This window comes from Mirounga angustirostris, unplaced genomic scaffold (genome assembly GCF_029215605.1).
Source record: "Mirounga angustirostris isolate CCGP_5_RB_7025 unplaced genomic scaffold, mMirAng1.0.hap1 SCAF_12, whole genome shotgun sequence".
NCBI classification, from domain to species: Eukaryota; Metazoa; Chordata; class Mammalia; order Carnivora; family Phocidae; genus Mirounga; species Mirounga angustirostris.
The window spans coordinates 54,216,976-54,361,154 of record NW_026991720.1 but is presented as its reverse complement, the minus strand read 5'-3'; the positions used below and the strand labels follow the sequence as shown (position 1 = coordinate 54,361,154).

At 37.0% G+C, this 144,179-nt stretch overlaps 1 protein-coding gene and 1 non-coding gene across 3 annotated transcripts; both read left to right on the top strand.

Moving 5' to 3' along the window:
* The first annotated feature begins 13,151 nt into the window (after window positions 1–13,151).
* LOC123836169 (U6 spliceosomal RNA) lies at window positions 13,152–13,255 on the top strand. Its single transcript, XR_006788871.1, has one exon. It is a non-coding gene; the product is annotated as a U6 spliceosomal RNA (small nuclear RNA).
* Window positions 13,256–48,147: 34,892 nt separating this feature from the next.
* On the top strand, window positions 48,148–126,893 carry ITGB8 (integrin subunit beta 8). 2 transcript variants are annotated; one of them, XM_045864594.3, is made up of 14 exons: window positions 48,148–49,571; window positions 76,748–76,833; window positions 83,129–83,300; window positions 92,663–92,909; window positions 94,422–94,587; window positions 95,181–95,339; window positions 105,212–105,307; window positions 106,542–106,631; window positions 110,512–110,646; window positions 113,692–114,097; window positions 116,496–116,721; window positions 118,079–118,185; window positions 121,190–121,353; window positions 121,447–126,893. In XM_045864594.3, the coding sequence occupies exons 1-14, from the start codon at window positions 49,445–49,447 to the stop codon at window positions 121,567–121,569; spliced, it is 2,304 nt and encodes a 767-aa protein (XP_045720550.1). In that variant the 5' UTR covers window positions 48,148–49,444; the 3' UTR covers window positions 121,570–126,893. The 2 variants fall into 2 exon arrangements, with proteins under 2 accessions (XP_045720550.1, XP_064431253.1); XM_064575183.1 differs by lacking the exon at window positions 48,148–49,571 and adding an exon at window positions 49,623–49,647.
* Window positions 126,894–144,179: the final 17,286 nt, after the last annotated feature.

Here is a 144,179-nt window from a genome sequence, read left to right as displayed (position 1 = left end):
TAAAAGGAAAGTTGATTTTTAAAATATTTACTGAGCAACTATTGGAATAAGGCATTGCATTTATAACAAGAAAGACTTAAAAATTTTAAAGGGATATTTGCTTCCAAAGGACAGAAATTCTTTGGCATATAGACCTGAAAAAAGTAAGTTTAAGTAGCAATACAGGCATGGTAAGTTCCAAAAAAGTAAGAGAGAATGAGTGTTATACTAGTTCAGGTAAGAGAACAATAACTGCTTAGAAAGGGAGTGGCCCTGGAGCTCATTTCTTGAAGGAAGTTAAAAATTAATGTGGACCTTAAAGGATAGGCAATATTTGAAAAAGTAATGTATTTCTGCCAGGAGGAATAGCTCAAGCAAAGACTCAGAGAGAAAGTTGCACAGGTTGAAGTGAGAGGATTGGTTCAAAAGCATTGAGAAACCCTTTCTTCCAAAATCACATTGAAATGACAGGGGGAAAAAAAAGAAGTTACAAGATTAAAACCACAAAGGAAAGGGTGTCAGTAGTGGACCAAAAATTTTGAGGGATTTCTGCAAATAGAAAGTGGATGGGATAAAATTGACAGAGAAACCAAAAGAAAGAAACCTAATCTATAGAAAAAAACTGAATTGAGAATTCTCTTCCTAGTGGAGACCCAGAAAAACTCCAAGCTCAAACTGAATGAGCACAAGAATAGGAGTGAAGTGAGGAATTATTAGCCAATTAATCAAATTAATCAAAGCTAATTATACTATATATATTAGCTAGTTAATTAAAGAGAAGTTAGTTAAAGATATGTTTATAAGGTAGCTGGAGTAGAACTACCACTTCCCATCCCTATCAGCAGTAGCTGTTTGCCTTTAGGATAATGTTTTTAATCTGCTCTAAAAATAAAATGCAGGATATTTTCTGATAGGACTTATAGGTTGGGTATCGATGCCAAGTACGGAAATTCTGAAAAAAATGGGAAAATGAAAAGTCCACAATGGATGAGAAGGAAAATATTGTATTTTATTTTTTAAAGATTTTATTTATTTACTTGTCAGAGAGAGAACACAAGCAGGGCGAGCAGCAGACAGAGGGAGAGAGAGAAGCAGGCTTCCCGCTGAGCAAGGAGCCTGACACAGGACTCCATCCCAGGACCCTGAGATCATGACCAGAGTTGAAGGCAGACACTTAACCAACTGAGCCACCCAGGCATCCCGAAAAGGAAATTATTTTAAAAAGGAAAGATAACTTTGCCTGCTCTATACCCTCAGATTAAACTCCTTTTTTTTTTTCCTGTTTCTTACCAAATGTGAGACTGTCAAGACATCTGTCTACTATATGCCTACCCATCCTGAAAGGAAGTCTACAAGGCAGTATTCTCCCCTTACTGAGAGTTCCCATAAGAGCCTTCCATCAGGTAAGAGGCCCATTGGGAAAATACACTTACAGACTGTAGAGAAAATCCATGATGGGTTACTACCAGTCAACCCAGCATTCAGGTGAAAAATATGAAAAGATAAGGCTCACAAAAGAAAAACCAAAAACATGATCAGGATGAATAAATTAGGCTCTTGGACCCAAATGCAGTGTGTGTGTGTGTGTGTGTGTGTGTGTGTGTGTGTGTGTGTAGGATTCCCCACACCAACAAGCAATTCTCAGATACCAGCATGGTGTCCAAGAGTTCAACTCAATTCTAATATGGTCTACTCAGAGATAGATTCCACGAGGGCTCAGTCCCACAAGACTACCCTCCACTTCAGATGTCAGTTGTAGGCCTAGGTTATTACCTGTGCTTCTGACCTACTGGCTACAAATTGGGGGTTCCAATGACTGTTTCCAACTTAGGATATGAATCACAAGGCCAGGTTGGTACCTGTACTTCTGACCAACTGGCTATAAATCAGAGGTTCCCACAATTCCCTCCTTGGGTTCAATTAGTTTGCTAGAACAGTTCACAGAGCTCAGGAAAACCTGTTTACTCACTAGATTATCAATTTATTACAAAGGTTATTAAAGGATACGAATCAACAGCCAGATGAAGAGATACATATGGCAAGGTCTCCAACAAAAGAGTTTCTGTTCTTTTGGAGCTTGGGGCCCCATACAATGGCACATGGGAGCCTTCTAATACGGAAGCTCCCTGAATCCTTTCCTTTTGGGTTTTGCTGCACGACATAGGCATGATTGATTAATTCATTAGCCATTAGTGGCTGATTCAACCCCTAGTCCCTCTCCTCTCTCAAGGGGTCAGGCAGTGAGGAATGAAAGTTCCAACCTTCTAATCAAGTGGTTAGCTCCATTGGTAACCAGTCCCCATCCATCGGTGCTTTCCAAAAATCACCTCATTAACATAACAAGACATCTTTTTTTTTTTAAAGATTTTATTTATTTATTCATGAGAGAGAGAGAGAGAGGCAGAGGGAGAAGCAGACTTCCCGCAGAGCAGGGAGCCCGATGCGGACCTCGATCCCAGGACTCCGGGATCATGACCTGAGCCGAAGGCAGAAGCTTAACCATCTGAGCCACCCAGGCGCCCCATAACAAGACATCTTTATCACTCTTAACACTTAGGAAATTCCAATGGTTTGGGGAGATGTGAGCCAAGAACTGTGGAGAAGACCAAATATCGATGAGAAATGACCAAATATATACTTATTATAAATCATAATATTGCCATGAATAACTAGTAAATCTAACAGATGTTAGATGAATAAATAAATATCTAACGTATAAATCTGGAAGCAATGACTACAGATATTTTTAACTGTCACTGTTTGGTAGGGGTGGGAGAGCTGCTGGTATCCAGCGAGTACAGGCCAAAGATGTTGGCAAAAATACTATGACATACAGGACAGTCCTCCACAACAACAAAAAAATTGTTCAGCCCCAAATTTCAATAGTGCAGAAGTTGAAAAACTCTGTGTCAATTTCTCTTCTTCCCCCAGAGTCTTTAATAGCATTCTGGAAATACTTTTCTCATTCTGCCCAGTACATGCATCTGAAGCTCCTCCTTCCTTTCACACCCCCGGGAGATTCTCACTATTTTTATAAAGCTGTTCTCTCAGAACTTTGAAGTCCTGAAAGTAATACATCTTGTTCTTGCTGTCTCTGAGCTTAGAATTTCTCTAGGATGAATTGGGGGGGAAAAATCAGCTACCTTCACTTCTCTTTATCAGTTATTTTCCTGTGTCTACTGAAGAATGGTTTTACTTACAGTTTATTTGTGGTTTGCTCTGGTTTCTCCTTGAAATTAAATGTGAATCCTTGTAACTTGCAGAATTTTTTTTGTTAAAAAGATTATGTATATATTTGAGAGAGAGAACAGGGGGAGGGGTATAGAGAGAGGGAGAAAAGCAGACTCCCCAGTGACTGCGGAGCCCAATACAGGGCTCCATCTCAGTCTCAGGACCCTGAGATCATGACCTGAGCTGAAATCAAGAAGTGGACACTTAACCAACTGAGCCACCAAAGCATCCCATGACTTGCAGAAATTTGTGACTGTTGGATCTGTTTTTTGTTTTTGTTTTTGTTGTTGTTGTTTTTTAATGCCCTAGAGCGGCTTCGGATTTATTCCTTTGTTTATATCTTTTTTTTTTTTTTTGTCATTTCAGTGGCCCTCAGGAAAATGAGAGAGGTTAGCATATATTCTTAGACTGCCATTTTTAACTGCAAGTTGCTGATTATTTTTGAAAACTCACATCCCTAAAATTTAGGCTACAAAGACTTACCAGTAACTACAATTTGTGAACATTTTCAGTTTTTTTGTTATAAAAGTCACTGGAACTATTTCCTGTGTGTCTTTGGAAGTTTAATTTTGACACTGATATTTTCTTCCTGGGGTCATTTCTTAAAGTACAGAGTTATTTTAAAACTAGATATTAATAAACATTACTATAATAATGTTTCATGTTTTACAGCCTTTCAGATATGAAGTGATGTCATAAGCACATTATCCTGTTTGAACCTCACAGTCCCAGGCGTAGGTATTGTTTTGCTATTTTTAACTGAAGCTTGGAGAGGCAAGGTGAATTTTGATTGAAGTAACACAGCTGATTGTAAGCAAGTCTTCTAACTCTATAGTTAATTTACCTACTGGTTTACCACACTGCTTTCTTATTTAAAGAAAACAGAATGTTTACTTCAACATTGTACCAGCTGCTCCATTCCATAATGCGGAAGGAGTTCTATGATGATCCAAGAAGACCTTGTATTAGACCTTGTCTCTTGATCTGCCCTTGTAGATGCCAACTGCAGAGCCCTATTAACATAAACATACCACTAACAGATTGTAAAGAAAATAAAAAATAAAAATCAATCAATAGATGGCAATGCTCTTGATTTAGAAAGAATATTCTAAGGAACTTAAGGATTAAATACAGCCAAGGCTAACTCTGGAGGTCTCAGGCCAAAGAAAGAAAATATTTTTTAAGAAAATTTCCAAGTGTTGCTCAGGTCATGTTATCTTGCATGTACTTCTCAGTGTTTAAAGCCTCACCTTTGTGCCCTCTGATTCATTATTTTCTTGCTTCTATGTTCATTCGAAGGTTGGGAAGTTAGAAAAATGACTTTTACTCTCAATTCTCCTACTTTTGTAGAAAGACAAAGCTTTACTCACTGATCTACTGATTCCTAGTAGAATAAAACTACAGATTCACTGTTAGCCTCTTTTCCCATTGAAATCTAGGCAAGTACTGTGATTTATCTCAGAGGATGTGGACTAGCAAGTTTTTCTTCCTCTTTCTTCCTTACCAGAAGAGTCCTTGCATCTAGCCCAAAGGGAAATACTGTTCTTCGTTGTGGGCCATACTCAGTGTTGTTGGGAGAGGAGCTTTTCCATAATCTAACAAACTCCTCACTTGGGAGTATAGCAGGAGCAACAGAAATATTATTTGTATAAACCTTCCACTAGAGGACAAAGATTTCTGTCCTCACTTTTCCTTAGAACTGGTATTAGGAATAATTTAAAAAAAAAAGAGCTAAAATTTATTTAATGCTTCATATGCAAGTATTGTTTTAAAAAATAAGTATTTTGAATTACTCCATAGTCCTCACAAAATCCCAAAGAAGATGGTACTATTTTTCATATAAAAGGGAGAGCAAGACAGAAGTAGTTTGCCTAGCAAGCAGTGAAGCCTTGATACAAATCCAGTCTGTCCACCTTTAGAGTTTGCTCCTAAATTATTTGATTTATTTCAGTTAACTACTTCTCAGGAAGTTTGGAGTTTTTCAAACCATATCTGCTCTCATTTTTCCCATTTCTGACATTTTTTTAATGGCAAGCAAATATGGTGTGACTTTTTCACATATGCACATCAGAGTTGTGGATAGAAATATCAACATGACCTCAAACTTTTTATTGTATTTGCTACTAAAAATAATTTTTCACATTCCAGATGTAATGAGTTTTGGTAGTGTAGCTGAAGTTCTAGCATTTTCCAATTAGTTTTTGACAAAAGATTGTAACTTAGATATGTAATTATTTTTGTCATCAATCCTTTTATTTTCTTTTGTCTTGTTTCTGGTAAACTCCATTTCACATTTTCTAAGGGCTGTCTCAAATCTCTAGCATTGTCTCAGGATCATGACTCTCATCTTTCAGAAATATGTCTGCTACCTATCTCACAGATGACAGGCCTTCAAATATGAACTCCTTCAAGTTTCCCCCTTTACACCTCTAACCTCCCAGTAATGACACCCATTCTCTTGGTCTTGCAACCTATCTTGAGGGAAAGAATGCTCTTTATCCCTGGCAGGTTAATCTGTGTTCTAAATCTAGTTCTTCTTATCTCCTTTGAGATGTTTTGACTAGCAACTTATCCTCATCATCTCTATTTTCAATATCCCTCTTTCCAGAGTCTCCTTCCCCTCCTCTACAAACATGTTTTCAGTCTTCGTATTCTGAAAAAAGTAAAAAAGAAAATCCTTCCTCCTACATACCATATAAACTATTGCCTATTTCCTTCCTTATCTTTACCATTAATTTTCTTGGAAGTGTTACATAATTCATACTCATGACTTCCTTAGGTTCATTCATTCCTCAATCCAGTGAGTTCGGCTTCTGTCACCATCCCTCTAAAAGTCATCTTCTTTAACCCACCAATGATCTTGTAACAACCATATCTACAATCAATTTTCAATTTCCATCTTATTTAACTTGTATAACATTGATAATGTTTTAATACCTGCTTCTTGAAAGTCTCATTCTTTGTTTTATTGGGGAGTCTTTTATTCTTTTATTTTTATAGGAGTCCCCATTCTTTTTGAAAAATATATTGCCTAGAATTTTTAAAAGATTGTTATATGTAAATATATACTTTAAATATAGATGTAAATATAAATGCAGATATCAATATAGATGTAGATGTATCTTAAGCTATAGAGATCTATGCATATCTTATAAAATTTCTGTAATATGAAATTTATTGAAATTTAGCTTATAGGGACAAACTAAGGTCATATTAAAAAAGGTAAGATTTAGCCAGAACTTTGTTGCGTCATATATATGTTTTTATTAAGTTTACTAGACTAAGGCCATCCCTTTACTCCAGGCTTGCCTACTCTGTACCCATTAAACAATAACTTCCCCTTTCCCCTTACCCTGGCCCCTGACAAGCATCTTTCTACTTTCTTTCTCTATGATTTTGACTACTCTAATTAACTCACGTAAGTGGAATCATACAGTAATTGTCTTTCTGTGACTGGCTTATTTCATTCAGTATAATGTTTGTTAGGTTCATCTACATTAGAGCACATGCCAGAATTTCCTTCCTTTTAAAGGTTGAATGATATTCCACTGTATATATATGTCACATTTTGCTTTTTCATTCATCCATCAAAGGACTCTTGCATTGCTTCCACATTTTAGCTATTATGAATAATGCTCTATGAATATAGTTGCACAAATATCTCTTCAAGACTCTACTTTCAATTCTTTCAGATACATACCCAGAAGTGGAATTGCTGAATCATGCAATAATTATGTTTTATTTTTTGAGAAACCACCATACTGTTTTCTACAGTGTCAGCACCATTTTATATTCCCATCAACAGTGCACAAGAGTTCCAAATTCTCCGTGTCCTGGCCAACAATTGTTATTTTCCTGCTTCACTTTTTATTTTTTATTTTTTTATGATAGCCATCCTAATGGGTATGAGCTGGTATCTCATTGTAGTTTTGACTTGCACTTCCCTAATGATTAGTGATGTTGAACATCTTTTTACATGTTCATTGGCCATTTATACATCTTTGGAGAAATGTCTATTCAAGTCCTTTGCCCATTTGTGAATCAGGTTGTGTGTTTTTGATATTATTGAGTTTTAGAAATTCTCTATATATTAATCTTTTACAGATATATGATTTGCAAATATTTTCTCCCAATCTGGGGGTTGCGTTTTTATTCTATTGTTAGTATTTTTTTTTGATGCACAGATATTTTTAATTTTCATAAAATCCTATTTGTCTATGTTTTCTTCTGTTGACTGTACCTTAGGTGTCATACACAAAAATCATTGCCAAATTCATTGTGATGAATCTTTTGCCCTACGTTTTCTTCTAAGAGTTTTATAGTTTTAGGTCTTACACTTAGGTCTTTGATACATTTTGTGTTAATTTTTTATATGATATTAAGTAAAGGTTCTACTTCTCTAATCTTTACTTTTTCTTTCTTTCCTTTAGTTTTAGATTTAGTTCATTCTTATTTCTCTAGTTCTTTAAATTGTAAAGATAGATTGTTGATTTGAAATCTTTCTTTTTCTTATATAAGTATTTATAGCTATAGTTTCCCCCTTAGCACTGCTTTCACTGTGTCCCATAAGTTTTTGTATAGTGTGCTTTCATTGTCATTTTACTCTAAGTATTTTCTAATTTCCCTAATGATTTTTTCTTTGATTTATTGGCTGTTGAACAATGTGTTGTTTAATTTCCATAAATATGTGATTTTTTTCAGTTTTATTTCTTTTATTAATTTCTAACTTCATCCCATTGTGGTTGGAAAAGATACTTTGTATGATATCCATCTATTCAAATGTATTGAGACTTAATTTGTGCCCTAATATATGATTTATCCTGGAAATTGTCCCATGTGTAATTGAAAAGAATGTATATTCTGTTGTTGTTGTTGATTAGTGTTGTTGAACACATGGAGGTACTGGGAAGATGTTGTACCCAGCTAGGCATCGAAACTCTGAGCCCCTTCCCTAATATCCTGCAAATATGCACTTCTTCCATCTGGATGTTAATCTGTATTCTTTATCATATCCTTTTATAATAAACCAGTAAACATAAGTTTTTCCCTGAGTTCTGTGAGCCATTCTAACAAATTACTGAACCCAACTGTGGGAACCCCAATTTACAGCCAATCAGTCAGAAGTACTGAGACTTGTGATTGGCATCTGTAGAGTGGAGAAGGGCAGTCTTGTGAAATTGAGTGCTTAACATGTGGGATCTGGTGCTATCTCCAGGTAGGTAATATCAGAATTGAGTGAAATCATAGGACATCCAGCTTTGTTGCAGAGAATTGATTGATGTGTAAAAAACCCACAAATCTAGTGTCAAAAGGGTTGTGAGTGAGTGTGGAAGCAGTGTGAGAATAAAGGAGACACAGAAGGAGTGTGTTTTTCCCTTATAATTACAATAATACTAATAATTGCTTTATATTTGCTTTTATAATTGCTTAGGCATTTGTCTTTAGTATGATCTTTATTTCTTCATATGGCATTGAGTTGCCATCTAGTGTATTTTCGTTTCAACCTGTAGGACACCCTTTAGCACTTCCTGTAGGGCAAGTCTAATGGTAACGAACTCCCTCGGCTTTGGTTTATTTTGTAATGTCTTCATTTTCCCCTCACTTTTGAAGGGCAGTTTTATCTGATATAGGATTCCTGATTGACAGTTTTTTTTTTCTTTTTGAACTTTAAATATATCAGTGCACTGCCTCCTGCCTTCCACAGGTTTTTTAATGGAAAATCCATAAGTTATCTTATTGATGATCCCTTGTATGTGATGCATCATTTCTCTCTCATTGTTTTCAAGATTTTTTTGTCTTTCAACAATTTGATTATAACATGTCTCAATGTAAGTATCTTTGAGTTCATCATACTTCAAGTTTGTTAAGCTTCCTGGATGTTTATATTCATATCTTTCATCAAATTTTGGAAATTTCTGGTTATTTCATCAAATAGTCTCTCTACCACTTTTCTTTCTCTATCTCTCTTCTGGACTCCTACAATGCATATATGCTGATTCACTTGCTAGCATCTCACAGGTCCCCTAGGCTCTGTTCACTTTTCCTCAATTCTCTTTCTTTCTGTTCCTCAGATTCCATAACTTAATTGTTTTATCTTCGAGTTCACTGATTCTTTCTTTTGCCTCCTCAAACCTACCCTTGAACCTCTCTTGCAAATTTTTCATTTCAGCTGTTACACTTTTCAGCTCCAGAATTTCTTTTTGGTTTCTTTTTAGGTTTTATATCTTTTATTTATAGTTTCATTTTGTTCATACATCATTTTCTTGATTTCTCCACATATTCCTTTAGTTCTCTGAGCATCTTTAAGAAAGTTGTTATAAAGTCTTTTTCCAGTAGATCTGCCATCAGGTCTTTCTCAGAGAAAGTTTCTGTTGGTTTGTTGTCTTTCTTTGAATGGGACATACTTTCCTACTTACTCGTATGCCTTGTGATTTTAATTTGAAAACTAGACACTTGAATCTAATAATGTGATAATCATGAAAAGTATATTCTCTCCCTTCCCCATGGTTTGCTGGGGTGTTTAGTTCTGTTTTGATTGGTAAAGGCTGTCTCTATGCCAAGGATCAGTATGACGTGTGAACTTAAGATCTTACCAGGTCTTTTCTGAGTCTGCACCTTTCCCTGGGCATGTGTGGTGACTTTCTAATTTCTCCCATATATGTGATTGATTTTGAATACCCTAGTCTTTAATGTCTGACTCTGAAAATAGAAAAAAAAAAAAAAGAGGTAAATTAAGTGTGGGGGAAAAAAGGTACCAGCCCTTTAAATCTCCTGGAAGTCACTTCAGCTAAAAGGGGAGGAGCTTCCAGAGATAAGCAGAGGTGTAGCAACAACAGCAACCCACCTCTGTGTCTGCACCTCCATTATCAGAAGCAGCAATCAGCAATCAGAGCACAGGTCCCTGATAGTTGGAGGACGGGGTCCTTATTGCCACTCTGGTTCCTGCAAACTGTGTACAAGCTGATTCAGGAACATGTGCACAGCTGTCTGCCACGGGCTGAAGAATGGGAATGTGCTGAAATTGACTGAAATTAAGCATAAATTAATGCCCAGGCCTTCCCCTGAAAGTAGAAAGCTCTCAATAGACTCCAGAGATCCAAAATAGTTATATCATCTCAAATACAATAGGAGTGTGCTTCCCTTGTGGATTCAATGAAATGCCTATTGACAGGAGTGACTTCCCTTGCCTGGAAATATTGTCTGTATTAACCAAAGTAGTTACACTCACAGTCCCAACTTAGATATCAAGGAAGAACAAGAAGTAAAAAGCAAGAAGAAGAAGTAAATACCATCTGAGTCATATCTGAAAAAATGATAAACCCACATAATTTTTTTTAAAAGAACCACAATCTGTTAGGTAAGAATGAATTGTTACCTTATCTTACCTGCAATAAGTAATACAAATTCCCAGATGTAGTTTCTGAGGTTACAGGGTTTGAAGTATGAACATACATGCCCGGTGAAGTTCTAGTGTAAGGTATGAAAAAATTCACTCTGACCTGAGGAATTTTGTACCTTTTTTTTATGATTATGAACAATAGTGGGACTGCAGCAGGGGATTCTCCTTTCCTTCTGGAAAATCCCTACTTCTTCCCTCTTAGAACTGAAAGGGACTAACTCCGTGTTATGAGGCTGTTGGGGAATTTCAGCCAACTCCTTTGGAGAAAGAGATGGAAATAAGCATTCCTCAACAATCCCATTGATCAACCACAGGCTTCTCATAAGCATCTCTCAGATTCCTATAGATTGCACCGAGGGAGGAGTGGGCAAAATGGAATCACCACATTGAGTCACCTTTACTTTACTGACTGCCACTGACTATAATAACTATTCATTCTTTCTGAAGCCTGGACCTATCTGGCACATGCTAGAGGGTAAGAAGTAACAGGAGGCCTTAATGGTCACCATGGCTTCCTGGCAGAATGCTTCAGCTCAGTACCAGTAGGGAACAGGATATCTTTGAAACCAGATTCCTGAAAACTTGGGTCTGTGCCACCACCAAAATTATTTAAGACCAAATTTCAACTAATTACATGGCATCCTATCTATGTCACTTCTGGTAACCCACAGCTTCTTATGTCACTATAGATCAAGCTCATTAGTCCTAGTGTCTCATCTTCCCTCTGTTCTTTTCCCTCCAAATGCTTCCACTTCTGCTGTCAGGGGTCTTCAGAATCCTCCATTCTCAAAAACAACCAATCAAATCCAAATTCTCTACATCCTTAAGTCCTTAACCTCTCACAGGGCATGCCCTGGATGCTCTTTTTTAGCAGAAACCTAACTTTGATGAAAAGTCAATTATTTTCATGTTGACTTCTCTAATATAGGCTGCACATTCTCCTATAAGTCAACGTGAACATCTCAGCCCTGGAGGCAGGGACGGCATCCTCCTGGCTTCCTACTGCCACTTCCCGTTTATTGCACATTTATTTTCATTCAAGGAGCCTCTTTTAAGCTCATGCTGTCTGGCTTTACATCCATTTACCTGAACCTGCTGCTCTCATCTTCTAATCTTTAGACAATTCCCCAACATTTAATGAGAACATTGTCATCTGACCCACAGTCTTCATCTTTAACTATCCAACATCTTACCCTACATCTGAGCTACTTAACTGACCTTCTCTGTGCCAAAGATCTTTGCCTCCATTCAACTTCCACGTTGTAATTCCAAAGTCATACCATGGGTCTAGTCAACCTCAAGAATCTTAAATCCAGATTCTTAAACTTTGACTGCAAACCATTATCCTAACACTTTTGTCTCATTGAAACAAAAAGAGAAGAGAAAATGGAGGGAAGGAAAATGGGAAGGAGAAAGAAAGAAAGAAGGGATGGGGGGAGAAAGAAAATTCCATTCACCATCTCTAGCTACTGCTCCATTTCCTTCTCCTTTTTCTCACAGCCATGTTTCGCAAAAGAATTATCAGCCTTCACTATCTTCAGTCCCTCATTTCACATTCTTTCTTCAGCCTGCTGCTTCTATGCCAACATTGAAACTATTCTCACTAAAGTTAACATTGTGTTCCTAATCACTAGCTCATCTTTGAAATCCTCTTGTTTGGGTTTCTTGACTCTCTTTTAGTTTTTCTCTCACCTCTCTGAGTATCCTTGTTTAGTTCTCTATGTATCTCTTAAATATTAGTAGTTCCCAGAGCTCCATCTATGCTTGCTCTCTTTGTACACTCCTCTTTTCTAAAACAGCCTCTCTATTGCCATTATTTCTCCCAACATACAATGATTGCTCAGCCGATACACATCAACCCCACAGCATTCTTCCAAGTTTCAAACAATATTTTTCCTTTGCCCCACAAATATCTCCACTTCAATGTGCTACAGATACATCAATATCAACATACTATTTATCCATTTATTTATGCAGTATGTTATACCACACAAGCAAGAAACAGGTGAGGCTGCCAGACTAAACATCACAGGATGTAAGCTGTCTTTTCCATTTCTATGGTTGCTTACTTAGACATTTCTCATTTCTCATATGAATTATTATAATCACCATCTAGATTGTATAGCAAATACCCTTTACATCTTTATATTTTTATACCCATACCTCCTTTCCTACTGATTATTCAAAATACATAATATACATTAAAACTTTTTTTAAATCTGAAAACAAATACTGATGACACCTAGTATAAAATTTAAGAAGACAGTGTCTCCTTTTAAATTGAGAATGAATTTCAGTACTGCTCTTATTGGTTAATAAAAATCACATTTATGGGGCGCCTGGGTGGCTCAGTTGGTTAAGTGACTGCCTTCGGCTCAGGTCATGATCCCGGAGTCCCGGGATCGAGTCCCACATCGGGCTCCCTGCTCGGCAGGGAGTCTGCTTCTCCCTCTGACCCTCCTCCCTCTCATGCTCTCTGTCTCTCATTCTCTCTCTCTCAAATAAATAAATAAATAAATCTTTAAAAAAAAATCACATTTATGTGCTCACTTCAGCAGCACATATACTAAAATTGGAACGATAGAGAGATTAACAAGGCCCTTGGGCAAGAATGACATGCAAATTTGTGAAACGTTCCATATTTTATTTAAAACACACACACACACATTTATGCTTGTGACAGGAGTCTCCTTACATTATTCTAGTCTAAAAAGAAACCATCTCAGAAAATTTCATTAGAATATCATTTTAGAAATGACTAGAACATTAGTATAGTTTTTTTTTTTTTTTTTAAGATTCTATTTATTTGACACAGAGAGAGAGATAGCCAGAGAGGGAACACAAGCAGGGGAAGCAGGAGAGGGAGAAGCGGGCTTCCTGCAGAGCAGGGAGCCTGACACGGGGCTAAATCCCAGGACCCTGGGATCATGACCTGAGCCAAAGGCAGACGCTTAACGACTGAGCCACCCAGGCACCCCATTAGTATAGTTTTTTAAAAACTAAACTCAAATATGTCATAATAGTGCTCCATCTAACCAAAGTGGAATTCTAACAATAAAAAAGGCATTTCCAGAATAATGGTCAAAGCTATGATAAGTGAGTAGATGGTTTATTCCGGACATCTCCCATTTTCTCCTTCACATCCATTATCCATTCTTCTCTCTTTGAGGCTCTTTGGCCAAAAGGAAGGAGAGAGGAAAGAAGTTGAACTACTTGTCCAATCCCTCCCTATGTGACGGTTAATTTTATGTGTTAGCTTGGCTGGGCCACAGTGTCCAGATATGTGATTAAACATTATTATGAATATTTCTGTGAGATGATTTTTAATTTTTTTAAAATATATTATTTATTTATTTGAAAGAGAGAGAGTGTGCACATGAATGGAAGGGAGAGGGGCAGAGGGAGAGGAAGAAGCAGACTCTCCACTGAGCAGGCAGCTTGATGGGCGGGGCTTGATCCCAGGACCCTGGGATCATGACCTGAGCCAAAAGCAGATGCTTAACCAACTGAGCCACCCAGGCACCCCAAGATGATTTTTAGGTGAGATTAACATTTAAATTGGTGGACTTTAAGTAAAACAGATTGCTCTCCATAATGTCAATAAGTTGAAGGCTTGAAGAGAACGAAACACTGTCTTCCCCCAAATAAAAGGTAATTCTGCCGGTGGACAGCCTTCAGACTTGAAATGCAACAGAGGATTTTTCTGGGTCTCCAGCCTGCAAACCCAACCTGCAGAATTTGGACTTACTGGCCTCCATAATCCCATGAGCTAATCCCTTAAAATAAATCTCTTTCTGTACAGCAAGAAAAAGAAATATGTCTGTGTATATATACACCTTCTCTAGCACTGTGTCTGAAAGTAGCTGCAGCCCTGGTAAAATGATGCCTTTTCCACTTGTCCAGCTCCCACTGGGTCTCACTATTGTCTCCTTTGTTCCTTGGCCATAAGTGTGGTAATATTTCCCCTGTTACTAGTATCTGATATCTTACCATCCTTTATTTCTTAACACTGCCCACACTTCTGAAATCAGTCCTTTCATTAAGGCTGTTGTCTGTCAACTCAGGCTGCATCTTAAAATCAGCTTTGGGAAGCCTTGAAAAATCCCAGTGGCCAGGCCACAAACCAGACCAACTAAAACAGAACCTCTAAGGGCAGGATACAGGCATCAGTATTTTTTAAAGCTCCCCAAGTGTTTCCAATGTACAGCCAAGGTTAACAACTATCGCATCAATGTCTCTTTAGCTGAATCATTTGAGTTGAATTTGGTTTCCAGTCATAGCCCCAACCAATATGCTGTCATCATCTAATATCCCCTTCAATGAATTCCTCTCAAAGCTTAAAGAAAAAAATACATTTCTTGAAATCCTATGAGCATCTGTTACTTGTATTTTTCATATAATTATTTCCTATGCTGGCAAGGGTTATTTCACTTTCAAGAGTATTTTATTTCTCTCCAAATGTGCGGGTCCTTTCATTTGTGTCTACTCAAAAACTTGTCTCCCAGCTACCATTCTCAGCCTTTTCTTAACCCCCTTCCCCCAACTTCTGGCAGAATAATCATTCTAAAATATGTCTGATCATGTTGCCTTATGATGCAAATTTAAGATTTCTATCAATGAAAGTCCATGGACTATATAAATTGAAACATCTTGGTTAGGCATTAAAACCTGTTTACACCCATCACAATCTGGCATTCTCTTTTTTTAAAGTTTTTATTTAAATTCTAGTTAGTTAACATATAGTGTAATATTGGTTTCAGGAGTAGAATTTAGTGATTCATCACTTACGTATAACACCCAGTGCTCCTCACAACAAGTGCCATCCTTAATACCCATCACCCATTTATAATCTAGTATTCTTAATTCTCAACAATCTCCCCCCATTCTCTGCCCCACCATCCTACATTTTACCAAACTATTGCTTGCTTCCTTGATTCCCCTTGTCCCTTTATATCTCCTCTTCATATTAACTGAAATCATTTCTCCTGCCTGAAACCTCCTTCTGTTCTTCAGCAGCCTGACCTTTCAGTCCCTCAACACTCAACTCGGATGTTACCTTCTCAGTGAAGACATCTCCAGTCCCTCTACAATGCTCAATAATGAGTAGCTATCATTAACTCTCTTGAAATGAGTAGCTATTATTAACCCTCTTGAGGGCTTGGAGAGATTTCTCAAAAGAAAGGAACTGTATACTGGGACTAAAAAAAAGAGTGAAGGGGCAAGTGACAGGGAGAAGGGGAAAAAAGGTTCAGTTGGCTTACACAAAACCCAAAGATGAGACAGCATCCATAGCACACATGTGATGAACTGCAAATATGTCTGTGTGGATAAACAAAGGAGATGGATGAACTATAAATCTTGTAAGGTGTTTTTGTTTTAATCTTAATAGAATGAAGTATGTAACTTTATAAACATCATTCACAGAGTCACAGAGATTAAATTAGAGGGGAGAAATATTAGAGACAGAGAGGCCACGAGGAGACTGTAACAGAAACCCAGAAGCTCCTCACTGGAGCTAGGTCAGTGGCAGTGAAAAAGAAAGCACATGCCTTTTCTATTATCTTTCTGTATAATTTTCTATATTATCTATTTTCTATATTATCTTTATGTATAAAAATTGTGTCTTTGTCACAAAGATCTGTTAAAATTCAGGGTAGAATCCAACACTTCTCACATTCTTTTGACTGATTTAAATATTATATGAAAATGTGCATTCCTTTAAAAATTTAGTCAAATATCTTTAATGACATATACATAAACAAATAAATTACAATCAGCTATGGTATTGAAAGTCAATCATTCCTTTCTTTCTTCCAAAAGTTCACCCTTTGCAACAGCTTTTTCTCATTCCACTATTTTTTCCTTTCTATTTGATAGCCTTGTTGGTCGTTTGAATATCTCTGTCTTTATAGGTATATATGTAAGTCTTAAAAAATCTTTTGTCAGTGTATGAAAGACTTTTCATGAATACAGCAAAAAGTAAACATTATTAAAATGTTGATAACTAGGAACAGGGTTGGGATGTCCATTACTAGCTCTGCTTTTTGTCATGTCAGAGAATATAATTTCACCAATAGTGGAACTTGGAGTTAGAACTCTATTAGAGAATTTTGCTTTATATATGGAAAATGTATTTACTAAAAAAATTAAGAACTTCAGATTTCTATTTCAAAATAATTTGAGTGAGGATATAACATTATAGAGTGTCATACATACAGTAAGATAAACCATAATACCTTATGTATTGATTGCTAAAATGTCACATGATCATGTATAAAGCAAATGTCACCAGAGATTCTCACACGGAGACCCAAATGACTCTCATCCAAACCATCCAATGCTCTAAATTCTCCCTGTAACTGTTATTATTATCTTATTAGGGTCTACTTTTTTACTTTTCTGGTATCTACAAAAACTCAAACACAATGAGCATTCTGTGAGTCTAGTAACTTCAGTAGTTCATGAGGAAAGTAATGTTATTATAGGACAGCTTTATTCCATCTCCTGCTGCCTCTACTTTGTTCTTATTCTCACCCCTCCTATCTCTTAATTCTGACCTCTGCTGTATGGTACAGAATCTTATCTTTACATCACACATGATTCATGAACCCTTCATAAGGCCAATACCTTACCTGTAAAAACTTACCTCATCTAAGAACTTATCAAGAGCTTTCCAAAGCCGTTAAAGCAGTTAAAAAGTGCTCTATCTTACCATGTGTGTAATACATGTGAATGCAGAAGACAATCTTACCTAATGGGGTCTGATATTTTACCTAGATCATAATCTGTTTAGTATTTGCCATTATCCATCATTTTCTATTACTACTTATCACTCATCTTAGCTTTTAACACATTATCATCTTCCATCAAGAAATGGATGACATTAAGAAGAAAAACACTTTCTGTCTCTTCCAAGGAAGGAAAGGGGGATGAAATAGGGAACTTGGGGTGAAAAAAAAAGCCAACTATATGGTAGGTGACATCTGAGGCATTTTACAAATATTACCACATTCAATAAACTTTTTAATTGAATCTTCATGATAAAAAAAGTAAAGAAGCTATTATAATTCCTCTTTTTTCAGATGAGAATCCTAAGGCTGAAAGAGACTGAGTAACTTTCTCAAGGTCTCAATAGCTATTAAGTAGGATAGTTGAAGTCCACATTTATTCTGCTAAAATGCTGTGTTAAAGGTTAGAATAAATGTATGTTTTCTTTAACATCCTTTTTGTTACAGTTATGACATCACTCTTTAACCTAAGTTCTTATCCTATTGTCTAAAATTGACCAAAGAGTAAGCAAAGGGGATGTGCCTTAGTAAGAATTTAGGCTCATTACAACCACATGGAAGAGAATTTCAGAAACACAAGGCTTGGGATATTACCTGTTTTTACTAGAGATAGTTACAGGAGAAAGAGTTAGATTTTTACCTTCTAAATCAGTCATTCCTTCATTGCTTTATCTGAATAACATCGTCACCTGATTTCAAAGTCAGGATGAAATTCGAAACTAAACTTGGATCCTGTACTCTAACAAATGTCTGAGACCTTAACCTACTTACCCAGACTTTTACCACTCACAGTCATGCCCCAGACAGAGGAAATGACTCATCTGTTTTAAAAACTGGAAGTGTTAAAGTTAACATAAAATATTCCAGGACAAACTTTTTTAAATATATGTTATAGGAAGTAAGTATTTGTGTTTTTATAAGTCTAATCCATATGCAGGCCTTTAATTCTTGGGTACCTATGTAAAAATCAGTAAAAGGAAGCCCATAATTGAAAAATAGATTATCAGGAGAAAAGAACACCAACTCCTGGGTTTAATTATACCTGTAAGTTTCATAGAAAATTTTAAAATGGTGCTTTTTTAAAAATGTGCATGTATTACTATACCTCCAAATGTAACAAAATTTCCAAAAATGTGGAAATATCATGAGAAACCATGACGTACTTTATTTGATTACAAATAACATCTGATGAATTGAAAATACGATGGTGCTAATTTTTCACTTAAAGACTTAAGTCTATCCTAAGACTCAATTTGAAAGGGTCTACTGATTAAAAGGCAGACTGCCCTCACCACGGGCATTTAGCAGGGACAGGTCATCAAGTATGTGTACTATGTACCTAGTACATAGTATATACATATTTTTTAAAGATTTTATTTATTTATTTGAGAGCAAGAGAGAGAGCAAGAGAGAGTGGGATGAAGGGCCGAGGGAGAAGCAGGCTCCCCAATGAGCAGGGAGCCCGAGGCAGGACTTGATCCCGGGACTCCAGGATCATGACCTGAGCCAAAGGCAGACACCCAACCGACTGAGTCACCTAGGCACCTCATCGTATATATTTTTGATATGATAAAGCACAGCATCTCAGACGATAAAGAGAATTGCTTCAGATGCATACCTCAAAAGGAAAAGAAATCCATTTGAAAAGGAAGAAACAAAAAGTTTGAGGTCTTGCTCCAAAAGAGAGATTTTGCTCTAAAATACTCCAAAAAAAGGAAAATGGCTGTGTGAGATCCATAAATGAAGAAAACTTTGGCATTCTAGACCTTGGATACCTTAATGCACGATACACATATATCACAAAGTTCCAATTCTAAGACCCCGTGCAAGAGGGAGGGATAATCCTGTGAGGGAGATGGTACATATATAAGACAACCTTTTACTGGAGGTGTGCTGATGCCAACATCTAAGACACAAGGGTCCAGAGCTTGGCTGGATATAGTAGTCCAGAGGTGCTCAGAGGTGAAAGCAGTAATATAAAGACCAAAAAAAAAATCGTGATGTTAAGGCCAAGACCAAAGTACAGCAGGAACCAAAGATATAACCTAGAGTTAATGCCTGGCAGAAGAAAAAGTAATTTGAGCATATTGTAGGTGCAGCAAAGCAGTGAGAAGGCAGGCTTTACAAATATGGCTGTTTTTATGGCTTGCTTTTATTGGCTGTGTAGTAGAGAATGTGAAGGTGTGTTGGGTATGACCTTAAAGTAATGGGATATTGGAAGATAATAGGTCTAAATAAACTTTGTTGGACATTCAGTAATAATAGACAAGGCACCTATTCTTGTTTTTATTTTCCTTTGCTTTGCTCTGGCTATTTTCCTGCAACTTTTATTTCTGTTAATAACACCACCACTCCCGTCTTTGAGTAACCCAAAAGCAAGGGAGTCATCTTGATTCTTCCTACTGCTGCTATGTTTAATATTTGTCTTTAAATAGACTTAGCATTATTGGGGAACCTGGGTGGCTCATTTGGTTAAGAATCTGACTCTTGGTGTCAGCTCAGGTCATGATCTCAGGATGGTGAGATCCAGCCCTGTGGCAGGCTGCAGGCTCACCACAGAGTCTGCTTGAGATTCTCTCTCTCCTTCTCCTTCCCCTCTGCCCCTCTCCCTGCTAATGCTCTCTCTCTCAGATAAATTAATTACATCTTTAAAATAAATAAATAAATAGACAGGATTCTTTTAACTTAAATGTGTTTAAAAGGAAATTACATTATTCATTAAAAACTACTAGTTACTAAAAGTTACTAAAACCACCAGATACTAAAAAAGAAATATATTTTTGAAAATTCAATGAAAATTTTACTATGTCATTGAATTTTACCAGAAATCTACTCCTTCTTTCTTAAAAGGACTGATTAGCAAATACCATTTAACACACAGATTAGTATCACCGTAAGACTTTCTCCTTAAAATTAATTAGAGGGATTAAAAGATAATTGAAAAGAAAATAACTTTTTTATTGTGTGGTGATTTAATTATGATTTAATGCTGCATCCTTGTACCAACAAAGGGTCATCCCACACTTTGGGAAGCACTGGACTATGGAATAAAATCCAAACTCAATAGCCTGGTACAACGTCATTCCTGAATACCTTTCAACCTCACTTCCTGCCACCACAGGAGCCACATATCCTCACTATATTTGGCTCCATTAATTTCCCCATTGTGTCTTCTGGGAATACTCTTATGCCTCCATCAAGAGTTTCAGATGTCAAGTCTTGAGAGACCTCCCAGGCACATTTCTCCTTAGCACTGACAAAGATTCTTCCTTGACCAAACTCTAGTCAGGTTCCTCTGAGTCCTCTTCTTAACTAGGCTTCAACCCATAAAGATTTAAATAAGCACCAATATAGTTCCTAACAGCTCAAGCCTGCAACCGTAGGATGACCCTAGCCCCCTTAAAGTACCTGTCTAAGAAAACTCATGGTGGCCAAAAGAATTCACTGTTTCAACCAACACGTGAAGACAGGGCCCCTGTCTCCCAGTCTGGGAGAGTAGGAGCCTAACTCTGATAAGCACCAGTTAGCAAAGTCAGATGAATTTCACATGGACCAAATCCTTCCTTCCCCCACTTTGTAATTTCCTTTTTACTTCCCTGAAAAATTCTATTGAGCCTTTGCTGGCTCCTTTCCCTACTACCTCATTCTCCCTTTAAAACATCTGATCACCCATGCAGAAATCAAAGTTGAGTTCAACTCATACTGGACTCTTTTCCCTACTGCAATAGTTATTACAGATTAAAAATCTGTCTTCACCCCTTTAACTAGTCTCTGCTTTTGCTTATCTTTGACAGCACTCCATATCTGCTTCTAATTCTCTATGTTCTAAGTACAGAACCATCCCCCTTACCTGCCATGCTGTGCTCATTTTTGTACTCCAAGTGCCCAAATCAGTACTGTCCAGTGTCTCCTGTATTCGACATGGCAAACTTTTTTTTTTACCAAGGTTAATAAATTAAAATGATAAAACTATGTGTTGTCAGATTGTTGCATTGTATATGTATTACGTATGAAATAACTAAACAAATATCTTGTCACATAGATACCCAACCACCTCTGTGGTGGTATTTTCGTGAGAGCAATCTGTAAGTTTAAATAACTGTGTACACAGAAAAAGGGAACCAAGTTATCTGACTAGTGTGAACAGGGCCATGTGGAGAATATCTAAGACATGGCTTATTTTTTGTTTCAACTTATAAACAATAAGAGGGACATCAACACTGTACAGTTTTATAGTTTAAAAATAATTTAAAAATATTTATCAGCTTATTTTCCTTCTTTCTTAGCTTTGTCAGTATCATTTTTGATCCCATTGTTTCCTTTAACCTCACATCTTCCTCTTTTGGATGTCTACTTCCTTTTAAAATAACAATTGCCTATTACTTCTCATATCTTTTGTTTTATAGTAGTAATAGCACTTCTATAACTATAGCATGGGGAATTTACATGCAAGCTGTAGGAGACACTGGGTTTTTACTTCAAAATTAGTTTTGTTTTGTCTGTTTCTAACTTATAGGTGAAAACGCTACTTCCCATAGGAGCCTATTTTATTCCATAAAATTAAATGAACCATAACCCCAAAGTGCAACGAGACACACACAGCATGACCACATTATTTCAGAAGGCTGAAGGGTTGCCAGTCCATTGATCTCAGACTTCATGAACCACAGTGCAGCTCAAATTGGTTCCCTGCAGTAGCTTTGAGCTTCTGCCCAACAGCCACTGCAGAACTCCGAAAACCACAAGGTAAGGAGATGGCATCCAGGCACTTTTTTTAATACTGTTATTAATTCTTTTACTGAAGTTTATTTTGTTACTTTATTAAAGGGGTTGGGGTCACATCAGACATTTTTCTTGCTTAAAGGTAACATGCAGTAATTGCTGGGATAACATAGTATTGAAAACATAAAACTAAATGTGGGGCCTATGTGAGCATCCTTCTTTTGCCAATGAATTACAAATGCTTCTTCTTTTGTACAGTTGTACTAACATTAAACAATATGTATAGAACTCCTATTGTCATTGATTTTTGGCATATCAAGTCTCTTTTTTGTTTTCACTTCTACCTGTATCAGCATCATCCAGTTGCCTAAAACCATTCAGTCAATGCTCCACCCAGGCTTGGAGTCAATTTTAATGCAGCCAAGCAATATATTAAGAGCTCTATCCACAATCATTAAATGAAGACTGAAATTAACCATGCATTCCTGGGCCCAGAATCCAGAATGGAGTGTCCTATGCATTCATGTACCCAGCAAACTAACAGCCACTCTCCCACCCTACAATTTTGTTGCCCAATCTTCATTGCTGGATGCCTGTCCTTAAAGACATGCTCCACTCCTGGGGTTGTAACTGGTGTCCTAAGCTAAACAACCACTGGTTTAACAGGGGCCCTGCCCCCTGACTAAAATCTGGGCCAGCCCCTCACACCCTGTTCCTAGAACAGGCTGGAGCTCTGCTTCCAACTGAATGAGCTCTTTTCTTCCCTTACCTGGAGCAAAAACAGTAGCATTGCCAGGACTTCTTATTGCCATATCCTCCCTTAACCTGGTTCCAACCCCTTGTAAATCATTCCTGGCTCAGAAGCCCACATCCCTTACTCTCAGATACTATAACTGAAAATGCTGGTCACTCATTCACTTTAGAAGCTTGATCCCAGCTCCTTTTTTCTTGCTTCTTCTCTTGCCTTGACCTAAGGCCCAGCACACCTCACAGTAGGTGTGGGATATGGGATAAGACAATGTCAGTGTGTAAACAGTGCTCATCATATAAAGGAAATCTTGAAGGCATCATTTTTATTCAATGCAAATAACCACCAGAATCATTCTTTTTGGTGGTTTCTATTTTTTAATGAAATGTAAACCTTTACATTTTTCCTAATGAGAAAACAGTATAGTTTCCTTATAGTTTATTGTTCTAACATCTGATAAACCACATGATCAAGGTATTCTTTTTGAGAGCCATAATACGTTAGGTGTTAGAGAGCCCAGATAGTACTTGCATTAAGTAGTTAACTTTGTATTATGAGCTTGATTCTTTCTATAAAGCTTTCTGTACTATCTATATTTTGTACTACCCAGTTCCCATGGCAACATGTTTGTTCCCATGGAGAAACAAAAGTGAACACCTTAAAAGAGCTGAACTCGAAGATATAAAACCTCACTCAATGGATAGTTTGCTCAGAGGCTATTCAAGAATAAAAACAAAAAGACAGAAAAGCAGAAAATATAGCTAGGTTTCAAATTCCAGCTCAAAACTAAGAAACTACTTCTGATTTCTTTTGACCTGCCAAGTAACAAATCATTCTTGGTGTGTCCTTAACAGCAACTTTAAACGGACTGTTTTTCCCCAAAAGCAATTTTTAAACTCTCTACTTAGACAAACAGCCTTTTAAATGGTGATTTGATGGTTTGTTTTATTTTAGCAATTTGGTCCTCGTAGTTGCAACTAGCATTTGCATATTTCAAGAATATTTGAATTTTCATGAAACTGCCTAAATTTGGCCAACCTGAGTTGAGAAAAAACCAAAACAACACTATACATTAAAGCAATGAGAATGTAAGCATATGAGCATAATGTTATTTTTTAATAAAAACAAATTCTTTTTTTTTTAATGTCCAAAATTTTCCTAGCCTACCTATGGTTCAGTATGTGTCATTTGAATAGAGCCTGCAGACTGCAGATGGATGGAAATTTGGCTGCTTTGGTTGAATATAAAGGGAAACTGGTAGCCTTAGTTAGGCTCATACTACTATGCCAAATTCCTAACACCATTACAACAGGACTTTGAATGATACCAGTAAAATAATTCACACCCATTTGCAAGCTCCTTTCAAGTGGCATAAACTCTACTTGTAAAAGACAAAGAAAAATCACTTGGCTCCAGTGGCTCTTTGTTCTGCGGCCTCCCACCCTCCTGCCAGCCTACCCCCTTTTATAATCTAGACACTGCTTCCTTTCCATTTGTATCCTACTTCTTTGTCTGCTGTTCTCCAGCCCTTTTTGTGCCTTTTTTTTTTTTTTAATCTTTAAGCCTTGACCTCCTTTTTCCAATCCTATTCTGCTATTTCTACTCTACAGTATCATTACTTTTTTCCCTGGCTTCACTCTTGTTTCTTAGCCCCCCCCTCTGCAATCTCTAGCTTTTTAGGTATTATGCTTATTTTTAGTCTCCTTCCCTGCCTCTAGTTTATTTTTCATTCTTGCCACCTTTTCTTACTCTTTGTACTCCCTCTTCTAGAAGTTTGTGTGTTTTGCTCTTTTTAAGTTATTATGTATTGTTCCTTGATGAATCCTTTTCTCTCCTTCCAACTATTACTTTTTCCTGATTGTTTGAATCCCAGTCCCACTGACTTTATGAAAACATTACAATTGAAGCAATTTAAAGTATTTCTTTGATATCATAAAAGTGAGAAGAAAAATTAGCCCTAGAAAATAGCATCTTAAACAGTAGACTGCTTTTTTTTCTCTTTGTCCCCTCCTTAAGTTCACAGTGAATAGAATCAATGAGATTTGTCATCTGCTATATTTGTATAGATCTGGAATTATTCACTCTAATCATGGAGTGAGGAGCAGGACTCTGAAATCAGCAAGTCCAGCATGCTGAGTTGTTGCCACTCAAGATAAAATAATTTTTGTACATTATGTGGTCGGCTGACAAGGAGAAGAAAAAAGATGCGGCTCAGAATTAATTGTAGGTTTTGAAGCAATAGTTACAGGAAACAAGACACAAAGGTTTTTCTCCTACTTATTTTCGTATGGTGCTGGGGGTAACGACATTTGGGCACTTCCATCATTTTATATTATTTATTCTATATGGCAGGTAGAATAATAAAAATTTCTTGAATACAGACCTTGCTTTTGCTCCCCTATCATCAGATGGGCATACACTTTGAGTTGCTTTTTTTGTTTGTTTTGGGAATTGGATGCTTATCTTTCTTTTATAGGCTCTCACCTAACTTCCAAAAGTATGCAATAGTGGACTGCATGTAAAGAGAAATGGTCCATTCAGGTTTAAATGCATTGCTTTGAACTAAGGAGATATATATCTTAATATTTGAATTATTTATGACCATATATTTTCATAAATTGTATGAGATATACATATATAATTAAATCCATTAGCATAGTGGCATATTCTTTATTTATGCTTTCACGTACTTGGAATTAAAACTTAATGTAAATTGCACTTACTAAACACCTAAAAAGTCACATTCATTCACTGATAAATTTTCAGTCTTTTAAATCCATAAGGAAATATCGATGCTCCATAATACCTACTGGTTGTATAGCCCTCAAAGCTTTGGAGATTCATTTTTACTCACCATAGTTAGGATATCTGCCTTTTCCGTTTTCCTCTGTTTTTACTACTTTTGCATTTAACAGGTTTTTATTTTGCTTAAAGACACCTTGCTTAAAGGTTCTGAAAAAAAGACCATGACTCGGAAACTAAATCACTGTTATAGAAAATTTTTAGTACAAAGGAATTTTCCATATCTTCTTTTCTTTACTATGGATATAATTATAGCAACCAACACATAGTTATGCATGCTGAGCACTGCACAATGCTAGGGGGGCATTCTTGACCTATGTGTGGGACCCTGTATACAGATGGATTCATTTTGCAATTCTCACTGAAACTATGCCATGCTTTTATCTGTCAGATGATCATGTTGGATTATGTTGGGTTTTACTCTTTAAAATTCCTGAAATGTAAATGTACAGACCATCCACTTCTCTTTCATGTTACAGAGATGGAAGATGCTTTCAGAGAAGAGATGTGTCCTGACTATAATTTTATCACCATGTATATCATCAGAGTCAGGTTAGAGTCAGCTCTCCTAATTCCTGTCTTCAGGAATATCATTTTGAAGATATTCGTGGTGACAAGGAAAATATTATATTTCTATCACATAAATCCCATAGGTACAACTTTCTAGGCTTTTAGCCTAACTTTACTCCTAGACAATTTTACATTGTAAAGTAAGGGGTGAAATAACTTCTAGGTAATTCTCCTTGTGCAGCTTGCTATGTAATCCAACAACATACTAAATGGCTTTTTGAGAGGGGCTGTCACATCACCATTGACTAACATAGTGGAAAATATTTGGAAAAGGAACTATTCAACGCTATCGCTACATCTGTATTACTGGAATACAATTTTGGAATATTGACATTAAGTAATTGAAATAAAGTTTCTTAGGAATTAAAATGTTTACTTTCCCAATAATGCACTGGGAAACTACCAGTTTACCGATCTTCTCTACAGAGCTTTTCTTTATTAATATCAACCCATACTTTTCCTTCTTTTTTATTACTCAAAAATAATGTGTGGTTTTTGCTATAGTATTGTAATTTGTTTTTCGTCTCTTATTGCATCTCAAAAGTCTGTCAGCTCCTTATGTACTAAGTTTGTCTTTTACTTGTTTTCCCTACCTCATGATCTTGAGTATGCATATAGTTGATGCTAAATGTGTGCTATTTCAGTGGACAAGAAGTCTTGATTAATTGGAAGCAAATATCCAAAGTGAGTCTAGATTGCCAAAAATATTGTCAAAAACGTACATCATGAATCTAAATGCTAACAGAATAAATCACTAATAATAACTTTTAAATGAAAATTACTACAAAGCAATTTCTCATAGTGGTGCTTAAAATCGTTTCCTCTAGTAGATTAAAGCCTATTGGTGAAAAGAACAAGCAGGGAGGAAAAACTAGTGCATACTATCATACAATCATAATGCTTTTAAAAATATTTTTTATTTTTCTCCTTTTTTTTCTAGAATTGAAAGAGGTATATGACAGATTTGATCATAAACTTTCATTTGATAGAATAATGCAAGAGAAAAAGAACATAGTACTGCAAGAAGCCACAGCTTCTGGCAGATGTTGCAAGAATGAGTTAGATTGTTGACCTTTTCTGGGGCATTGTGTCAATTTTGAGTGGAGTTTCCAATTGCACAATGAGCATCTGGACAGTTTTGACATCTTTATTACACTCTCTGAGTTCTTAACATGCTACCATTTTGTTTTAAAGATGATTTCTTTCAAAATTAAAACAATTATTTAACTGCCAAAAGTAATCCCATGACTGAATGCCAGTAAAATTATCTTCCCAGATCTGGTTTCCCTACTAATATTCATAATCAGAATACCCGTTGTTTAATCAAAATTAAGATTTGATTAATGACCTTAACATTCAAATCCATTTCTTCACAGGCCTAATTTTGTTTCTTGTATTTGCTTTGCACTGAATTACTGTGGTTTAAATAGCCTGTTTAACATGACCACTTTCAAACAAGATAATAAATTCTCATAAAAGCAGACTAAGGAATTCATAATCACAGCTCTTGGCCGCCACCTAAAGGTTTCTTTCTTGTTTTATTTTACATAAGACCTACTGTGCATGCCTTTTATAATAAACTTGTGCCTGTATCATCACACGTTTCTACGAAAGAATAAGGTTAAGAGATTTATATCAGTATGTTTTTTTCATTTTTGTGTATTTGCATTAGCAGCCTATATAATTATATCCACTTCTCAATCTGTTTTGTACACAAAAGTAAAACTTGGTCCCCTAAGTGGTCTGAAAATTGTCCATTCCTTCAAAAAATATTTTTATTTCTGTTTTTATAATACATCACCCCCATTCCTAAGCCCATCTTGGAAACAGAAAAATACTTAAGCCATGGTCTCTGGTTTCAAGAAGCATGTACCAGTTACCAATGCAAAAAACTGACTTTTTGTCATAATCTGTATTAAAATTATCATTAATTTGATGCCAAGGAGTAAATCCAGAAGCCTGAACAAAGAGAAATGTACCTCATTTCCAAATTTCTAAGATAAATTCAATTAAACTCATGTTTGTTGAATCATTACTGAATGTAATGTATAGGCTAAACTCTTCAAACTCCATAGAGAACATTAATAACAGGTGTAATCTCTTGGTTGTGATTGAGAATAAATGGGATATCAGAATTAATAATTCCCTGCTGCCTATCTCCATAGCCATAATGTCACTCCTTTTATTCTCCTCTGAAGAAACACTGGCTTGAATCAGGTCAAATATCTTCAACACCCTACTTGGATTCTGACAAAGTCATGTTTGGAGAATGGAATCAATGCAATCTATAATATCATACTGAAAAGTTAGTTATAAATTCCACAAACTTCTTATTTCATAATCCATACTGATAGAGCATCTATGAATCACCCCAAGTTTTCTTAAATAACTTTCCCAATAACGCACTGGGAAACTACCAGTTTACCGATCTTCTCTACAGAGCTTTTCTTTATTAATATCAACCCATACTTTTCCTTCTTAAGGAAATGTAGAAAAGTTTTATTAGCATGCACACTTGCCATTATAGATGGCAAATATGCCATCTTAAATATGTAGAAAAGCTTTATTAGCATGCACACTTGCCATTATAGATTCTGTGTATTTAGTTTTTGATTTACTTGTAGACCACTATTCATTTATTTATTGATTCAAAAAATATTTATTAGAAACCTACTATGTGCCAGGCATTCACCATTGTCAGTGTTCATTAAAACAGATTGGTCTTTGCTTTCATGGAGTTTGTGAGGGAAATAAAATAAATAAATAAACAAAACACATTTGATATAAATTATAAAAGAACTTAACACACTGTACTGTAATGGAGAATAATGTTGAAGAGAGACAGACCGACATTAGGAAGGGTAATCAAGAAATGTTTCTTGGAGGAGGCAATATTCAAACTGATACCTGAAAAACAAGGAGCCAGTTCTGCCAAGAATATAGAGATGAGGCAGTGGGAATTATCTCTATAAAGGCCAAAACACTCAGTAGGGCCAAAGGATCTAGAGCAGAGTGAGCAAAAGGGAGTATCATGAGATGGGGGGAAGTAAAAAGAAACTCGATCATTCAGGGTCTTGAATGAGAGGATGAGGACTTTGGGTTTTATACGAAATAGAATGGAAAGTCACAGTAACAGATTAGAGAAGGAAGTAACTTGATCTGATGGCTCCTTGGAAAAGGGATTGGAGTCAGGCAAGAGAGGTGGGAGACAGAAGTCTAGTGAAGAAATACAGATGGGAGAGATGATGGTGACATGGACAAGGCTGTTGGCAGTGGAGGCAGAGAAGTGAACATATCTGAGAGGAATTTGGGAGCCAAATTCAACAGGACTCAGTGGTAGGTTAGATGACCGCCTTGGTTCTACCATTCCTTCCCAGCTTATTAGCATTTGCTGATATGAATATAACTCTGAAATGCTGATATGGTTTTCTATATTAGATTTAGATTGCTATATTAGATTTTATGTCACACTTAAGCTTTTAATTTAGTAAAAAAAATTAAGAAAATATCTTAATAGCATGACTTATTTGCATGTCAATAAGGAAACATTATCTAGCATCTTCTGCAAATGAGACAATCTAAAAAAATAATTTTATACATAATGGAAGTTTGTCTACTAAAAACACCAAAACTTATTTAACATTAACCACTTAGAAGAAATTTTTCTCTAAAATTGCTAAATATTTTCTTGACCTATTAAACAGAATATATTTAATATTAAGCTTTTCAAAAACTTAAGCTCACTATGATGAAAAACAGTTGCTATACCTCTGTACTATAGTGGTAGCCCTAAAAATAGTGAGATATGAGTGGTTTTCCTGTACTAAGAAAAACCAACGTGCTTTGGAATACTTAAATTTTGTTGTTGCCTCAATTGTTCCTAGTTCTCATTGTGCCAGACTGAGGTCATTCACTTCTAACCCATTCTAACGTGATGTTTTTCCTTTGCTGTAAAGTGGGAACCCTATCAGACTTTCATGCACATTGGTAGTGTGTAGACCCCAAGTCAAGTATGAAATTTTGTATTCTATTTTGATTGCACAGAGGCTTTTTTTTACATGCTGTTTTCTCAAGTGTATTTTAGGTCATTGAAGTTGCTTGATCAGCAAAGTTCTAGTCAGGGAAATGTCCCAATACTAGCATTTTATTTCCCACATTTTTCATGAGGTTCCTTGAAAATGAAATTCCCATTACCATATACATTATCATGTTAAGTTTCTACAAAGAATCCTTCCTTATGACATAACTTCAACTACATCATTATAAATATTGCTTTTTCATTTTATGCCTAAAGTATAGTTTTCAAATGTAACATAAAAGCATATAAAATTTGACCATAAAACTAGACTAAAAAAAAAAATCCCGTATTTCTTGACTGTGACTATAATGTAATCTCTTTCCATTTTTTTTTATTTTGACATTCGTGGAAACTAAAATAAATCAATGTCCACAAAGCCCCAGTCAGCAGCCCTACTTTGAAAGTGTCTTTTGACAAGTAACATATGCATATTACAAACCCAAAGGCATGTTTGAAGTGGTTCTTCCGGAGACCTACATTCCTCAAAGCTCTGCCTGTATCACCACCTTGTTTCATGGAAGAAAATGTGTAAATGTGTAATGGAAACGTGTAAATGATTAAAGCATCTGTATAAACAAAGAACATTCTTAACACGCATAAGAAAAATTTTGAGGACTTCTTGAAGAACCAGACGCCAGATGCCTAAAGCTGATCTGCCAAATGAGAATCCTTCAGAGAGAGGTCCAAATACTAGCATTTGAAACAAATATTCCCCAGCTGATATATTGATATATGTGGTCCTTAGAAAAATCCTTAGATAACACTGTCATAGACTCTAGATAACCAGTCCTAAATGATCTGTCATTTCAAATTTGTGGCAGCTTGTATTTTCCAAAGATGACTGTAGCAATGCATACCATCTTACATGCTCTTCTGAAAAAGTGACACTGACGTCTCTTTACCAAAAAATGGGGCTTATGTTCCCTTTTCTTGAATCATCACAGACTTTTGACCACAGTGGAAGTGATGTTATGTGACTTCCAAGAACAATTCATAAAATGCAAAACAGCTTCTGCCTGGTTCTCTTGAGACACTTGTCCTTGGAATCCAGCCACCACGCTGTGAGAAAGCCACATTAAAAGGCCACGTGAAGGTTTTTCAGCCATAGCTCCTGCTGAAGCCCCTGTCGACAGCCAGCCATTGACCACCAGACATGAGAGTAAGCTTTCAGGTGATTCTAGCCCCCAGCTTTTGGGCCACCCCAGGAGAGCAAAAACTACCTCTCTCACTTAGCCATGGCCAAATTGCAGATTTGTGAATAAAATTAATGTTGTCACTGTTCTAAGTCACTAAATTTTACAGTGGTTTTTTATGCAGCAGTAGATAACCAGAACAAATTCCAAATAGTTCTGTGGCTTCTTTGGATGAAATGTAAAGCCCCAGATAAACCTTCATGCATTCCAGTTTGCATTTAAGGATTTCTAATTCTATCCAGCCAGATCCACTCCAGACTCACTTGTTAGGTCCTGCTTTAGTTCATTGCCTAGATCTGTGGTTCTCAACAAGAAGTGATTTTGCCCCCTAGGGGACATTGGCACTGTCTGGAGACATCTGATGGTTGCCACACCTGGGGAGGAAATGCACTTGGCATCTAGTGGGTAGAAGCTTGGGATGATGGTCCACAGTCTACAATGTACAGCACAGTCCCATCTCCCAACAAAAAAGAATTATCAAACCTAAATAGTGCAGAGGTAGAGAAACTCAGACATGATCTGGTCCAGCAGTGGGGTACTCCATTCTTACCCATGGTTCTCTTCACCATCATATAGGTCTAGAGTTCTCAACCAGGAGTTGAAAAAATGGTGTATGTGTTAGGGATGGGGGATGGAAGGGAGGGCTTGCAGTGAGTTAGAATATCAGGATTATTTGTGAGGATTTTCAACCTATGCAGGTGAGTCTATGATATTCAACCCTGGCAACAAATTAGAATAATTTGTCAGAAATTTTTGTTGTTGTTTTGAAATACTAACTCTAAATACCAGCTTAATCTTCAATTCTAGAGATTCTGGTTCAAAAAATACTGTAGGCCAATAGTTTTTAAAAGCACCTTAGGTTATTCTAATGTATAGCTAAGCATGAGAACCAGAGACACTGGTCCTTGTACCTGGAGACTGTGACTCCTAACCTGGGGACAAATGTTGATAGAGTCTAAAGAGTAAAACTGGAAAATTCCAATAGGTAATTCTGTTGGCAACCCTCTTCCCCTTCTTCCACTGAAAACCTTTGGCCTTCATGTCTGCCTGCACTTAGGCTGCCAGGTGCTGGCAAGAAAAAAGACCTATGCCAGAGTCTCATTTGTACTTATCTGGGATGGAAGCAAAGCCTAAGGCTTAGTTAATTCTTGTTAAGTCAGTAAGCAGCACCACTTAGTAACTCCTGAACAGCCAATTCAGGTATAATGGCCTCGGTGTACTATGCACCTCTCCACCAATAAAATCAGCTCTACTGGATTTTCCATTAATTGTTAAGATGAATATAAAAACATCAGTTAATATTCTTAGAATTTTAACACTGTCACGCTAACTCAAATAATTTTTATGATTTACATAGTTCAAGATGATGACTAAAGTTGTTGATAGGATGTGAACTTGCTTTGCTACCCTCCCAAATAAAACAACCAGTTAGGCAAATACATTGCCATCTGCCTCATATGCTAAGCAGATGAAAGTCTGCTTATTAAAAAAAAAAAATTGACTTGGGTGGAGGGAAAAATGTGAAATAGCCTATTATTATAATAATTACCTTGGCAAAAATGTGTTATTTCATCATGACAATAAGCTTTTCTGAACATGTTATTATTACATTACATTTGTGGTAAAAAGAAAAAAATCAAAACTATGTTTTTCTTTTCTTTTTTAATTTTTTTTTAAAGATTTTATTTATTTATTTGACAGAGAGAGACACAGCGAGAGAGGGAACACAAGCAGGGGGAGCAGGAGAGGGAGAAGCAGGCTTCCCGCCGAGCAGGGAGCCCGATGCGGGGCTCGATCCCAGGACCCTGGGATCACGACCTGAGCCGAAGGCAGACGCTTAGTGACTGAGCCACCCAGGCGCCCCTAAAACTATGTTTTTCTTTTCAAAATTTATTTGTCGAAGGAAAACACCAATTTAATAAATTAAATTTCTCAATTCTCGCATTGTAACTTTTCTGTTTTTAACTCTTTCCCATTAAAGCCCCAAACCAAAAAGAATCTTTAATCTTTTAATCTTTTAATCTTTAATGTTGTACATATGATCCCTATCTATGAAGGAGAAAGCTGAATGTCTCTAAAACTTTCAAGGAATAGTTATACGATGTATGTGTCTATATCTGGTAGAAGATGAGTAAGAGCACATAACTCTTGAGTCAGATTGCCTAGGTTTAAACGCTAACTCCACCATTTAAAAAGTCATCTTGGGCATGTTATTTTATCTCTTGTGACTCAGTTTCCTCTTCTGCAAAATCTAATAATAATAGTACTGAGGTCATAATTGTCTTTGAAGATTAAAAGATAGAATGAATAGAAAGTGCTTAGCACAGTCCCTGGCATATAAGATGTACTTAATGAATGAGAATCAAATTTAACTGTCAAATATAATTAATGCTGGTTTCTGTCACTAATTCATTGAGCAACTCTGATTAAATCACTTTATCCTTTGACTACCCAATTTTTCATTTGTATTATAAAAGGCTTAATTATAAAAGGCTTAATTCCTAAAATTCAGTTCAATAATTATCCATTGTGCCAGGTTCCTTCTAGCTTTTATTTCTAAGAATCTGGCCTCTGAAGCAGAGCTTTACCTATTTTCCTGTATCAGAGTGTCCAATTAACACGAATATAGCATATGTTTTAGTCTATTATTTTGACTGTTGTACTGCAAAGTCAGTTTCCATAGCTTTTATTTCTTCTGACATCAAGTTAAGTATGCCTTGAAACACAGGGGTATTTGAATTTCCCTGTCAAGTTTTATACATATTACTTATTTCCTCTTAGATTGAAATCTGAAATGTCAACTCCTACCCCCAGGAAGCCTGACAACAGATATGCTGTCCTATAGACATAGCTTATGTTGTGATACCAAACAAATGTTTCCATACTGATTTTATAAAAAATATTAATATGGCAGCATATATAAAGATTCTTTGAGAAATATAGAAGTTTCTCTCAGGTTATTCTGATCTCTCTCATCCTCCTCTCATGTCAGCATCTCAAAAGGTGTCTCCAACTTGTTCACATAGTACAGTCTGGCTTCTAACACACCCTTCACAGAGGATGCTCCCCCTAACAACAGTGATCTTCTGGGTTCCAATCTAATAGGGCATTTGAGGCCCTTATAAGAATTGATTTTCTGTAGCATTTGTAAAGAGTACACTCTTTCCTTTTAGGTATGCTTCAGCTTTTCTTGGTTTCTATCAGTGAGTCTCTACTACCCTTGTTCTCTTGCCTCATTGACCATCCTGTCTCAACCTTCAATTGCTGTTTCGCAGATTCGTCTTCTTGGCCATAATCCATAATCCTTCTACATACTCCCCCAAAGAATACCCATGACTTTATATACCACCTAGCATATATTTACTCTCAAACTGGTAACAGTATATACTTCTCTTTTAAGCTTCAAACCTATATTCCTATATTCCCAACTCTCTTCTGGATATCTCCATCTGAAATTCCTTCAGGCCACTTTTAAATTATCTTCCCCAGCATATCTTGGTTTTCCTCTTATATTCCTTGACTAATCACTAAATATACCCTAAATATCTTTTTTTAATCTCCTAAATATAAATATTTCCTCTCCATCACCAAATGCCACTTTCCTGGCCCAGGACATCTCACCTAATCCTGCTCCAGTCCCATCCTCTCACATTCACTCTCCACACTAACACCAGAGTGATATATCCAAAATGCCAGGATAACCACATCATCTGCCTGCTTCGAACTTCACAATGACTCCTCATCATCTGCAGGAGAAAGGCTCTTTGGCCAACGGGGTCTTCCATGGTCTATTTCTACACACCTCTCTAGCCTCATTATTGGCTACTTCCTTCCACAGTCAAACTGGAACCCACTACAAAACTTAATAGCTCTGGGTTCTTGCACATTCTGTTCCATTCACTTCATTACCCCAGTATCCATTCCTTATTCTTCAAAACCCTGCATAAGCTTCTCTCATGTAAAGCCTTTCCTGATTCCCAGATGGAGTAAATTTTTCACTTCCCTATACTACCTACCATGTTCCAAACATATTGCTAGCTTTGCTCATATAAGCAATATACAATTATATTGTAGTTATTTTTTAAATGACTATCTTCCTCAGTGTATCATGAAGTCCTAGAATAGAGAGACTATGTCTTATTAATTATTGTATCCCAGCACTTAGGAGAAAGATAGGGATACACCAAAGCTCTATATATGTTTCTTGAATTAGTAAGAGAATAAAGATATAAATTGGTTCAGTAACGATTTACTCAGCATAAAAAGTATAAGGATAAAAACCTAAGATAAATATTGTATTTAGTTTAAAAATCTTACTTTTTAAAAAATTTTAGCTTCACTGAGGTATAATTGGCATATAAGATGAGAACGTATTTAACGTGTACATCATGGTGATTTGATATAAGTATACACTGTGAAAAAACTCCCCCCATCCAGGTAATTAACACACCAATCACCTCACCTATTTATCCTTTTTTTATGAGAACGTTTTTCTACCTCCGTGGCGATTTTCAACTATACAATACAGTGCTATCAATTATAGTTACCATGTTTCACATTAGATTCTCAGACCTTATTTATCTTACTAAAACTCTCACTCTTCGTTTCAGTCGTTAAACTTCTCACTCACACCTGGATTTTGCTCCTTTCTCCACCTTACCTGCACTCGGGTACCACCTCTAATCTTCCTGATCCTGTTCACGCAGCTGATCCAGGTTCTTTTAGGTCTCAGGATGATTGAACTTTGAGAGAACTTCTTAGGTTATGCTTAAAGGGGTTTAATCACTTACTTAAACTTAAGATGTCCTACCAAGAACTTTATCTCTTTGAATCCTGCTTAGTCTTAACAATCTGGTTTCCTGTCAGCAAAAACTATATTTCACCTTCCTCAAAACATAAACGTACGTGTATTCTAATATGCCCTTGAATCTTCTGTCTTAGGGTCTAACACAGGTAAGAGAAAACAGAGTAAGGTTTTTGGACTGCTTTTTCAAGCTCTTTTGTTCTTCTCAAGTGAGGTCATGTGACATCTATGCCTCTCATTGTTACTTCTCTTCCTTCTCTAGAGACATACTGTTTGCTATCTGGGTAAAATATTTAAAACGAGCCTTTAAGTTCTTTAAACTCTTGTTGTCTTTTAACTTTTCTAATATTCTAAGGAGTGTTGACAAATAGTTTCTTAAAGGTGCTAGGCCCAATATCTTATCGAACACTTTATGCAAGTAACAAAATCTGATGTTGCCCGGTTGTACATATATCTTTGCTTGAGCATCTCTCTAATCCACCTTCAATGTCTGTAATAGAGAGCCATATTATTATTTAGTTTCAGGACCTCAAACCATCTGGGAAGTGTCTAGTTTCATAAAAAGGAATCTGTTTCAATGGGAGAAAAGCTGTTTTAATTCCAAGCCACTTCCTGCAGGTCAAATCAAATCAGAGGGAAGAAGTATAATGGAAAGAGGTGAGGGCCGGGACACAGGACAGGTAACAGGCAATCACTATTTGGTAAAAGGAATTGTGAGAAGCTTGTCAGTAGTTTTACTTATACTACCTCCCATTTTCAGAATGTAGTTCCTACTGCATTGACATTCAATGTTCAGTTGATCCTGAGAAAATAAAGAATCGGAGGCCACCTTTGCCTGTGAGCCACTAGGGCAGGGACCACAAACTTAAATGTCTGCAGGACTTGGGCATGTAACACATATGAGCAAACCTAGCCTAGGTATATGAAAAGCAGTGGCATGATCGCATTGAAAACCGGTAACTGACGATCAAAAATACAACGGGGAGTGGTGAGGACTGTGGCAAACTGAAGAGCCTGGGCTCCTTCTTAGGCAGCAGCAGATATGCAGCTCCAGCTCAATGCCTTGCAGAAATGAAGGCCCAGTTGTGTCCAGTAGTCTGACTGTTCAAAAGCTAAAAGTAGGATTTTATGGATATCTCCTGATTTTAAAGCATTTGGCAAAAATTTTTTTAAAGAAGTTAAACCACTCTATAGGCAGATAGAATGAGGGCCAAACAAAACATGTGTTTATATTTGATTCTGAAATGTGTGTTTCACAGTCAATCAAGAAGATCCAGGGGACGCTTGGGTGGCTCAGTCAGTTGAGCGTCTGCCTTCGGCTCGGGTCATGATCTCAGGGTCCTGGGATCGAGTCCCGCATTGGGCTCCCTGTTCAGTGGGGAGCCTGCTTCTCCCTCTCCCTCTGCTTGTGCTCTCTCTGTCAAATAAATAAAATCTTAAAAAAAAAAAAAAGAAGGTCCAGGAAATTCAAGCAAATGGTTCGGGGTATATTTGAGAGGAAAATGACATTTGCTTACAACAATAGAAACACTTATTAATTAGGCAAAGATGTGAAATGTAGAGTAAGGGGCAATTTTCATGTTTCTTTTGCTAATCTTGCCAAGGTAGATTATGGATATCTTAATAAAGCCAATCTCCTTTCCCTTGGCCATTTGATCTCCTTTGAAGCTAAACAGGTTGGATATTTTCCATTTACCCATCCAGTTTCCTTCTCTACCCTTTTTGTGTCCCAGGAAACTAGCCAGTGTAGATTGCATTGAAGGGTTACTTTATCTCTAGCTTTCACTGGGTTTGACCCATCTGAGGCACTGGCAGGAGTTTGAAGGATAGGAAGAAATTGATATCAAGATCTTTATTTGCCCTGCCTTTCCCCTGCTGGTTCACCAACAGGTTCCTTTCTTCCTGTCTGGAGCTTTCTTTATACAGCTCCTCCATGCCTTCTGTGTGTGTGTTCCTTGAAATACTGCCTCTTAACCCTTTAAGCCTAGGGTGCTAAAAGTTCCTTTCTGCTGTAAGCCCCAGAAGGCTACACTATCACTTGTTCCCTTCCATAAAACCTACCCTTTAGGCTTCAATTATCCAGCTTAACTCTGCTTTCCATTTCCTGCTGGGAGCCTGCCTTAAGATGCCATTTCCAAAGACACAATGGTTTCCCAGGGCTGGGCTCTTCACTGAGCAAAACTCAACAAGTCCTTTTATTCTTATTTTTCTGGGTCCTTTGGAAAAGCAGAGCTATTTGGCAGGAAGTACCAAGAGCCCTGAGAATGTATCTAACCTTTGACCCCGTAACTTCACCTTGAAAATTTTTCCTAAGGAAAAAGTCTGAAATATTTAAGAATTTAAAAAAAGATTTATGCAAATATGTTTGTTATTAAAATGATCAAAAACCATAAATGATCCACATTCCATCCTAAGGGATGCCAGCTATCTTTTGTTTGCTCCACCAGCTTTCCACTCCACTACGCTCTCTGCCTTGAGGGGCCAGCCTGCCTGGACCCTGCCATAGCTCCACTACCCTCTTGCTTAGGGATGGGCTTCGCCCATGGTACATTTTAGCAGGACATCAGAGAACGGGAAAAGAATGAAGTAGGGGCAATTATTCTTCCTGTCCCTTCTGTGCAAATGACCTCAGGCTGGCTGTGACTCTTGAACAAAGGTGACAGAACTTGCCAGGTAATATCCACACACTCAATTTCTCGGGGTTTAGTAATGCACCCTTCTTTTACTCTTTGAAGCCTGAGGATAGTGACAAATCTCCCCATGGTTTCTAACTCAAGAATATAGCATTATCACTGACACTCTACCCCCATGTTTATAAATAGCCTCTTTATTAACAAATTCTCCTCAAATTACCCAGTTTGAGTAAGCTATCTGTTTCACTGTCGAGAATCTGGTGGAATAAAGGAGCATATTTAAGTAAACTGAATAACAAACTCACTAGGGAATAATATATAACGTGGAAAGATGTTCATGAAGAATGCATATTAAAAACAAAAATGGTAGATCCAGTACATAACTGGAAACTACATAAAAATATGGCAAATAAAATTCAGCATAAAAATGCAATATATTCCTCAAATTTTCTATAATAAAAAGATATTACTTTTTAAATGAAAAATTTTTATTTAAAGATTACTTAAAAGTGAAAGCTACTGTAATTATGCCAAGAGAAATCCTGAAAGACTTGGTAGAAATGGCATTAGAAATTATTCTTAACAATCAAGTGGGACAAATGGAAAGGAAAAAGGGGTAGAGGAAACATGTCCAGCTGATGTTAAGTCCTGTGAAAAGGCAAGTGAAAGTGCTTATAGAAAATCAGGATTCTCTTCTGTAGAGCATAGGGTAGTCAAGGGAGATGTCATACAAAATGGTGCTGGGAATTGTGATTTGGGGCCAGAATATTCAAGGTTTCATAGTTGATGCTAACTAAAGTTCTCTTTCATGGCTTAAAGAAAGCTGGGGAATAGCATAAGAAGAACAATAGAAAGGTTTAAGAAAAGAATAACAAGTTTAGATTTGGGTTTCAGAAGGAAAGCTCCCGGGTCCTTCGGGGGCTGAGGTGGTTAAGTGTCTGCCTTCGGCTCGGGTCATGATCCTAGGGTCCTGGACTTGAGTCCTGGGTCAGGCTCCCTGCTCCACAGGGAGTCTGTTTCTCTCTCTCTCTCTACTGCTCCCCCTACTTGCGCTCTTTCTCTCTCTCAAATAAATAAAATCTTAAGAACAAAACAAACAAACAAACAAAATCCCTTGATAATCTTCTCTGCTAGTTTAGCTTGAAAAGGGTTCAAATGACCAAAATATCATTGCATTTTTTGTTGTTATTGTATATCATACTGAAATGTGCATCTTTATAAACAATTTTCTTGTATTTCTGAGTCTTTGGAAGACTAACTTCCCAGACATGAAATTAGTGTCGTATATTAATCTACTGTAGAGTAAATGTTTTCTTAATGATTTGTATGAACACATTCTATGGTATTATTTATACCCTTTTCTGAAGTACATATAAACACCTAAGTTTTAAAGAAATCATCATCAAACTTACTGATTTGTTCTTTTGAAATTGGATAAATAATCTTTACATTTTAGAGAGAAATTTTATTGCCAATATCAGAAAAAAAATAGAAATAGTCTTGTAGTTTTATGCTTAAGCCCTTTAATCCATCATGAATGTATTTGGATATACAGTAAATTTCTAAGTTAATATTGTTTTTTCCCAAATAGCTAACAATTATCCCAATACCATTTGTTAAAGTATTTATTCCCTCTCCATCAATTTTCAAAGCCTATTTTGTGTTATATTAAATTATTATTGATGTTAGAGTCTATTTCTGACCTATTCTATTTACCAACTCAGTCATCTTTTTTTTATTATTACATATTATTTCCAAATCAGATTAAATATCTTTGAGAAAAGGACTGGATTTTACTGAAGCTTATATTTTCCATAGGATCTATCACTTTACACATAGCAAATGTTTAATAAATATTTACATATTTGTTAAATGAATGTTGAAATTGAATATCCTGTGCCTAATTTACAAAGAATTTCCTCACTATGTTAAAAGGTCACATTCTTCAAGGTGAAACATGAAGTAATTTTGAAATTGGAGAAGGGGGCTGAGAATGGAAGCATTCCAAGTATAAAAATGCCATATGAATCTGATTAGAATAATTTAAATTTTGTAGTGACTTCATTCTCCAGAGGCTATGTGATCATGAGAAAATGCTGAGAAGGAAAATTTTAGTAGCGGGCTCACTCCGAGTTATTGAAGTTCAGAAAGGCCTTTAGCTGTGTAATGATGTGCAAATCAGTCTACATACCATCCTGGCTCCACAGATGAACTATGTCAATGGTGAAATGTTGTCTTTTTAATATCTGCTGATACCTTTATTTGGGAAAACCAGCTGTGGGTCCTTAACATTGCTATCCATTTAGAGCACAAGCAATAAAGCAGTAACATTTAAAATACACTACATATTCATATTACCCTCCTGACTACATATAAGTTTAAACATGTTGGATTTTAAATAAAAGGCAGTTAAGTATATTGTCCCGTCATGTACAAATAAGTGAGGCTTTCATATAGTTTTATGCCAAACTGTACAAGGATGACTTCAGGCTGAAAAGATTGCAGAACAATTTTGCTTGATTAAGGAGATGTAAAACTAGACCGTCATAAAGAATGCTAGGATCACAGGCATCTATATTAAGTCATGCTCACTATATCTACTACTGTGGGTAAAGAATTGTATAGTTACCAGAAAAGGAAAGTTATGTATTCATCAAAACCAAAAATATTTGATGGTATTTTTATGACAATATGCAAGTCTTGAAAAAAGTATTGATGTATTTTCAATGTTGTTTATATTGTGAAATTTAAATAATCTAAATTGCCATTGCAAAAACTGTTTGGAGAATATATGATGAATTCTAACATGTTTCACACATGATCTCTCCTTTGATTCTCACAATAATCTTATTTGGTAGTTTTGTGTGTGTGTGTTATATAAACTTTACTTTTTATTTTTTTTAAAGATTTATTTATTTGAGAGAGAGAGAGAGAGAGAAAGAAAGAAAGAACAGGGGGAGGGGCAGAGGGAGAGGGAGAAGCAGACTCCCTGATGAATGCAGAGCCCAACACTGGGCTCAATCCCATGACCCTGAGATCATGACCTGAGCTGAAAGTAAGAGTCCGGCGCTTAACCAACTAGGCCACCCAGGTGCCCCTAAACTTTACTTTTTAAAGTAGTTTGAAGTTCACAGCAAAATTGAATGGAAGGTATAGAGGGTTCCCATACGCCTCTTAGCATAGCTTTCCCCACTGTCAACATCCCATATCACAGCGGTACACTTGAAACAATGACTGAACCTATACTGACACATCATTATCACCCAAAGTTAGTAGTTTACATTAGGGTTCACTCTCTATGTTGTACATTCTTTTTTTTTTTAATTTTTTTTAAAGATTTTATTTATTTATTTGACAGAGAGAGACACAGTGAGAGAGGGAACAAGCAGGGGGAAAGGGAGAGGGAGAAGCAGGCTTCCCACCTAGCAGGGAGCCCGATGTGGGGCTCGATCCCATGACCCTGGGATCACGACCTGAGCTGAAGGCAGACGCTTAACAACTGAGCCACCCAGGTGCCCCTATGTTGTACATTCTATGGGTTTTGACAAACTTACAATGATATGTATCCACCATTGTAGTATTATATGGAGTTGGTTAACTTCCCTAAAAATCCCCTGTGCTCCATCAGTTTATTGTTCCTTCCCTCCTTACCCTAGCAACCATCTTTTTACTATTTCCACACTCCGCCTTTCCAGAACGTCATATAGTTGGAATCATACATTATGTAGACTTTCCACATTGGCTTATTTTATTTAACAATATATATTTAAGGTTCTTTCATACCTTTTCATGGCATGATAGCTCATTTTTTTTAGTACTGAATAATATTTCATTGTCTGGATATACCACAGTTTATTTATCCCTTCACCTATGAAAGAACATTTTGATTACTTGCAAGTGTTGGCAATTATGAATAAAACTGCTAAATACATCCATGTACAGGTTTTTGTGTTGACATAAATTTTCAGCTTCTTTAGGTAAATACCAAGGAGTGCAATTGCTGGATTATATGGTAAGAGTGTTTAGTTTAGTTCTGTAAGAATCCAGGAAACTCTCCCAAAGTGGTTGTACCTCTTGCACTCCATGCCAGCAATGAATGAGGTTTCCCCCTGCTCCATATCCTCACCAGTTGTCAGTGTTTGGATTTTGGCCATTCCAATAGAAGTACACTGGTATCTCATTGTTTTAATTTGCAATTTTGGTAATTACTTTAATTTTGTTGTGCGTAAGTAAGTGAATAAACTGAGGCTCAGAGAAGGTAATTAATTTGCCTATGGTTCTACAGCTGTTAAGTAACAGATTCAAACAGTTTTTTTCAGGCTCCAAAGCTCCTGTACTTTTTATTCTGTGGGTTGCCTAATAGCTAGACAAGAATAAAATTCAAATTCACACGTGGAGGACTCCAGAGAGTGTGGTTTCTGGGCTCATTTATTATTTGTCTTAGTTAGGTTCCTCCAGAAGAGGACCCTGAGACAAGGAAATGCTAGGGAACAGTAAGGAAATGAAGGAAGAAAAGGCAGCCAATGAAGAATAGATTTGAATAAAGTTATCACTGTGGGCAACTGCAGCTTAAAGAAAGATAACAGAAAGCTAGGACTAGACTGTGAACATAGAAAATGTTTCATTCAAAAGTACCCATGAAGATAACTAATATTACTAACCAAAGTATCAGTTAGTAGCAGGTAAGTTAAATTAAAGCTGCATTGTGACCCAAAATCCAACTGTAATGCAAAGCAGGGTATCTGAGTGATGAGCATTTGCCACTTTACGGGGTTCCTTCATCAACCTATGCGATTTTGTGTCATCTTGTTGGGAAAGAGTATTATATTTTCCACTGAGGAAGCCAAAGGAAAGAGCTCCTCCTCCTCTCCCTCTACCCCCAAAAGGCCAGGGGACTGTCATGTGACTAAAGTTCTGAAAATTCGACATTTCCAGCCAGGATTCTGAATCTTGATCAAGTGGTACAAAGATAAAGGGATGATTAGAAAAGGATTCTTGTTTGCCGGATGCCTACTACCCTTGCTTATGCCTCCCTTGGTTTTTGACCTTGTTCATTCCTGGTCTCTCAGCCTCCTACTGATTCTGTGAGCTCCTAATTTCCTTCCAATAATTTCCCTTTTCACTTAGGGCAGTCGCAGTCTGACTCTGTTACTTGAAACCAAAAGTCATCACTGATATGAGGTAGTGGACAAGACTCAGAGCTCTGAGTTATGTCTGCTCAAAAATTCTCTTGAAGAAGTAAGGTCAGTCTCCTCACCAATCTGGTTCTTAGTTTCCACTTTCATAAAATTGAATTCATTTAGCAGTGTGCTTTATGGAAATTAGTCTGTGAAATGTTCTCTGAAAAAGGGTTCTTCCTTTGGAGAATCCAGTTGCATGTAGCCTGTATAAGTTTTTGGAAAATCCTCCAGTAAAGGATTTTACTTAACTTTAACCCAGCATTTCCCAAACTTAGTCATGGAAGTCTGTTTCCAAAAACATCTCACAGAATTAATCATTCATAGAATACCTTGAGAAGATACTTTGGCTCCAGCAATTCATTTTTTTTTTTTTTTTGACTTTGCATCTTGCGCTGGAGTTTGTCAATAAGCACACTAGAGGCCTTTTAGGAGTTTCTGTATTAATCTATTATGGTAGGGGTTCTTGAACCTCAGTACTTAAGGAAACATTTAATACTGCTGGATACCACACCATATCTATGAATTCATAATCTCCTGGAATAGAGCTAAGAAATCACTCAACAGATGGTTAGATTGTAGGCAATCTTCAGTCCACAGTATGAAGTACACTACCTTATGCTATATTTCAGTGAAAACTACCTTCCAGTGGCTTATGTTCTTTATCACTGGAAGAAGCTAGAAGTCATGATCACAATAATAAATCCCACTTACTGGATTATTCATCATCTCCTTAGAGCTGTAGATGAGGAAAGATTATAGACAACTTGTGAACATCTGCTTACAACCTACTGAATGTCTGATCCTAACTTCAGAAAGATATAATACTAAAATGTACGTATGGTTTTAACTGTATCCATGAGGTCAATAATTTGGACAAAATCTAGTTAAAGGCGGAATACACACTAAAAGGAGCAGTCTCTCATATGTCTCTCTCACTGCTGCTATCCATCTATAGCCTATTCATTTCTCACCATAAACTGAGTTAGCAAGAAATCAAGGTTAAGGAGAAATCAAAGGAGTAGGGAAGAAACTTAATTCATCTAATTTTATGACTTATTAGCAACTAAAAGAATCTGAAGATAGGAAGACTGGAATGAATAGCTAAAATGTTATTTTTAGACTATCTGTGAATTTCATTTGCTCTCATTGCCACAAATGATGAAAAATTAGCTGTCAGGAATTTAAAAGCAAGACAGCAGAACATCATAGAAACAGGAATTAATCAACTAATCATCTTTTGGAACATTTTTTTCTCTGTTAGAATTCTTCAGGTAATATGATGAAGATAACAATACCATATTTCTTCACAGTATCTTCTATATTTTCTTATAGAAAAAAGGATGATTTGTGGTGACCAATGACACTTATTGGAAAAAAGCCAACTTTGTTCCTGGGCCCTAATTTTATTTACTGAAAGAAACCCTACAGATGATTTGCAGGGCTCAGGAGAATTCACTTTTATCTTTACAACCCAAAATGTACAGATAACTTGTTTGTAAATAACTTGCCAGGATCACAGTCTCAACTGGGATACTGTCTTAGTTTATTTTGATAATGAGAATTATAACCTCTTTACAACTGGGAAGCGGTGATAAACGGTACTGTAATTATTCTTCAACAACTCCATAAAACTGGCATCCTGATACATATTTGCATTGGTTTCATATAACAAAACATGGAAGTCTTTCTTTTTAAAGGGCTCCAAAATTTCCTGCAACAGATTTACAAACTGTTTTATTCCTCTTGCTACACAGTTGTTTTGGGCTAGTACGGAGAATATATAGAATATAGAGACATCCAACAATACAGGCAGTCCCCGACTTAATGACAGTTTGACTCACAATTTTCTGCCTTTACAATGGTGCAAAAGTGATATGAGTTCAGTGGAAATTGTATTTAAATTTTGATCTTTTCCCAGGCTAGTGACGTGTGGTAGAATACCTACCTCTCATGCTGGACAGCCCCAGCTAGCCACTGTTTCCCTTCAGCCATGCTATCACAAGGGTAAGCAGCCAATACACACGCAACCATTCTGTACACATACATTCTGTTTTTCACTTTCAATACAGTATTCAATAGATTTCATTACTTCATTATAAAATAGACGTTGTGTTAGATGATACTGCCCAAAGGCAGGCTAATGTAAGTGTTCTGAGCGAGTTTAAGGTAGGCTAGGCCAAGCTACGATGTTCAGTAGGTTAGGCGTATTAAGTGCATTTCCAACTTACAGTGTTTTCAACTTATGATGGATTTACAACCCCATTGTAAGTCAAAGAAGATATGTATACAGTTAAAAATTAGTGTATACCTGTTCCATATCACAAAACTCCATCCATTATTAGTTACATAAAGTTACATTTTATTTAATACTATAATTGCCATTTACATTTAAAACATTGAGAGTTAGATTTTTAAATATGTCATGAAACTCTGATGTATTGGTCACTTTACAGTGTAGAGTGCACTTACAGACATGTCCTTATAGGGATTATGAATTGACTTTTTTTCTTCATTGTAGCACTACCCTGTCTCAATAGTGGCTATGTTCCTTAAGACTGTGAAATAATCTCTGGAAAATACACATGTTCCCCCATTGAAGAGTGACTAATGAGAGCGTGAATATGCTCCTTTTGTGTTCAAATTTAAAGTCTTCCTCCCCAACCCAGCCACTTTCCAGGCTGTTCCTTTAAGACCACCTAAAGCAAAACTAGAACTGTTCAAACTTGGAACCAAAGAAAGAAAAGAGTTAAGAAGCTGAGCTAGATTTAATGATCTGTTTAGAGTACGTTGCCTATAGTGAATTGTGTTTAAAAGTATCAGTTTTTCAGGTTTGGAACATTCATTTGGTCTCTCAAAAGGGCCTGCTTTGTAGATGTAGGGCACTTGTAATTTTCCAGCTGGGTTCTTGCTTTGCTTACCTAATTCTGTGGGTCCCAATGCGCAGTCCACACCTGAAAAGGGGGAGTTTTCAATGTTGTGGCTTATTAACCAGGTACTTTCCATTCACTCAGTTAACAATTAGAAAACAGAAAAAAAAAGAGAGAGAGAAAGAGACAGAGACAGCCTCCTACTTGTTTTTTTACTCCAAATATGGAGATGGAAACTATTAAATAAGAAGGAGGGGAAACTCCCGCATATTTCACCTTGACCTGGCTGGACTGGTCTGATGCCTGTAAGAGGCGGGTGCCCTATGAAAGACTTCGGGCAGGCTGCTAGTGGAAAAATGAGAGGTCAGACTTTACCACAGGGAATCACTCCTGCCCCTAGAGGAAAAAGAAAACCATCACCGTGTCTCAGACTGGAAACAGTGCCTTGTTTTCAATCCGGGGGACTGGGTTCCCTCCCCCGGCCTAGAGTGGTAGTGACAGGATCCCAGGAGGTGCGCGGCTTCTCCGACAGTTGCCCAGCTTAATACCCGCTCCCTCTTTGCGCCTAAATTTCTGAGCTGCAAGCAGGCAGAAACGCCCTCTCTCGTCCTCTCCTTTGCTTCTCTCTCCTGCTTCGCCGCACTTTGTAACTTCTTTGTTCCGTTTATTGGAAAGGTGGCGCTTAAGGTCAAAAGACCCACTGTCACTAGCAAAACCCAGAGCCACCACCAGACCCTGGGAAGAACAAGGCTGTCCCGCCCTGGGTTGAGACTCGGAGAGGAGAAGGAGGCGCGAGAATTTCAGCTAGCAGCTCCGGGTACGGCCTCTGCGGACTGGACCAATTCTCCAAGCGTTGGGGAGATGCCGGACGGTCCTGGGGTGGGGTAAAGGGTGAACTCCCAAATCTACAAGCAAAGTTGGCGGTGTGCACCCGCGGAACGGAGTGTGTTGGGGGCGGGGAGAGGCCCCCATGCGCGGCTTTGTATGCTGCAGCTGCCGGGCAGCGAGTCTCTCCGAACAAAGGAGCGCAGGGTGCCCGGGTGAGAGGCTGGGGTTTGTGCGCAGCTGCCATTAGTCCTGAGCGGGTCTCTGTACGCGCTAGGGGAGCGTTGGGCTGTAGGGATTCGGCGAGGAGGGGGAAAGGGAACAGGGGGAGCGATTCTTGTGGCGCAGCTACGCGTCGGGAGCTCTTGTGAACGGCGGGCATGACAACTATCAGAGCCAAGGGGGAGAAAAAGAGCTGGAGTGAGCAAAACAAAGAGCGAGTGTGGGCCGCGGTGACTTCATGCCTCACCAATGTCCCGCCCACGCTGCTCCGAGCTCTTGCTGCTGCTGCTGCCGCTGCCGCCGCCGGAGCCGCCGCTGCGCCTGCAGGCGGCCGGGGCGAGGCGCTGGGTAGCGTGGGGCGGTTTCCTAGCAACTCGCGGCCCCGAGCGCGCCCGGCTACCCGCACTTCGGGAGCCCCCCTGCCCCGGGGCCGGAGCAGGACCACTGCTCCCCCGCCCCTCGCCAGCCTCGCTTCCCTCGCCTCCTCGCGGGGCGCACCGCAGAGTGCGCCAGCTGCCCGGGTGCTGGACGGCGGGACTCCCGAGCCGCACGCTGGGGGCCAGAAGGACGAGGGCACGAAGCTCCCGCCCCGCGAGGCCGGGCTACCGCACCCTCGCGGAACCTCCCCTCCTGTACTAGCGGCCGTGCGCTCCACTCCCGGCCAAGGGGGAGCTGCTATGCCTCGCTCTGTGTCCGCGGACGCCGGCGGGGACTTCTAGGGTGCTGCCGGAGCCGTTTCCCCCAGCTGCTGGCACCCCGCGCTTCCTCCCTCGCCAGCCAGGACACTGCCGTTTTGACTTTGCCCGTTGCTCAGCTGACGCGGCTGCAAAGCTGTAACTAAGTGGAATTGGCCTCCCTGCCCACCTGTGGAAGAAGCTCGCGCTGATTGATGCGCCATCGACTTTTTTCCCCTTCGGCCTCGCCGGCGTCCCCTCCCACAGATGTAGCATCACCCAGTGATAGTACTTCGGGCTGGTTTTTCCCCCAGGCTTCGGGCTTTGTTTGGGTTTGATTCTGTTTGGCTGTTCACTAAGCTGATTTATGCAGCAGAAGCCCCATCGGCTGGAGAGAAACAAAAGCTCTTTTCTTTGTCCCAGAGCGGGCTGCGCAGCCTTCGCTCGCGTCGCCGCCCCGGGCCATTGACCGTCAGAGGAGGTGCTTCTCGCGGAGACCGCGGGACCCGCTGAGCCGAGCCGGCAGGGCCTCGGGGGCCCTGAGATGCCCAGCGGTGTCCGGGCCAGCGTACCTGCACTGCTTGCTCCGAGCCGCAGGGTCCGCCTGCTGGGCCTGCGGGCAACGTCCTAGCGACACTTGGCCCGCGGGCCCCGAGGTGCGCCCGGGAGTCGCCAGCGCGCAGCCGGATAGCAGCCAGGCGGCGGGCGCGGTGCGGGCTGCTTTGCATTATGTGCCGCTCCGCCCTGGCTTTTTTTACTGCCGCATTTGTCTGCCTGCAAAACTGCCGGCCTGGTCCTGCCCCGGTCCTTCGGGCGGCCTGGGTGTTTTTAGTTGTTCTTGGACTGGGCCAGAGTGGTAAGTTGTTCTGTTTTCTTTTGTTTTCTTCTCTTCCTCAAAGGTCTTGGGCTGTGACGAAGAACATCCTGGCCAGGTAAGTGGCCCAATGTCAGCCTCCAACTGCCCGGAGAACTTCTGAAGGGCGGGTGTGTGGCAGCGTCCTCCATTCAGGCGTCCCGAGGGAGGCCAGGTGTCAAGTATTTCCGCCCCGGAGTGACAGCAATAACTAATTGTACGAGGAGACTATGTGTGTTGCTCCCGGGTTTGGGGGAAGCAGTAACAGAATGGAAGTTTGGAAAAGTGGAAGGTCATATTTACATAAGCCAATTTAGGGGTTCTGCTCCATCCTTGAAGGCATCCTCCTTGAAGGCATCTTTGAGGATGTCCCCCCCCCCCCCCATCTTTCTGCGTGTGGATCCACCTACCACTAGTATTTGATTCAAGGCTGAGGGTACATTGGAATAATGGGAGTGAGTTTTCTGGTTTTGAGCCCATGAAAGAAGAGGATGGCTGTATACAAGTTTCTTCTATCATAGGGCTCAGCTTGAATGAATTAAACACACTTGCAAAATATTCTTTAAGTCACCACTTTTTCAGCTTCAAAAAAAAAAAAAAAAGTCCTATCTAATTAATCCCTCAGTCACATCAAGCCCCTGAGAATAAGACCCTGAGATAGAAACCTAGACCAGGATTGACAGCTTTCAATCCAGGCAAGCCACTTCTATCAGAATTGCCTTGATTTGGAAAGGATACTTCTTTATAATGTATATTGTCCTTATTTTACAAATGAGGACAATATCTCCCATCCTAAATCACAAGAAAAGCTCAGGTCAAATAGTGCATGAAAAGGTGTGTTGGCACTTTTGAATTACGTGCAAATTTAAGGTGGCTGTACTGGATTGTTAGCAAACAGTAAAACGTACAGTAAGTAATAGTAGTAATCATCAATTGCGATGAGTTCTTCTTGGTTTTAAATACAGGCCAAACATTTATTTTTGCCAATACAATGATTACTGCCATTTTTTTCTTTTTTTAAATTGCTTTATCTGTGTTTGGTCATCAAGCCCTTAAATTCTGTTAGCACCTTTCTCTGACCTCTCCTGTTGAAGTAGAGTTGTAATTGTTTTGTAGACTAAAATTTTCTCTTATGCTTTCAATTGATGTGGCATGTTTCTGCCTGAAGCTAATAAAAACGATCAAGTCATAATCTTATAAATACAAGTTTAACATGGAAACATCCAGCTAGTTTCACTCATTTGTGCACATATAGTTGTCTAATGTTTGTTTCAAAGGAGAGTTACCCAGTTATGTGAAATGAGAGCAATTAGAGTAAATTTTTTATCTTGTAGTTATTTTTTGGCTTATATGTTTATTTCAAAATAAGTGAAATTTGAAGGCAAAGGAAATAGTAACATTCATTATCAATTATCTCTTCAGTGGAACTATGCATTGATTGCAGCAGATTTTCCACCGAGTATAATTCTGTCTAGTGTTAATATGTGATGAAGTATTTTTCTAGATTTAGTAAACATGCACACATACACACACAAGAGTAAAGTGACCAAGATTGTGTCAATAGAGTATATTTTGTCCCCAGTACATAGACAAAAAAGTGCTACTTGCCTCTAGAATTTACTACTAATAACAGTACTTTAAAAATATTCATTGAGCTTGTAAAGATCAGTAAAGTTCTCATGTAATAGCATTGTATTTCCATCCAGTGACTATAACTGGTTTTAAGCAAATACTATGAATGGGCTCCCTTGCACCTGCAGTTGTGAAAAGGGAATGCTTATCTGAAATCCGAACAAGGCATCCTTTTCCCAGTCTCTGTCAATATACAAAGGTTTCTGATGTATACTGGTTTGCGTTGCAGTTAAAATCATGCAAAAAACTTAAATTATAGCCAGTACAACTCAGAAAATTAGAGATCAGCATAAACTGTTGCACTTTCATGATACAGCTACAAGTCTCAAATTATATGTCTTCACAGTGCAAATTAGATGCTTAAAGCTGAATAGAAATTTAGGTATCAGTTACAAAAGAAATCTTGTTCCCTTGCTCAGTAGTTTACACCAAGGAAATGTTGAGGGCAATAAAGTCCTCAACACAAGGAACCATAAACTGCGCAACAACATAACTTTGGGTTTAATTTTTGAAGTAGGATTTATAGGTCCCAAATACATAGTGGACTTTTAATAATGAATATATGGTGAGCAAGGGGGATGCTGTTAATAAATCTGACCATTTTTCTGATCTAGAAAAATGTTTTTCAACTTTCCCTGGTGGAAATCACCGACAACTGGAGAAACAATAACAGTATAAAATGGTTAATGAGTAACTGGAAAACACTAAAGAATACTTAGTGGTTAATATTTGAAGAGTTAATGTAGCAACACTATTGTTTCTACATTTGCTCACTTTGAAAGGTTAAAAATCTTTTTTTACCTAAATTTTTATATAGCAATATAAGAGTGACAAATTTCAGAAATTACCATTTATTTTTTAAAAAAGTGTTAACTATTTATTGCAATGAAATTTCACCTTCTGTGCATAATCAACTATTTATTCTTTTAAATAACAATCAGCTAGATTAGCATTGTTTTGTAACCGTAATATTATTTTACCTCAGAACATATTTCATATCACAAGTGTTCTTAGATTTCTTTATGCTTACCTAAAGTAAGAGGATTTTTAAGAGAATCAAGGCTTCATTTTTAGAAGTCCAGTCTTCCAAAATATTTGTACAATAAGCGTCCAAATTAATTCTATCTTAAAGCAACTGAGACACTTTATGATAAAAAAAAAAAAAGTTTGTGCTGTATATGAAACGTCTTTGTGCTGTATATGAAAGCAAAAGAACTGATTATGATTTGGAAAAATTCCTGTGTCCTCAAATAGCTCCTTCACCTGTTAACGAATTATCAGAAATTTCACCATGTAATGGATTTCTTTGGATTAAGTATGGTATTGACAGTAGGTTTCTTTTAATTTTTAACTTTATATTTGGAAATTTTCAAACACATACAGAATTAGAGAAAATGGTATAAGGAATCACCCATCACCAGGCTTCATCAACCATCAACTCAGGGCCAACTTTTTTCATCTCTTCCCCTACTCATTTCATGTCCTTCCCCCAATAAGATTATTTTGAAGCAAATTTCATATCATTTTATCCTAAAATATTTCAGTAAATCACTGGAGGAGACACACTATCATTTGTCTCACAGCATGAATTTTTGAGTTGAAATTTAGGACTACAGGGGTGTTTACTATGCTTAAAGGAAGAAATGCAGAAGTGAGGGAGGAAGCAAAGACAAAGATAGTTTCAACCATTTACTTTTCAATGATTCTGTTATGGCTGCATTAAAAATATTTCTCTTAAAACTATGCATATGTAACAGCTTTTTGGTATGCATGTATATGAAAAAGAAAAAATAGCATGAATAAATCTACTTCCCCAAACGAACGTCAGTTATTTTATCCCAGTGGAATCATAGGTATAACTTGTTTTGGGTTTCAGTTTTAAGAATTGTTCCCCCTGTCTCTGGAATCGTCAGTTTTTCTCCTCTCTACTGGATCATCTATAGCATATGCATACCCATACATGTTGTAATATCTCCTATCTTCTATTTCTCAGTTTCCTTTTTAGCAAAAATCCTTGAAAGAGTTGTCCATTCTTGCTGTCTCCAATTCTCCTCACCTTCTCTTTGAATCCATTGCAGTCAGGCTTGTGTTAATCACCTCTGCAGTTATACCGTCCTGTTAAGATCACAGTGCCCTCCCTATTGCCACAGCGGATAGCCCGTTTATAGTTTTCATCCCGCTGGCCTATCAATGTCAGCAAGTTGACACTGTTGACCACTCTCTTCTTCAAAACACTTCTTTCCTTGACTTCCTGAACCCACATTCTCTTGGTTTAAGCTCCTTCTCTCTCTCTGATGTTGGTTCTTCCTCCTGTCCCAACTCTAAATGTCAAGGTGGCTGAGGACTCAGTCCTCAAACTTTCTTTTCTGGATATATACTGAGTCTTCAGATGGACTAATGCAGTTTTGGGTCTTAAATACCACTTGTATGCTGACAACTCCAGTCCTGACCTCTTCTCTGATCTCCAGAGGGGATAGCAAACTACCTATTGGGCATCTCCACCGTATGTCTAAAGGCAAAATCAACCTAATGTATTCAAAACCAAACATCCAGTTTTCTCCCCCAAGCTTGCTTCTTTCATACTCTTCCTCATCTCACTAAGTGATCAGCCACACTTCCAGTAGTTCAGGGTAACACTTTGGTGGCATCCTTGATTTCTGTTTCTCTCACATTCCACAGTCACTTTACCACCTCCACTGCCACCACTCTGGTCCATGCCATTTTTTGCTTGAACTATTGAATGCCTACTAAACAGTCTTCTCTGCTTCACGGTGCAGCCAGACTTACCTTTTTAAAATGTGCCTCGGATTCTATCACTCCTCCCCTCAGAGCTCTACATGGTTTCTTCTCATCTATCTCAAATTGAAGGCCAAGTCTTTACATGGCTTCCAAGATCCTGATGACTTCCTGACCTCACCTCCTTATTCTCTTTTCCTCTCTCACTCTGTTCCAACAACACTGATCCTTGCTATATCTTGGATGTATGATGCATGATCCTACCTCCAATCTTGAACTCACTATTTCTCTGCCTGGAATGTGTTCCCATGAGATATATTTCTGATTCCCTCTCCCTTAGTTCTTCCAGATGTCTACTCAAATATCCTCTTATCAAAGAGGCCCTCTCTGTCCTCCTTATCAACACTATCTAGTGCCTTACCCTGGATCTTTATATATTTATAGTAGCATCCTTGATATATTATGTATTTGTCTACTGTCTTTCTCTCTTGCTCCCAACCCAGCAACTACATTATAGCTTATAAGGGAAGATACTTTGCTCTCGTTTTAGTTATGGAAATGCCAGTTATGTAAAAGATGCTCAATACATATTTGTTGAATGAATGAAAGAATAAGTACATTTCTTCTCAGTTTTGTCATCACATTGATTCTCTGTTCATTCCAAGACAGGGCTTCATTTATTTTCTCTCAACCTCTCTAATCTTTATAACAAACAGATGAACTGAAGAATCAAGTCCCACTGTATTTATTAGATAATAACAGAACCTTCTTCCAGAAGAAAAATAAAGGTATTTCTATATTTAGTATAAACATGAAAAAATTGCCTAATAAGCCAATTTTGCTGTTAATTTTTTGTCCATTCACATTTGATAAAAGTTGAGTGAATCTTGTAACCTCTTTTTTTTTTTTCTTCGAAGTATACCATATCTTCAAGTGGTAGAAACATATATACAGGACTCTAAAAAGTAGGACTGACCAGAGGTGCCTGGGTGGCTCAGTCGGTTAAGCATCTGCCTTCGGCTCAGGTCATGATCCCAGGGTCCTGGGATCAAGCCCCACATCAGGCTTTCTGCACAGTGGGGAGCCTGCTTCTCCCTCTCTCTGCAGCTCCCTCTGCTTGTTCTCTCTCTGTCTCTTTCTCTCTCTGGCAAATAAATAAATAAAACCTTAAAAAAAAAAGTAGGACTGACCAGGGCACCTGGGTGGCTCAGTCAGTTGAGCATCCAGGTATTGGTTTCAGCTCAGGTCACGATCTCAGGGTCTGGGATGGAGCCCCCTGTTGGGCTCTGTGCTCAAACAGGGAGTCTGCCTGAGGATTCTCTCCCTCTTCCTATGCCCCTCCTCCCCACTTGCTCGCTCTCTCAAATAAACAAATAAATATTTTTTAAAAATTAAGACCGACCAGGTATAAAAGAAATAATTGTACCAGCTGATAATTTTTTCCAATGTATGTTTAAGTTTTAAAGATAAATTATTTATTCATGAACATATACAATTGGTAAGCTAATTAAGCCTTAATTAGACCAAAAACAAAATTAGTTAATAATTTTAATGAACAAAGAGGAGTTGGGAGGTATTATTTAGGAGAGTAAGGGTCATCTTTGAATAGGTTTTAATATAGGCAATAACAAGATAAATACGATAATCAGTTTTCATTCCCATATTTTTATGAGGCATGAGAAATATGATATAGCAACAGTATATTGCCTTTTCAATCTTCCTATTCCCCATTTTGAATGAACCTTCCTCAAAACAAAGTATTTGAGATAACCTGGTCTTTGTTGCTCAACAGTTTAGAGCCTTTTCTGCCACGCCTGTTAAATTTGACCTATCCAGGTATCAACAGTTGGGTGTTAAATTCCTCATTTTGTTCACCACCACCACCACCACCACCCACACAGTCATTTTACTTTTCACTAGCTGGGTGTCAGAGGGTATTGTTTTGATCTAAGTTTCTTTAGACTCTAATAAACAGGAGCCAATCCTCTACAGGGACCATCAGTTTTCTTGAAACGTAATAAACTATTTGCCTTGTTATGTAGTCTTTCTCTTGTCTGTACTTAATAAGCTAAGATGCTCAAAGCATCCCCCTTGAAAACGCCTGTTGTATAGCAGTCTGTAATTTAAATGATGTCTTTTTGCTGCTTTGGTGAGTCTCATTGAGTAACTGCTATAAAAATGGTGTTACTTGTGATATTATTGAATCTTACCTTACCAAACTGACATAAGGAAATAGTCTTTTTATATGTTCATCAAATAACCTAACGATATTCATAACCAACCCTGTACTGTATATGCTTAAGTCCTTCTTGGTCCTCAAAACTAGTCCCTGTTGTAGCCCAAATCTATACATTTAGAGTTTTGCCAGCATGAGAATGCTGAGCCCTATATATCTTCTCCAGTTATGTATGAAATGCATTCTGAAAGCTGTATATTGATTATAAAATAAAAGCAGCCATAGAAAAAATAATATTTTATGATGATTCATATTGTATTTTATTAAATTGAACAATTAAATTACTGAGCTTAAGTAAGTGACCTAATTGTTAATCTCTAAAAATGTCACTTTCCCCATTATATCCTAAAGAAATCATGTAAGTGTGACTTCTATATGTAGTGAAAAGAAAGTATAATGCTCATGTCATGTAACAAACACTTGGGTAGCTCTCATTCTATACAGTTCACTGATCTAACTGATGCACCACATTAATTTAATCTTCATACTAATACTATAAAATAGGTAGAATTATCATCTGTGTTTTAGAGATGACAAAACTGAAGCACAGAGGAGATAACTGGCTCAAAGTCACCTAGCTAGTAAGTAGAAGAGATGAGATTTGAACTCTGTTATGTTGCCTCTTACCTTCTTCAAAAAATTTCTGGATGTTGCTCTAAGTTATACATTCACTGTGACTGTCACATGAAGGAGGACCTTCACACACTCCTGTGGGGATTCCTGAGTCCTACCCTGTAACAATGTTACTGGCACAGAATAACTACAGATGGGAATATGCTGATTTGAGAATTGGGGGCATGATCAAGGCATACCTCCGGTGGAAGCTCCCAAATGCTCTCAGCCCATCTTAAATATACCTCACTATGGTTAGTTTCCTGTCATAGTGAGAATGGAGACAAGACATGTGGCTTTATGGGAGTAACCTGGAATGTAACTGTGCCTCACACAGGATTTCCAATGTGTTACAGATGTGTATGACTTGTGGTTATGAGAGAGAAAGAAAAAGAGACTGATCTACTAAGTATGTGGTTACCTGTTCAGTCAAAAGTGTTCAAAGGGACAAAATCACAGTATATGAGTCAGACTGCTGATCATCATAAGACTTGTGACGTTCCTAGCTGCTTGGAGCTACTCCATTATAGCTTGATACTTTATATTGTTTAATATATTTACATTATTTTGTCTCCATGAATTTTTACTAAAGTAGGTAATTCTTTGGCTGTTAAATATTTGCAGTGATTAGCCATGTTTAGCAGTATTGGTTATTTAGAGCATTTCCAGTATATACTAGGCTGAGGAAATATACTACGATGCTTTCTTCAGGCATAAGTTTTTGCTGTTGATTTTTTTTTTTTTTTGGTAGTTTTATAATTTTATTTGACAGTCAGCAGTTAGTTTTCATCCATACTGACTATAGATTTTTGAAAGCTGTGACAGGTACCTGGGTAACCAGAAATATAGAGCTTATTTAGTGAATCTTCATCTTTATGTGGACAACCAAATACATATTCAGTGTAGGACATTCCTTATTCCTTTGACCCAGAGAGCTCTGTTGAGCCTGGTGTCAATGCACATATCTAGAGTTCCCTTTTCCTTCATGGAAAATTTCCAGGCCCTCTTTGAGTGCCTGAGGGGCATGGTTCTTAAAGTCCATTCCATGGATGCACTTTTGAATGCCCTTAGTGTATTCCCTGGTCACCCTCTCATTAAGGGCATGCCCTTCTTATCCTTGTCACTCTTCTTTGAGGGGGCCATCCAAGGAACACAAGGGATTATGTCCCTTCAGGGAGAAGTTTGATGCTGAGACATCAAAGGCCCTACCCAAGCACTAGGAATACAGTAGAGAGCAAAACAAAATTCCTTCTGTCATGATGCTTACATTCTAATTGAAGAGGATAAATATATGTATTATGCATGTGCTTATGTGTATATATAAACATATGTATGATAAAATATATATTATATATATAAAATATAACATACATATTTTATTACATATGATATGTATATGTCATATATATACACATATGGTAAAAAGAAGAAAAAATAGAGCAGAGTGAGAAATTGTCCTGAGAGAGAGAAAGACTGAGAGAGGCTGTTATTATATATGAGAGTCAGATCAGGCTATTTTAATAAGATGACATTAAATTTTTAATTTTTTCTTTCTACGGTCCACTTAAGGCATTTCACAATCTTTCCTATGGTTCAGCTCCTCTAAAAAGGAGGGGAAAGATATGTTAGGATTTCCAAGTTGATAACAATAATAGGAATTTTCTTCTCTTTTGCTATTAACGGTGATCAAATTCTCACTTATGGCTAGGAAGAGGAGAGATGTAAGGTAGTGAAGGGGTGACAAGATGATAAATAAGTGGGTGAGACTAGGTAAGATGTTTCAAGGAAAATGGAGATTTTTATTTTTTTAACATCAATTCTTTGTCCATAATGGTTTCTCAAGTTTATCTCCTCTTTTTAATACAATGCTGCTAGAGTAGGGAAAGCCTGAAATATCCTTCATTCTATGAGCTTCCTAACTGATCTCCAGCATTTCAAATCTTCGTCCACATTTTTCCTTTCTACTCAGAACCTTCTATGGCTCCCAGTGTCTTCAGGCTGTTCCACATTGCAGACAGATTCCTACCAGAGCATCTCATGCCTAACTCTCTGAATCCTTGTTCATGTCCCATGTCCCATCACACCCACCTATGACCTTCTTAAGGGAGAAACTGCAGGGCACCAGAGTGGTGCAGTTGGTTGAGCAACTGACTTTTGGTTTCAGCTCCTGTCATGATCTCAGGGCCCTGATCTCAGGGTCTTGAGATCCAGCCCTGCATCGGGCTCCACACTCAGCATGGAGTCTGCTTAAGATTCTCTCTCCCTCTTTCCCTGCCCCCCTTCCTCTCTCTCTCTCTCTCTCTCTTAAATAAATAAATAAATCTTAAAAAAAAAAAGGGAGAAAGAGAGAGAAACTTCCTGATGGTTCTGTGTCTCCAATGCCTGGCATACAGTAGGTCCTAATAAACTATTTGAAATAAATGACTCAATGAGTGAGGTGAGGATAATAGTGATTAGCTTAAGGGCGCCTGGGTGGCTCAGATGGTTAAGTGTCTGCCTTCGGCTCAGGTCATGATCTCAGGGTCCTGGGATTGAGTCCCGCATCGGGTTCCCTGCTCAGTGCAGAGTCTGCTTCTCCCTCTCCCCCTGCCACTCCCTCTGTTTGTGCTCTTCTGTCTATCTCTCTGTCAAATAAATAAATAAAATCTTTAAAAAAAATAGTGATTAGCTTAAAATTGGGTATCTAAGCAAATAAGCCTCTTTAGCTCTAATTCTCATTCAAATTTGAACTTGAAGAAATAAAGTTTTCTTTTAAAAGTGAGTTCTACTAGGGCGCCTGGGTGGCTCAGTTGGTTGAGCGACTGCCTTCAGCTCAGGTCATGATCCTGGAGTCCTGGGATCGAGTCCCACATCGGGCTCCCTGCTCAGCAGGGAGTCTGCTTCTCCCTCTGACCCTCCCCCCCTCATGTGCTGTCTCTCTCTCATTCTGTCTCTCAAATAAATAAATAAAATCTTAAAAAAAAAAAAAAAAAAACCTTTAAAAAAATAAATAAATAAAAAATTAAAAAATAAATTAAAAAAAAAAGTGAGTTCTACTATAAAAGTTTTAATGCCATAAAATACACTTGTTTCTGCTTGCTGAGTCCACTCCAGAGAGCAGTTTCTTGGCTTTATAATTACTTGCATTGTTGATAATTAAGTATAAAAAATAATCCTGATCCTCTACCCTCAATCTGTACTTTAAAATTGCTTTCTATTTAGATCATACAAACTGGAATTTATAGTCATTTAACCAAATACTAAAAATGGTATTGAAAACAGACTATTCTAATCCATTTAATCATTATTCATTCATATTTTCTTAAAACATCTATAGCTTTGTGTCAGGCATGGTTCTGGGTTCTGGAGTTAAAAGAATAACAATAGTTAACATTTGTGAAGTATTTTCTGTATGCCAGGTACCCTTCTGTACATATGGTGTAAAAATATATCCTTTAGGGCCCACAACCCTCTGAGGTATGTACTCTGATAATTCCCATTTTATAGTTAAGCAGACTAATTAAAGAGATATTGAATAACTTCTTCTTGAAGAAGTGACTCTACATCCTCAATCATCATTATAGACTGTCTTCTAGGGGTGAGAAGAGTCCCTCCTCTGGCCCTCCCCACAGGCAAGTTATCTATGTTGTAGGACTATTCAGAGTCTTTGGTCCCCTTCTAGATCATCTCCAGAATTCTCTGCCCAAACAGCCCCAAATTACTTTCAAGGCCATCCTTTGGGTAGACTGTGCTACCTGCATGCCAAACTCCAAGAGAGGGGAAGTAAACAGAGCTTGGAAATGCACGCTGGAGTGTCCATGCTGGTAAGTGATAGGCTTCTTGCAATGCAGAATAAAACTAGAAGTAAGAGAGAAATGGAGCAGATCAGGGGCTGGAGGGGTAACACTTTATACAGTGCCAAGTTGCCAGACAGAAATCTAAAGAGTCTGAAATTCTAAATTCAACCTAGCCTTCTAGCATATTATCAGTGTATATTTATCAAGATAAGAAAATAGAATTTATTTTATTTAATGATTTCTTAGTCTGGGTTGTAACTGTTAAATATTTAGTCTTGTTAGGCCCACCACCATTTTTACTCTTGCTCTGGGCCCTAAAGAAGTTAAGGACAGACTTGTCTAGTAATTTATATATTACTCTAGGAAGAGTGACAAACAATGAAAACACCAGTGCTTATTGCATAAGGAAAACTACCTCATGTCAAGGTGTTTTTATTTGTTAGTAATGAAATGCCTTTTGGTAAACTCTAAGATGTGAACAGATAACCCTGAATCCTATTTTCTTGCAAAGAGTGTTACAGGATGAGTCTAGTGTATGCATATTTTTAATTTAGTTTTTCCTTTTTATTTCCCCTATTAATTTAAAATATGTCACAGAAAGGAATATTTTACTGACATGAATTAGCCAAATTTGGTTGAATTATTCAGCTGGCATATATTTAATATCTATAAGTGAATTAACAGGTAAACATTTCCATACTACTTTCATGGATTAAAGGCCTATTTTTCATTTTAAAAATCAATCTTGCGGCACCTGGGTGGCTCAGTCTGTTAAGCGTCTGCCTTCGGCTCAGGTCATGATCCCAGGGTCCTGGGATCGAACCCCGCATCAGGCTCCCTGCTCCGCGGGGTCTGCTTCTCCCTCTCCCACTCCCCCCTGCTTGTGTTCCCTCTCTAGCTGTGTCTCTCTCTGTCAAATAAATAAGTAAAATCTTAAAAAAAAAAATCAATCTTAATGTGACCTCCTATCTGTTCAGAGTAAGTAAATTAGTATAATTTACATATCAAAGAAAAATAATGAAAGTCAAAATGGTTTCCATTGGGATTTTATAATTTAATTAAAACAGTCCTACCTTTCAACAAAAGTACTGGGATCAATTCATGCGAGGAAACTACTAATATTAAACAGATTTATTAAAATTACCTTCCCAGGACGCCTGGGTGGCTCAGTCAGTTAAGCGTCTGCCTTTGGCTCAGGTCATGATCCCAGGCTCCTGGGATGGAGTCCCACAAGTCCCACATTGGGCTACTTGCTCAGCAGGGAGCCTGCTTCTGCTTCTCTCTCTGCCTGCCGCTCCCCCTGCTTATGATCTCTCTCTCTCCCCCTCCCTCTGACAAATAAATAAAATATTTAAAAATAAATAAGTAAATAAAATTACCTTCCCTAAGTTATTTTTTTAGAAGTTCACAACTGGGGCTCCTGGGTGGCTCAGTTGGTTAAGCGACTGCCTTCGGCTCAGGTCATGATCCTGGAGTCCCTGGATTGAGTCCCTGGATCGAGTCCTGCATCGGGCTCCCTGCTCGGCAGGGAGTCTGCTTCTCCCTCTGACCCTCCCCCCTCTCATGTGCTCTCTCTCATTCTCTCTCTCTCAAATAAATAAATAAAATCTTAAAAAAAAAAAAAAGAAGTTCACAACTGAAATTAGTTTAGGAAATAAGAGTAAGATCATTAAATTAGAATTGCAATGTTAAATTATAGTGGTCTTATTGTATATATACTCAAGATGATTTTTAAAAATGCTTTTGAGTGCTTGTTATTTAAAGTATTAAATGTTCATATTTTATTTTTTTTAAGGATTTTATTTATTTATTTATTGGAGAGAGAGAGAAACAGCATGAGAGGGGAGAGGGTCAGAGGGAGCAGGGAGCCTGATACGGGGCTCAATCCCAGGACCCTGGGATCATGAACTGAGCCGAAGGCAGATGCTTAACCAACTGAGCCACCCAGGTGCCCCTAAATGTTCATATTTTAAAACAACATAGAAGGTTTTAAAAAGTGGCCTTTCATGATAACCTTATCAATGAGCCAACAATCATTACTATAGTGGTTTTGGAGAAGTGTTATCTCTCTTTCCCAGGTGTTTTTATTACTTTATTTTACTTTGTTTTTTTTTTTTTTTTAATCAACAAATACTGTTCCATTTGTCAAAGTCAGTCTGTTGCCATTCCAGGTCAGTACTGGTGCAGTTTCATTTAGAAAACTGCCTCTCAAAATCACAGTCCCCAGATTGTATGGAGAAAGGAAAAGTACCTGCCAAGGGCTAGTTCAAGCCAAAGTCCATGAGAGAGACCAAGTTTAGAAGTGGAGGGGAAGTCTGGTAATGAAGGCAGGAAGATAAAAGACAAGAAATGTAGCTGTGAAGAAATAAATGTACCAAATATGTCTTACTAGGTATGTGAGGTGGGCAGTTGCTTTTGGCCAGGGATGTTGTGATGTTTTGCATGGTTTGGGATCAAACTTCCTTTTATGATAGAAAAAATTGCTCTTTCGAGATATGCCGATGGTAAGGTGCAGCCACAGTTGAGGTACTGTTTGTTCCACATACACATATGGTACCAGGGTCCTACCCTTTGAATTGAACCACAAACACTTCCCCAGATACAAGCATTTTTCCTGATTTGAGTGGAGAGCATATATTTAGTAAAATTCCCTAGTAACTGTGACAGATACTGGGTAGAGAAAGGAGCTGGGTGGAAAGCTTCTTCTTATGGAATGAGGGATTACCACTATGCTCCAAAGCAGACTGAGAATATTATGGGGTTGAACAAGGAAAATAGTTAAGAGAAGAATTCAAAATTCTACAAGATTAGGCTGACAGTAGGTACCTTAAGGAATGCCAAACTAGGAAATGTCTTTCCTTATTGCCAGCTTGCTAGGAGGCTAGACTGGCTCTGCCTGGTGGTGTAAGGTATTCACCGACAGCAGTAGAACAAAGAATGGGAGAAAGTTTTCGGGTGTGTAGGAATTGCTGCAGAACTGGCTGTTCTAGTTGGAAACAAAGAACTCACTGTAGCAGAACTGTATTGTTGGCAGAAAAAAAAATGACCTAGCTGGTCTCTTTTTTAGTACAAGGCATACCTCCCAAGGTGTTGCTTTTTTGTCTTTGTGTGCATTTGGTCTGAACTTTTACTGAATTTATTGAATTGAAGACAAGCAGAATGTAATTTGCAAAAGAAAACCCTCTAGAAATGATAGATGGGGCTTAAGTTCCAAGGGAATTCATTTGGAGGATAGTAACACTGAAAAAAACCCTCAAGAAGAGAGTAAGTTTCAGGCCGTCTGAATTTTGGTTAAAAAGGTCCCTTTTGGGAGTGTTTCAGCCATAACCATCTAGAACCAGAGCCTTAAGGTGAGGGCCAACGTAAGACAACCACAGTGCCTAACGTCTGAAGTTGGTAACGGAAACACAACGACTAAATGTTATTAGTACCAGTCTCTAGTTCGGAGGATATAACATGTTTGATGCCTCTTGAAGAATTCAAAGCCACATAATGTCTGGTGACATTTCATGGGACGATGATGGGACGGGAGAGGGGAGGGGGTTTCTGGGCATGTCCTGCGCCTTCCTGAAGGCAGCACAGCACAGCTGGGGAATGAGGCCAGGGCTCCCTGTGACGGTGCACATGGTATTAATATACATGTCCAGGACTAACCCTTGGCTACTTAGAGGTCAGCATAGTATTGACGCCAGAGGGCAATGCTCTCTGAGAACAGGGTCACAGACTAGATTATCTGCTGATAGACTTGATGGGGCAGAAACTGACTTATAGACGTTATAAAAAGTCAGATCTCAGGGGCGCCTGGGTGGCTCAGTCAGTTAAGCGTCTGCCTTCAGCTCAGGTCATGATCCCAGCGTCCTGGAACAGAGCCCCACATCGGACTCCCTGCTCAAGGGAGAGCCTGCTTCTCCCTCTCCCTCTGCGCTCCCCCCACCCCACTCATGTTCTCTATCTCAAATAAATAAATAAAATCCTAAAAAGAAAAAGTCAGATATCACTTTCATGGTTTCATGATCTAGAGGTCCCTCATGAGAATTCCCTACCACAGTTCCTGGCCCCAGGGATTGATAATGGCTCTGCCCTAGGTGGGATTTGGATTGATTTGGATAATTACATGGAATCAGATGAGGCCAAAAACCATGAGCAAGGGCATGAATACATTGTAAAATTTTTGAAAGTGTCTGGGAATAACAAAGATGGGGAGGGTCATATTAAAAAAGAGCTTAGGACTTTGAAAGAATAGAAACTGATACTTTTGGGAGATGGGGAGGTAGAGAGTTAGGGAGAGCCTTACAAGCAGCCAGTGAGAATGAAGAGAAGGCTAAAGCATTGGTTGAAGATTTACCCAAAGAAAGATGAACTCTGATAAAGCTAAGTTCTGATGAAGGAGAAGTAGTAGCTGGACCATCTGGGGACATATGGAGAATATGGAGCAAGGATTTCATAGGACAATACAGACTATAGGTTAGTTCATTATATAGTATCACTATTAAATGTCCTGAATTCACCAATTCTTTGGTGGTTTTATAAGAGAATATCCTTGTTCTTAGGAAGTACACACTAAAGACGATGAGGTAAAACATTATCAACTGATACATATGTATAAAGAAGTACCTAGTCAAATTCCACCCAACGAAATTAAACTGGACAATTATTATTTGAAATAGTTTAAGGTAATTAAAGTATTATAGAAGATTAAATTTCTATCCTATAAGACAGGTGAAAATCTTTTCACTATAATTCAGAATTTTCTTTGTCTGAACCCAAAAGTAAAATGAGTTTTATAAAAGACACTTAAGTATTTAGGATCATCTTTGGCACTGGAGATAGAAGAAACTTTACTATGGAGAATAGAATATAAAATATATTATTAATGTGTACTTTAAGCTGTATTAGTATTATCAGCAATAATAGTATTAATTACTAAGATACTTAATCTTTCATTTGGTATTACTACACACTCCTTTCAATTTTTCATACGGCTGAAGGCTTGCAAGAAGTTCCTGATAGAATATAAAAAATAATTTTTGAATATGAAAAATAATTTTATCATCCAACAAATGAGCTAAATCTATTTGAAGGAGCATTAAAATAATTTACCCCTGGGGGCGCCTGGGTGGCTCAGTCGTTAAGCGTCTGCCTTCGGCTCAGGTCATGATCCCAGGGTCCTGGGATCGAGTCCCGCATCGGGCTCCCCGCTCGGCGGGAAGCCTGCTTCTCCCTCTCCCACTCCCCCTGCTTGTGTTCCTGCTCTCGCTATCTCTCTCTCTGTCAAATAAATAAATAAAATCTTAAAAAAAAAAATAATAATTTACCCCTTGATCTGAATGGAAGTCACGTAAATCAGATAAGTACAGTGTAGGGATAAAAGACTTTAGTTACCCACTAACTGATCTATAAGTATCTGTAAGTCAGGATTTATGTGAGGTGTCATTGGCTTACCTTTTTAAAACCACATGAAGTAATTTAATATTTTTGTATATACTACCAGGAAAGAAATATGTTTCCTCACTGTGCACTCACTGTCCTTTAGGTAACAAAAAATACTCCATCTAAGTTAATTTCCAAAGCTAATTTTAAATAAAATGTATTGATATAATTTACATTAACAAACTGCATCTCTTTAAAGTGCCAATTAGTGGGTTTTGACAGATGTATAGGCCTGTGGAACTACTGCTATAATCAGCATAAAGAACATTTCTATCCTTCAGAAAGCTTGTTTGTGCCTCTAAGCTGACAGTGTTAAAACAAAACAGTGAGGGGCGCCTGGGTGGCTCCGTCGTTAAGCGTCTGCCTTCGGCTCAGGTCATGATCCCGGGGTCCTGGGATCGAGCCCCACATCGGGCTCCCTGTTCCGTGGGAAGCCTGCTTCTCCCTCTCCCACTCCCCCTGCTGTGTTCCCTCTCTCGCTGTGTCACTCTCTGTCAAATAAATAAATAAAATCTTTAAAAAAATAAAATAAAATGTCTTCCATATTATAAATTGTATCTTAAGATATTCCCATAAACTAACAGAACTGTGCAATGCTATTAAGCAAATGTTCTCCACCAATCATGTCCTTTTAACTCAGACTCCATATTTAAAAATTTTTTTAGAGCACATAAAAAGGAGGAGCACTTTCTCTGCTTCATTAGCCAGGAAGCAAAACCCCAGCAAAGTTAAATTATCAAGCCAAGGTCAGAGAATAGGCAGTTATGGACAAGAACAAGTTCCCTGCTTCCCTCTTCCAGATTTGGCTTCCTGGACAGAACTGGAAATTCACAAATGGAAATAGCAACTGCAAACACCATTTCAAGTGCTTCTGCCTAATTAGCATGCAGCCCAGAGCTGTCCCCTGGCAAAGGGTTGGGGAAACACAGTTGTAAAAGGATAAGTTCTCCATTATGCTGAAAAACTGCCAACCAATCTAATTTAGGCACTCAGCACTCAGTGAGATTGTTCAGGCTGGAGCTTCAGTGGTAAAACTCAAAGTTTCCTTGTACATGGAAATAAAATGAATTTTGAAAAGGGCACTGTAGTATTTAGGGAGGTCTTTGGCACTGATGACAGAAAATAATCCTGCTGGGGCAACCTAACATCCTCATCTTGAGAGTGGGACGGATAATAGGAAAAGCAATGACATACTTGAGGCCCATGGGAATTATTATTGAGTCATTACTTAAGGACTAATAATAGTTTAATTAGCAAGAGCTTTAAATCATACTTTGGCATAATTGTCTTTATGTCATTCTCTATTGCATATAGGACATTATTCAAGAGAAAAGTCTTGGTAGTTAGAACTGGGTTCCGACTTGGTCTCTGTACTCACTTGCTGTGTGACTTTAGGATGAGACTTTCCCTAAGCTATAGTTCCCCATCTTTACAGATGCGCATGCTTTCCTCATAGGGTTTTTCTAAACTTCCAGTGAAATAATACATATAAGGTGTTTGGTAGAGGACCCAAGACCAAGTAATCATTTAATAAATATTTATTCTTTTTTATTTTCCCTAATTTATCCTATTGTATATATGGGTTTGCTTTTTGAAGTGGCAGAGTAAAATATAAATACCTTTCTGGTCTTTGAAATCTAATTGCAGGAAAGCCAAATGCTAAATGAACTAAAATTCACTTTGGGTCCTAATTTATTTTTTACTTAGAACAAAATTCTTTACAGTATAAAGTGTTTCTTTGTTTTTCTAATCAAGTACACACCTGCACTATGACTTCAGGTTTAAAAAACGTAATGTAGAAAACGCAATCGTACTATCCTGGGGCATTTCTTTTACATCCTTAACTATGGCATTTGAGGTTTTGACGTGAATAGCGATGTGATTTTTTTTTTTTTTTTTTAAGTGGGAGAAAGGAAATTCATACCTGCCAAGAGTTGGAGAGGAAAATAGGAAGAGCCCCTGGAACTCTAGTATGTTAGATTAAAAACATTATTTAGAGGAACAGAGTGGGAAACCGGTGAATATTTTGGCTTTTATAAAAAGGGAGTGTGCCTCATAAACAGGACAGTTGGAATGTATGGAAAAGTTCCAGTTAAAACAAGACACAAAGCACATGACTAATATTGCTTTTCCAAGTTAGACAAATGCAGCTTTAACCAGAATTTGCCTCAGAGGGGCCTCTGGAGCCCTCCCTGAATTGAGATTTTGATCCTTGTTGAAGTTCCAAGTCTGAAGAAGGAAAGCTATACTGGGAGATGCTGTGCTTTGACCCCATCTTTCTTCCTGAGTTTCTCTCACTTCCTCACAAATTTACCCCAGATGAGTGTCAGAAGACAAACTGATGTGCTCAGGTAAGGGAGCAAATGCAAAACTGAATTTGATCGTCTTCAGGAACAATTCTTGCTATACATAGTTGAAAACCTTCTTGGCCCACCAAGAGAAACTTCACTGTGTAGAAAATAATATCAACTGCAAAGTCATTTTTGAATGCAAACAACAAGTATTCTTTGTACTCTTTCATCTCCTTCCCACACCTAAGAATATATGTCAAAATATGTAAAATAGAAAATATACATAAACATATATGTGTTCATATATAAAATCTAAAAACAGTCACAAATTTCAACCAGATTTCTGCACTGTACCTGTCCTTCAAAACCTGTCAGGCCCTCCTTCATGTGATGAGATTCCTTCATTACTAACTCAGGGCATTCCCTTTCTCCTGACATTTCCTATAACCTTAGCATGGATTGCCTTGTTTATTGTTTTCATTTCTTGTTCGACACCACCAAACTAATGTGCATTTAGGGTGATCTTAGACTTCAGCTCACCTGAGAAGTTCGAATTCATACCGTTGCCCCAGTGTACTTAATAGTGCCCTCTTTCAAATTAAAAAGTGTTCTTATGTAGAGCATAATTTATACAGTTATCCATTGTATGCTGCAATCAGATCTTTTTCAAAGCTAAATTGACTAAAGTGTGTGTAAATGAATCACAAGGAAAGGCTGTGATGTGACCTCACCAGACCAGCCTTCTTGTGATGGCCCATTTCAACACAAATGAGCATCATTTGTGGCTTCACAATGGTTCTTGTAAATTCTATCATGAACAAGAGTTTTGCTTTTTGCCATCCTCGCCCACTTTAACTTCTGACTCATGTTGGGATTGCCCCAAACAGGGCAGGGCAGACAGATGGAATCCGTGTAGCATTGCCCTAACATTTCTTAACCTGCCCAGCATTGCAAGTAGCTTTCCCCCCTGCTTTTGTTCTCTAAAAATCTTTATGCTAGCAGAAAACCCTATTGAACTCATGTGAATTTTTTCTATGTAACAAGGGAGGTTGAAACTTTTCCCTGAAACATAAAGATTACACATAATAAAACCCTAATAAACCTGGTTAATGAGAAGAAAAGATTAGTGTGATTTCATAACATCGGCATTACAAGGAAGTTGTGCTCAGGAAAAACTACTCAACCTTACAGGGATAAAGAACATTTGCTGAATTGAAATTTGATTTAGATCTGGGCAATAAGAAAACAATAAGTGAATTGGTGGCTTTGCATCTGATAATGGTAGCATTAAAAAGTGCTATTTCAATTCAGTATCATTCCCATCACATATTCAGGGTTCTTTAGAAAGAAATTACCCTTGCTTTAAAATAAATCAGTAGAACTGTACACTATCAGAAGACCAAATGTAAAGAAACTTGTCACTATATGTTGGTTTCTGTTTTTTTACATTTGAAAACATCAAGATGAGTTCATCTAGATATGAACTCATCCAGATAGGAGTTCATCCAGTAAGCATAATTATATTTATTGCCTTTTACAATAAATTGGTTTTGGAAATGAAGTTTTTTTTAAAAAAATGTAAATAATCAAGAGCTATAAAAACCTAAGAAATTAGACTGCCAGGTCAGCTTCAACTTAGAATATCATGTATTCATCACAGATTTACTGGGTGTGTACCAGATGCTAGACTTGGATACTGGGGATAGAAAGAAAATATATGTAAGCACCTGTCCTCCAGGAACTGACAGTCTCATAGTCTTATTTTTCCAAGGAAAAACAAAACATATCTCTTCAGAGTGGATGGTCTATGTCATGTAAAGTAATGTTATGCTTAACATTTCTAAAAAAGCATTTATATTAATCCTGCTCAAGTCTTTCTTTTATTATCTTGCAAAACTCAGGTGAATTTTCCTCTTAAATCAGAAACAGTTCTGAGTGGGGCGCCTGGCTGGTTCAGTCCATAGAGCATGCAACTCTTGATCTTGGGGTTGTAAGTTTGAGCCCCACATTGGGTATAGAGAATACTTTTTAAAAAAAGAAACAGTTCTGAGAGACAACCCAGAATGGGGGCAGCAACTCCATGATCCTGTGAGGGGCCAGGACATCTTTACCTTTGCCATTCTTAGCATTGGCTTCCATGCTTAGCCCTTACATTCAGGGCTCAAGATGGCTGCTACTAAACTAGACATCCTTAATAGGGCTGGTACGCTATCCCCAGTTGCTCTGAGTTCTGGCTGTTAATGGCTCACAGCTGCCACATTCTCAGAAAAATGGCCTCCATCAGAGGGAGCCACATCGCTCAGCAATGTGTAAAATTTAACCCCCCCCCCCCCCAACCCTCTCTGTGCTGCCCTCAGTCAATGGCTGACTGATGGGATGGTATAAAAGCCAGACTTCCACTTTGCCCCAAAGTGGGACAACTTTGTGGTATGATTTGTGCTCCGAGTTCTGGGTAGAATCAGGCAGGTTAAGACCAGAATTTGACTGCAACAGTATCTTTGTGCCTTTTCTTTCCTGACCTTACCTCACTTCTCAATAGATTGCTTGCCAAAAGTCTCTATCTCAGGTTCTTCCTTTGGGGAGCTAAGACTTTTTTTTTTTTCCTTATAATGTCTTCATTTCCTCACCCTTTCTTCTGAGCTTCTATATACGTATTGATCATTATCATACCACTGCCTTTTTCTCCAAATATACTTTAAAACTATGAAACCTAATCGCTGGAACAGCTAACAGAGAAGACAAAAAAGAAAGGAATCCTAGTAGTTTTTGGCCAAACATAAATATGGGTGTATGTTTTTTCAAGTGCAAGTAGAGGCAAAATGATTTAGACAAAATGTTTTTTTCCCATAGAGATACTTATTTTCATTTCCATGGCCTGAATGCTTATTTGCTACAAGTTTGAAACAAACAATATGGTAAAAGCAAAGGAGAGAAAAATACTCTAGGTTGGGTGTTGCTGCTAGAGAGTCGTATTTTCTGAATGTATAATTTAGTAGCAAACTGCAAATACTAAAGTGAATTTTTCAACTAATTCTATATGAGCACAGTTGAAATATGCATTTGTTGCATAAAAATTATTTTAGTAAGCTGAAGTTTTGGCATAGATGTATTATTTTAATTCTTTTAATAATATCTGCTTCTTTGTCCATTTCAACAGTAAAATTATGTTTCATAGTCTAAATGCTAAGTAAAAGAGCAAATGGAAAATGTTAATAAAGAATGTGGCTTTGTATTATGTTTATATGAAGTCCAAGGAAAAAAGCAGAAGAAAAAGAAAAATACAAATAGTTGTACTATTATTTCCTTGCTCCCTGTTTTTGCGATACTCCCTCAGTCATCATAATACATCTCTTCTTCAGAGCTTCCCTACTCAGATCTACCTTTTCCAAAGAGCTTCCTATGCTTCTACCTTTTCTCCCTTGCCCCTTTACCTAATCTATCTTAAAATTTAACTGACTTTGGTTTTGTTTCCTGTGCCTGATTTTCAAAGAAGTAGTCCTAACCACCTCTTCCCTCTCTATATATTTGTAGGAGTCTTTATGGAACAGCTCCTCAATCAAAATTTGGAATAACTAGGTAACAGCAAGTGATTAGAACACTAATCTATTGCTTCATTTTTATTTTTACATCAAATGATAGCATGATAAATTTTTGTGCAAAAGAGAGCTTTCAGTAATCAGGTAATGTATTTTGAAGATATCTGTAACAATTACATGGCCGCAATATACAGCTAGAACAAGGGAACTCCAAAGTTATACTCTAAAACTTATTCTTTGTGCTCAATTTGCCTGGTTTTGACTGCTATCAAAGTAAAGTATGTATTCATTGTAAGAGTGTTTACTTTTATCTTTTTGTTAAGGAAGTGGCTTTATATAATTATCCAAGTTTAATTTAATTTGTATAGTAAATGCAGTTAAGGAAATGATACTCTGAAAACAAAATGCATTTCTCTATTCTTCACAAATCATTCTGTCTAGTCCTAACAGGAGAATCCAAAATGACTGATTCTGAATATTAAGGACTACAATCTTTATCAGTTTTCATTGTTCCTTCTTCCAGATAACTTTGGGCATCCTTTAAATTTTGTTGAAATTTTGTGGTGTAGACTTCAGAGCAGAAAAACATTAGAAATATTTCCAAAACTTTCACTTTCTCTGATCACTTGACTTATGGAAATATCCCAATCTAAATGTTGAAACACGGGCTTTTTTAGTTACTATTTTTATTATTATTATTTTTTGGTTTTGGTCCATATTCTTTTTCTTCTTACCTCTATAGATTAAACATTCTCAAAATAATCTGAATAAATGCATCATCTAAAACAAAGAATATCTAAGTGACAGTCATAAATATGTAGTTTCCTGATTTTTGTGTACTTTATCCTATTGATGATAGATATTTATTATACTTTATGACAGACTGTTATAAAGGTCATTTTACATGCGTCAGAAACATTTAATTCTGGGAAATAATTAGAAAAATATTCAGATTAAGTCAAGGTACACATTGAAAAATGTGAACAAAATGAAGGTGTTGTAAGAGTGTCTACCATACCCTAAGTACTGTGCTTGGCATGCTTATGCTTGCTCGTTTCATCTCGTATCAGTATTTTGATATAGGTATAGTTAGCCCTATGTTACAGTGGAAGAAATGGAACCTCAGAGAATTTAGGTAACTAGCCTAAGAACACTTTGCTCTTAAGTAACAGTGCTGTGGAAATTTGGAACTTTATTTCCAGTAACTATTTAGCAATGCTACCTCATCGTGTCTGTTACCTCCAATTGTAATAGGAGTAAAAGTAAGAATCTGAACCCATGCTCAAAGATCAAGGAATAGAATTTTTCAGAATGTACACACTTACAAGATGTTAAATCATTTACTAATTTCTGTCTTGGTAGCACATTTTTTTAATGACATGGGATTGGTGAGGCAGTTAGGACTAAAGGAAATGAGAACAAAAGAGGGTTCTGAAGACATATGGTTTAAAATATGATCCTGCTTCCATTGTGTTTCATAATTTCCTTTAAGATCCACAAAAAAGTATCCTTAATAAAAATACAATGCTAGAACATTAAGAATATAGTGCTATGCCATGCCACTGAACAAACAGCTGAACAGGTAGCTACCACTGTCTTAGAGTGGTAAGAAGAAACACTCAGGCACCCCCTCTAATGAGGTGTCAGTGCTGAGAGCTGCTAGGAAAGCACCACTGGGAAGCAGCCTCCTATGATGTTGCGTCAGGGATGGGGCAGCCAATGAATGGAGTCGACCTAGAGGCTGATGACAAACTGCCCATGTCGGTAAACAGCACTCATGCATTGATTGATGTGTGCTCAATATAAAGATTTCTATTTACATGGGAGGATCTGACAGACAGGCAGGAAGACACACACAGATCCCTTTAGCACATATTGACTAACAGCCTCCATAGTAGCATGACCATTCAGTGTAAAGAACTGTTCTAACTGGTGTGATATTTGCATGTTACGTTTTTACTTAATGTGCGTTTAAAATGAAAAAGAAAAACGCTTACAATGCTGCTTACCAAAGTGTACCTGGTTTGTCTTGTGTAAAGTCTAACCATGACACTCTCCGGCAGTAACATTTGACATTATTCCCATGGAGTTCAATTGATGGCCTTTCTCAGGTCTGCAGAATCGTAAGGTCCGCCTCCTCCATATCCATTTATGGGATCATTTTTCCTATAATTATGTAGACTGAGAAATGTCAACCCTGGAACCTGGGACATAATAACACGACCAAAGTTTCTACCCCTCTTGGTCATCATTCTTAGGTGGCTGAAGTCTGAGAACAGAAGTTGGCAGTAGAACTTTTTAAAACAAACGGTCAGAAAGCAGACGGTAAAGAAAGATTTTTGCTTGTAAACCCATTATTTACCACTTGTGCCTTGGAAGTAGGAGACTGACCTAACCTTGAATCTGGGTTAACTTAGGACACAGTCACACAACTATTAGAAACAAAGACCACAGCCATAGAAGCGGCAGCTTCCCTTCCAAGAGAGTGCAATCTTAATTGCCAGTGCCAACGTCCTACCTACGGGGTGAGGAAGTTAGTCAGGATTGGACTGAAATAGACTTACTTCCACATTCCGCTCAGGTCAAGTTTAAGAGTTGGTAAAGGCTGGGCGCCTGGGTGGCTCAGTTGGTTAAGCGACTGCCTTCAGCTCAGGTCATGATCCTGGAGTCCCGGGATCGAGTCCCACATCGGGCTCCCTGCTCGGCAGGGGGTCTGCTTCTCTCTCTGACCCTCCCCCCTCTCATGCTCTCTCTCATTCTCTCTCTCGCAAAAAAAAAAAAAAAAGAGTTGGTAAAGGCCAAGTTAGGTCTGCAAATGTGCTTGATTTCTTTCTGTGAACAACTAAAAAGGTCACTCTGTCCTTTTAGTTGTCCTGAGAACAACTAAAAAGGTCACTTAGCACCTTTTATAGTTTGGCAAGCTAAGCCAGATAGAAGGATTTTAGGCTATGGTGTCTTTATAGTCAGATGGCCACGTAAAGGCAGCCCAAAACAGTAATTATTTTTAGTCCTCGGAAATCTAGACCAGGTCTGGACAAATCAGTAGTTTGGATCATGTTTATTAAAAGTTGATATAGGGGCACCTGGGTGGCTCAGTCGTTAAGCGTCTGCCTTCGGCTCAGGTCATGATCCCAGGGTCCTGGGATCGAGCCCCACATTGGGCTCCCTGCTCGGCGGGAAGCCTGCTTCTCCCTCTCCCACTCCCCCCGCTTGTGTTCCCTCTCTCGCTGTCTCTCTCTCTCTGTCGAATAAATAAAATCTTTAAAAAAAAAAAAAGTTGATATAAAGCCAAGGACAAAGGCTGCAAGGGACACAGAGAGGAGATAATAGAACAGCCATTAAGAGTTAAGAAGGGATGCTTTTGGCTTAACTTGGTTGTCTAGGGAAATACAGGGAAAGGCGCTCACTACCACCTCAATTAGTACATTTCTGCTATACTTACTCTCTTTCCTATAGTTCCTCTTTCTCTCTTCCCACTGCCAACGCCCACCCCATGCCACCTTCAGGTCACTGCTGTTTTAACTGTGTATTCTAGAATGTCGGGGCAAGTTGAGAGAGAAGAAAAAGAAAAACTGATTGGATGGGGACAGCTAGAGATTTTGTGGCCTTGATCCCCTTTCAAGCTACCATGTCCCTGTATGATTATACACACACACACACACACAAACATACGTAGTCCTCTCCCATGCCTCTTTCATTACATTTTTTAAAAGATAAACACAGATTAGAAGAAACAAAATGAAATGGCAAAGAGATATACTAGATCTCACTGCCTCTAGGGATCATCCTTAAACACATCCTCTTCCCCTAACCCTGCCCTTCTTCTAAAGCAGAGTGAGAAGCCCCTCACTATGTTCCCATAGTGCCTTGGTGATATCTCTCTTGCTGTGCTTATCATACTGTATTTTATTCTTTGCTTATGTAGTTATCTCCTCACCTGGACTGTGAAATACTTACAGCTAGAATGCCTGTTATTTGCCTGTGAGTGAGATGAATGGAATGCTGTGATTTCCAGTGTCCTTGTGACATTTCATAGTAAAGGATGGACTGTAGGAAGTATGTGATTATTCCACTAAAAACTCATGATAAAATAATTTATGACTCTTTCTTTATTGTATTTTATGTATTTAAGTTCATAATGATGAGTCTCTTCATAATGATATAAGTAGTTAGTGGCCACGGATAAAGGTAAAGAGTTTCCAGGCACAGCTATGTTATTAACATATATACAATGTTACTATGTCACAGCTAAGTGTGGGAATCTATGGGAAAGTGAACTGGTCATGATCTTAAAGTGATCTTAAATTGGGTAAACTAAAACAATTCATCCGTCTTAACTACTTTATGTCTAAAATGTTGAACCATGCTGTTATATTTAGTTCTGGTACCCATCAAGCCAAAATATCAATATTAAGACAATCGAATTCCCGAATTACTCTATTATGTCATCATTTCTCAAGAAATCAAGGTCATTTTTCAGAAAGTTCATTCACTAGGACCCAACATGGATTGACATGTTCAGACTGAGGTCTGTATATGACTATTTTTACAGGAAAAATTCTAGATCCCAAAATGCCTTATTAGTTCAGATAATATGAAATACAGTGAAACTTCAGCACACTAAAAAATGTGGAGTGTCTTTTACTCTTGTAGTAGAATACAAGCCAAACCCCAAACCTAACTAAAATCACATTTTCATCACTGTCCTTTTTCCCAGCCTTACAAAACCAAATAATAACTATCCAGGAAATGTTGTATCTGTTAATTATAATGCAGTTAACCTTACCTCTTCCCAAAGAAATTATATATGTTTTTAGTATTTACTTTAAACTATTGGTCAGCTTGTTTCAGTGTTCAAAATACATTTTGGTCTAGAATTGTATATACTTCCCAATAGGATAGTAACACCTCATTTTATCCTCCATTACAGAAGACAATAGATGTACATCTTCGAATGCAGCGTCCTGCACCAAGTGCCTTGCGCTGGGTCCGGAATGTGGATGGTGCGCTCAAGAGGTGTGCCTTTTTCTTTCTTTCTTATTTCCTGATTCTTCTTTCTTTCTTTTCTTTCTTTCTTTCCTTCCTTCTTTCCTTCTTTTCTTGTCTCCCTTCCTTTCCCTTTTCTTCTCTTCTCTCTTTTTTGCTCTTTTCTCTGTTCCTCATGGTTGACCTTCTCTCTAGGCACGATTTCATTGCCCTAGTATTTTGTGCCCTGAAGGTGCATCAGGAAAAAGAAAGATACTGCTGAGCATCAGGAAAATTTTATTTGGTTTTATGTTTGGAAACAGCATATCTGGCTTAATAAAAAGTGTAACCTTTTCATTAGGAAAATTATGGTAATTTTGAAATGAAATGCAAACCATTTTATGTCTCCCATCTGTTCTATAGAGAGAATTGGCAAACACAGAAAGTGACTTTTGATAGGTCAGTAAGCTTTGTGTGAAATTCTTGCTGCAGCTTGGGGCAGTAGGTTATATATGCAAGTTGGATCATAGTCTTGTACTTGCTTATTAAAGAAAAGCAAGTTAGTTTATTGGTTTGTTTCATTTGTTTTTACTTGAAATACTTAGAGATAAGTTATTTACTCCATTTCATAACATTGTACATCAATTCGCCAGTTACTTATGAAAAATGGGATGCTTTTCCTTTGACATGTGACCCTATTCATGCAGTACTGTGTACATTTAAATTCTGTGGAATGAAGAATAATTCAGAAACTGTTTATTGTTCAAAATTAGTGTTTTTCTATTCTAACAAGAGAAACATAACCCAATAACAAACTTCTTAGTAAAAAAATTATAATGCATTCCTTCTTTCTTGGCTGTGAAGTTGTTTTGTGAATTTTTTCTTTTCTTGGTAATCTTCAATCAGAACTACCTTATATGATAAGTTGTAATGAAGAAGCCATCTACTAATCTGGGGGTTCTTTTGTGAAATTATATAGGTAATTTTGTATTTGTTTATGTAGCTCTTGTGAATTGGAACAAATAGATCTTTAATGGCCTTTTGCTTGACATGAAAAGAAATCTCTAGCTTTTGCCTCCTCTGATTTCGCTCAAAAACTGCACCTACCATCATCTTTCCAGCTTCTCCTGTTACTGCTTGCCCTTATGCATCTCCCAGGGGAAAAAAGAAAGCTGAAAAGTAGCAAAGGATGGTGGACATTACTTTCTTCTAAAGCAAGTCAGGAAAGAGGCAGGGGAGGGGTTCAGAAAATAGTAGCCATGTCTGAAAGTAAGTGCCCCTCCTACTGACAACCCAAAGCCTTCTTGGATATACTCTAGGCTTTACCAGTGAGAAAATCAGATGTCACTCAAAACTAGCAGTGCTTCACCAGAGCCCATGGAATCAGGCAATGTCAGAAAGAGGACAATTCCAGAGTTGCTAGTCCCATCACCTCTGATGACTCAAATGACCAGATAGAATTCACTCTATTCTCTGAGCCTCCCTTTCCTCATCTCTATAACCCTGAGTTTGGAGTTTGCTTCTAGCTTTTTTTGTCAAGAATGTTTCATGGCTTGATATTTCCTGACCCTCGGACAATATTCCATTTTAGATTTTTACTAAGGAAGATCCTTAGAGCCATGAAGTTTATGTCAACTTGATACCAGCTGCTGAGAACTTTAGTCAGTATAGTTTAGAGGGACTTTCAAAAGATGGTTAAGAAACCCATTTTTCAGCCAAATGAAACATCCCAGCCATATAGAATGCTAAGTTCCAGAGGGACCCCTTTCTCTGACACCGCCGCTGGCACAGAAGAGCTGGAGAGGCACAGTTATAGGATTAGTAAATGTCAGTCCTGCCACAAGGGGAAGGATTTTGAGTATTCAGAGAAATTGGTGGCCAAATGCGAGGAGGTAATCCAAGGGAAATGTCAGGTGTCTGCCGAAGCAGAGGAGGCAAACCCGTGTCTGCTCTTGGCCAAATGCTTCAGAAGAGGATCTCAGGAAACATTTGGAAATCAGCTGGCTGTTCATGTTGCAAAATATTCTTCTATGTAGTGTAGGGTCATCTCATTCATATATTGAAAAAGCGGGCTCTGAAATGAGATCAGCTTGGGTTCAAATCCCAAGGCCATCAGTTTCTAACTGTATAAACTTGGACATGTTACTCTAACTACTCTGAACCTCAGTTTTCCCTCAGAAATAATAATTGTACCTATGACACGCTGTAGTGAAGATTAAATGAAACAGAATGTGAGAAGCATTTGACCCACGTATTGCTTAAAAATGGGAGTTGTTACTTTGAGAACTTGAGTGAGACTCCAGAGCAACTCACTGAGGCTTAGGAAACCAAGAGGAGGACTGTGTTAAGAACACCACCTAAGGGGGAGTAACCAGTATTAGGACTCAGCCTCTAGTCACATCATTAACAGAAGGAGCTGTCCACTCCCTGCAGGCTGACCTGACATCGACAGGGAGAATATAATGGTTAATTTTGAAAGATTACACCACTAGGCACATAGGCAACTAATGTCTTTTATTTCTTAACCAATGAGAGTGGAGGGACAGGGAAAGAATAGGCATTTTTCTCCTGTTCATGATTAGAATAGGTAAACAGTAACAAATTAAGCCTGGTTTATACGATTTTCAAAGCTGGTCAGAAGTAAAACATCACTAGAAAATTTAGACAGGGTATATTCAATTTGCCTACATTCTTTTTTTATAGCATGTTAATCTGCTGTTCTATACGTTTTGCTTTCTCTTTTCCTCCATGCTACCTAAACATAATTGGGCAAATAATTAGGATGGAAAGGACCTTACCAATATCACCTAGTTTAATGCCTCAACCTCCTTTTTATTTTATTTTTTTTAAAGATTTTATTTATTTATTTGAGAGAGAGAATGAGATAGAGAGAGCATGAGAGGGAGGAGGGTCAGAGGGAGAAGCAGACTCCCCGCCGAGCAGGGAGCCCGATGCGGGACTCGATCCCGAGACTCCAGGATCATGACCTGAGCCGAAGGCAGTCGCTTAACCGACTGAGCCACCCAGGCGCCCTCAACCTCCTTTTTAACACAAGTAAAAATCCTGATGAGTTTTGAAGAATTCTCTTTCTCTCCTGCGTGCTATGCTAGACACCGATTGTGATTACATAGCCAGAGGTTTAGAGGGAGGCCTTCAAACATAATTATGCTAAAAGACAACATAAAGGGCATTCACTGTCAAAAGGAAGATGGTAGAGTCCCTTCATTTCTGTGCAGACTGCCGTGTTTGGAAACCAGAAATACTCAGAAGTGGGAAGACAAAACTTCACTTATTTTTCCCCCCAGATAATTATCTTGAATGGATGAAAGTAACAACTGGTGAAAAGCCATCTGGGGTAACTTCAACCTGGGCTTTTCATTTGCAAACAGGCTTGAGATGCAGACAGTTGGAGTATGATTTTGCTTGTGCATTTCTTGCAGAAAACAATGGAACATAAGAATTAGAAGAAATTAAAATGACACAAAACACCACAGATTAAAAGGGCGTGGTTTCAAATTCTTTTCTTTTGTACAAAGTGGAAAGTGGGCCACAGTGAGTAGGCGCAGCGTTCCATTCCTTATTTTGACGCCACGGTCTTTTCTTCCCTTCCCAAACCTAATTGTCAAACTGGCAGTGTGTTTCTTTCTTTCTTTCTTTTTTTTTTTAAGATTTTATTTATTTATTTGGGACAGAGAGAATGAGAGACAGAGAGCATGAGAGGGAGGAGGGTCAGAGGGAGAAGCAGACTCCCCGCCGAGCAGGGAGCCCGATGTGGGACTCGATCCAGGGACTCCAGGATCATGACCCGAGCCGAAGGCAGTCACTTAACCGACTGAGCCACCCAGGCGCCCCTGGCAGTGTTTTTCTAACTCAGTTTTTATAGCGGAGTAGAAACAGCCATGCTGATTCAGACATTGCAAAATAATTGAGACTATTTTGCCTATTTCAGCAAAATGATTTGACGTTTAAAGGTCAGATGGCATAGTGTGATGTATAGTTGCAGTGAATTAACCATATTCCCTTCTTTTCCTTTTCTGTATACACAAATAAAAAAATCCCTAGCTGAAAAGGAAAATCGGAATTATTTGTACTTTATTTCCTTTCGTGATTTGAAGTCTTGGGGTTTTTACATCTGTAAAACGCACGTGGCCCTTTGTCTGTGGCCGGTCATGTGAGGCATGAACAAGCCTCATGCACCCTCAATATTCTTCAAGCTCCAGGGCAGAAGGGTCCCCCCATCTGGAGCTTTCTGAAGGAAAGTGATACATCTGATAGCAGTCTATGCCACCTTTCTTTCAAGAACTCCAAACTGTATATAAACTAAATCTTATATTGAGTACCTCTGAGTTTTATCAATAGATGGATAAATTTGAATATAAGAAATTAAGGCTTTTGGGGCGCCTGGGTGGCTCAGTTGGTTAAGCAGCTGCCTTCGGCTCAGGTCATGATCCTGGAGTCCTGGGATCGAGTCCCGCATTGGGCTCCCTGCTTGGCAGGGAGCCTGCTTCTCCCTCTGACCCTCCTCCTCTCATGCTCTCTGTCTCTCATTCTCTCTCTCTCTCAAATAAATAAATAAAATCTTTAAAAAATAAAAAAAATAAAATAAAATAAAAGAAATTAAGGCTTTGGACTTTTTAAACTTCACGCTAAAACTCTAGGTGTCAATAGCACAGCAAATTGAATTTTTCTGTTCCCATGAAGTTGTTTATCAAATGACAGCAGGAAATCTTAATTGAAAAGGATATATCCTCTTTTATCTTTTAATTATATTTAATATTTCAAGTGTGTTTCACATTCTAATTCAGAATCAGTACTGTAAGGGGCCACACAGTAAAAAAAATTTAAGTTTCGTGGGCCACATACTGTCTCTCTTGCATGTTCTTTTTTATTCTTTTACAGCCATTTTTTAAATGTAGAAAGCATTTTATGGCACTCAATCAATACAAAACACGCCATAGATTGCTGTATTTGTCCTACTGTCCCTAGTTTTCTGACCCCTGTTCTAAATTAAGAGGGGAATTAAATTAAAATCCTTGTATGAATGTTTTTATATTGCCTACCACCATCCCATCTAATACTCACCAGTGCTACAGATGTTCCTATTCATAATTAGTGAGCTAACACTCCAACTACTGTTGAACTTGATATAATCTCCTTCTTCCATAACCCTATGAAATTCTGTGTTTCCCCCAAATTTAACATCCATAATAATTACCTTTACTTGCTTAATGGCTGAATTCACCAATGGTCCGTTAACTCCTTGATGACAGGGAGGGAGTCTGTCTTGTTCCATTCTGTATCCTCAGCACCTAACAAACTACTGTCCCTGAGTAAGTATTCAATCTGTATTCTTTGACTGAATGATTAGTTGGAAACCCAATTCCCTGAATCAGCTGAACTAAAGGAGGAATGACGGAATGCCAGATCAGAATAGCCACTGCCAGGAAGATCACTAAGCAAATATCCAGCTAATGTGTAAGCACATATTCCAAATAATTCAGGCCAACCTTATATATAATAAAACATATTTCTATACTTCGATACATTTCCTGTTCTTAGGGAAAAACCTGATTGGTTACAAGAAAAATAAAAATACCAAATTTTACTTGGTCATGATAAATTAAATTTTAAGCTTGCTCCACTAATTCCAAGTTTATTGTATGGCTATTGAATGACAACTAACCAATGCTATGGTAATAAAAGTTCTAGATTCAGTTTCAAAATCAGGAGAATTTTAGCTACAATCTTGTGTCTTCCAGCCTCATTATGAACATCTTCCTTGGTTTATTAAATTATTTACAGGCTATTGTGTGTCTAAGAAGTTGGGAGATTTTATGGTCTAAACAATATAGATTTCCAATTCTTTTTTATTTATTTTTTATTTTTAGTACCTTATTAGGCATGTGACTCCTGAGGGCTTGCTTTATATTCCAAATATAATAATATATAATAAACATACTAGCTGGGTTCTTTGAGAACTGAAACTTACATTTGGAATGACTGAATGGCCTATTTTGAATAAATTTTCATTTGAAGCAGACTTTCCAACATAAAATATTTAGAAAGAATTAAGATGGTATGTAGTTAACAATATTTAAAATCCTTGGTTTAAATCTCCTCTTTAATATTCATTTTCTTCTTTTTAAATAAAATTTAGGAATTAAAGCTTTAGTTAAGACAAATTTACTAGTTTTCTTATTGGAAACATGCAGCTATTTTGAATAGTTGCATAATCTGTGCAATATTGGAAGATGGCTTCTTTGCAATATTTGCTGTGTGGTTTTCTTTGATTATAACTGAGATGATATGCACTAAAAACGTCAGTGATTTTCCTTCTTTTAAACAGGATTTCATTTCAGGTGGATCAAGGAATGAACGTTGTGATATTATTTCCAATTTAATAAGCAAAGGCTGTTCGACTGATTCAATAGAATACCCATCTGTGCATGTAATACCAAGGGAAAATGAAATTAATACCCAGGTGACGCCAGGAGAAGTGTTGATCCAGCTGCGTCCAGGTTTGGTGATTTTCAAATAAATCTATGATGATTCTGACTTGAAATTACATTTAGCTTTATTTGCTCATATTTAATATTTTGTGGAAGGCACTATTATTGTAGTAGAAATAACAGTGGGCTCAGAATCAAGAAGTCAGAATTTTGCTCTTTTTTGTGCCTATAGCTAGCTAGCTGTGTGGCCTCGGACACTCTCTGCAAACCTGACCACACTATATTATAATTACGTGTTTCCAGACTTGATCACATTGTAGTGTAATTGTGTTCCTATTCCATTGCCAGCTCTGGAAGAAAGAGAACTTGTTTTATCCCACTGCTTCTCCAAAGCCTCACAGAGTGCTGGCTTATAGTAAGCACTCTATAAGTATTTGTTGACTTGATTAGTTGATTAAGTAGTAAGAGCTGTAAATTAAGCTAAGCCGTTAGAGCCTGTGTGATAAACTTTGAAACACAAAACTACAATTCATAATTATCATAATTAACTTGACCTACTTTGTGGTGGCCCCTGAGATTAACACATATTTCTCCTCCTATACTTCTCTTGTACTTGCCATTTTATCACATTGTATTCCACAGTTTGGCACATGTAGTAGGCCACTGGAAATTATTCAGTTTCCTCTGGTGCTAGAGAATCCCAGGGTACAAACTACACATGGCAAGATAAGTTCAGGTACACAGGTATGCATCAGTCAATTAGATGCATTTAGTTTTCAGCAGTATGCAATTTCTTTCAAGTCTCCCATTATTTCATTCTGGGTGGTCTTGTCCTGTCATTAAATTTTTTAATAACCATTATTGACACATGACCTCCCTATTCCAAAGCTGAGCTATTTCTTCCAGATTCTTAGATTACCAGAAAAACAAAGTCTATTTCTTTCTTGGCTTTAGACATATTCCCAGCCTCCAATTAAAACTATGCTCTTCACCATGTAACACAGCCCAGTGTGGACATATATAAGCAACATTTGGAAAGGGATACACAAAAATGAAAGAAATTAGATTGGTAAGATTATGCCATTCACTATCCTCTATTGCTACCATAACAAAATACTGTACAATAGGTGGCTTAAACAACAGAAATTTATTTTCTCACAGTCCTGGAAGCTAGAAAGTTTAAGATCAAGGTACTGGCTGATTTGGTACCTGGAGAGGGAGAGAGAGACACACCCAGAGAGAGGGGGACAGAGAAAGAGCTCTGTGGTATCCCTTCTCATAAGGGCACTAATCTCATCATGAGGGCCCCACCCTCCTGAACTCATCTAAACCTAATTATCCCCCAAAGGCCCCATCTTCAAACACCATCACATTATGGGTTAGGGCTTCAACACAAATTTGGAGGGAAAACAATTGAGTCCATAGCACTTGATATATAAAATAATATTTTCAAAGGCCATGGAATATTTTTAGATATTAATCATATCTTAAACAAGAAAACTTAATCCCCAAAAGCGAAACTTTTTATAGGTCAATATCACTGTACACTATGCAATAACTTTTGAAATCAATATAAGAGGATAAACAAATATTAAATAACAAACTAAGAAAAGCTTTTCCTAAATAAAGTCTGTCTCCAAGAATAAATCAAAACTCTAGTCATAGACTATTTAATAATTACAATAACAACATACATCAAAATATATGGGATGTGATTAAAGTTGCTCCCAGGAAAATTAAAAGCTTTAAGTGCTTTTATTATTAAAGAATGAGCAAAAATTAACTAAGCATCCAAATTAAGATATAGGAGCAACAAAAAGAAAATAGCCATAAGGAAAACAAGAGAAAGGAATTCATAAGTTAAGAAAAGAATTATAAAGTGCAAACTAGAAATAAAAGGGTAAAATTAATGTATAATTCCAAGAGTTGGTTCTTTGCAAACTCCAATAAAAATAAATTGTTGTCAAAGCTGATTAAGAAAAGAAGAAAAAAGTAACCCAGTTATAACCAAAGAAACAAATATTAAAGAAAAAAAGACTATGAAAATATTAAGCATAAAAATCTATGGTAAAATGCATAAATATTGATAATATACATAATTTTAAGGAAAATACATATGACTAATACTGCTCAAGAAGAGGGAGCTCCCTAAGAAACTTAATAAAAATAAAAGAAATTAAGAGCATTGTAAAAGAAGAACCCACATTGTGTACTTAATGTTTTCTTGGGAAGAAATGATTTCATGTTCACCCAAACATTAAGAAATGCACTATCCCTATGCTACATAAACTCTTCCATTAGTTTTTAGAGAAGGCCTAGAAGCTACCCAATCTGTACAAGGTTAGCATAACCCTAGTATCAAATCCTTAACATTTTAGGAAATCACATTAAATCATATGTGATAAGAAAAATAATGCCAAAAGGAAAAAATATATATTGTTATCTCAACAGATGCTGAAAAATCATACAGTAAAATTTAGTGTCCATTCTGCCAAAACCAAAACTGAAGAATAGTTCTTTAATATGTATTAAAATCCTTCTGGAAGTTTTATATAAAAGCAGTTAGACTAAAAAGCTAAATACAAGTTACAAACATTTTGAAAAGATAAAGCAAAATTATCATTATATGTCTCTGGCAAATCCAAGCAAATCAACTAAAATTAACTTTTAAAATTAAAAATAAAAAACAGGGGCACCTGGCTGGCTCAGTCCATAAAGCATGAGACTCTTGATCTCAGGGTCATGAATTTGAGCCCCACATCGGGCCTAGAGCTTACTTTAAAAAAAATAAAAAACAAAAAATAAATTCCTCAGCCATCGTTATATAAACAAGGTATACATATTTTTAAAACTAAATAAATAGAGGTGCGCCTGGGTGGCTCAGTTGGTTGAGCAACTGCCTTCTGCTCGGGTCATGATCTCAGAGTCCTGGGATCGAGCCCCGCTTTGGGCTCCCTGATCCACGGGAAGCCTGCTTCTCCCTCTCTCATTCCCCCTGCTTGTGTTCCCTCTCTCGCTGTCTCTCTGTCAAATAAATAAAATCTTAAAAAAAAAAAAAAAAGATAGATAAATAAATAAGGCGGGTTGTTTTTTAAAATATTCAAATCAATGAATTTCCTATGTAATATTAAATATAATGAAAAAAAGGATCAATTCATAGCAGCAACCTAAAATGTAAACTGTCTAGGGATAAAGTGTTTTAAAAAATGTATAAGATCCACTGTGCAACCTTGAAGAAGATATGAAAAAGTGCAGAAGAATTTTATGTTCCTGATTAGGAAGACAATACTTATAACAGTGACAGTTTTCTATAAACATACTCTATAAATGTAACAAAATCCAAGTGAACAAATAAATGTAAGTCAATCCCAGTCCAACCTGAATGAAGTTTTTTAAAACCTTCAGTGATACTTGTATGCATGTATCTTTATATACAATAGCATATTCATTTAGGATACATTCTTATAAATAGATTTACTAGGTCAAATATATACAAATTTACTTAGGTTTTTAATGTATATTATCAGGTTATTCGCAAGAAAAATGGATGTCCGATTAAGGCTTTCATGAGTCAACCTTGCCTTCTCATTCTTTTCAATCTCTTCAGTTTTTTAAGTGTAACTACTGTTACCTGTTTCTTTTGCCTTTTTTCCTAGTACTAGGAAGCTTCCTAAGCTTATTAACCATCTTAGTTCTCTTTTTTGTGTGTGATATGCCTCTCCATACAAACTTTCCTATTTTTCTAACTAAACATTACCTTTTATTTTAAAGATTTTATTTATTTATTTGACAGAGAGAGCACAAGCAGTGGGAGCAGCAGGTAGAGGGAGAGGGAGAAAAACAGGCTTTCTGCCCCCTGAGTGGAGCGGAGAGCCCCGCAGGGCTCAATCTCAGGACCCTGGGATCCTGACCTGAGCTGAAAGCAGATGCTAACTGAATGAGCCACCCAGGCGCCCCTAAACATTACTTTTCAGTAGCTTATACATGAAGCTTATCGTATATTATTTGCCTCTAATAAATATAACTATATCCTTTCAAAATGTCTTGCTGTTTTTTAAACACTTGGGATTTGAAACTTACAAGGGTGCATTTCTTTTTTATTGGTGTGTTACCTTTAAATTTATATACTTAAATGAATTTAGTTTGTTCCTTTTTGTAGATATAATGGTGGTTTTATCCTCCTGAGACTAAAAATTAACAGTTCAGAAGTTGGCTGTTTCAGTGCTATAGAGAAGCACTGACAGAATGGTAATGAGGCAGGAGAGAAGTGGAAAGACAGGAGGGGTAATGAATGGGAGGTAGCATCCCCGGGGGTTGTTGTCAATGAGCACAGGGACACTTGGGCTGCGGCTCAAGCAACAAGGTAAGAGAGGTGGCTGCCCTCTGTAGAAGGTGTGGTACTGAGTTCAAACTGAGACATTTTAAATTGGGGTGGTGACTTATTTATTATATATGAGGCTGCAGTTCAGAAGGAGATACAGGTTGGATAAAGATGTGGGAGACTTCAACATAAGGTGGTAAATGATGGTAAGTGAAGGCAGTATGGGGAGTGGGAGAGTGAAAAGAGAAATGCTTAAGATCTATGTCAGTCCCTATGGAGTTTGATTTTATTCATTTTCCCACTACTATTTGAATTTCTGTATGCAAATTAGTGTAATTATCTAATGTGTTTAAGTCATCTTTCCAATGTAGCCATGACAGAACTATATTTTATAATATGCATATATAACAAATGCTTATTAAGTTATATTTAATAAGTTCATCTAAAAACTACACATGGCATCAAAGATGTGCCAGCTTTGAGGCATAATATATAAAGTTACATTTTACCAACTCCAGATATATAGAACCATCACTCCTCATAATATAAAAGTCCTTTCTACCAGGACACATACCATGCATACCTAAGTATAAAATGCATTTATTCTCTAATATTGATTTCGATGTGATTTATTTATAATCACTTCTTATAAAAATTCATTACCTTCAATGTAGCATCTCTTAAGAATTTAACATTTTTTTCAGGGATACTGATTAAACTTTTTAAAGAATGTTAGTAGAACTCTATTATATATTTATTTTTTTTAAGATTTTTTTTTATTTATTTGACAGAGAGAGACACAGCGAGAGAGAGAACACAAGCAGGGGGAGTACGAGAGGGAGAAGCAGGCTTCCTGCGGAGCAGGGAGCCCGATGCGGGGCTTGATCCCAGGACCCTGGGATCATGACCTGAGCCGAAGGTGGACGCCTAACGACTGAGACACCTAGGCGCCCCTATTTTATATATTTAAAATGAGATTTAAAAGTGATATTTTCTTTCACTTTTTACTTCTTAAAATATACATTTTTTCTTACTTTTACCTATCAATCTTATGGAAAAATAACAGAAAGAAGCTACTGATCCTACTTGATATCCCCTGAGAACACTGAAATGAAATCTTTAGGAAGCTAGAAGAAAGAAATTCTCCAATTCTGCTTCAGAAGTAATACAATAAGGATTAGTGTAATCTATAGCTCACTGATTTAAGAAAATCTTCCAAACTCAATTCATTTTAATATCATAACAAAAGAATTCCCTTTAATTTAGTGTAGCTTAACTTAAAATGTAAGATTTTTCAGGTATTCTTCCTAAATTCAAAATTTTTTTAAAAACCAGAAAAATACAGATATCACGCATCCTTTCCCCTCCACCCCTGGCACATACTCATTTTATCCCCCACAGAAATTCAGAAATGTGCTGGAGTCTGTGCCTTGATTTTTGGGCCTTCTCCTTCCCCGACCCAAGTACAATAAACAGAATTTGGCTGTTCTTTCTTCCTACCAGTTTTCCACACTTTCTTATGGTTTTTCAATTTCATCTTATGCAGAACATTTTTAGTTATCTTTTCTTAATGTCCAGTCATGGTTGTAGCCAAGTCTTCAGAGATGTTCACACCATTATTTCAGTGATTTTAAACTCATTCTAACTACTTTCAATTCTTTGGGCTATTCAAACCAATACTGGCGAAAGTTCTAAGTAGGTCTCAGCTTTCCTCCAAGTCCTCTTTCTTATTCTATGTCACAGACCCACTTCCCTTTGAAGTTGATTGATGGAAAAAAGGATCTGAGCCTTTAGAATCTCAAAAGGTATAAGAATGAAGCTTTCTTGGAGATAATATAAATCGTGGCATAAACATTTTGGGGCCAGGTGACACTCTTTCCTCTCAAACAGAGAAACTAAGTTTTTCCTACTCTGTAGGAAGTAATTCATAGATAATGAGCTTCTCACTAAGGTTAAAATATGGGGAGCTTTTGAAATGATGTATCAAAATGCGCTTCAAATGTAGTTTAGTTAAACACATTTATGAGTGGATATGCCTGTACCAAACCCAGAAGCTTCAGAGATAAATGAATAGTTTTTATGCTAATGATGTTTAGTAATACTAATGGTATTACTAAGCGATAATTACTAACACATATATATTTACTGTGTACCAAATACTGGAGTAAATATTTTAAATAGACACTAAAGGAATCTGCTCTCAGAGTAGTATTTATGACACTGCTGCCTACATTGATAACCTCACAGACATTAAGTCTTATTTTTACATGTGTTTCTTTCTTATCCAATATATTCAAAATCACATTAATGTCATCTGCCTTTTGAGCCCTGCATTGTTGGCACCCCAGTATGAACTGAATGGAGATTTTATCTGGGGACACAAATGCTGTTCCCTACATTGCCCAGGTCCCCAGTGTGGCAGTGCGGGGCTTTGCTTGCAAGGCTACCCATAAAAAGGTATTTCTACTGCCTCTGAGAAGGTTTCTTCTTCATATATAATGAAACCATCAAGAGCCAGCTTGAAAGCATATGTGGACTATCTCAAGCTCATGAGCAAAACACCGCAATCCAAGCTTGGCTTCCTCCCTAACAAGCAAAGTGGGGTTTGAGATCAGCCTATCTAGGGCTGCCTACGTTGAGCTGATGACTTAAAGTTAGAACTTTATGGGAACTTTAAATGCCTTCCAGTTTATTATTTTTTAAAAGACTTATTCATTTATTTTAGAGGGGGGAGGGGCCATGGGAGAAGGGAGAGAGAATCTCGAGCAGACTCCCTCTGAGCATGGAGCCAGACTCAGGGCTCCATCTCACCACCCTGAGGTCACTACCTGAGCTGAAATCAAGAGTTGGATGCTCAACCAACTTCGCCACCGAGGCACGTCAAATGCCTTGCAGTTTAGAAGTGGTAATTATCATTTTCTCCAGCAATGACTAAAAGGCCTGTATGGAAGGAATCCCTTTTCCCCTTTATTAAAATTTTGTCTTACTGAGGCGTCAGCCCATGCTGAGGTCTTCCAATGACCTAGGTACATACCTGAGACCAGCATCTATATAATTCAAAATCAAGCTACCGCAGCCTAAACCCTCCAACCCTGATCGTTTGGCAGGCTTCCTTACAGCCATCTTCTTTGCTGAGGCCAGTGAGACGGGGATTTGCTTGCAAGGCTAAGAGCAGCTAGTGTGTGCTGAGGGCCCTTGTAGGGCCAACATTTGGTTGGACCTCTCTGAATATCTTAGTCCTCTAAGGACTGTGCCTTTGCAGTTTCTGTTGGCGAAGATAACCACCAACTTTATAACAACCTGGACAATATACTATCTAGTGTATTTTTCAATAACTCCATGAAAACACACAGCAATTCATCCTTAGGCAGAGCCACCATAAACTGTAATGATCACCAAGATGAAAACACCATGTGGCCGGTGCCTTAGGTCTTCAGCCTTATACCCAAGTCAACATTTAAAAAACAACTAACCAATTCGTAAAGAAGAAGAAGAAGAAGAAGCTGATCCACACATTAAAACACATGAACCACACTCCCCAATTATGCTCCATTTCTATTTCTTATCAATCTGGCTCTGTGTAGATTCTGACATTCTCCTCAATTGAACTTCTCCACCCAAAGTACAAGACACTTCCACAGGGACAGGCCTTTTTACCAGACACTGGAAAAGCAGAGCCGAATATATGCTCTTTGGAGGCAGCCCAGCTCGTAAAGGAAAGGAGTGAGAGAGTGGGCTGGGTGGCTTTCACATCTTCCAATTTCTCCTCCCAAACTCTTGGGCCAAAAAACTAAGAGTGTTACAATAAAGAGGTTTCCAGCATGTACAGGCAAATTAGGAAGGAGTAATTTCTTCCATAATTATTATTACATACCAGATAAACCTTATTTTGAATACATTCTGTAACTGGTTTAAAAACATCTGATTTGTAAAATAATTTAAAATAAAATATTGCTATTCTTGAGCATATTAAGACTTAAAATATGACTTGATAAATTAGAGGATTCTTCTGATGAGTAGATCAGGCTATCAATTGTACATACAAATTGGTGTTCATTAAAAAAAAAAAATTGTTCTACTCAAATTACTCTCCACTGACAAATAATGACTTAGAAAGCATTTACTTTATTGTTTAAAAAAGTAAAATTCACAAATTGCCCATATTTAAAGAGATGACTGCTTACCATATACTTACTGGTTTCCAATTATGGAAGGAATAAGTCATGGGAATAAAAGGCACAGCATAAGGGATTCAGTCAGTGATACTGTAATAGCTATCAAATGATAATGGACAGAGAACTAAATAAAATGGTATTGTACACAGTTGTTGGGAAGCTCCCACATTTCTCCTCATGGTGACCCTCTCTTCTTGTCTAGTTCCTTTGCTTCCATGATCCCTCTTCAACATACGTCTATCAAGTACCCACTATGTGTTAGACAAATGCTGTTCCCTACATTGCCCAGGTCCCCAGTGTGGCAGTGCTGGGCACAATTCTTTAGACCGCTGTCTCATTCCTTCTCAGGACTAACTGTTGGGAAGTATCTCATCATCTAATTCATTATGAAGTACTACATATCCTGGATAGGTTAACCTACTACTCAGTACCAGAGTTTTCACTTCACATATGTAAATATGCCTTAACCCAAAAGGATGAATTCGTACCTTCATCCAACAAGAGGTAACTTTTCTTAAGATGCCTTTCTACTTTTCTTCAAACCAAAAACCTCTTTCAAACCACGACAGTCACCTACTCTTGAGATAGAACGCTGCTTGCAATATTTAGTGCTGTCTTTTCCTAGATACTAAGGGAAGTACGAGTTCATATGGTGATAAATATATTCTCTATCACACTTATATTGAGCTGGTCCATTTGTTACTGTCACTGTCTGCACCACAGAATTGTGAGAAATGCATTGTAGAAGTTGGAGACTAATAAACTGACATGGTTTTCAAATTGCCTTAAAATTATTCCAGGATATTCCTAACTTCACTCATTATGCACAAATTTGTGCTAGTTGTTCTGTGTATAAAATGTGACTGATTTATTGAGAGCTTATCCTGAGATGTTTAAAATGAATACTACATAATGTCTGTCTTTCTTTGAACCAGAAGCAGAAGCTAATTTTATGCTGAAAATTCATCCTCTGAAGAAATACCCTGTGGATCTTTATTATCTGGTTGATGTCTCGGCATCAATGCACAATAATATTGAAAAATTAAATTCCGTTGGAAATGATTTATCTAGAAAAATGGCATATTTTTCCCGTGATTTCCGCCTTGGATTTGGCTCCTATGTTGATAAAACAGTTTCACCATACATTAGCATCCACCCAGAAAGGATTCATAATCAATGCAGGTATCTAGGTGTTGATGTGGACTTCATAATACCAAATTAAATTCTTTCCTTTAAAATCTCTCTCTGTTTTTATATAAAGGACTCACTAAATTTTATATTTTTGTTTTATTAAGTGAGAAATGAAAATATTTGGAGAGGAGGTATGTTCCTATCCGAAAACTTATGAGATTATGTGTAGCTTGGATTTTTTATTTTGTTTTTTTTTTTCAAATATCACTCAGTTTCATCACCAAAAACCCACAAGTAATATTAGTAATTTTGGATAAACCCCCAATATTCAGGCCACCATGCATATAAATACCTGCTTGAGAATTCTGTATGTGTCCTTTGTGAAGGCTCCAAATTTGTTAAATTAAGGTTTGTCAAATTTAAAATACTTACCATTGCCAGTACTGCAACTATCTTTACATTACTCTGTAGTGATTATGTTTATAATTACGTTGCCTAAGATGTGACTTCAAAGAAAGTTCAGCTAGGTCATGAAGGGTAGTTGGAAAGAGGAGAATTTGTCTGTTTTCTGGAAAGAGCCCCTTTTCTTATCATTTTTAAAGTCTGATTCTAAAGAGCATATGCTGCACTATGAAACAAGAACTGACCTTAAAAATACAAGTTTCTCAGACAGTATCTTAATTAACCTGTTGAGTTCTCAGAGAGAAATGTGTTCAGTTCTTCCTTAATATAACATTTCATTTTAACATCATCTTCTTTCCTACTTCCATGAATTGCCCGGATCACTTTACAGTATACACATCTACCAAAACAGCTCTGCTAACTGTTGGAATGAATACAGCTCCTCATGGAGCTTCATGTTCCTTCTCCCTAAGCATGCATGTGCCTGAAGAATGATTCTCACTTCTTGGGACATCATGGCAGTCTCAAAACAACTTTAATAAACTCTGATTGTTCATCAATAATTTCACACCAAGCAACGCTTTAAAAAGTTAGCACAATATTTTTAAATATCCAGCAATAGTATAATATTTCCACTAAATTCCTAAAAACAGTTCCCCAAAAGTGTTTTTCAGCTGTCCCATGGTCAAATACGATAGGAAATCGTATTTGACCATGCAAATTCTTACCTCCTCTTAAAAATTAACCATGTATATTAGTATAATAAAAGCTCTTTAGGTGTCCTATATTAAACATGCTTAATCTTCTTTAGTTTTTGGACACCAAACCATTATATTTCTATTTCCTACTTGCAAAGAAATATCCACCAATATTGAACTTTTCTCTGATTTTATAAAGTACAGGTTTTCTCTAATAAAATTACCTTGGCAAAAAAATATATATTTATGTTTATATAAACATAAATATTTAATATATAAATATAAAATATATAAATATATGTTTATATTTTATATATATTTATATCTTATATACTTATGTTTATTTTTATATATGTATATTCTTTTCTTACACCAAACCACACAATTTAACTGTGAATAGTATTTTGAATCTTTGAATGAAGCATAGCAAAACAGAATTTGCATTTCTTCTTTTCCCATATAGTGACTACAATTTAGACTGCATGCCTCCTCATGGATACATCCATGTGCTATCTTTGACGGAGAACATTACTGAGTTTGAAAAAGCGGTTCACAGACAAAAGATCTCTGGAAATATAGATACACCTGAAGGAGGTTTTGATGCCATGCTTCAGGCCGCTGTCTGTGAGGTAAGAAGTTTCCCATTATCGAGTTTTTGCTCAGATGCAAAATTCTCCAGAATTTAAGATTTTTATTTTCTCTTTAATTTATAGAGTGAAAACATAATACAGAAGAATACATTCTTCTAATGCTTATTCCTCACCAATGTTATTCATTTTGGTATGTGTTCAGGACAGAGGGGCTAAATTGGAAGAGGGTCATAAATAGGAAAATATGAAAGGGAAAAAATAACTTATGCACTTGGAAAATCTTTTCCAAAAGAGTACTCTTTTCACTCACCACTTTCCAAGGAAGAGCCTGAAATAGCCTGTTTTTCTACCCACATTGTGTTGGGTGCTCTGCACTTCGTTAACTTGGCTTGTTCTTCCTCTGGGGAAACACCAGAAATCTCTAGCTGGGAGTTGGTGCAGTCAAATGGCTGTGGTAAAATAGAGGATATACAAATAAAAGTCAGTGCTATTTAGGAAACAGCATTGTATTTATGCACTTCATTCCAGCCTGACTTAATGTTTGTTGAACTCGAACTTCATGTTTCTTGAGATAAAGACCACAGTACAGATCTATGTTATTGTACAAGATCTAATTACATGTTTATTTTAAGAGTCATATTGGATGGCGAAAAGAAGCTAAAAGATTGCTGCTGGTGATGACAGATCAGACATCTCATCTTGCTCTTGATAGCAAATTGGCAGGCATAGTGGTGCCACATGACGGAAACTGCCATCTGAAAAACAACATCTACGTCAGATCGACAAGCATGGTAATGTAGCAAAAGCTTCTTAGTCATTATGACTCTTTTGGCTAAAGTGTAAGTTTAAATTGGCAATTCAGCTGTTTTTGTACAAAGGATTACCTAAACAAGCATGATACAGAGTCAGGATAAACCATGAGAGAGAAGTTATGGAATAATGCAATCTATAAATGCTGATTGATATAAGGCTAAAACACTTTAACAACATCTAGTAGCTAACTCTCTGATATGCTAAAAAGGTCAAAATAAAAGTGATACAAGAGCTTACTTTTTATGCAAGTGAAGAACTTTAAAAGCAAATATATATATATATATATACACATACACACACACACACATGCACACACACATACATATTAGTTCTGCAGAGCTGGTATCTAAAAACATACTAAGAATTGGTAAGAAAAGGATATTTGGCCTGAAGAATCCTCACAGTATAGGGCGCCTGGGTGGCTCAGTTGGTTAAGCGACTGCCTTCGGCTCAGGTCATGATCCCGGAGTCCTGGGATCGAGTCCCACATTGGGCTCCCGGCTCAGCGGGGAGCCTGCTTCTCCCTCTGACCCTATCCCCTCTCATGCTGTTTCTCTCTCTCTCTCTCTCTCAAATAAATAAATAAAAAATAAAAATAAAAGAATCCTCACAGTATAATAGGTAGAACTAAATAGAGACTAAGAAAAAAAAAAAAGAGTAAAAACAAGGCCAGCTGTCAATATTCTGGACCTCACTGCTTCCCTCTGAAGCTTATCTATATTTAGGGGCTCTTTTTTTTAAATCAGTGGATATCTGGATTGCTTCCTGAGGGTTAGCTTCAGTTCTGAATGATAATACAATCGCCTAGAAACCACGTGTTTCCCAGCATTAGCTATAACTTTACGTGCGGAAGATCAACTGTATAAAGCATCAATTATTTTTGATGGAAACTATTTATACAGAATGTTAGGACAAAATCTTTCAAACTTTCTCAGATCTTGGTACCTTAGCATCTAAATAATTTTGTCCTCTGGTTTTCATATACAAAAAAAAAAAAAAATCTGACAGTTCTGTTATTAAGTAGTTAGGTCCAAGTAACTTAACTATTAAGAACAGAGTAACCAGTTAAAAAATAATATACATGAATCATCAAAAAAAATACATATATGTCTATATATATGTCATTCTTAGTAATGAACTTACTAATAGGAACTTCCCAAGCATTAGAATCAGACTGGACATCACCACCCTCATTTCCTGTTCCACAATGATTTTCATGCTGCCCAGTTTTGCAAAGATACGACGTCATTCAAAGGAACAGAGCCAAATGTAATCTTAAAACCGCAAACTACCGGGCGCCTGGGTGGCTCAGTTGGTTAAGCAACTGCCTTCGGCTCAGGTCATGATCCTGGAGTCCCTGGATCGAGTCCTGCATTGGGCTCCCTGCTCAGCAGGGAGTCTGCTTCTCCCTCTGACCCTCCCCCCTCTCATGTGCTCTCTCTCTCATTCTCTCTGTCAAATAAATAAATAAAATCTTAAAAAAACAAACAAACAAACAAAAAACCGCAAACTACCTCCAGCTAGGAGTTCATGGCTACCCGACAGATGCCAAATTATCACTTTAACAATTAATGATGGGGCGCCTGGGTGGCTCAGTTGGTTAAGCCACTGCCTTCGGCTCAGGTCATGATCCTGGAGTCCCGGGATCGAGTCCCGCGTCGGGCTCCCTGCTCGGCAGGGAGTCTGCTTCTCCCTCTGACCCTCCCCACTCTCATGTGCTCTCTCTCAAATAAATAAATAAAATCTTTGAAAAACAAGAAAACAAACAAACAAAAAAACAATTAATGATATTTCAGGGCACTCTGGTGGCTGTACAAGGGCACCAAGGCACCTCATGCACAGTTTGGGAATTGCAGTATTAGAAGCATATACATTGTGCTGAAATTTGTGTGGTTCCATGAGTCAAGTTTAAATTTACTTAACCTGGGACATCTTACCAGACTTACTGCAAATCTAGAGGAACAGTGTATTACCGCGTAGAACAAATTCAACCCTTGGTTGGTTTAGCCTCTAGATAGCAGCCTCAAAATTTAAAGATTTTAAAAGGTAACTGGAGTTTGATTTTTAAATTTTGGGGATTGGAATTATTCCAACAGTCTTTCCCTTTGCTAGTTCTCTTCCATTCAGCCACATTTCACTTTGGTAGACCCACCCACTTTAATTTAGTCATTTCTTACCTTTCCTTCCTTTTTTTTAACCTTTTTAAATTGAGATAGAGTTCTAATTATTTACCAGGGAGTGGAGGAGTCAAGAGGAACTATTCTATTGTGAGACAAGGAAAAGCTTTTTTTTTTTTTTAAAGAAAAAATAATAATCATATTTTCTCAAATTGCAGTGCATTATCCTTTTGAATTTTGGCCAAGTCCCTGAAATCATGTCTTTATAACTGTATTTTAGAGGGTACTGTTGTACTCTAGGAAAGATTCCTTATGGCAAAGAAATGTTCTCATAATTTTAGACATAGGCCATGCCATATAACCTTATGGAAATAAATTATAATTCTGGTAGAATTTTACACAGCGTTTGGGCTCTTATGACATCAGGAATTTGGACAATCTATCATGAACTTCATTAACCTTCTTGAACATTGTTCCACCCACTTGAAAGAATGAAACTTCCACATGTCACTGATGTTTATTGAGTAAACCAAGGAGCAGTGTGTTTGTTAACACCTTAGAAGAATATGTGTATCTCATTTATCCCAGGTCTTTGTTTTAAGGGATCCTCTTCCTAAGAATTCTCATTCCCTTCATTTCCAGGGACACTGCCCTAAAACAAAAGAAGTTGAAGCATTTTGATTGATCCCTGGACTATGCATTTATATCTGCAAGATGTGCTACTGCTCTGAAACTTCCTATATCCAAAGCTACCCTGAACCTGACTCTAAGCACATTTACCTGCTTATTTTAAAATGATCTCCTATTTGGCCATTATAGAGGAATTTAAGAAGGTATAAGTTAGACAAGCAATCAAACACTTCGCTTCCCAGCTTTATCTCCAGCAGCCAATACCAGTAATGTCGAATGCTATCTGAGCTTTTTGGTCTAAGACTCTGGTTGTTTTATTTATAAAAGGAAATAACTGATAAAAGACCTTTTACGTGACTAAATTACATGGGCCAGAGTTCTACTATTTGTACACATAGCTATTTCATGAGGGTCAATGTGAATTCCAGAATAATAACAACTACCTTTATTAGCTGAAACCACTATAGAAAACACTGCATAGGGGCGCCTGGGTGGCTCAGTCGTTAAGTGTCTGCCTTCCGCTCAGGTCATGATCCCAGGGTCCTGGGATCGAGCCCCGTGTCGGGCTCCCTGCTCAGCGGGAGGCCTGCTTCTCCCTCTCCCACTCCCCCTGCTTGTGTTCCCTCTCTCGCTGTGTCTCTCTCTGTCAAATAAATAAATAAAATCTTAAAAAAAAAAAGAAAGAAAGAAAACACTGCATACACTATCAAATTTATCTTCACAGCAACTCTGTAGGGTGGTCATAATTATCCTTAAAAACAAAACAAAACAAAACAGAAAAACTGAGAGTAGAAGTCCTTAAGTAAGTTTACTAAGGACAGAGAGCTAAAAAGTTAATAAGTAGCAGAGCTGGGGCTCAATCCAGTTCAATCTTACATTAAAATCTTTGCCACAATGTCTCAAGGGAAAAGTACAAGAGATAGAGTGCTGAAGTCCTTGGCATAATTTCTGCTGTAATTTCCTGGTTGCAGTCTTACTTATTATGGAAGACATAAAGCACATAGTTTGGTTCACATGAATAAATAAGATGTAATTTAAAATAGTTTCTCTTTACACATTATTATGTATTAGTATATGGCCATTGGAAAATAATGTTATACTATTGAATAAATTACATTTTCCACTGCTTTTTCTCCAAGTTCCAGAATGAAAATTTGAGTAGTAATATAGTTTTATAATTTATCTAGTAATAATGGCAGCTTAAAATAATGGAATTCTTTCTAATACAGTAGATATTAGTATAAAAATCATTAGTAGTGTAGAAGAAGGTTATTAATACTGAGGGTCTGGAATTTCAACCTGTCTCCCCACCCAGCTCCTCCAGGGTTGATTCTCAACCTCCCTCAGAGCCTTCCTTACAACATTCACCCCATCCTTGGCGGAAGCCAAGAATAATACAAAGGTCCCTAGTAACGGTGAAAGGGAGCCAAGGAGCAAATATTTGGAAGAGGCACACCAGTCATGCAATGAACCCTTATTAATGGATTTTCAAAGGTCGCTGTGACTCTGTTCTGGATAGAGACATGCAAATAGGCAACATCCTACCATACTCCTAAACAAATTTAGGAGCTTAGCTTTGGTGTTTCTTTTTGGACTCAGCCTTTTTTTGTGACTCATCATATTATGGTCAGAGATTCTTCACCCCTCCTATCATATAACTCCTCAGATTTCCCTTACTGCTGGCCTCATAGTTCATTCCCTCCCCTGCAGCTCATTTGGATATACTAGCTGCTGAATTGGTCACCACCTTAGAGGATGGAAGCTGAATTGCAGAAGGTTTATTAGGCATTACCAAAGAGTTTTGCTTCCTGATGGGTAAAAAACAGTCAATATTCTGCTTTGTGACTTCTCATATAACTATGTTTAACATGTTACTAACTTACAGTAAGACATTTAGGAAGCCGCCTTCTTTTTTTTTTTTTTGAGAGAGAGAGAGTGCAAGCCGGTGAGCCCAGCAGCCCACATGAGAGCGGGGAGGGGGAGAGGGAGAGGGAGAGGGAGAGAGAGAATCTTAAGCAGACTCCATGCTCAGGGCCAAGCCCAAGACAGGGCTGGATCTCACAACCCTGAGATCATGACCTGAGCAGAAATCAAGAGTCGGACATTCAACTTCTGTAGGAAGCCTTCTTTTTTACCATGTATCTCAACTACTTGGAATTATATTCAGTTTTTCCAGAACTGCAGATGAAGAAAGGGAGCCTGAGAGGATACTTGACTAATTTAATCCATAACACTGCTGAGTTAACAAAAGTTAAAGTTTTATATTTGTGTTCCTTTTTTTCTGAAAGGGTTATTTCTGACATTTTCAAATGTCTGGGAGACTCATTTATAATTAATGTTATTAGACAGCGTTCCATGTAAGGTGACAATTTTAATCTTTTAGTAAAAAGACTTGATAATCATTTTTGCTGCTCTATAACTAAGAAATAACTTAGAAATAACTTCAGAAAGTGTTAAATGTCTTTTTTCCTGCTTTTCACCTCCTTTGTCTCAGACACATATTAATAAAAATGTTAATTCATTGAGCGCTTATTTTGCACTAACACGGTGCTGAGCATATTGTTTATGTTATCTCATTTAGTCTTCACCATAACCCATGTTATAAATAAGGAAGCTGAAACTTAGAGACCTCAGATTCATTTATGCAAGGTCACTGAGATAATACAAATATCAGTCAAGATCCACACCTAAGCTATCCAATACCAGAATCCATTGCTGTGCTTTAATCTGACGCTGCGCTGGCTGCTTCCATTTATTACTACTGACCCTGAATTAGACAATGTGCTGGACCCTCCACATATCTTAGCTCATTAACTCTCCCTATCAACTTGACGGAGTCAACATCATCATAGCCATCCAGGACGGATGAAGCGGAGAGGAAGGGTAAACATCTTGCCCAGGACTTGATTCCCAGAGCTCCAGCTTGCCCCCTACACCACAGTTTTCATACTGACTACTAGCTGCTTTTCAGAAAGCCAGTGAATGCAAGTGATTTTGGTGATACTGAAGGAAAGCTAAATTAAGAGTCATTTAAAAAAATAGCTTTAAGCATATTCAGCTCTGAAGTCTTCCCAAAATAATTATTATTCTAAATGTTTTGAACACTTAAAAATGTACTTCTTAAGCCCAAGTTTATACAGTAGTCCTAATTTTGCATGATACTGAATCCTATATCTAATGAAAAACAAATCTAGACTAACCCCCAAATCTACTACCTTTTGTCACAGACTGAGGTTTAACAGCACAATAGCTATTGAAAGTCAAATGGAGAGGCCATCTAAACCAAAACCATCCTTTTAAGGGAATTAGTATTTATTTAGTTTCATGGAAATCACTGATTTGTAATTATGAGAATAATAACTAATTCTAATATGGCTCACCTAAAGCAGATAATAATACTTTTCACCTTATTTACTTTTTTTTCTCCACTTAACACTACATAAAACATAGCTTCTAAAATTAATTAAAGAGATAAGGCTAGTTTAGAGAAATGTCTTTCACTAAGCACCACTGGGTTTTATTAACATGCACAATCAGAAAAGTAAAGGAAATGTCAACTAGGTAGAATGCACGTAGAAAGTTTTAAGTCATGTTTTAAGTCCAGGTGCAATTGAGTTTTTAAAAATATTGTTACAACTTTAAAAACTAACAAAATGCCTGATTTCAGCTTATTGCTCTTTTAACTGTTTTAAATTGTAAATGCTGTAACAACAGTAATGACTTCAATAATAACTTTAGAATAGACTTAATTCGAAGGTTTCTCATGTTCAAAGAAAAATAGCCAGGGAATGATCTCTGCCAACAGTATTTAGTTTATTTTTTTCCTTTAAGTTGAAAGCAGAGGTTGCACATAGAAACACCTGGGCTGGCACTGCTTTTATAATGACTCTGAAAATGAACTCTGAAAAAAAATAATGGTTTGCAAAAGTGACACAGTAAAAACCAAACATGATGAAAATATTTATATAGAATGTTCCCATTAAATGACATGTTTCAGTACAATCATATTCTCTATTAGCTTATAAAAATTTTTACTATGAGGTTGTTTTATGAAGAGAATCTTAAACACTTCTTCTTTTGGTCCCTATTTATGCACATTATTAAAATTCTCTCATATACCTTTACACGATTATCTCTTTAACTGCAATTGCTCCCAGTGAATCTTTCTTACCTCCTCTTTCCTTCTGACATTTAGAAGTTATTTCCCACAAGTCACTGCGAAGGTGTTGGTGAATAAGAAAAATGTGAAAGGAATCCTCTTGCCCTTAAATACTTAGCAGCTGTCTTGGCACATTGCTTTCCCTTCTCCCTTTTGCCCCTGAAATGCCTGTTATCTCCGTTAATTATTTTCAGAGTTCAGAGAAACAATATGTAATGGGTTAGACAGAGGGGGAGTTAGAGATGAAAAGGAGCGACGTCACCAGAATAGGACAGCTGGCGGAGAGGGAGCGTTCTGCTAGTGAAATACAAGACACAAAAGATAAAATATTTAAAAGATAATATGCTTCATGGAGGAAAGGGGAAGGGGCTTCATAAATGACCATTAATCCACAGTTCTCCTGTGAACAGTGGTTTATTAAAACATCTGTTAAACATTTGTAATTTTAACAAATCTGCCTCAAAGTAGCTGGAATTTTCTCTTAAAACAGATTTCTTTCTCGGGTTAAAAAAAAAAAAGTGTTCTTTTAAATTTAAAAATCCAATTGACCTTCTTAATGAGCTTCTGACCAAACTAGAACTTTTTAGATTTAAATTTTGTGTACTTTTCGTCAACGTGACTTCCTGTTTTTGAAAAGGGGAAAGAGATTAAGAAGGCTCTAAAAGCTGCTTACATTTTGAACTGTTCTTTAAATATTGATTTTATGTGAGTTAAGTATAAACTAGTTAAAAAACATATGGATTAAATTTTCCTTAAAATATGGTTGTTAAAATTAAGGGGGAATGCTTGGCAAACTGATTATTTTTTTGTCAAAACAAAAATATTTCAAAAGTAGTTGTTGCCATTAAAAAAATATTCCCAGTACAACTAGATTTACCCATCCTTGACTTGTTCTCTTTAATTTACTAGCATTATGGAAACTGTCATAAATCTATTTTAAGAGTATACATAGTACTAGGAGCAAGGCATAAGAATTTATCTGGCAGAATTTATATTTTGGGAATTGATTTTCTATTACTTTAAAATTATATTCTTAAGAATTGCTCTGGGCAGAATTTTTCTTATGCAAATCCATGTGGTAATAATTCTTTAACCTCTTCATAAATTAGTTTCATATCACATTAAATGAAGTTCATGAAAATCTGATTTGTTTCTACCAGAACAATAATAGATTATATAGAAATAAAACGTAATTGTTATGGTTACTATCTTAGTCCATTCAGGCTGCTGTAACAAAACTCCTTAAACTGTGTGACTTATAAACAATAAAAATTTATTCCTTACAGTTCTAGAGTTTGCTAAGTCTAAGATCAAGGCACTGGCAGATTCGGGATCTGGGGAGAGCCTCCTTTCTAGTTCATACAAGATACCTTCTAGCTGTAATGTTTTCACCACCTCACGTGGTGGAAGGGGCAAGGTGGCTTTCTCCACTGGCCCTCTTTTGTAAGGGCACTAATCCCATTCATGAGGACTCCACCTTCATGATCCAATCATCTCCCAAAGGCCCACTTCCTAACACCATCACCTTGGAGGTTAGGATTTCAACATGTGAATTTGGAGAGGAGGGCACAGATAATCAGATCCTAGCAGTTACTCATGTGAGTGATAGTATTTTTAAACCCAAGGCTATATCTTATATCTATGTATGTAAGTTTAATATGTGGGTCTCAGAACTTAGGCTATACAGGAAAGTCTAGTTAAATTAGCTCTTTTACTAAGTTCACAGAGTTTGCCAAAATACAGAAATGTTAACCAAGATGGTTTAGCAAAATTTCCCCTTAAAGAAAACACAATTAGCATTGGAGGGTGAAAGAAGGAGTAAAAACTAGTTATTTGAACTTGAATCACATGATACTAATTAGGCTCAGTCACCTGATCCTAATTTGCAACTTAGCTAATGCAACTAAGCAACAGTGAACAGGTGAGGACCACTGTAGGCGAAGTTTGACATCATCCCTCCGAGAAGTGTCTAGTTATGAAGTTGTTATTTGAGATCACTTTAATTTCTGGAAGAGCATTTATAGAAGGATAAAATATCAAGTACCATGTCTAACTATATAACTTTAGATACCATTCCATAGTTGGCTGATTTCTCATATTTACTAAATTGTATACCCATTCTCCTACTCTTCCCCAGCTTTCTCATTAACACAAAGAATGTCACAGTTGGCTGTGCATAGTTTTATCAAAGTAAAACAGATTTATAATATGTCACATGACCAAAAGGTTAAGTATACTGATAAGTTGAGAGATCTGTATACATCTTATATAAGCTATTGGAAATAAAAATCATGATAATTGCTATTAGTTTTGAGTACCTAGTATATGTAAGAAGCTGCACTAAATAGATCACATACGATCAGTATCTTGCATACGATTGCTTGCAATCATGGAAGGCAGAAACCATTGACATGCTACAGAGGATGGACCTGAGATAGAATTTTTATCATAAAGTGACAACCTGGGATTTGAGTACAGGGTTTTCTGCTTCTAAACAAAGTTTATACTATATCATGTTATATATTGAATATCTATGTATTTATGTTTATACATGCATATATTTGCATTTCAGCACTTGTACTAAATTTCAGAATATGATTGTCACTAATGTGTCTCTATTTCTGAATAGTACATTATCTTTCAGTTATAGAACTGTGAGGCCAAAGTTAGGTGCTGAACACACTTTGCACAACGTTGAATCAGCCCTCTTCATTTTTCTGAGTTAAAGGTTTTTATGGGGCTTTTGTCTAGAAAATATCCTTAATATATTGATGTTGACCTTATTTTTTTAAGGAATTTAGATGCCTCCAATAAAACCATAATCCTTCCAAACACACTACATTTTTATGTCAGTCATATGGTTTTCCTCATAATGGATGTTTGGGTATGTGTGGGATTGAGCTACTATATTTCACTCCCTTCTTTTTTTTATTATCGTTTGCAGGAACATCCCTCACTAGGCCAACTTTCTGAAAAGTTAATAGACAACAACATTAATGTCATCTTTGCAGTTCAAGGAAAACAGTTTCATTGGTATAAGGTACGTTAACTCCTAAAAAATAAAAATTAAAATGTTTGCATTGGTAGTTGAAATTAGAATACTTCTTTAGATCCCCAGGTAAGGATTCTAGAGTTATTGTACTTTGTACAATCTGAATTTAATAATGTATTAACTAATGTATACCACACAGTGTCTTAAATTAGCATTTACATATACGTTCTATCTATGTAACACCTTGAACCAAGTGTGGGGACTGATATTTAGTGTGGTACTGACTGTGACAATAATGGAGAAGACTTTTATCAGGTAAAAAATAGTTCACATTCCAACTACACCTTTCTTGTCTGGATTTCTGTTTCTATTCTGGTCCATGGTCATATTCTTATAATAGATTGGGTTGGGGAACATCAGCTTGGTTTTCAACAGTAACAACATACCTAGATTTGGTCTAGGTGATCCAGTAAAGGAACAAGAGGAGCCAGCAAAGTGGCTGACCCAGTCAGAGCTTTGCTACATAAGAATAATACTGGTTTTGTCCACAATCCTTCAGGCTAGATGAGACTCACAAACAGAAGAGATGTTTGCAGACATGTCACTCTGGCAGCATCGTGGGACCCATTTCCAACAAAACACTGCTTCTGGGACCCCGTTGTCGTATTCTTTTTGCAGTCTTCTAGGGTCCTTTTTCCAGGAAGAATACCCACTCCATGAAGCTTCCACTTGTGACAATGATTTTTTTTCTCCATTCTGGGCCAACATGTCCTAAAGGTCACTCCACAGAACATTAGTTCTGCAAAATATTTACATATGTTACATGAGAAAAGGGTTTTGTAATTTTAAAATGTTGGAAATGCTGCAACAAATACTGCTAAATTATTTCCAAGACTTCTCGAACCTTTACAAATGTGCAGTTTGATTATCTAAGTGGAAGAAACCATATGCAGAACTTGCCCTCAGAATTCTTTTGATAACTATGTTCCATGGAATATGGAAAATACTTTGGGAAATCCTGGTCTGTACTTTGATTGGGTTTTTAGGTCAATGTATAATTTGTGCACCCATACAGCTCACTCACATATACATACATACTCCCATTTCAGGTGTATGTGGTCTGGTGCCCTACTTGGTTGCTTATATTTTTCTTGTATCTTATATTTTTTCATTCATGTAATGGCTCACCTTCCACTTATAACTCTAAGAATTTTTAATATTTGTTGATTACTGAGCCACTATACTACTGTCATTAAGTAAATATTATTGGTATGTTTTCTAGGACCTTCTACCCCTCTTGCCTGGCACCATTGCTGGTGAAATAGAGTCAAAGGCTGCAAACCTCAATAATTTGGTAGTAGAAGCCTATCAGGTATGTATATATTACACACAATTTTTTCATATAAACTTTTTAAAATTTTATTTTATTATGTTATGTTAATCACCATACATCATTAGTTTTTTTTCTTCTCATCGTAATTTATTTTTTCTTTTTTTGCTGTGAATTGTGTAAGACATTAGTTTTTTATGTAGTGTTCCATGATTCATTGTTTGCGTATAACACCCAGGGCTCCATTCAATACGTGCCCTCTTTAATACCCATCACCAGGCTAACCCTTCCCCCCACCCCCCTCCCCTCTAGAACCCTCAGTTTGTTTCTCAGAGTCCATAGTCTCTCATGGTCCATCTCCCCCTCCGATTTCCCCCCCTTCATTTTTCCCTTCCTACTATCTTCTTCTTTTTTTTTAACATATAATGTATTATTTGTTTCAAAGGTACAGGTCTGTGTAAACTTTTAACCCCAGTTTCTATGGCAAGATACAAATTAGTGCCCTGTCATCTTGAGCGGAACGGTGGGCAGAAAATTAGGTTAAAAATTAACATGAATTTAGCCCTGGTTCTATCACTAACTAGCCATGTAACCTTGGGAAATTCACTTGAGCTTTCTTTAACTTCACCATCTCATTGACAGTAAACTCAAGTTGGGCTAGAGCCTATCTAAATTTTCTTCTAAACCAAATGTTCCATTAGTCACCAAATCATGGCTATAAAACATACTTTATTATCAGAAATGTCACAATTTCCTATGTCATAAAGATAAAGAAATCCACACTATTTAAAGCAGCAAACTGTCTTCTGAAAATGACCTATCTGGGATATAGAGATTACTGAGAGGACTCTGTTGGGGTCTCCTAGATTAATCACTTGATTGTTTAATCAGTTATTTTAGCAGTGTTATCAAACTAGTTTGATTAAAACAATCACCTTAAGAGGTATACTATTTTATTGAATTGACAGTTGTATGCTGTCCCTAGTCTATGAAGAGTGAGTGCCAAATGCAAAGATTTATAGAAACATCAGCTCTCTCAGCGTAGGTCATTCTTGGATAGAATAATCACTGTTAAAATGTTGTAATAATTGTGATTGTTACTTTAATACCACCCAGAAACAGTTACTTTCCATACGTGACCTCATTTAATCCACACAGCCAATCCATAAGGAAGATGTTAGTACTCCCATTTTGTATTTATAGAACCTCAAAGAAGCTAAGCAAGCTAACCAAAGGTCAAACAAGCAAAAGGATCAGGACCAGAACCCAGGTCTTTCTTAACTCTAGGCCTCAGGTGCTTCCTTCTGTGTGATAACACTTGTTTTTCTTTCTTTCTTTTTTTTTCTTTGCTTTTTTTTTTTTTTTTTTTTTTTACAAACTATCCAAAAGTATGCTTTACTCTACCTTGAACTTAGGGACCACTGATTAAGTCTCACTTCCCAAATTCTCTGGTTCTCTTTCTTACACACTAGAGATGAATAGTATACACAGTAGCCCAAGCATTGTGAACAACCTCAGGCTTCTCTTATTTTTTCTGTGCAACATCTGCCTTCTACTTGAACACAAAAGGGAAAGTCAGGAAGTAGACAAGGGATAGAAAATGAAGGACTTGTTTAAACTTTATTCTTTTAAAAGAAAAATAAATCTTGTGAGGTTTTTTTTTTTTTTTTTGCCAAGGAATTGTTCTTTATCTGAAAACTATGTTGGATGAAATAAAGAAGACCATCTTTATTTTTGTTTGTCACTGTTACAAAAGAACATTAGGACTGGGGGGAGCTTCTTATCAAGGAAGATGAAACGTGTACACTTCATTCCCATCTGCAGTTTGTTCCCAGGAATAATCAAAATAAGGAGGGAATGTGCAGTGTTAGAAATCACCATAGGTTTTATTTTTATAGTATGAACCCATTTATTACTCCAAACAAGGAACATAAATTGACAAACTTGCCTGTGTGTCAGACTGTATTAATGGAAAGGGAACCAGCAGCATTTGGTTTTATGTTCTTTTTTTGCCCAGGATAGGTATTCAATGCTTTGGCTAACTGCAGTTCTGATTAATCTTAAACAATGGGAAAATACTGGCAAATCCAGTAAGACTTACTCTGGCTAATTAATCTCAAGTTGAGATTCTGTTATTTTACGTATATGTATATTTTAAAAATTCTTCTGAAATTTTATTTTGTCTTCACAGTCCAACAGAAATAATTCACAATTCATTGAGGAAAAATAATAAAAAAATTTCATTCTAGCTTCTAATTTTTTGCATTTCCTTTTTAAGAATTTTATAAAATCACATATAAATTTAGTGCATGGTGAATGTGACTGCATTTTATTTTTTATTAAATTAAATAAAAATCATGACAAAAAAATTAAGCTGAAATTAAGAAATGAAAAGTAAATTATATTGAATACAAACAGAATTATACATTAAAAAAATAAATTCTGCCTCTGTACTTGTTAGATATTAAAAAGGAAACTTAATATTGTGTTTGGAGCCTAATTTCTAAATCTCAAAACTGGACAAAATTTTAGATATTTGTCTTCACACCCTGCTTAAGTGAAAAACATTAGTGTAACAAGGTTAACTTTTTAAGAGAAAGAACTTCGGAAGGGCAAAGTGAGAGACTCACTGTATTAGGAATTTCCTTCTGATCTGTCAAACCATCACCCTATCAACACCACTTATATACCATTACAAGTTTCTGTTGGTTTGCTGAGAATGTTCAATTAAGTGATTACAATGGATGAGCTCTCTGAGAGATTTAAAAATGTGGCTAACACAGTCTTATCTAATCCAAATAAAATTTACTAATTTGAAGAAGTATCTTGTTCTAGATTTACCACCATGGTCAACTATCAGGCAGTAAGCACACATCTCTTTATCGATTATACAGTTGAAGATGAAAATTTACTCAAGTAAAAAATTAGAAGCCATTAGAAAATATTTTTTCTTCATATCCTGCTACTCACTCTTTCCTTAGGTATATACTTCATCTTTTTTGTTTACAAATATAAGTTAAGGATTTTTGCATGTGGTAGACCGTTTTACGAGATGAAACACACACAGATCTTCAGTATATATTTAATGTAGCTAGACATTTTGGAACCAGAGACTGTGCTAGAAGAAATCTGTGTGTGCTTGATACATAAGTTTTACATAGATATTTTTTGAGTAATTGAAAAAATGAATGAATGAGTGAATGATTTTCTGTCTAGTAAGTGGTCCCATTTCAGTATTAAGGGTTAGACCAAATTTGACACAAGCAAGCCCCAGGGACTTGGCAAAAATTGTAGGCCACTCCTTTTTTTTTTTTTTTTTTCTGTTATGTTAGTCACCATTCTTGGAGAATTTACAGGACCATATCAGGCAGGTAATTCTTATGCCTACAGTATAGAAATGCCCTCCCCAAAATTTACCTTTCAATGCTGTATCACTAAGGTATTTTAGCTTTCATGGTAGCCTAAAGTGTTTGAAACGGAAATGTTTATTTAATAGTGTAAATGTCAGAAATGTGTTCCAGATTTTAAGCTGTTAAGATTTACCCTTTGTGACAATATAGGTGTTCTCAATGTTTTATTTAAATTTTGTCACAAAATATAAATATTGTTGGATTTAAAATGACTATTTTTGTAACAGGCTGAGTGAGAAATATCTTTAAAGTCATCAAAATGCACAGTCATGGAAATATGTGAAAAAATAGAACAATTTAAATGCAGATGGTCTAATCCCTCAGTATTTCTTATGTATCTCAAATATAATTGGGTCATTATGTGGAAACACCACATTTATTTATCCTTTTATAGAGACAGACTTTGATTTAGTTAAAAATTAAATCTAGAATGGTTTAATAAGCTTGCCTCTGTTTAATTGCTTACGTTTGAAACTTTTGTGATATACAATCAAAAAATGATGTCTCTGCAGAAACTCATTTCAGAAGTGAAAGTTCAGGTGGAAAACCAGGTAAAAGGCGTCTATTTTAATATTACTGCCATCTGTCCAGATGGGACCCGAAAACCAGGCACAGACGGATGTGGAAATGTGACAAGCAATGATGAAGTATGTGGGTGTACATTCTTCCCATTTAAAATAAATTAAGTTGTCTGGCATGTTTTCTCACAGAAAAATCAAACCATTCTGGAAAACTTTATTTACTACTGACTCCAAGGATCTTATGTATACACTTCAAAGTAATTTTTATTATCTCTTTCCAAAGTTCCTATTTGTTTTAACTCCACTGACTGTTCTCTCAAACTCTCAAGTTAAATAAATACATACTATTTTAAACACTTATTTAATAATAATAACTTCAGGGGCGCCTGGGTGGCTCAGTCGGTTAAGCGGCTGCCTTTGGCTCAGGTCATGATCCCAGAGTCTTGGGATCGAGCCCCGCATCGGGCTCCCTGCTTAGCAGGAAGCCTGCTTCTCCCTCTCCCACTCCCCCCGCTTGTGTTCCCTCTCTCGCTGTCTCTCTCTCTCTCTCTCTCAAATAAATAAATAAAATTTTTAAAAATAATAATAATAATAACTTTAAACTTAGGGGTCATAGCCACTGTATATCAGTAAAGCACATCTCTTCAAACAAGCAGTGTCTTGTTGATGATGATGCCTTTTTGGTTTCAAATCTGAAAATTCTCAGAATAAATTTGAAATCAACGGTAATAAGCCACAGAAAAGAATGCGAGTGATGGAGCAGTTGATAAAGGCTAAGAATTCTAAAATCTTTCACTGTGTTATTATTGTCCCAATACACTCATGATGATCTAGGAAGAGGTAGGAGATTTTATTAAAAACAATAAAAAAGAAGTGTCATTTAACTAAAAGGGGATAAAATGTGGGGAAAAAGGGGCCCAAATTATTGCAGTGTTAGGAAATAGGACAAGGAGAGATAGGGATTCTCCTGGTATCGGCACAATAGAGAGTAAACACACAGAAATATGCTTTTAAAGGGAATTCTTATTAGATGCAGTGATTTTCAGTGAGCCATTTACCTTTTGAGGCATCAGTTGCCTCATTTTTAAATGATCTGTTCAGACTAGAAGATTTCTAATCCCTCTTCTTTTCACCTCTAAAGTTCTATGCTGTATTCTTCCCCCTTGGAAAGTTTAGAACCTGCGGGTAGTATAGTTGCTCTCACGAGCTGTCTATTTGAAATCAATTATTGCTAGTATCGAATTCTGTAGGTCCTTGCATAATCACTTCATGGATTTTGTTCCCAAGACATTACATACCAGTTTATAAAATATATATATTTGATTTCCATTACAGATAAACTTTGTGCTAGGGAAAGTTTTTGCGAAAGGGTTAGCCTCTTAGTAAGTTCTTTCAAAATCAATTTTGGCAGAATGGTTTTCCTTACTTACCTTTTTTATTTTTTCTCCTTTGTCTATAATCCCTTTTCCCCCCTCACTTTCAACTAAGTAGTATAAACAGTTCGACTTTCAGGAAGAGTCATGTGACCTCTTAATTATATAAACCCCAAGTTTTGCTCTGTTAATATTGGCAATGACCACATTATCCTACATATCTGTTAATCCTTAACATTCTTTTTTTTTCTTAAAGATTTTATTCATTTATTTGACAGAGAGAGACACAGCAAGAGAGGGAACACAAGCAGGGGGAGTGGGAGAGGGAGAAGCAGGCTTCCCGCAGAGCAGGGAGCCCGATGTGGGGCTCGATCCCAGGACCCTGGGATCATGACCTGAGCTGAAGGCGGATGCTTAACGAATGAGCCACCCAGGCGCTCCAATCCTTAACATTCTTAAAGACAAAAAACCAACTGCATTAATTTTAATACTGTGAAGCTATTCTAATTTCTGATGCATATATGTAATATATAAGCCTAAAGTTAGATTTTTCATATCTTGTGTGTGTGAGTGTGTGTGTGTGTGCATGTGCGTGTGTATTTGTGCTAGGCCTTTTGGTCAGACTGGAGATATATATATACATATATATATATATGTATATATAGATAGATATAGATAGAAAGATAGATAGATATCCATCCCAACAAAAAAGGCTACCACAAATTATTTTTAAGTTTTAATGGATCTCAGTCTAAAATGGAAAAATCCTACAATCTTATTTGCCAACGTACCTGAAGATCATAAGGTAGGCTAACAAATACAAAAGACACATTAAACCAATAATGTCCTGCAAAAAGAAAAAAAAATAGAGAAAAAGGTAAAACTTGGCAGGATCTGTCCTTTCACAAGGGAAATAAACTCCTGCCAACCCAGATCTTTAGTTGTGGGCTCACATCTCCTGAGACAAATGTATGACCTTGTATTGAGATCTTAAGATCTGAAAGAGTCTGGGGCACCTGGGTGGCTCAGTCTTTGGGCATCTGCCTTTGGCTCGGGTCATGATCCCAGGGTCCTGGGATCAAGCCCTGCATCAGGCTCCCTGCTCAGCGGGAAGCCTGCTTCTCCCTCTCCCACTCTCCTCCCTGCTTGTGTTTCCTCTCTTGCTGTGTCTCTCTCTGTCAAATAAATAAAATCTTTAAAAAAAAGATCTGAAAGAGTCCTAAATCTTTTTCCCTTAAGTAACATCAGAGAAAGCTTCATGTTTTCCTTCATTAATACCATGTATAAACTAAAATTGAACGCTGAAACTTTACTTGGGCCCCTAGGAAATAGGAACAAAAATAAGAATTGTTCATCTGAACATCCCATCTCATGGTTTTAAACCAGGAGAGCAATAGTCCTTTATTTTAGTTTATTTGATCTCTCCCTTGTGCGAAATACTCAATAACTCCACATTTTAGGACTTATTTCAGAAGATGATCTATTCTCTCTCAAGTTTGCTAAGAAATCAATGGAGGACATTTCAAATAGGCTTGAACCCATATCCATTTAATGGTACAATATAGACAAGCAGCAGTCTTTGCTTCCTTTAACTCTCTAGTTCATTAATTAGGAAATAAATTAAATTAAAAAGGGGTGTTACATCTACCTATGAAAGACTGCACGTGTAATTTACGAAGTATTATAAATTTCTATAAGATGGTACATTATTGATTCAGAATATCATTAACAGATATAATAGTGATGATAAAAATAATCAGGACATATAAATATATTTTCTTTCCCTCCCCCCATTTAGGTTCTTTTCAATGTAACAGTTACAATGAAAAAGTGTGACGTCACAGGAGGAAAGAGCTATGCAATAATCAAACCTATTGGTTTCAATGAAACCACTAAAATTCATATACACAGAAACTGCAGCTGTCAGTGTGATGATGGGAGAGCACCTAAACGAAAGTGTGTCGATGAAGTTTTTCTAGATGCCAAGTGTTTCCAGTGTAATGAGAATAAATGTCATTTTGATGAAGATCAGTTTCCTTCTGAGAGTTGCAAGTCACACAAGGATCAACCTATTTGCAGTGGTCGAGGAGTTTGTGTTTGTGGGAAATGTCTGTGTCACAAAATTAAGCTTGGAAAAGTGTATGGTAAATACTGTGAAAAGGATGACTTCTCTTGTCCATATCACCATGGAAATCTGTGTGCTGGTAGGTTTAAATAAATATATACATGCAGTTTTTACTAGTTACTGTTAAACTGGCATATATATTAAAGTATCTTTAAATCACATCTTTATAATTACCAATCCTGAATCTGAACTTAATATTCAAAGGTTCAAAGTCTAGGAAATTAGGGCATGGCAACAGATTTATGGCACATGATTCTGCTGTTTATATTTTAAATTATTTTGTACAGGAAGTACTTCAAAATAAAAACCAAAAATTAAGTGCTATTCTCAAGTATGCCTTGATCTATATACCCAGAAAAGGAAATTACTGATGATGTCTGGCAGGTTTTCTATAATCAGAGTATTCTTCTAGAAAGACCTGATTCATTCTCATAAGTGGTCACTCCCTCCAGCTTGCTCAGAGGACAGTGAGCTATAAAAACATAGTTTCCATTCACTGGAAAATTCTTAATGCACTATTATAGATGGTATTATAAATTTGTAATAACTTAAACCTTTTCAGTGTATTTTTGGAACAACGCCAGCAACGAAATTATCAAAGGACAGCATTCTCCAAGAAAATGCTGGTTTCAAAAGTAATCTAGAAGATTAGTACCAGAGGCCACACGCAGACAACGTTTAAAAATGAAATAATTTAAAACAAAAATATCAAAAGTACTTTTTGGCTAATTCAGTTTACTGCCACCTAGAGGTTAGATTCTAGAAAATCTGTGCAACATTTGAAATTTAATCCAAAATATTGTTTTTAAATGAATTAATTTTTCTGTGACATTGTGCTAAATCCACTTATTGTTAAAACAGCTTTTTAATGTTTGCATTTTGGTAAGCAAATATTAATTAGATTACCGATGAACTGAAATATTTCACTGCCATAACCATATGGAAAGTAACAAACCTATACAAATTTTCTATTCTTGTATAAACTAGAAATTTGCCCTATATCACATAAATATGCAATGGAAAATTGCCTTTTTATTCTGTTATAGACAAACCATTTTATATGCCAAACATTTATTCTGCTGTACCTGGTATCATTGGTAGAATGGATTATAGATGACTTAAGAACAAACTAGCAATTACCTTCTAATTTTTAGAGCTAATCCTATTTGGAACAGGAAAGAGGAAGAATTCTGATATCCCACAGCTTTTGATCTCTCAAAGAAGCTTGAAATACATTGAGAATCCCGGTCTCTATTTATAGTTAAATATCAAAAACCAAGGTACTCGCCCTTCTATATGACTATACTGCTGGCCCACAGGTGGTTGAGAATCTGCTTTGAATTATTTGTGTATAAATTATAGTGCAAACTGTAGGCTGACAATATTTTCTTCACTAGTCTCCTTTGAGAATAAAAACACATGTTCACAGGTCAGCTGGCTAGGATTAGGTGTGCAGCTTGCGTATAGGGAACCCGGTCTGGCAGGCATTTGTTTGGCCTGGATCTCATTAGTTTTACATTTAGCAATTGAGTTGATCCAATAGTAGCTTCTATGGAACAGTAACCCTGTGAGGTGCTCCTCCATAAAGGGAGAGAGGGAAGGAGAGAGGGAGGAAGCCAGGAAGCAAGAGAAGGAAGAAGGAAGGAAAAGTCTGTGGCCACATAAGCTTGAGAAACACTATGTAACCCTGTAATACATAATCGCTCTTGAAGATTTCAAATTCACATAAGCATATTAAATTTTAGATGCCTCCTGCAGTCTAAAATCCATTTAAGTACATATGACCAGTGTTTCCCCTCAACTCATTTGTCTGCCTGCCCCCAAGCCCAACACACAAGTGTACATTTACACACACACACACACTTACACACATACCCCACTTGCTTTCTCTCATTTATGACCTAATAACAGCTCACAGCACACTGTAGGACGTGCCCTTCTAACCTGTTAATGTCCTGAAGCTGGGAAGGGATTAGTTCAACTTGCCCAGAGATCTAGCAGCCCTGAAGGACTAGAAGGGTTTGCCTCACAGACCCAAATTATCCCAGGCCCTTAGCAATAACGAGAGACCACGAGAATAAATTATGGAAGCTATTAAGCAAATACCCCTGTTTTTCAGATCTTAAAACAGACAATTAACATTACTTCCGCCTTTGAGGCTTTTTTATATTTGTGTGTTTTTCATTCAAACCGGAACGGCCAGTGACCTTCAAGTGGCCAGGCAGCCGGAGCAGCAGAGCGGATGTCCCAACCGTGGGCACAACGTCCAGCCTCAGGAGAGTCCCTACAACCGAACAGCTTTGAAAATAGGCCCTCCTAAACCCTAGCATTGTTCTTGCGGGCGAATAGAAAAGGACGCTGTTCCCACTCACTGGCCGGTCGGTTGTTTCCACGGGTGGGGGAGGGGAATTCAGGTCTGGAAACACGTCACAGAGTCAGCGGCCCCAGTAACTTAGGTCCTGGAGTGTCTGTTGCAGGGCATGGAGAGTGTGAAGCGGGCAGATGCCAGTGCTTCAGTGGCTGGGAAGGGGATCGCTGTCAGTGCCCGTCAGCCTCAGCCCAGCACTGCGTCAGTCCGAAGGGCCAAGTGTGCAGTGGAAGAGGTACGTGTGTATGCGGCAGGTGTGAATGCACGGATCCCAGGAGCATCGGCCGCTTCTGTGAACACTGCCCCACGTGTCACACAGCCTGCAGCGAAAACTGGTACGTGTTCTCTACCTCCAAACATACATACAGCAGTCCTTCAGCAGTGCTGGGCTCGTCCTTTTTCCATTTTGCCTTCCTTAATCTTAGATGTTGCTGGATCTTCTCTACCAGGTAAACTGTTACCGTCATGCTAAAAAAAGAACCGAATGGGGAATTTAGGAATTAGAAAACTTAGATTTGAACTCTTGGCCACTAGATAGCTGTGAAAACATCAGAATTGATCTAGGCATTCACTCCCTTAGCTTGTTTGAAATAGGTTTGTTTTTTTGGACCATCACATTGTTTTATTATTATGATGTTATGTTAATCACCATACATCATTAGTTTTTGATGTAGTGTTCCATGAAATAGTTTTGTGGTTTTAAAGAATAATATTCAGTGTTTATTGTTTTTTCCCCAGCTTTATTGAGATACAACTAACATAGAACCTTGTTTACACAAGGCTTAAGGTGTGCAACAGGATGATTAAAATAATAATGAGGATTATAATAATAATACCTGATATAGTTCTGTGACAGAATTAAGTTAGATGATTCATGTAAAACAAAAACAACCCAACCTTTGTACTTACTTGGTGCATAATAATCCTAGAATAAATGTTAGCTATTATTATGGGGTTTATTTTATTTTATTTATTTATTTATTTATTTATTTATTTATTTAAATTATTTTAAAAATAAAGAATGACAGTGGCCCTGAAGCACCTCTAGAAATAAGCGGTGGATGAGTAAGAGGTGATATGTTAAATGAAGGTGGCGTTGTTTTTTGTCAGTAACTAATTTCCCAGGAACAGTTTGAGCCTGCTCAGAGATCACTACTCTACATATTACTGTGCCTTCCAATTTGTCTTATTCAAAATTTTTAAGACATTTACTTTCTCAGATTGGTGGCTCAAGTAAAAATTTTAAAATTATATATAGCAATTTATGTAACTGTCTTGGAAATGCAGTACTTAAACATAACGTTGGAGTTATTTCTAACAAACCCAACTGAAACTTGAACTGTGTATTCATTGCTAAACTTTTCTATAGTATAACATTTATCCTCTAAAATATTTTTATGAGTTTTATTTGTGATGAAAGCATCTTATGCGTTTCCTATTTTCTTCTCAATCAAGAAAATTCATTATTTTGATTTTATACATTATTAAAATATTTTTAGTGGTTAGAATATAATTTTGCCATGTAAATTCAGCCAGTATTACAAATAAACGTCATGGCTTTCTTTCCCAGTTTTACAAGGTGGCTGTCCTAAAGCAGCACTACTCTATTTTGATATTTTATTTCTTGCAGAAAATACTGTGGGCTACAACCTTTTCAAAGGTTAAATGTTTCATTTCTTTTCATCCTTTCAGGAATTGTGTGCAATGCCTTCACCCTTATAACCTGTCTCAAGCTATACTTGATCGTTGTAAAACCTCATGTGCTCTCATGGAACAGCATTATATGGACCAAACATCAGGTAAATCAAAGCTTAAAAAGCACTGAAGAGTATCACATTCCCCTAAAGGGCGCATAATCAATCATCCTAAAGAAAGGACTAACTGCTTCAGTGTTCTCAGTCTTCCAGAGGTGGTACTCTATAACAAGCAGCTGAGTATATTGGCCATGGTTTGGCTGAATTGTTACATCTCCCAGCCAATTAGCCAGCTAAATTCTCATGCTGTGCCCCACTGTGGCAGTACACCAGGCAGAATTACTACAGAGGCCTCAGTGAGCCAAGAGTGGAAATTTCCTACGTAGAGTCCATTTCACCCTTACAGATAAACTATGGAGCCATACTTATCTTTCATAACCCAGACTTGCTTCCAGCTACAACGTTCCTCATGTAAAACCAAAATTCACTTTTATGTTTCAGGTGAAGCCAAAAATCCTAAGTAGCATTGATCTGCTTTTGCAAAATATGTAACTTAAAAAGAGCCATTCCTTTCTGGTATTTTTTCATTCTGATGTAAATACAATTTAGGGGTGAATGATTATAAAGGCGGCATGATGGAAAAGGCATGAAACTTTTAGTCTGAACACCTTGGCTTAATGCATGTCCCTTGACACTAATAGATAAGAAATACCAGCCCTCTTACAAAATTTCCCTGAGCCTCAGTTTCTTCATCTGTAATAGAGATAATAATACCAAACTCAAGGAGCTGTAGGAGATTAAATGAGCCAGTGAATATGAAAGAAATACGTGAATTAAAAGATGACACGCAAATGGGAGAAACATGTAAAAGCTGTGTTCAAAGACAATTTTAAGACAAAAACTCATTAGAAGCCAAAAGCCAGTACGCCACTTTGCTCAGGTGTTAAGGTTAAAGTACACATGAATTAGAAATTAAGTTTGAAATTATGTCTTCTTTGAAAACATTTCTACTGCTACTATTATTTCTAGTCTCTCCTCAAACCTGTAAAGATAATTCCAACTCTTAGACTGCACAGAAGAATAAACTGTCTCCAGTTTTGTTTCCTTATTCCCTTGCATCCACACTGATCTTAGCCCATAATGAATTTGGCTTTGAAAAGAGCCCATGTGCTGCCAGCTGGGGCTGCAGCAATCACTCCAGAAAGCCAAGTGCCTTTTCTAATAAATAGAGCCCTTTCTGTCAACATGTCATTTATTATGTTAAGTAAACAAACCTACTCTGACCTAAGTGTGGTTACAAAAAGTATTCCCTTAAAGCTCCTTAGGAAAAGCCCTTGCTTGACCTAGACTAAGATGAGAGCCATGGCCAGGGCTAAATGTTTGTCTATCCAAAATGACATTCTAAAATGCATGCAGATTTGAGCCTGAAGATGTCCTCTATCCTAACCCATTAGAAATATTTGTAAAATTTATTGGTAGCTAGGGGGCTCCCCTCCCCTTCACAACTATGGTGGAAGGAGAGAGAAAGAGCATTTGTTAGCCACCTCTATTATCTGTCCACTCAATCACACTTAAAGGGTGTTGTTCCAGTCTTCTGGCTAAGCTCCTCCTAGGCAAGAAGCCAATAAGTGGGATTAAGCCACGTGTCCCCTTTAAGGATCTGCTTTAGCTGATTGACTAGTTCTAAGTCAGCCAAGGGAAATGACAGTCTGTCAGGATGAAAGGCATGCTTGTCACAAACCTGAAGGTCACTGTGGAAGACTCCAAGGACACCACCTTTGAATAAAGTATCTTGGATTCTCTCTGTGTGAGAGACCAGTAACAACAGGAGACTTGTGCTTGCTTTTGGTCTTTCTATTCCAATTAGTAGTCCTTTGGACTCTCTTTAGCCTTTCTTTCAAGAAACCTTATCACTGACCAAAGAAAACTGGGCTTAAAATGTTCCCACTTGGAGAGGAGCCCTTGCCTCATTTCTGAGTTCTTGGCTTATTCAAAAGCATGCTTGGTCATCCCTGCGAATTCAGAAACAAATTACCCACATTTAGGTGACTGCTCTTCTAAATCTTGGCAGGTCCCCCTCCCAAAAGGACCTCTCAGGGAGACCTTCGGGCATTTAAGTGAAGTCCCCAAAGTCTGGAGAATGGGCAGAAAACACATGCCTCTTTAAGCCAGGAGGTAATTTTGTGTATCTGGGGCAGCTAGTGAATTCTGTGGAATACTGGCATTATTGTGCAATGTTCCTCTTAGATTAGGATAATACTTCTGGCATCCACAGAGCCTGTAGACTTTCCAGCCAGGGTTTGCCAAAAGTCTGGTGTTAAAACAGAGACCTTGTATGCTCCTCCTCTTAATGCAGCATTTTCCTTTTCCAGCGAGTAATTATTTGTCCTTGAAAAAAAATATACAGTGGAATTTTTAGAAGCAAAATATGACAGATTTGGTTGACAAGTAAAAACTAAATTAATAAAAATTGAGGAAAAGAGATTTGCATATTGTCCTGAGCTGGACACTCTTATTCCCTGGAGAGGCTACATGTAATATTAATGGAAATTTACACTACCCTTTCAAAGGAAATACTTATTCATCTACTAGAATAGTACTGATTTTAGCTTCTGCAGTTGTTTACTTTATTTTCCATTACTGCTGTGCAATGAATGAAGAGCAAGCATAACAAGAGAAACATATGCTGATACACAGAGCTGTTAAATAATTTTTAAATCCCATTTTCCACTTAGTGATCAACAATGCACACCACAAAAACTGCTCCTTTCTGTCACAGGTAAAATTTTATTTTGTTAAGGAATTTGGGCACACTCCAGCTAATACAATTAAAGAATCAAGTTGCAAAGAAATAATATTTTTGAATACTTTAATTGTGGCTATTCTCCAAAACAGGGCTTTCTCTTGGAAATATTTTAATAATAAATGTTTAATAAAAATTACAGTTACTTTTTGAATCAGTAGTAATGACATTCTTCTGTTTTGAAAATGTAGATTTGCAAATATCTCTGGTCCTATTAATTGAGATGGAGAACATTGTTTGCTTGTTAGAATCCTTTGATTTACTCATTCCAGTTTTTAATCCATTTATTTGTTTGCTTTATTACAGAATGTTTCTCTAGCCCAAGCTATTTAAGAATATTTTTCATCATCTTCATAGTTACATTCTTGATTGGGTTGCTTAAAGTCCTTATCATTAGACAGGTGATACTACAATGGAATAGTAATAAAATTAAGTCCTCGGCAGATTACAGGGTGTCGGCCACAAAAAAGGTCAGTGAATTCTAAAAAAGAATTACTATCAGTATGTCATTGTCTACTTCCAATATTTAGACTGTTAAGTAATGATATTTTTTCTCCATCAAGGACAAGTTGATTCTGCAAAGTGTTTGCACAAGAGCAGTAACCTACCGACGTGAGAAGCCTGAAGAAATAAAAATGGATATCAGCAAATTAAATGCTCATGAAACTTTCAGGTGCAACTTCTAAAAAGATAAAAAGTACTTTATGGGAAACTGGATTTTTAATATTTGCTCCTAAAAATATATAATTTTAGAAGTCACAGGAGGAGACAAACTGTTCTAGATCATGCCGGTTGCTGGTTGTCCACTTGAATGAAGACTGACAAACATCCTCATCATCATGTGACTCACACCGCTGCTGAATTTTTCAGAGAAAAATGTGTCTTACTACTGTTTGAGACTAGTGTCATTGTAGCACTTTACTGTAATATATAACTTATTTAGATCAGCATAGAATGTAGATCATCTGAAGAGCACTGATTACACTTTACAGGTACCTGCCATTCCTATGCTTCCCAGAGAGAGACAATGCTGTGTCACTACAAGGGTACAGTAATCCCTGCACCAAACGTGTGGATGAAAAAAATAAAAGGCAGTTATGCTACTGTTGCCAAGCACTTCAACAATTGGCAGTGAATAGACAAGAACATCTAGATGGATAAATGGTTAGTGTTTCACTTATTCAAGAGGTTAATAGACAAAACCTTAATTTTGAGGGATATTGCTTTTGAAACTGTGTAGTGTTATGCATGTGTTTGTTTTCTGCTTCTTACAAGATACTGATTTCACCATTCTCTCTTTGCCTTTATATTTTTTCTTTCTTACAGGATAAGTTTATATATGTCACAGATGACTGGATTAAATAAGTGCTAAGTTACTACTGCTATAAAAACCTAATAATACAATGTCACTTTATTAGAATACTGATTTTAAAAGCTGAATGTTTAATAAGGGACACTGTAAAGTAACATCAAAATCGAACAGCTTCGTTGTGTGCAGATGTGGAGTCTTACATATCTTCTTACCTGATAAACTGGATGCTTCGCCATTTCATTTGTCTAATCATCAGGTTGAAGATCACAAGGTGTTTAGAAACTCTGCCTCAAAGTGCCACATTTTTTAGTGAGTTCTCTCAGATATTTACTCCAAGTAGACATTAGCATTTTTCTAATTAAAAGCTATATTATGCTATATTATTTTCACCCCTCAGTGCAGCATAAAGAGTTCTTTCCCTGAATCACCTCAACCGTACTCACCAGAATTTAAAAATATACATGTGGAGGAGGATAGACAATATCTTAGAAATAAGCTAATTCATCCTTTTACTTAGTCAGGGAACTGAGGCTCAGAAAGTTTAAATGATATCTTAAAAAACGCCCAAGTGATTAAGTGGCAGCATTTGAAGAGAACTTCTGTCTTCTTATTGCCAGGTAGTGTTCATTGCACCATATCATGCTACCTCTTGATTCTTTAAAATATTTGATTGGAAGTATTTTTGAATGTGATATACTGGAGTCTTGAGTATGACATGAGAAAATTTCAAAGCAAAGCAGAAAAGAGTAACTCAAACTGAATTCCATGACTGGCTTCCATTCTTTCCTGCTAATCAGCTTCTAAGAGAATGCTGCATGGCCTAACTACAGGGAAATCCATTCACACCACAGCCTGTGAGTTGTGCAGTGCTCAGCCTGAGAGCTTGATACAGAGGCCATGAGCTTTTATCTTCCCCCATGGAAACTTCTTCACAATTACCATATCCCTACAGACCTATTCAGTCTGATTTTGTTGGCTATAAGTCCAATAGCCCTTTGTGTAGTACAGAGCTTTGCCTATGAAAACAAAGTAATTTGTTTAAAATGTTTTCTTATAATTAACTTCCCAAATTTGTCTTCCAGCACTTGAAGAAAGGCCAGATATTTGCATTTTAATGAAGACAAACTCCCACCCCATATTTTACCCCAAAGAGGATTTTAAAACATATAATAAGTTGTTCTGGAGCAAACAAGCACAGCAGCTCCATTAACTTGTCCCCTACAGCCAAGCAATTATGACGCTAAGTTGAACTGTATTTCCTTCCACTAATGAGATTGGGGACACTGACATAATTCAGTACTGTGACTCACTTGTGTAAGACACCTTTGATCACTAAGGATAACATAAAGATCATACTTTGCAGGCTGCCTGTCACACACAGTATCCATTTTAAAAAGAAAAATTGGATACCTGATAGCTCTCCAAAAGGAAAAAGTGGAAAACATCCATTCATTAAAATGCTGACAATTTAAAAAATGAACATTATAATGTTCGTAAGCTAATCTCCACGTGGAATGAATTATCCAAAGGAGCATAATAAAATGAAACCCTTAAAAATCAAGGGTTTATATTTTTATGCTCTCATTAGTTTGCACTAATATAATGGACCAAGGCTGTTATAGGAAAAGACAAACTTCCTGATAGGCACTTCCATGCTTGATGATGACTGTAGTTATGCTTGTGATGTCTTGTGCTTTCTTTTTTTACTTAAAGACCTGATTCTTAAAGATTTTAGAGCTTATATTTTACTTGAATAATGGATATTTTCCTGTAAAGTGGCTTATGAGAAGAGAATTAATATTTGACTAGTTAGAATTAATTAAAAGGTAAGGGAAAACAGGGTATTCTTATTCTTAGTTTAAATAATTTCTGTAAATAGAGCCTATTTTCAATTAACATGACCACAGGAGCCTTTTGAGATTCATGATATTAAACAAATAATGAAATGTTAAGTAGTTAACACAGAACTTGAACAACACTTTTGGTACGATAGCATTTTGTGCTCTAAAGTATGTAATGATTTAGAAATGTGCCATATACACACTACAAGATAACTGTATGCATTCTGCTTCTCTGGGAACATCTTTACACCACAGGGTACATGGATTTACAAACATTTGGTATCTTCTTTGGAAACTTATTAACATGTATGAAATCATAGACATTCTCTGCAAGACTCAAAAATTCACTTAAAAATCTGATTATGTACTGAATGTTCAATATAGCTTTAGTTTATAAGGATACAAAAATCTAAGGTTAACAGAGTAGATTTCTTTGGAGGCAGATTTTTCAAAACTGAAAATTGGTAGATGCATCAAATACAACACTTCACAAAAGGAAAAATTCCAAATTTTTAAAAAACATTATCCCTTTAAAATAATCCCACTGAAAATATTCTTATGTATGACAACAGATATCCATGAGACACTGAAATATGATTATGATGAACTATAAAAATTTTTCTCCATAGAATTATATTCCTTCTGGTTACATGGTATATAGTAAATTAGACTCAATGGCTTTTCCTTCCTTACTTACTCCTGGTTTTCCTACTCACGTTTCCTCAGATTGCCCTAAAACTCTGAGCTCAATAAGGCTTATTGTGAAAAAGAACTCAATGTAATGGTATAATGAAGTTCTCCATTTCCAAACATCTCTTAATGATTTCAAAATTTATCATGTAACTGAACCAAGACATACACATTAAAAACTAAGAATTAAAAATTGTCACAGCCATTTGAGCTTCTCAGGTCTAAAGGGTTTGAGATCTGTATCTTTAGTAAAAGTATTGAGTGAAATATAGCTATTTGGGAGTTCAATCATGTGCATATTGTATTGTTTTATATACTCAATATTTAATTTACAACTATCCTTATTTATATTGACCTTAAGAACTCCATTTCATACAATGCAAACTGAGATATATTTTCAGAGAAGTATAGAACTAGCATTCTTTCAGATCATTTCCTTTTTCTTTTATAATTACTGTGTGGCAATTTTATTATGGATAACTGATTATTCATATTCATATTTCATTGATTCTAAGATATCTGCTTTTCAATTTCACATTTCTAAAATTGTGATATATCTTGCAATCACTGGCATCTTAGATGCAGTGTTTGAAGTTGTACTTGAATAAGTATTACACTAATTCACCTTTAAATGTTCACGGGGATAGGAACATTCCTTTTCTTAAAAATATTTGAGAACCCGTTTATGATAACATGTGAGGCCAATTTTCAGTATAACTGAATCACATACAACTCATCATGGAGCCTGTCTGATTATGAGCTCAGATCCTGCAGACCTTTAGGTTATAAAAGTTCTTCATCTTCCTATGTATACTTTGTGCTAGTGGCTACGATTTCAGCAAACCTAACTTAACTGACAAGAATGGGTGGGTTTCTCCCAGTTTTGCTAACAGATTTTTAATCTTTCTATTCCTTTCTAAAGAATACTTTCATATGATCATCTCACTTTTAAACAGAATTAACTGGAAAAATATATGAAACCATCACAATTAGATATTGTAGCATCTTGTATGTCTTATGTCAATGACAGATGAAAAATATGATACAAGCAATCAGTACTGTAGGGAAAAAAACTTTCCCTTCAAGCCCTCTCATTTTTTTTATACTTCTTTCTCATTTCTGCCCTTTTGTTTGATTTTTTTCTTTGGCTTTGATGAATTTACCTTCAAACCCATATAATGACTGTCATAAAACTGCATATTTAAGTTATTTGAATTATATGAAACAATTGTTCAGCTATCTGGGCAGCTGTTAATGAAATACCTGAGAGTAATAACACTACTCTTTTATCTACCTGGCAAACTTCCCTGCATAAAATCTACCTTTGTAAGCTAACTGTATTAATCAGATTTCCAACCTCTATGACGTATTTCAGTTAAAATTATTTAATCCAACAATATTAAAAAACAAAACAAAAAACTGCAGTTATCAAGGATGGAAAATGTGTGATTTGTGTAAAGAACATTTACTAACTTTACACTGTACCACAAATAAATGTGATTTTGATAAGAATTCCCCATAATGACAAAATTCATGGTACATAAATTTTATTAAGAATGTTGGATATGAAATATTTTAATTCTAAATTATAAGAAAATATAAATTTGCACATAATATAGAAATTCATTTTGTGTATATTTAACATAACTTTAAAACTATTTTACATTTATCAGCTACTTAAGTTTTTTAAACATCTGCAAAAATAATTTAGAAATGTTTTTAAATTATCAGTAATATAACCTTATTTGTTTCATTTAACAAGTCCTGTTTTTGTAAAAAATAAAATTAATATAGAGTGTATTTTTAAATTAAAATATTTGAATTTAAAATAGCTCTTATGAAACAAAGAAATTCTCATTAAACAAGTTTCTTATTATTTCTGGCTTTGAATTATACATAGTTAAATTGCCTTAAATGACATGGAAAATTGGGGAATAAGATAATTTCAGAAACTATACTATGAACATGTTCATGTAATTCTGATTGACTACTAACTTCTGTTTTATGTATTTATTAAAGAGCTGACACTGTAGTTTGTTGTGAGATGTTTATTTTTCTAACAGAGCTTATAATAGTTATGACAAGGCATTTAATTAATGCATCATTCTGTTTAAAAGTAGGTATTAATCAGTATGAAATTTTATGTTTTAAAATAAAAATGTAAAGACCTAAGAATACACAGAATGCTTCTTTGTTTACCATTTGTGTTACATGACCCTCAGAGCTGCCAGAAAATAGCACATTTTCATACAAGGAAATGTAATATCATCCATACATTGTCATTGGTAGAGGACATTACATAATTCCAAAAAGCTACTACTTCTAGGAAGTTGTAGAGCCAATGATAAAGACGTGGGGTCATCCAAATTTCTCTCTTCCCTTTTGCGAGCTCCCCAAAAGTGGAAGCAGAAAGAACATCTGAATTACAGAGAACTGAAAAATTTGCTAAAAGATAAGTCAGGCTTTTTTTACTAGCCAGAGACTTCTACCATTACCTTGATACAAATAAACTTCAATTGCCCATTCTTGAGAGCCATACTTAAATAACTGAAATTTATGGAATACCTTTGTGTTGTGATTTTTCTCTGTTTAACTGAGGGGTGAAAGTAAGCAGATGAGGGGACAAGTTAAAAGTCAAATAGGACATGTGGACAGATTGCCTGTCATTAAGGAATTTTAATAGTTTGAAGGAAAAGGTATGTGTAGCACATCTGTAACTAGAACAGTTGCACTGGAAAGATCAGATGGAATCTATCAGGAGGTCTCCCAAGGACTGAATTTTTGAGAATTCATCCCAGTTGGGTTCAGACTACAGTCTTTCAGGCTCAGAATCGTGATTTTTTTTATGAGTGCTGTTTGGCCCCATTCTTCCCTTCCATCTTCAATAAAAGGACCCGAGTTTCAGTACAGCAACACAGCTAAGATTTAACTACCCAGATTCCTTTGCAGCTAAATGTGATCAGAGGACTAAATGTGGCCAGTGAAATGAGAGAGGAGGGAGTATGTGCAACCCTGGATCTCACTTCCTCTTTGTCTCTTTTTGTTGTCTGGAACAAGTGGAGCGGCTGTCTTGGCCAAGGAAGCCCCGTGCTGAAATTGTCAGAGCTTCCCCTTCAGCCATCAGCTGCTTACCTCAAGACTGATACCTGGTAGGGAAACAATCCTTTTAGCTAAACCACTGCATTTGATGTTATAGCAGATAATCTACACTCTGACTAACAATGTATTCTTTATATAATTGTCTCACTGAATCTTCAGCAATACTAACTAGCATTTCCCTTGATTTTTCAAATAAGAAAAGCAAGGCAAGGAGGTGTTAAGGACCTTGTACAAATACACACAGCCAGCAAGTTGCCAATGCAGAATTCATGCCCAGATCTGTTTTTCTCTCCGTAAATGACTGATTATATGTTTTGTGAGGATAGATTTTACTAGTGTAACTAGTTTTACTAGTCGAACTATGTCCCCATGCCCCCCCAAAAAGTGCAATAAATTAACTTGGAGGGTTAATGTATGTGCAAAAGTACTACACAGGAAAGAGTGACTAAACCTTAAAAATGAAAAAAAAAAAATGCTAATACAGTCATGTTGGAGTTACACTAGAGTACGTCCACAGAGAAGAGCATTTGGCCTGGACTTTGAAGGAAAGGTGAGTGTGGACATATAGAAAGGTGATGTCAGGGAGAGTTAGGGGAATGGTAAAGCAGACAAAGGTGAGAATTCCATGCAAGAACATTGAAATCTTGTTGAGATACACCACTGGATAATAAAAGGCAATAACCTACAGGTCCTAAGTTTTGAATTTGATTTCCAGGGTTAAAAGTTTGAATTTTGGCTACTAGGAAAAAGCAAACCCTGAAGTTTTTACATTGAAAAATGATATTATTGGAATTATACATAGTTTGGCATATACTCACAAAAACCAAATATAATTTCTTAATTAAACATTAATTTCATACCCTCTAATGTTGTCAATACTTTTTAATACCACTAAGGTTGAATCACTATGTTGTACACCTGAAACTAATATAACATGTGTCAACTCTACTCAATTAAAAATTTCTTTTTAAATATTATTAAGTATTTAATGCTATTAAGTGCTTTTTATACTCTTACACTGTTGGTGGGAATGCAAGCTGGTGCAGCCACTCTGGAAAACAGTATGGAGGTTCCTCAAAAAGTTGAAAATAGAGCTACCATATGACCCAGCAATTGCACTACTGGGTATTTACCCCAAAGATATAAATGTAGGGATCCGAAGGGGTACGTGCACCCCGATGTTTATAGCAGCCATGTCCACAATAGCCAAACTATGGAAAGAACCAAGATGTCCATCGACAGATGAATGGACAAAGAAGATATGGTGTATATATATACAATGGAGTATTAGGCATTGAATGAAATCTTGCCATTTGCAACGACGTGGATGGAACTGGAGGGTATTATGCTGAGTGAAATAAGTCAATCAGAGAAAGACGTATCATATGGCCTCACTGATATGAGGAATTCTTAATCTCAGGAAACAAACTGAGGGTTGCTGGAGTGGTGGGGGGGTGGGAGGGATGGGGTGGCTGGGTGATAGGCATTGGGGAGGGTATGGTGAGTGCTGTGAATTGTGTAAGACTGTTGAATCACAGACCTGTGCCTCTGAAACAAATTACATTATATGTTTAAAAAAAAAAAGAAGAAGAAGAAGATAGCAGGAAGGGAAAAATGAAGGGGGGAAATCGGAGGGGGAAACGAGCCACGAGAGACTATGGACTCTGAGAAACAAACTGAGGGTTCTAGAGGGGAGGGGGGTGGGGGGATGGGTTAGCCTGGTGATGGGTATTAAAGAGGGCACATACTGAATGGAGCACTGGGTGTTATACGCAAATAATGAATCATGGAACACTACATCAGAAACTAATGATGTAATGTATGGTGATTAACATAACATAATAAAGGTGATTTGGTTTGCTTTCTAAAAAAATTTAAAAAAATAAAATAAAAATATATATTATTAAGTATTTAATGCTGTTAAATGCTTTTTATACCAAATTTAAATACTATTTAGTACTAATGTAAAAAAATTGGGAGTATACAAAAGAAAAAAAGTCAAAATCCAACTTTCTAATATCAATCACTTTCACATCTAGGCATATTTTCATTTTATTTTTCTATGTACTTTACCATTTTTATTGTGCAAATAATGCATATTTATTATAAAACATCCAAAAATACCTAGGCACTACCGTTCAAATAAATACTCCTCCAGTGTGACCACACAGCATTGACCATTGCCATTATTTTCTAGAGATATATACCTGTTAGTATCTAAGGTAGAAATATGCTATGAATAGTCTAGTATGAAAATATTTTTTTATTCAAAAACACTTCAAGTTTTTGAATATTATCCCATCCACGAATGTGACACTATCTCTTATATTTACTGAGTAAAGAATGAGCAGGGTTTGATACCAAACATAAAATATTGGTTAAACTTGGGGCGCCTGGGTGGCTCAGTTGGTTAAGCATCTGCTTTCGGCTCGGGTAATGATCCCAGGGTCTTGGGATGGAGCCCCGCATCAGGCTCCCTGCTCAGCGGGAGCCTGCTTCTCCCTCTCCCTCTGCCTGCCACTCTGCCTACTTGTGCTCTCTCTCTGTCTCTCCGTCAAATAAATAAATAAAATCTTAAAAAAAAATTGGTTAAACTTCAGTATTCAACAAGAGGAGATTGGTTGAGTAAGTTGCTTTAGAATGGGAAGGATTTGCATATTTATAATGGCAAAGAAGAAGGAGCCAATGTAGACAGAAATATTTATGTTGGGAAGGTTTGGATTGGTCTAAGGTACAATAAGGAAGCATTTCAATTGTGACAAAAAGGAGCCAGTGAAATGAACTTGAAGAATTTTTATGAAGAAGTAAAAATCTAGACCAAAGTACAAAGGGAGTGAATATGAGCTACTATTGCAAGGAAGATTTGAGAGAATCTGGGGACTGGCTAGATAATAGGTGAAAAGGAAAGAAGTTAGTGGAAGACAATTCCAATGCCAACTCTGAAAGTCACTATAGACTTCTATCCAAATTGGATAGAGCTTCCAATCTGGTCTCACAAACCACATTGTTCTTGCCAATCCATGACTTTTAGACTAAATTTTAATTTCATCAAAATATTTGGCCAGACAAAACTAAAGCTGTGAATTTTTAAACCATGTCAATGATCATGCTTTAAAAATTATCAAAATAAGCCTAACTGCAAGATAGGCAGTATCTCCTTTTAAGCAGTTATTTATATATGAATAATTTGATCATAATTAGAAGCAATGGTAGGCTACCCAAGAAAAATAAATGATACATTGGCTTTCAACTTGGCAATCCTTTAGCTCTTATTCAGACTGGTGCATTATTTAGCATTTAGGGCCTGGTACTGTTTAGACTTCTTCCAGTGAATTGCTTTAAACTTTTAAAAAAATCCTCAGACTACAGTGGTGAGAGGAAAACACTTTCTTTATTGGACACTGTCATACTCTGTGCTGTTTTTACATTGTTATGACTACAAAATACATTCTAACCATCATTAAAGTCATGAGAGATAATCATCCACTTAAGAAAACCTTAATTTGACATTTACAATTTATTTTACATTTTCCACTATTAAATTATAATCTATAAGTTCATGGTTTTCAAAGGGCAGTCCCCAGACCTGCAGCATCAATGTCACATGAAAACTTACTAGAGATGCAGATTTTTGGTTTCTACCCCAAATCTTCTGAATCAGAAACCCTGGGAATGGGGCCCCTCATCTGTGTTTAACATACTCTCTTAAGTAATTCTGATGCATGCCAAAGTTTGAGAACCATCTCCATAAACAGTGAAAACTAGAATCAACAGACCATAAGCTATGGGTTATGCTTACTGGTCAGTACCTGATACTCAATACTCAGTACAGGTACTCAATAAATAAGTGCTGCGTGAGTCAATGATGTTCTGTTTTCTCTGAGCCCCTGAAACATGTCCTTGAGAAAAGACTGTACTCAAAATTTGCTAGTCATTTCTTATAGTTATAATCAAAGTAATAAAATGATTGTCTGGCCTATTATTTTAAAAAAATAAGGTTGACTTCAATTACTTTTTATAGCAAGCCTAACACCTCCAATGTATGTAGAGGCCTACATTAAATATTTTTATTATCTATAGCCAGTTCTCATTTTTCTATCACTGAAACCCTCTCTGTTCTTTCCAAATGCTATATGCATTTATATTTGTGTGCATGCATGAAACATTGAAGGATCTCAACCACTACCTTAATTAACAGGGAAATTCCTAATATGGCCTATGGCATTCCATCTTGGTCAGAGGACTAAATCTTCTCTTCATACTCTCATCCCCACCAAAGTATACAACTTTTCTCCTTCCTCTTCGTTTAATGTCATGAGTGTCCAGGTCTATTTGTTGTCTTCAGGGAATACAAGGGGGGACAGCCACACCAAGGACAGCTGGGCACAGTATCCCTTCCATTCCACTCCCTGGTCACTGGAGTAGAAAATCCTTATGGTCCCTCTTATTTTTAGGACTCACGTTTGTTTATTTTTGTTCTCTCAGGTCTAATGCATCTCTTTCTCCCTTGCCCTAGATCCAATTTTATCTTGTCTTGAAAAAAAAAAATGGATCTACAGACATGTACCCACATTTGTCTCTAGTCCACTAAATTTTGCACTTGTTTTGGTAATATTTCTGCTTTTGTGTGGGCTTGGAAAAGGGACAATAACCCTTATATTACAAATGAATAGCAAAAGGGAAAGAAATATATACATATGTGTATGTAACAGACAGACCCAAAGAATAAAAAATGGCACTGAGAACTGGTTCTGGGACTATGGATCCCTTGGGCCATGGAGGAAATAAAGAGAGGGTAGAGGTGGTAGAGAAAATACCAATCATCACAGATTGGTGTTGACAACATATAAGGCTGTATTCTGGGTCCTATCTCTTCCTAGGAAAAGGGGATGAGTGGCTAGTACTATGTATGTCTACCCTAATTCTAACTAAGTGTATATTCTTATTTTACAAGTTAGAGTAAATTTGAAACAGAATAAATAAGTGCCATTTTCTTTCCTTTCAAATAGCAAAACAATGTCAGACTCTTCTCAAGAATGATTTTGGGTGGCTCAGTTGGTTAAGTGACTGCCTTCGGCTCAGTTCATGATCCTGGAGTCCCGGGATCAAGTCCCACATCGGGCTCCCTGCTCGGTGGGGAGTCTGCTTCTCCCTCTGACCCTCTCATGCTCTATCTCATTCTCTCTCTCAAATAAATAAATAAAATCTTAAAAAAAAAAAAGAATGATTTTGGATATAATTTACAACTCCTTCTCTCCTGACCAGAGAATCTGAAAACAAACAAACAAACAAAAAATGTATTGAAAATATTTCCAAAAATACTGTTTATTATGTTTTTAAAAAGTATTTAGAGGAGGGGGTCCAAGATGACAGCATAAAAAGATCCTAAACTCATCTCCTCCCACAGACACACCAAATCTACAGCTGTAAATGGATCAATTCCCTCTGAAAAAGATCTGAAAACTAGATGAACTGCTCTGCACAATAAAGAACAAAAGGACCACATTGAGAGGAGTAGGAGAGGCAAACCCGTTCTCACAAAAAAACCTACACCTGGTATGGGGACACACAATAAGAAGGGATCTCACCAGAGGCATTTCTCTCAGAGCAGCAAGGATCAGGAACCCCTACTCCTGAGATCTGCGCCAGAGAGACAGCCCCCAGAATACCTGGCTTAGAAAACCAACAGGACTGATATTTGGAAGTCCCAAATTGCTATAGAAAACTGAATTCCCCCTCTTGGATGGCTCACATTCAGTCCTGCTCATCAGGAGACCTAGTGAAAAAATAGCAGTTTGAAAAGCACTCAGACCATATGAGAAAGAGATTCATTTGCTGATCTGGGGACATCAGCTGAAGGGGCTCAATCAGTTGAGAAACTCCCTAGAAGCAGAAACTCTGGTGGATGCCATTGCTGCACTCTCCACACAACCTGCTAGCACAGGTGGGTGATCTTGAATGGAACATCCTCCTGCTGCTTTGCTGGGATGAGCAGGACAAGGGATCACAATACTTGCTGAGGCCAGAGAGTATGTGTGGTTGCCGCACTCCCCTACTCCCTAACTAGGGCGGATCACAGAGTTCTCCTGCTCCCCGCTAACATCTGCAAGTACAGCCAATTGCAATGCTCCTCACTCCCTCATACCCCCTCCCACCCCAGAGCCTGGGGCTGGCCTGTGTGAGAGGTCAAAGCATTCTCTTGCTCTCAGCCCAAAACTGGTGCATGTGGAGACAAGGCACTTTCCTGCTGCATTGCTGAAGCCCATGGAAGGGCACATTCAAGACATTTTCCCCCTGACTTTCAGAAGCCAGCAAGGAGGCTCCACCTGACACACTCTCCAGCTGCCTTGCTAAAGCCAGCAGGCACATATAATTCACATAAGGGACACTCCTTGATTGCCTGGCCCTGGTGGCCCAGGGGGCTAGCATTCCAGAGCTCCACAGTACTGTAACAATTGGAAAGACAGTTCTTGGCAGGCCACCACACCCAGGGCACTGAAACAAGCCCAGTCATCCTGTGAAAAAGGTCTGTTTACTTAGCCTGGAGCTTCAGCCTGAGCGATAGGCTTCAGGTTTCCCACTTATCTAGAGACTAAGGAGGCACTTCCAGGGAACCTAAGCAGGGAGATAGATGCCATCCTAGCACACTAATTGACCACACTACAGCTCAAGGAGACCTCCCAGAAGGTAACTTATACACTCTTCTAAAGCCCTGATTTTTGCAACTGTCATGCAGAGGACACCTCCAGATCTAGTCTGAAGACCGGGAGAGATTACAATTGTGGCCACAAAGAACTGCATATATGTGCAACTTCCAAAAGATACTGCCTGAGAGTCTGGCTTCCAACCAGCATAAAAATAGGTGCTAAATGAGATTTCTTCCTTTGGATCACTAACAGGTCTTGGCACATCCTCAACAATGGTGGCATATCAGGAATAAATCAGGTGGTTCAGATAATCACAAAAGTTCCAAAGACAACCAAGAGCTAGGGCAAGATTAAAGAAAGATCATCACCTATACAAGGTCATTCCTTCAAGACTGAGAGAGATAGCTGTTTTGCCTAATACACAGAAACAAACACAGAGAACCAAGAAAAATTAAGAAATGGAAAAATATGTTTCAAATGAAAGAATAAGATCAAACCTCATAAAAGGACCTTAATGATATGGAGATAAGTAATCCACCTGATAAAGAATTCGAAGTAGTAGTCAAAAAGATGCTTACTGAACTCAGGAGAATGGATGAACACAGTGGGAACATCAACAAAGAGCTAGAAAACATAAGGACTACATCGAAGTCACAAAGCTGAAGAATACAATAACTGAACCAAAAAATATACTAGAGAGAATCAACAGACTGGATGAAGTTAAAAAAAAAAATGGATCAATGAACTAGAAGATAAAGTATTGGAATTCACCCAGACAAAGCAGAAAACAAAAAGAATTTAAATAGTTCTTTCATTTTTTTTTAAGATTTTTTTATTTATTTGAGAGAGAGAGAGAGAGAGGATAAAAGCAGGGTGAGGAGCAGAAGGAGAAGTACACTCCGCACTGAGCTCGACCCCAGGACTCCAGGATCGTGACCTGAGCCGAAGGCAGGCACTCAACTGACTGAGCCACCCAGGCACCCCAGTTCTTTCATTTTTTAAAAAATAATTTAAGGGATCTCTAGGACATCAAGTGGAATAACATTTACATTATTGGGTTCCCAGAAGGAGAAGACAGAGAGAAGAGGGGCAGAAAACTTTTTCAAAGAAATAATGGCTGAAAACTTCCCCAACCTAGGGAAAAAAAAAACCAAATACCCAAATCCAGGCAGTCCACAGAGTTTTAAACAAGATGAACCCAGAGAGAGCCACATCAAGATGCATTATAATTAAAATGTCAGAAGTTATGTTCTGTTGTTTCTTAAATTCCACATATGAGTGAAATCATGTCATTTGTCTTTCTCTAACTGACTTATTTCATTTAGCATAATATTCTCTAGCTCTATCCACATTGTTGCAAACTGCAAGATTTCATTCTTTTTTATGGCTGAGTAATATTTCATTATATATACCACCTCTTCTTTATCCATTCATCAGTCAATGGACACTTGGCCTCTTTCCATAATTTGGCTGTTGTTGATAATGCTTCTATAACCACTGGGATTCATGTATCCCTTCAAATCAGTATTTTTGTATCCTTTGGGTAAATACTTGGTACTACAATTGCTGGATCATAGATGAACATAGAGGGGGAAAAATGAGAGGCAAACCAGAAAACAGACTCTTAACTATAGAGAACAAACCAAAGGTTACTGGAGGGGATGTAGGCAGAAGATGGGTTAAGTGGTTGATGGGTATTAAGGAGGGCACTTGTGATGAGCATTGGGTGTTATATGTGGGTGATGAGTCACTAAATTCTACACCTAAAACTAACATTACACTGTATGTTAACTAACTAGAACTTAAGTAAAAATGTGAAAAAAATATCAAGTTAAAGAGAGAATCTTAAAAGCAGCAAGAGAAAAACAAATTGTTGTGTACAAGGGAAAACCCACAAGGTTATCAGCAGATATCTCAGCAGAAACTTAGCAGGCCAGAAAGAAGTGGCATGAGAGGGGCGCCTGGGTGGCTCAGTCGTTAAGCGTCTGCCTTCGGCTCAGGTCATGATCCCAGGGTCCTGGGATCGAGCCCTGCATGGGGCTCCCTGTTCAGCGGGAAGCCTGCTTCTCCCTCTCCCACTCCCCCTGCTTGTGTTCCCTCTCTCACTGTCTCTCTCTCTGTCAAATAAATAAATAAAATCTTTTAAAAAAAGAAAAAATTAAAAAAAAAAAAAAAGAAGTGGCATGAGATATTCAAAGTGCTAAAAAGAAAAAATTTCCAACCAAGAATACTTTACCTGGTAAGGTCATCAGTTAGATTTGAAGGAGAGTTAAAGAGTTTACCAGATAAGCAAAAGCTAAAGGTGCTCACCACTACTAAACTGGCCATACAAGAAATATTACAGAGACTTCTTTAACCTGAAAATAAAAGGCACTTTTAAGAAAATACACAAAGGTAAAAATCTCACTGGAAAATGTAAACATATAGTAAAGGCAGTGGATTAATCACTTACAAAATATATAAAGCAAATATTATCTAAAGGTGAAACTGACAGCAGTACAATAATAGTAGGGGATTTTAACCCTCCACTCTTACATCAACAGATAGATCATCCAGAAAGAAAATCAATAAGGAGGACGCCTGGGTGGCTCAGATGGTTAAGCGTCTGCCTTCGGCTCAGGGTCCTGGGATCGAGTCCCGCATCGGGCTCCCTGCTCCTTGGGAGCCTGCTTCTCACTCTGCCTCTCTCTCTCTCTCATGAATAAATAAATAAAAAAAAAAAAAAAAGAAAATCAATAAGGAAACAATTGCCTTAAGCAACATATTAGGCCAAATAGACTAATAGATATATACAGAACATTCTACCCAAAAGCAGCAAAATAGACATGCATCTCAAAGGGCATACGGAACATTGTCTAGGATAGATCACATGTTAGACCACAAAAGAAGTTTCAATAAATTCAAGAAAACTGAAATCATATCAAACATCTTTTCCAGTCACAATGATAGAAAACTGAAAATCAATTACAAGAAGAAAATTAGAAAAACTACAAATATGTGGAGATTAAAGATATGTTACTGAAAAACTACTCAGTCATAAGAGAAAAAAAAATCTAGAGACAAATGAAAACAGAAATATGGCATACCAAAATCTACTTGATATGGCAAAAGCAGTTACAAGATGGAAGCTAATAGCAATACAGGCTTACCTCAAGAAACAAGAGAAATCTCAAATAAATAAACTTTACACATAAGGGATTAGAAAAAGAACAAATGAAACACAAAGTTAGCAGAAGGAAGAAAATAATAAAAGTGAAAGCAAAAAATAAATGAAATAGAGACTAGAAAGACAATAGAAAAGATCTCTGAAACTAAGAGCTGGTTCTTTGAAAAGATAAACAAAATTGACAAACCTTGAGCCAAACTCACCAAGAAAAAGAAAAAGAGGGCTCAAATAAATAAAATCAGAAATAAAAGAGGAGCAGTTATAACAGATATAGAAATATAAAGGATCAAACAAGACTGCTATGAACAGTTATATTGCCAATAAGTTGAACCACTAGAAGAAATGGATAAATTCCTAGCAATTTACAATACTCCGACTGAGTCATGAAGAAATAGAAAATCTGAATACACCAATTATTAATAAGGAGATCAAATCAGTAATCAAAAATCTCCCAACAAACAAAAGTCCAAGACCAGACAGCCTCAATGGTATTCTACCAAACATCCAAAGAAGATTTAGTACCCATCCTTATCAAACTCTTTCAAAAAACTGAAGAGGAAAAAAAGCTTCCAAAGTCACTTTATGAAGACAGCGTTGTCCTGATACTGAAATCAGACAAGGACATCACAAAAAAAGAAAATTAAAGGCCAATATTCTTGATGAACATGGATGCAAAAATCCTCAACAAAATATTAGCAACCAGAATTCAATAATACTTTAAAAGGGTTATACACCATGATCAAGTGGGATTTATTCTAGGGATGCAAGGATGGTTCAACATGTCTAAATGAATCAACATGACATACCACATATTAAAAATGAAAGATAAAAATGATATGGCCATCTTAAGAGATGCAGAAAAAACATTTGACAAAATTCAACATCCATTTATGATAAAAACTCTCAACAAAGTGGATATAGAAAGAACATACTTCAACCTAATAAAGGCCATATAAAACAACCCCACAGATAATCACACTCAACAGGGAAAACCTGCAAGCTTTACCTCTAAGATGAGGAACAAGACAAGGATGCCCACTATCCACAGTTTTATTCAACATAGTATTGGAAGTCTTAGCCACATCCATTAGGCAAGAAAAAGAAATAAAAGGCATAAAATTGAAAAGAAAGTAAAACTGTTGCTATGTGCAGATGACATGATAAAACCCCCAAGACTCCACAAAAAAAGAAAAAAAAAAAAAGCCTGTTAGATTAATAAATGAATTCAGTAAAGTTATAGGATATAAAATTAATATACAGAAATCTGTGGTATTTCTACATATTAATAATGGCCTATCAGAAAGATAAATCAAGAAAACAGTCACATTTACATTCATACACAAAAGAATAAAATACCTAGGAATAAATTTAACCAAGGACATGAAAGACCTATACACTGAAAACTATGAGACATTGATGAATGAAATTGAAGAAGACACAAATAAATAGAAAGATATCCCATGCTCATGGATGGAAAAGCACATATTAATTTGTCTATACTACCCAAAGAAATCCAAAGATTCAATGCAATCCCTATCAAAATTCCAATGACATTTTTCAAAGAACCAAAACAATTCTAAAATTTGTATGGAAACACGTAAGACCCTGGAGAGCCAAAACAATCTTAAGAAAGAGGAACAAACGGGGAGGTATCACACTTCCTGGTTTCAAACTATGCTACAAAGCTATTGTATGGTATTGACACAAAAACAGACACATGGAACACAATAGAGATCCCAGAAAAAAAAACCATGGATATATGGTCAATTAATTTACAGCAAAGGAGGCAAGAATATACAATGGGGAAACAACAGTCTCTTCATTAAATGGTGTTGGGAAAACTGGACAGCTACCTGCAAAAGAACAAAACTGGACCATTATCTTACACCCTACAAAAAATTACCTCAAAATGTCCTAAAAACGGGAGTGTAAGACCTGAACCATAAAACTCATAAAAGAAACATAAGTGGTAGCTCCTTGACATTGGTCTTAACAATGTTTTTTGGCTCAGACCCCAAAAAGAGACAAAAACAAAAATAAATAAATGGGACAGCATCAAGCTAAGAATTTTCGGCACAGCAAAGGAAATCATCAAAAGAAAAAGGCAACCTAGTGAATGGGAGAAGGTATTTGCAAAGTAAGGGGTTAATATCTGAAATATATAAAGAACTCATACAACTCATTAACAAAAAGGCAAGCAATCTGATTAAAAAATGGGCAGAGAATCTAAATAGACATTTTTCCAACAAAGATAGCCAACGGGCACATGAAAAGATGCTCAACTTTACTAATCATTAGGGAAATGCAAATTGAAATGACAATGAGATATCACCTTCTACCTGTCAGAATGGCTATTATCAAAAGACAAAACAAAAACAAATGTTGGTGAGGATGTGGAGAAAAGAGAACCTCATGCACTGTTGATGGGAACAGAAGTTGGTACAGTCACTGTGGAAAATAGTTACGGAGGTTCCTCAAAAATTTTAAAAAAGAGGTACCACATGATCCAGGAATTCCATTACTGGTACTGAATTGAAGAAAACAAAAGCACTAATTGAAAAAGATATATACACCCCCATGTTCACTTACAACAAGCAAGATATGGAAAAAAACCCAAGCATCTCCTGATGAATGCATGGATAAAGAGAAGTGGCATATATATAATGAAATACTACTCAGTCATAAGAAAGAATGACATCTTGCCATTTACAACAACATGAATGGACCCTGACAGTATCATGCTAAATAAAATAAGTCACATAGATGAAGACAAATATCTCATGATTCCACTTATATTTAGAAACTATAAATCAAAACAAAACAAAACAAAATGGAGACTCACAGACAGAGAGAACAGACTGATGATTGCCAGAGGGAAGAGAGATGCAAGAAATGGGTGAAGGGGATTAAGAAGTACAAACTTCTAGTTGTAAAATACATAAGTCACGGGGATGTAATAAATAGCATGGGGAATATAGTCAATATTTTATTAATTTTGTAAGGTGACAGATGGCAACCAGACTTATTATGGTAACCATTTCATAATGTACACAAATGTCAAATCATTGTTGCACACGTGGAATTAATACAATATTTCATGTCAATTATATCTCATTAGATTAAAAAATTAAAGTTCATATTTTAATGCATTTAAGTTCATGAGATTAATTTGCATAAAAATATTAAATTTAATCTGCAGATTGATTTTGTAAATATTGATTACTTTTCACTAGGCAATTTCCTAGCTACCTATTATTTGATGACCATGGTGTTCTCCTTTGCCCTTGGATAATTTGTGAAAAGGCCAATTATTAAGCTTCAAGATTTCATTTCATTGTCATATAAATAGAAGTCTTTGAGTCAAAATTAGATGACTAGAATGGTAACTATACATGTATCTTTTAAATTTCCTCTATTAATAAAAGATAAACATGCAATTTAAGTTTCTTCCTAGCTCCTTAGTCATTCAATAAGAATACAGATACATCTTAACTCTCTACCCTGGTAATGGGTAGATAATGGCCTAATTAGTCAGTAATCATTTGAAAACAAGAGCAGGATAGAAGAAGAAACCCACACACTTCCAAAGAATTGGGGATAAAGTAAATGCATTCTAAAAAATGATGATGAGTGAAGGTGTCAGTGAGTCTTTATGTTAGATGTGGGTGGTTCAAAAATAAAGGAGAGAAATGGGGAACAAAATGTTACAGCAAGAAAATCTCTATCACTTATCTACCAGCTCCCCCTCCCAATGCACACACACTCTCATATACATATACACAGTTACATATATGTACTCTTTATGAGTATTAACAGTCATGACACAGCTGTCCAAGGCCCCTTTAGGATGTTTTTCTCCTGTGTATAATTTACATATAATAGAATGCATGGATCTTAAGTTTACAACTTGATGAATTTTGACAAATGTATATACCTACACAACCACCAACCCGATTAAGATATAGGACATTTCTCAACTCAGAAAGTTCTTTATTCCCCTTTCCAGTCAATCATTCCCTCCTGTGATGGTTAATTTTATGTGTCAACTTGACTAGGACAAATTGTGCAGATATTTGGTTAAACATTATTCTGGATATTTCTGTGAGGGTGTTTTGGACTGAGATTTACATTTAAATTAGTGGACTTTGAGTAAAGCAGCTTGCCCCCCCCCCCCCCCCCCCCGCATAATATGAGTGGGCCTCATTCAATCAGTTGAAGTTGAAGTTGAAGTTGAAACAGTATGTTCTATCACTGAATAGAACAAAAGACTAACCTCCCTCAAGCAAGAGGGAATTCTCCAGCAGACTGCCTTTGGAACAACATCAATTCTTTGGCCTTCATCTGCAAATCAGTTCTTTCTGGCTCTCCAGAAGACTGCAATTAGACTCAACCTGCAACTCTTTCCTAAGTAGCTTGCTGGCTTCACCCATCAGATTTTGGACTTACTAAGCCTCCACAATTACATGAGACAATTCCAATAAACAAACAAACAAATAAAAATATAAACATATAAACCATATAAAATTTATATATATAAATATATATTCATCCTATTGGAGAGAGAAAGAGGTATTTCCATTCTATTGTTTCTGTTCCTCTGGAGAACCTAGTACACCTCCCCTTTCTTGCAATCACTAATTTCTCTTACCATAACCAAATAACTTTCATACTTGCAATGTCCCTCAGAATTAATAGCCCCTCACCTGACATTTACCCAAACACAATCTTCTCATAGCAATACTAAGGTACGGAAGCTAGCATAATATTTAAATACATTATATTTGCTTTTGTAAAAGTCAGGTTTATTATAGTATAATTTCCCTATAGAAAAATTCACTCTTTTCAGATGGATCTTGACAAGTACATGCATATAGTTATATAACCACTCCCACAATCAAGATACAAAATGTTTCCATCATGCCCAAAAGTTTCCAATACTCCTTAATAGTCAGTTCTCTCTTCCTATTACCAGGTCCTGGCAACCACTAATAGTCTCTGTTTTCCAGAAAGTCATACAAATGGAATTACACCATAAAATAGACTTTTGTGTGTGTGTGTGTGTGTGTTTTTCACTTAGCATAATGCTTTTGAGATTCAATCTCACTGACATGTATAAGAAATTCCTCTTTATTGCTGAATTCCACTGTCTGTATGTACCACAACCTGACAATCCATTCATTGATTAATGAGTTAATCAGTTTCTGGTGATTATGAGTAAAACTGCTGTTTGCATTCTCATAAAGACCTTCATGCAAATACATATTTTTATTTCCCTTATTTAAATACCTAGATGTAGCATTGTTAGGTCAAATGGTAAATGTGTGGTTAACTTTATCAGAAACTACTAAACTATTTTGCAAAGTGGATGTACCATTTTACATTCCCAGCTGAAATACACAAATGTTCCAGTTGCTCTGCATCCCTGTTAGGACTTTGCAGTGTCAGGTTTTAAAGAGCCATTCTAATAGCGTGTACTGCTCTATCTTTGTAGTGTTAATTTGCACTTCCCTAACGACTAAAGATGTGAAGCTTCTTTCCATGTCTTTCTTTGCTATCTGTAGTAGTCAGCAACCAAGATGGCCCCCCAAATGATCCAGGGATACTGGTATTCACCTCTCTATGTAGTACTCTCCTAAATTTAATAGGGCTGTGTAACAAGTAATATACTATGGAAATGATGGTGTGTAACTTCTGATCATATTTTTCCTCTTTTTTAGTTTGTTGATATGGTAAATTTACATTTATTGACTTTTTCAATGCTGAACTAATTCACTTGCTTTTAACCCTGCACAGTATAACCTCACTCTACATATTCTACCATATTTTGCACAAGGTGCAGTCACAAACTCTAAGCTGTTGTACCTCACTATCCTGCTTGACTGATGCACATTCTCTGACCCTCAATGCTCTTTTCCCTTCATCTATCTGGATTCCTGTTTTACTTCAAGGTCCAGTTTAATTCATCCACTCCATGAACCCTTCTCCAATTATCTAAATTCTCTTTCCATGGGCCAATCATTTAGACACGAGCACTCTTCCAGTCCATTTTTATTAGCAAAAAGCCATGTCAAGAAGAGGGAGAAACTGCTGGGGATCAGGGAATAGAGATGAGAGTCAGTAGGGGAGAGTAGTGGAGAGGGAGGTGGCATAATATTTGAGTATTACAATCGGTATTTTTCTCCTAGTAAAATAATACAGGGAATTTCTAGTTCTAGTTCCGGGGAGATTCCAGTAATGCTACACTCATAGATAATCCTCCGCCCACCCTTACTGCTCTTGGAACAATTATGGAAGACTTGCTCCTTTATTTTTGGTGGAACTGCAAAGACAAAAAGAACCTCCTGTTTCTCTGAAAGTCCTTTGTAAAAATATGTGTAAAAGAATAAGATAAAATGTTACATTTATTCACTCAGTAAGTACCATATGGGAAACACTGTGTTAATCTTTGTAGGGGATGTAAAAATAAAACCTATTGGACATCTAAATTTAAATTACATAAAACGTCCTGTACATGCTTATTCTTTCTTTTATTAAAATCTCT

Coding starts and splice junctions, on each gene's coding strand:
- ITGB8 (XM_045864594.3), top strand. CDS start 49,445: ATGTGCCGCTCCGCCCTGGCTTTTTTTACTGCCGCATTTGTCTGCCTG. Junction 95,340..105,211: donor ACGTCAGATCGACAAGCATG/GTAATGTAGCAA, acceptor TATCGTTTGCAG/GAACATCCCTCACTAGGCCA. Junction 114,098..116,495: donor CCATGGAAATCTGTGTGCTG/GTAGGTTTAAAT, acceptor TGTCTGTTGCAG/GGCATGGAGAGTGTGAAGCG.